The 138,396-nt window shown below is 35.4% G+C and overlaps 8 protein-coding genes and 1 long non-coding RNA gene across 13 annotated transcripts; 5 read left to right on the top strand and 4 right to left on the bottom strand.

Annotated features, from left to right (window-relative positions):
- Positions 1-3,114: 3,114 nt before the first annotated feature.
- On the bottom strand, positions 3,115-7,550 carry LOC138323441 (uncharacterized). The gene is made up of 3 exons (XM_069268066.1): positions 7,113-7,550; positions 5,466-5,660; positions 3,115-4,615 (listed from the first exon to the last, which is right to left on the bottom strand). The coding sequence occupies exons 1-3, from the start codon at positions 7,528-7,530 to the stop codon at positions 4,011-4,013; spliced, it is 1,218 nt and encodes a 405-aa protein (XP_069124167.1). The 5' UTR covers positions 7,531-7,550; the 3' UTR covers positions 3,115-4,010.
- A 4,605-nt stretch (positions 7,551-12,155) lies between these two features.
- Positions 12,156-13,822, bottom strand: LOC138323440 (uncharacterized). The gene is made up of 2 exons (XR_011208546.1): positions 13,390-13,822; positions 12,156-12,532 (listed from the first exon to the last, which is right to left on the bottom strand). It is a non-coding gene; the product is annotated as an uncharacterized lncRNA (long non-coding RNA).
- A 952-nt stretch (positions 13,823-14,774) lies between these two features.
- LOC138324367 (achacin-like) lies at positions 14,775-20,795 on the top strand. The gene is made up of 6 exons (XM_069269440.1): positions 14,775-14,799; positions 15,011-15,317; positions 15,713-15,814; positions 16,217-16,438; positions 16,834-16,887; positions 19,895-20,795. Exons 1-6 carry the CDS (start codon positions 14,775-14,777, stop codon positions 20,793-20,795), a joined length of 1,611 nt encoding a protein of 536 aa, XP_069125541.1.
- LOC138323439 (caspase-7-like) lies at positions 20,783-30,958 on the bottom strand. 2 transcript variants are annotated; one of them, XM_069268064.1, is made up of 6 exons: positions 30,922-30,958; positions 24,886-24,967; positions 23,589-23,815; positions 22,780-22,973; positions 22,221-22,353; positions 20,783-21,491 (listed from the first exon to the last, which is right to left on the bottom strand). In XM_069268064.1, the coding sequence occupies exons 1-6, from the start codon at positions 30,926-30,928 to the stop codon at positions 21,283-21,285; spliced, it is 852 nt and encodes a 283-aa protein (XP_069124165.1). In that variant the 5' UTR covers positions 30,929-30,958; the 3' UTR covers positions 20,783-21,282. The 2 variants fall into 2 exon arrangements, with proteins under 2 accessions (XP_069124165.1, XP_069124164.1); XM_069268063.1 differs by lacking the exon at positions 30,922-30,958 and adding an exon at positions 26,493-26,726.
- A 2,050-nt stretch (positions 30,959-33,008) lies between these two features.
- LOC138323435 (nuclear receptor coactivator 4-like) lies at positions 33,009-39,930 on the top strand. 3 transcript variants are annotated; one of them, XM_069268059.1, is made up of 7 exons: positions 33,009-33,155; positions 35,675-35,809; positions 36,230-36,429; positions 36,926-37,172; positions 37,419-37,824; positions 38,078-38,289; positions 38,552-39,930. In XM_069268059.1, exons 2-7 carry the CDS (start codon positions 35,720-35,722, stop codon positions 39,287-39,289), a joined length of 1,893 nt encoding a protein of 630 aa, XP_069124160.1. In that variant the 5' UTR covers positions 33,009-33,155; positions 35,675-35,719; the 3' UTR covers positions 39,290-39,930. The 3 variants fall into 3 exon arrangements, with proteins under 3 accessions (XP_069124160.1, XP_069124158.1, XP_069124159.1); XM_069268057.1 differs by having other exon boundaries at positions 38,549-39,930; XM_069268058.1 differs by lacking the exon at positions 33,009-33,155 and adding an exon at positions 35,044-35,239 and having other exon boundaries at positions 38,549-39,930.
- Positions 39,931-44,992: 5,062 nt separating this feature from the next.
- Positions 44,993-51,449, bottom strand: LOC138323437 (LYR motif-containing protein 1-like). 2 transcript variants are annotated; one of them, XM_069268061.1, is made up of 5 exons: positions 51,367-51,449; positions 47,739-47,904; positions 47,237-47,297; positions 46,079-46,110; positions 44,993-45,661 (listed from the first exon to the last, which is right to left on the bottom strand). In XM_069268061.1, the coding sequence occupies exons 2-5, from the start codon at positions 47,889-47,891 to the stop codon at positions 45,542-45,544; spliced, it is 366 nt and encodes a 121-aa protein (XP_069124162.1). In that variant the 5' UTR covers positions 47,892-47,904; positions 51,367-51,449; the 3' UTR covers positions 44,993-45,541. The 2 variants fall into 2 exon arrangements, with proteins under 2 accessions (XP_069124162.1, XP_069124163.1); XM_069268062.1 differs by having other exon boundaries at positions 51,333-51,437.
- Positions 51,450-51,465: 16 nt separating this feature from the next.
- LOC138323436 (TGF-beta-activated kinase 1 and MAP3K7-binding protein 1-like) lies at positions 51,466-59,196 on the top strand. The gene is given in 8 exon segments (XM_069268060.1): positions 51,466-51,630; positions 54,142-54,278; positions 54,834-54,987; positions 55,264-55,350; positions 55,879-56,017; positions 56,821-57,017; positions 57,020-57,066; positions 58,144-59,196. Coding segments are annotated over 8 exon segments (1,662 nt in total). The 5' UTR covers positions 51,466-51,570; the 3' UTR covers positions 58,985-59,196.
- A 14,535-nt stretch (positions 59,197-73,731) lies between these two features.
- LOC138323434 (DCN1-like protein 3) lies at positions 73,732-101,622 on the top strand. The gene is made up of 2 exons (XM_069268056.1): positions 73,732-73,921; positions 98,405-101,622. The coding sequence occupies exon 2, from the start codon at positions 98,434-98,436 to the stop codon at positions 99,331-99,333; it is 900 nt and encodes a 299-aa protein (XP_069124157.1). The 5' UTR covers positions 73,732-73,921; positions 98,405-98,433; the 3' UTR covers positions 99,334-101,622.
- Positions 101,623-113,706: 12,084 nt separating this feature from the next.
- LOC138323433 (bone morphogenetic protein 10-like) lies at positions 113,707-133,797 on the top strand. The gene is made up of 3 exons (XM_069268055.1): positions 113,707-115,624; positions 121,572-122,236; positions 127,756-133,797. The coding sequence occupies exons 1-3, from the start codon at positions 115,222-115,224 to the stop codon at positions 127,987-127,989; spliced, it is 1,302 nt and encodes a 433-aa protein (XP_069124156.1). The 5' UTR covers positions 113,707-115,221; the 3' UTR covers positions 127,990-133,797.
- Positions 133,798-138,396: the final 4,599 nt, after the last annotated feature.

Raw genomic sequence — 138,396 nt, 5'->3', positions numbered from 1 at the left:
TCTTTTCTTTGAATTATATGATTTCATCCAAACTAGAATTATTGAAATAGAGAATATTGTCTTCACTTTCAGCTCATTATATTTTATTTTATGTATGTTGTGAGAAAACCTTGTCTTTTTCCAAGCAACACTTTTGATGCCAATTTGGTAAGAACAATGAAGAAATTGGCGTCAAAATTAAGTTTCAGTGGTGCACAAAAATAGTGGTCGATGTTTTTTTAAAACGAAACATGTTCATTAGAAATTAAATTATGATTTTTTTTCTATAAGTGTAGATAATTTTCTATAAGTGTGTCAAATTTGTTTAAAATATATCTCATGAGATCGTCAAAATTCAAAGAAAAAAATAAAAGAAAGTGTAGATAATTTTCAACAAATATTCAAAAAAAATGAAATTTTGTTAAAACACATCTCGATGAGATCATGAAAATTGAAAGAAAAAAGGGGAAAAAATACATGAAATATATAGTAAAGATATGAGGTGTCCAAGTACTTTCGTCGTATATACGTCCTTGGCCGTACTGTAATTCTGGTGCTTGCCTCAAAATTCTCAGGATCCATCATTTCATAGTTTTCATCGCAAATATATATGAATTATAATTATTGTTCTGTAATAAACTAATAACTAATATTTTCTTATTAGTAAACCAAAGAGTCAAATGAAAGATAGTAAAAGACAAAACTATAGTTTACGTAAAAAATAAACTTTGATTCCAACATTTACCTCGTCCTTGGGCTCAAATAAGTACATGTAGCTATATACATGTATAGGTAACTCTTTTCACGGATTCATGTTGATAAGATAAAACAGAAGCAAAAGAATGAACAGATTGGTACTTATATTTTCGTGTCTTTACTGACTTGATAATAAGTTACAGTTTATTTTGCACATAGACCATTTTTTGACGTTTTAGGAGTCTTAATAAAAATTCGCATTCTACAAGCTCGCCGAAAAAAACCTCTACCCCTTCTAGCTTATGTAGCTAAAAATATATTTCTAGATGATCTTCACAAACAAAAGTCTCAAACCCCTAACTGTGCTTTTTACATGTATATCAACAGATTTCACTTCGGCTTGCCTTCTAAGCCTTACTTGGTATTTAACACTATGTGAAACAACATTGGTGTTTGACGCTATTTTCGTGAAAGCCTTACTTGGTATTTAACACTATGTGAAACAACGTTGATGTTTGACGGTATTTTCGTGAAACAATGTTGGTGTTTGGCAATATGTGAAACAATGTTGATGTTTGACAATATGTGAGACAACATTGGTGTTTGACGCTATTTTCGTGAAACAATGTTGGTTTTGACAATATGTGAAACAATGTTGATGTTTGACAATATGTGAAACAATGTTGATGTTTGACAACATGTAAAACAGTGTGATATGCGAAACAATGTTATTTGTGTTTGACAATATGTGAAACAATGTTGGTGTTTGACGCTATGTGAAACAATGTTGGTGTTTGACAATATGTGAAACAACGTTGGTGTTTGACGCTATTTTCGTGAAACAATGTTGGTGTTTGACAATGTGTGAAGCAATGTTGATGTTTGACAATATGTGAAACAATGTCATATGCGAAACAATGTTATTTGATAATATGTGAAATAATGCTAATATTTGACGCTATATGAAACAATGTTGATGTTTGACAATATGTGAAACAATGTTGTTGTTTGACGCTACGTGAAACAATGTTGATGTTTGACAATATGTGAAACAATGTCATATGCGAAACAATGTTATTTGATAATATGTGAAACAATGTCGGTATTTGATACTACGTGATATAATGTTAGTATCTGATACCACCTTAAAGAATGTTGGTATTCGGCACCATATAATGTTGGTATTTGACACTATGTAATACAATGTTGTTGGCATTTGATATTATGTGGAACAATATTGCAAAACATTGTAACAACATGTGAAAAAATGTTGGTATTTGACCGCGTGCGATATTTGACTGTTGATAGTATGCAAAAACTATTGTCAGTATTTGACTACTGTAAAGTATGCGTGTGTTGTTACTATAGCATGTAAAATAATGTTGGTATTTGACAGTATGTATTTTCATTGATAAGTGAAAACAATATTCTTTGTCGAGAGTGTACAAGACAATGTGTGGCATTTGCAATTGTTTATGTACAAATTACAATGTTGTAAACTAGTTTTTATTATAGCTTTGTAATGTGGCCGAGAATGTCTGCTCTTGCTTAAAGGGCCCATGAGCAGTATATAAGGAGTTGGATGACTGGTTCGCCAGGTGTCAATATAATGTGACAGCGTGCCGGGTGTGCTTGTTCGGTATCTTGGGCGGATGTTTCAGTGAGATAACACTATAAAAAGGACAAGAGTCACACTATGACAAAGAGACACAACACCAATATATACAGGCCACAGCCTTCCAAAACCACAAACACACTTCAGACACGCAACACATTGTATACACTGGAGGCCCTGCTTAAATTTAAATACATGTACAGTGTATAATCAAATAACCAAAGTATTCCTTAATTTGTGTAATGATGAATTACACAAATAGTGATATCCATATATTTGTATTCAAAAACCTATGACTAACATATGGTTTTAGCATTTTTGAAAAAATGTATATACATTTTACCATTGGTTATCTCAAGGCCATTTCATTCTAATTTATATCATTTCATTTATAAACACAGAATTGATCAATTTGTATCATCACTTAGTCTGCAATTTGCTTAGTTTTGAACCATAATGATATAATTGAATGAATATGAATGTCTCTTCTTTTGCCAATATTTGGTCTTTTGGCTATCCTCAGGCATATAGTTTGAAAAAAATAACATCTGTCTTGAATCTCCAATGGCTATGATATGCCATGATAATGATATATTTTGAATACATTCTTGAATAATTATCAACAAATCTACATTACCAGATTTTTTTATCTTGATATGCTTCACGTCTTCTTTTTTTTTAATTTCATCTTTATTAAAACATACCAATGACATGGAATTTTTATTAATTCAGAAGAAATTGTTTATAAATTTCAATGCATCTAGTCTAGATTGACATCCTTACTCTCCGTCTTTATAGCTCTGTAAAATAATAACAAGTTCTGGCAATGTACAAAATTTATTATCTGTCACATTGTTATGTATGGGTATAACTGTAAAATATCATTGATTTCTTTCAACACTTTGTATAATCATTGTCATAGAATTTAGAATCAATGCAATGGAAGTATTTACATTTCCTCTTTAAGTCTTGAGTCAATACTTTATTAACAAAGTAACTGGGAGTTTCATAGACACCACAAGCTGGGCTTAAAGTGAACAGTCGGGCAAGGATGGCTAAAGTCGGTAAAAATGGTGTGAATGTATCCAGTATAATTTCTTATGAAATGGAAAAATAAAATCTCTCGTCAAAATCTGTCTGCGTACGAAGAAATTAATTTAAAGTATGGGAATTCTAAAACGTCCTCCCGGCTCACTATGTCCATGGTTACATTTCCACACAGCCTCGCTTTCGATGCTTTCAACTTTTCTTTACTTTAATGGTCAGAACTGGGAAATTAAGCAGAACTTGACTGTCGTATTAATATGTGAGAACTTTTGGAAGGTCAATGAACGCATTTAGACTGGTTTTCTTTGCCCGACTATTCACTTTAATATGTACATGCTATCCACAGGAACTTGGCATGAACTTTTAACCAACATTATTATATATAATATGTGAAGGCAGAAAGGCCTTGCAGCAAAGACTGAGCTTTATTATTTTTTTTTCATTATATTATGTAGGTATAGTATGATACTATAATACATATGCATTGATTGAATATACAAAGATATATTTTGGCATGAAATTTCAGCCAACGGTATATTATTTTATATACAATATATATACGGTATGTAATATAGTATGACACTATATTGCGTAATATATATAAATATCACACTTGAATTTGAATGAAAATTTGTGCCAAGTTCCTGTGGTCCTCTCTGCAAAACAAAATTTATTAGTTGGTTTCAAAAGCAATTTGAAAGAATTTAGATCTTGCATCACTTAACACATCTGTATCTGTTCCAAGCTTACTAATTTCAGGAATAGGAGAAGTAAGTTCAACATTTCCAAACTTCAAATGATTTCTGTATTTTTCAATTTTTTCTTCAGCATGACAGAAAAATCCAGCACTTTCAGAATTTTGCAGAGTCTCTGGCAAACCACTACTTAAATACTTATAGTTAACCACTAACCACGATGTTATTATAGCTAATAAGTTTATATCTGTTTCTGAATCTAGAAGAGGAATACGGGAGCTTTCAAGGAGGATGTCGTACTCGGAATCATAAAAGTAGAATACAAGGGCAGTCCTAGTCACCCCGATACATGGACATAGGAAATGGGAGTTTTCTGGGTGATACTGTTTCTGTAGAAATGAAAAAACTACTGTTTCAGCAATAATTTGATCATTTCTGAAAGTGTGGAAAGGATTTTTCTTTTTATCACTGGAGTATTGTCCGCCAGGCGAGTCTTGTGTGCAGTCTTCTTTCTCAATATGACTGACGCCCAATTCCTGGTTAATGATTACATCAACGTTGCCATGCCAAACATCTTCATCTCCTACAAATAGGTTAAAATCATACTTCATATTACTTCACACTGGAATTTTAAAATGTACCATCAAACACTCTGTAATATATGTGCATTTTTCAGCTGAAATGAACACTGAAAGTTGCACAAATTGCATTGAATGATAAAGAAACTAGCAGTTTAAATTTTGTTTCAAGACATATTGATTCATGAATCCTGAACTCCTTCATTGTAAAAGGTTTTATTGATTGAGAAAACAATGGCTACCAAAATCAATATAGGTGTATATTTACCTAGATCATTCATAGACTACGGGTAGTAGTTTAAGATTAATTGGTTTTATTGAACTATTGATGTTTCACAATACATGAGGCTTTAATTTTGTATGTTACTCAGGTAATTTAGCATGAACATTTTCAAACATTTCTTTTGAGTTTCATATCAGATCTATAGACAAATCATACATATCATGGCAAAAGCACAGGTGTTTGGCTCTCTAGACATTTTCTCTACAGATATATATATAATATATATACTGTGTCACAGTATTACATACTTGCATACAATGTTTATAGGGAGAAAATGTTTATAGAGCCAAACATCTGTGGTAATTAAATAGCTTTTTGAAGTTGATCACTGATGTACTACGTAAGCTATACCACATACTATACATGTATCTAAACCATATGAATCTACAGGTAAAAATTTATTATATGTAAACAAATGCAATCTTAAAATGATATATATATTATGGGAGTTTTTAAGTTAATACAAATGCAAAATGCCTTAATGGTAATACAAATGTATATGAATTGTGTTAGACCTTTTTGATAATGTAATGTTTTATTTTTTAAGTCACCTTACAGTTCTCTGAACATACCTATACTTGTATCACCATAATATCCTGTTATCTTGCATTCAGATCCACATGGACAGTCATGGAATTTTCCTGCAGAATTCTTGTCGATGACATATTTTGATGAAGCACTTAGTTTTCCAAATAGATGATTTGTTAGTATGACTGTTTGATCATCTTCACAGAAATTTCCCAGCTTCACCAAAGGAGCTTGTGTTGCTAAAAACAGAAAATAATTAAGATAAAGTGATGTATATGAACGGAACTGATGGATCAAGCAGGAGATTTTCTTGCTCTCATCATAATAGTAAAATTCAGCATCATTTTATATTCAAGAGTTTATGAGATCTCCATTTACTTGTTCATTAACTGGTGTGTAAATTTAAATTTAATCAATCAATAATTTATCATAAGTTGTCAATCATATTTAACCAACACTTTTCTACCAGTTTTACTTGTTTGGTAAATAACAGCAAATCAAGCTAACTCACTCATTCTTCACTGTCAATTTTCCAATTACCATATTCTCCATAATTAGTGCTCCGGGTGGGGGGAGGGGGGAGAGAATGGACTCTTACACAAGGGAACCAAAATGTAAAATAGTGGGCAAAAATCCACTAAAATGATGCCCATATTTAAACTCTTTTCATAGTCATGGCACATTAATCACAGTAGACATGCATACAATATATGCATTCTTTCCTTTGATTCACATTGTCACATGTTTACATTGTGATTCACACGTGAAAGACTCGCAACCTCAGGTAAAATGGGATGCAAAGCTTCTGCTATAAAGAATCATTGTATTGTCACAGTTGTAATACATAGTTAAATTAATCTATGGAATGGGGGCGTTACGCCGAATTTACATTTTATATTTATTTGTTTTTGCTTTTTTTGCATTTTTTTGTAATATAACATTGTTTTATTTATGGATAACTAAATCTGGCATATAAAAAGAATGTAATATATTCTCTTTCATCTCGTAATTTATATTTTTCTAATATTTTAAAGATGCTCCACCGCTGACAAATGGTATTTTTTCACTATTAAAAACAGGAGCAGACGATTTAGTATTTTTCTTCAGTTACAAAAGTTACTTACTTTAGACCATTACCACCCACCATTGAAAAGTTTGAGCTTCTAATTTTATTTCAAGTTAAAAATATCAAAAATAATTAATTGCATCCCGAAAAAATTCCGTGCCACTATATCCTATATGGAATGAAGTACTGATTGTGCATGCATCAAAGGCGAAGCAAATTATTTTATAATATTTTTTGTGTTAATTATATATATATATATACATGATTAAACACCAATTATTGTTCAAATGATGAATATCATGATGAATATCATTTATGTTCTGTCAGCGGTGGAGCATCTTTATATAAGTGGGGGAACTTTTGGAGAAAAAAAGAAGAATGATGGAAGATTTAAGAGGTATAACAGTGCACAAAATAATATTTTAAAAATGAAACATTGAAAAATTATGCAGGCAGGCAATTAAAATCCATCAATAAATAATTCTAAATATATAAAATAGACACTGTAAATATACGTAATATAGGGAAATGGCCAGTGCAGGAAGATTTTTTAACCAATCAAATAATTATATATTGAATTTCTGGTGTGGGCCTATTTGTTACAATCAACAGGTTTGTTACAAACCTGTGTCAATTTTTGCAAGCAGATAATCTAATAATTTTCTAAGCACGTGACATTCTTGCTTATTTTCTGGAATCTTCCTGTTTGTGAAATAGTCTAACAATATGTCGATTCCCTTCTTAAATACACTCCCGAAAACTTGCTTCTTTGTGTTTGTAGGCTTCACGGAGCAGTATGCTCTAGGAAAGGGTATTCCCTGATTATCATCAGCTGCATTACTGTTCAAAAATTGAAGTGATGTAAGAACAGGATTTCTTTGGGTGCCTGGCCAACATAAATAATGGCCGCATACATGTGACAGCTGTTTGATAAAATGCTCTGAAAAATCAGTGAAAATTCGGTTTGGGTCTGAAGTTCGAAGTCTTGGACGTTTTCTTGGCGGTTCTTCATCATAACCACTTTCACAACACCTCGACGCCATTTGGGGATAGCCTAAATGGGTCTATATATAACGCCGCCTCTGATTGGATAGAATCTTTTAAATGACGTATAATTTCCGGCTCGGTGCCCGGTTTCGAACATAGTATTGGAAGTACTGAAACGTTCTCTGTACTTTCCCAAACAGCTTTTGATTATTAAAATGGTAATATAAAACGGAACTGATAATTTTGTAGTGGCGCCAAAGTTATTAGCCTTATATTATCATCACTTATCATCACCTCTTGAACAATTTAATTAAAATTCATAGTCATTTTCATAACGCCGGTGTAACGTTGAAAATGGACCCCCGTTGAAAACTGACCCCGAAAACCGTTGAAAACTGAACTTTCAGCGCACTTTTTACACCGACCCGTTGAAAATAGACCCCGTTGAAAAGTGACTCCATGAGAACTCGTTTTTACAAAACAACACAACACGACACCACAACACCACGAAACCACACAGCATCACACAGCACAGCAACACACCAACAACACAACAACACTACACAACACAACACCACACAACAACACATCACATCACACAACAAAACACAACAAAATAACACAACATCACACAATACAACATCAAACAACATAACATCACACAACACAACAACGCATCACACTAAACACAACATCACAAAACACACAACACAAGACAACATTACACAACAACACGACACAACATCTCAGCAAAACATCATAAAACACAACAACACACAACAACACATAACACAACACACAGCACAACCATAACACACAACCACGCAACAACAATACAACACCACCCAAAAACAACACAATAACACACAACAACACAACACACGGCAGCATCACACAACACAACATCACACAACATAACACAACACAAAATAACACAACAAAACATCACACAACAAAACATCACACAACACAACACAACAACACAACACAACAACACACAACCACAACACAACAACAATACAACACCACCTAACAACACAACAATACACAACAACACAACAACCGACAACAACACAACATCACACAACAACACATAACACAACACACAGCACAACCATAACACACAACCACGCAACAACAATACAACACCACCCAAAAACAACACAATAACACACAACAACACAACACACGACAGCATCACACAACACAACATCACACAACATAACACAACACAAAATCACACAACAAAACATCACACAACAACACATCACACAACACAACACAACACACACAACACACAACCACAACACATAACACAACACAACACCACCTTACAACACAACAATACACAACAACACAACACACGACAGCATCACACAACACAACATCACACAACATAAAACAACACAAAATCACACAACAAAACATCACACAACAACACATCATACAACACAACACAACAACACACAACCACAACACATAACACAACAACAAACAACACACCACCTAACAACACAACAACACAACACAACCATACACAGAACACAACATAACTGATCCAAACGCAGAAATATAATACATGCATTCTTGTATTGCAACACACAACAACACAACAACCGACAACAACACAACATCACACAACAAAACGCAACAACACATCACAAAAACATCACGTAACAACACTGCACAAACACGGAACAACAACACAGCACACAACAACAAAACACAGCCACACAGCACACAACAACTCACAACACAACATCACACAACACAACACAACATACAACAACACAACACCACACAACACAACATCACACAACAACAAAACAACACACAACAACACCACACAACAAACAACACACAGCACAAAACACACAACCACACAACAACACAACAACACAACACAACCATACGCAGAACACAACATAACTGATCCAAACGCAGAAATATAATACATGCATTCTTGTATTGCAGGGAATAAATATATATTAACAATTACTGAATATCTGACAAACGTTAAATCGTCGAATATATAATCATACAAACACTATCCACTGGTACTCCAAAGTGTTATATAGCAATTCTTCAGTCTGAGAACAATTAAATTAACATTATCTACACGGACGAACAAAATGACTATAGAAAAAATGAAAGTTTTGTAGTGCCGTATTCTCCATAATAAACATACAAGCACCTAAACTATTTAAATGAGGTATTTAATTGTTACGATGATAACAATACCAAATTTCAATTCAAATCGAGATGATTACGTAATTTAAATACCAGCATAATTTAAATTAGGAATGGCGATAACAGAGTTTGTGCAACAGTTATATATGTGAATGTACTAGGATCATACTTTAACAGACCATCCGTTGATAGTTTGCCAAGGTCATTTTTCAACAGACCTGCCGTTGAGAATTGACCCTAGACACCGTCAATTTTCAACGGCATGTTCAATTTTCAACGGCATTCGGGGTCCGTTTTCAACGTTGAAAACTGACCCGAGGTCAATTTTCAACGGAGGTCCATTTTCAACGTTACACCGGTCGTAGGCTATTATGTTTCCCGCAGTCGCCCCAATAACAGCACGTCAGTTGAATATCACTGCGCCAGACGAAAAAAAACCCAGCAAAATGAATCTCCCTTAATAATAATAAGGTTTCAGATATCTAACTCGTAGTTGGATATAAAAATGACATTTAAGGATGAAAAAGCCGCATAATCCGTATCTTTCAGGGTCCGTAAATCAACAAAAGAAAATTAGGGTACATATATTATAAAAAGTTATCAACTTTCCCCTAATTACACATCCAAAAAGTCCCGAGTTCAAAAGAAATTAATGATTAAAAATTCGATATCCAGAGTGTTTGAATATGCATTTTCAATCGTAGACGATCACGTGACTTTCCAGACCAAACGAAATGGCGTGCCCAGTCAAAAGTGTGTCGTTCATGTTAGCAGGAACTTCTACGGAAGAACTTGTTACTTATCATGAACAAGTGAATGTTTTGTTATGTGATGAAGTTAAAGAGTCCCTCAGAACAATATATATACATTAACGTCGTGTAAACAATACTTCCATTCGGTCATTTTGAGTGTTTACTATACGGCGATCGGTTGACTATGCTTTGCCTAATTTCCGGGGGCCACCGGAGGGATTTTTGTGGGAACGGTATTTAAACTTCGTATAAAATACGTGTTGCGATACCATACAACGTACTAGACAAGATAATAAATTGTACAAAAATGTACCAGATATATAAATAATGGTGTTGATAAATAATGAAATAGACAAGACACATCGTACTATATAGAGAGGAAAATGGTTTTCTACTCTGGTGATATTTTTTAAAATAAATATCTCAGACGATATTTGACTTGCCTTGGATAACCATATAACTTGTTTTATAAAGGTCCAAATGAAATATAATAATAAATCAAGTAAAATAAGCACGGAGAGCAAACTTGACACAATATGCATTTTTGTTCAATGTCATATGTGTATACAATGTACATGTATACATGCATATCTATTAGTTATATAATCACCATGTACCGCCATAAACCAGTATAAAACTTAATACGTTATTTTATGTATATTTCTGATATTTATGTTGGAAAAGCTCCATGTTCGTTAAAAACATGATGATAAATTTCTGGTGAAACTATAAACATTTGGTTATATGATTTCAAGGATTACAGAAAATTAAAAAAAAAAAAAAAAAAATGGGGTTGGGGTTGCAATAAGGCGGTTTAATGTGTGTTAAAAGTTCTGAATGTCTAACATGCAATTAAGTATATATTTTCTGTGTAGATAATGAAGACAGATCCCTTAGTTAAATTTGTGATGTACATGTACACGATAGCTTGCCAATGAACCATATAGCTACCATATAATATGATGTCCAGCCGTGAATTTGCCTCTGAATCAAATTAATCAGAAACATGCATAATAAAAGACCTAGATGTTTCTTATACAATCATATTCATGCACAAATAGCACATTCATATGCATTGTAGTGTCATGTACACATATTGTGCATTGAATTCTAAGTCAATAGAAAAATGACTGGAGTTCAAAATAGCATCCAGTAGCAAATAAGCTGACCATAGCATGTGATTATAATGTCATCAGAGTAATTGCAGTAAAATTCATTTTTTAGTATGTATATAGTCTAACCTGGTAGAAAATCTAACTTTATTAGTTGTATTTTGATAGTTTATCTTTATATATTCAAGCAATCCTTTAGTGTGATCTTGCTCCAAACACTAATTATGTGAAGTTGCTAAGAGCTTGTACATGTATTAGACCTTGATTGACCTGGACTAATTAGAAGTTATTGTCAGTCTATTCCTTTCTAAATCAATCAAAACTTTGCAACTTAAAATAGTCAAAAATGAATAATGCAATTTAACAACATGCATCACAGGCTATTGTCTCTACAGATATATGGATATTCTTATATATATGTGCAATCTGTGTATTACACAACAACAAGATTTTTTTATTACACATAGGGATATATGTATATCTATAGAGCCAATATCTTGAGATTTGACACTGACTTTTGACCCAAATAACCTTTGATCTAGCTCCAGTCTTGTTTGCTATTTATTTTCTGTATTTGAACATTTCTGAAATGAACACTACATAATTAAACAACTCAGACAAATGACATATATTATTTTAATTGGTTTATTGTTCATAAATTAGAATTACATCCTTGTCCCATATAAATTATTCAAAAGTTATACACACTAGGTGTGTAAACATGCAATAATCATTATTATTCCTTTTTTCATTTGTGTGAAGAAGAAATGAATAATTTGAAAATATCCTGGTGATAATAGTAAAGAATTATGCTAGGTTTGTTCTGTCCTTCCTTCTTGAAAATAATTTCTTTCTGGTTCATAATGGGTACATTACAAACAGACTTTATTTTTTACTGTCAGTTTTGATCTCAGAGATACATGTAGTTGTTTTTCCCTTTTATTTTTGGGCGAGCTGCCATCACATCTTGCACTTCTGTCATCTGGTTGAAGGTCCCATATATTCTATAAAGAAAATGTGGAGTAAATGTCAGTTATGTACATAGATAAATACTGTATACATGCATATACATATTCTTTCAGTGTAAGCCTACATGTAAATCAAACTAGTTCCAACTGTTTTCTGTCAAACACAAATTTATAACAATTACACAGTTTTTGAACACATTTATCAAAATCAAACCTCACTAGATACTAAGTTAGTCATTTATTGAATTACAGAGGTCTAGGCATTTTCATGTGAAGAGTAATGGTTCTAATTAGTGCCAGAATTTATGTAGCCTAAATATATTGGACATAATATATAATACATATTTAAAAAAGTCAATTACTATTCTTTACTCACACCACTTATGATGTATTGGTGTGAATTTTATATAATTAAGACCAGCAGATAGGATAACGAGTACGTGACTAAGTGACTGTAAGTCTAAAAAAAATACAATCTTATACACACGAACACTGATGAATTAAGTTTGAAAGTGGCTTCTTTAATACAATAATATCCATAGCATGCAGTAAAAGGATATATATCACTGATATACATCAATACACAAATAGATATCAGAAAAGATATCACACTCCTGACGCTGTAAGCCTGTAACAGTAGCTAACATTACATGTATATCGTACATGTATAACACTGAAGAATGTGATCATCTTTTAAGGAAACACGTACATTTTTTTGTATAATATGACTCTATTAATGCTTCTGTTGTAATCCATGATTAAATCTGTTATATGTTCCCAAATTTATCAACACTTTTCCTGATTTCTAATCTCTATTTTACTATGGTACCAATTCCAAAAAGCGACCAAACACTTACAGAATATAACCCGTACCCCTTCGGGGCCCCACTCACCTTATAGAGACGAAGAGAAGTCAGTTTATGTGGTTTTGGTAGATCATTCACAAATCATAGTTGTTGTCATAGCTCGAATTCGTTTCCATATAATATTCTTAGCAATTCAGAACATTTTTTAGTTGATATAATTTCCTTATTCACTTCGAATCAGCAGTTGATTCTAAGCCGGCGAGCTTTCACTGCAAAGCTCGCTCCATTGCGGTTAACAACTTTTATTTCCGGACATGCGCAAAGTAGCATTTCTAAGCTTTGGAGGCGTTAACTTTTGACTTTCTGTCGGACCGCGCGTAAGTCTAAAATAAAATTTTGTATATTTATATCTTTGGACCTCTTAACTTTCTAGACTTGTAATTTGGGGAAAGTTCATAACTTTTTAGGGCTATTACACCTTATCTTGTCATTTTTTGTTTTACAGACCCTGAAAGATACGGATCATGCGGCTTTAAGGATGAAGTGAAACTCATCTTCTATATCATTGACATTACAAACGTACAGATTCTATTTGGTCGTGCTACATTTACCACTCTCTATTACCAGTAAACAAATTGAGACATTTAGTTATCATCAATTTGATTTTACCTGTTCCGTAAGAAATGGAGTCCTCGAGTGATGACCATTCAAATATGTAAGTCACTTAACCATCGTTCTACAGACAATAAAGGAACGATAATATGTTATAATATTCTAGCGTAGCAGTCTCTCTTCAAACATTGAGTCAATTTTCTGTAAGGTTTACGTTATATTTTATCACTTAAAGTGAATAGTCGGGCAAAGAAAACCAGTCTAAATGCGTTCATTGGCCTTCCAAAAGTTCTCACATATTAATACGACGGTCAAGTTCTGCTTAGTTTCCCAGTTCTGACCATTAAAGTAAAGAAAATTTGAAAGCATTGAAAGCGAGGCTGCGTGGAAATGTAACCACGGACATAGTGAGCCGCGAGGACGTTTTAGAATTTCCATGCTTTAAATTAATTTCTTCGTACGCAGACAGATTTGGACGAGAGGTTTTATTTTTCCATTTCATAAGAAATTATACTGGATACATTCACACCATTTTCACCGACTTCAGCCATCCTTGCCCGACTGTTCACTTTAAAGTTGAGTTTTTGTCCATAGTTAATTCAACCTATTGTTACGTTACAGGGTTATACGCATTCCACTTTTTCTGAATGTGAACTAATGCTTATACATGTATGTATATTTTTTGTCTTTTTTTGTTCTTTTTTCTTGTATATTTACCTTTCGCATTTACTTTTATTTTGTTCTTCTTTATCCTTTTGTCCTTCTTTATCATATTATTTATGTAACTCTTCAATTTGGAGTAATAAAGAAATGAATGAATGAATGAATGAATTGTTTCCAATTTTCATCATGTAATAAGCATGGAGGGATTCCCATTGTTTATAGGTTCACTTTGATACACGTTACGTTTCCGACTGATTAGTGAATTGCATGTCATAAGTTATGACCCTCTTTTCCACCATTTGACTGTGATGTCATTATTCCTTGACGTATAATTTTCTTATAAGTATTTGTAAACATGTAATATCCATATTACATTCACAAATGAGGAAATTACTGAGATAAATTACGTGATTTCAATGACAATATTCTACAGAAAATTGTCATGATGTGGCTGTTGTGGGAGCGGGCATTGGTGGAACGTATGCTGTATGGCGACTCCGTAACCATGGACTCAATGTCGGTCTGTACGAGTACTCGGATAGAGTAGGAAGCCGCTTATACACTCAGATATTCCCACAGGCCCCGGATGTCCCGGTCGAACTCGGAGCTATGAGGTTCATCAAGAAGCAACATAAGATGCTTTATCGTACACTGACAAAGGTTGGACTGAAGACAACGTCATTTTTAAATCACTTGCGGGACGATGTACGGTACTTTATGAGGGGGAGGCTAATTCGAAAGTAAGACTTCAAGGATGATAACATACCTTACAGTTTGCTACCACACGAACGATATGGCTTTGACAACATTTGCAGGTTGGTAATCGATTGCACTCAGCTTAAACCTAATAACTCATTACTGTTTAGTCTCGTATCTGGCATTGTTGTATTTTTTTTTTGTATGTGAAAGCTATTTTCATTTTCAAACTATATTTTATTGTTCTCCTTTGTACGTCTTTGTATGTATATTCTGATTCACTAACGTTTGTTCTATTTTTCTGAGCCGAATAAACTTTTCTCTCTGAATACAAGACATGTGTTTTGCTCTTAATTACTTCAAATGTTTTTGTTGTAATTAAAAAAAACCCGTATATTTTATATATACAGATATGTTAGATCTCAGCCTTTTGTTTCAGACATCTAATCCAACATACCAACTTTAGTGGCAATGTCTCGTCATTGCCCAAGGAGCTGTCCTACCTGGTTTCAGACGACGGTATAAAACTGGAACACCAGACGTAAGACCTTGGATAAGTATTACATATTGTGATGCCTGTAAACTGGATAAATTCATGAATAGAATTATCTCCCTTCCATTCATCATCGATACTCCAGGGATTACTATTCAATGACATCATATCCACCCATGAACTATCTCATAGTAAAACTGAAGTCAATAGAAGACACATTGATCGTTTGATGTACACCACACGAATCGATTGGGCGTCGCTCTCTCTGTAATCGTCAAGGAAAGTCTCTGCGAGCCGATAGTTGGTCAGTTTGGTTTAAATGTAACAAAAAGGCGATCATTATAAATTATATATAAACTTCTGCGTTGTATCATATTGGCGAATCCTATACTAGTATTTAAGATGTTTGTAAATAAAACTGGCAATCTTCTATCTTCTTTTAATTAACAGAATGCACGACTTTCTCAAGAAGTATCTGAGTGCTGAAGCAATCAAAGTTTTATCTAACATCAAGAAGTATCTTTTATATGATATGTCAGCCGCAAGGTTATTTCACCATCTGGTAGACATTGTTTCTGATGACACTACAGATAGTAAAGAGTGGCTGACAATTTCAGGAGGCATGCGGCAGCTTCCAGTTAAACTTGTAGAGGAGTTCCTGAAGGTGAACACGTACGTATGACAGTGCCCCAGCTCAGATTCAGGTACATGCGGGTATCCCTATATATATTTGGTCCTGGTCTGAAAGCACACTATTTACCCACGAATGATTATTTTGTGCGTTGGAACTATAACTACCCATCGTTTACCGAACAATGTTTAGAAGAAAACAAATTCATAGTCACATAGACTCATATATGTATACAATATCAGACATCATACCAACGGTACATTTTTCTTATGATAAACCTTTAAGATTGAAACGACAAATGTCTTTCAAAATGGATCTTCAATTGGTATTAAAAATAAATTGCTTTTCAACTGTTTTGTTGACGTTACCCTGAATATCCATGTTGGTCACGGGTTGGTTTATTTTATTTATTTGTGTTTTGTATATCATATTACAGGCGAATGGTAGAATCGGTAACGATAAATATATTGGAAGAAACACCTGTAAAAATGTAAGTCTAGTTGATTATTTGATTGTATCTTCAAACGTGTTTCCTTTAATTAATCAATTTGAGATTCTTGATTTTGATCCACTAATCTCAGATGTGCATAATAGAATAGTATTTTCCATATTTTTAACTGAAAACGTAGTTGACGACACATTTGAAACTACAGAGAAAAGTGAAAAATGGGTCAACGATAGACAAACTGATTTCATAACTGAACTTGGAAATGATACAGAACGATATCTACAATCGATAGATATGAAAATTGAAAATATGAAAGTCTCTGAAAATGATATATCTGAACAGGATATAAACAATGTTGTGAATGATATCAGTACTATGTTTATGAAAACCTCAACAAAGGTTTTTGGGACCAAAAAGGTTATAAAGAAAAAGTCGGGTAAAACTAATAAAAGATACCAACCATGGTTTACCCACGAATGTGTCGTAAAAAGGAAAGAATTCCATGAAGCAAAAAAAGCGTATAAGATGCTAAAAAGTAATGCGAACCGGAAAAAATTAAAAAAGAAAAGTAAGGAATATAAAAATATGATAAATAATAATTATTCAAATTATCAAAAAGATATCGAAGATGAAATTAGGAAAACTTCAAAATCCAATCAAAAACGTTTTTGGAATATATTAAAGAAAATTGATAAGACATCAAAGGGAGGTAAAATTGATTTGACTATAGACGAGATTCACGAATATTTTAAAAAATTAAGTTTTGATAATGAGCAGGTTGAGGAATTTGTTCTACCAGAAATTACTGAAAATCAGTATGAAAATATTTTAAATTGTAGAATAAGCCCCGATGAAATTATTATTGCTATAAAAAAAAATAAGTAATAATAAATCATGCGGATTAGATAATATTATAAATGAGTATATTAAAAGCTCAGTTGACATTATGTTACCTATATATGTTGATTTATTTAATATTGTACTGGATAGTGGTATAATTCCAGAAAGTTGGAACACGGGTGTAATCAAACCCATTTTTAAAAATAAAGGAGACAAAAAGGATTTGGATAATTACAGGGCGATAACTCTTGTTTCATGTTTGGGAAAAGTGTTTACATCAATTTTGAATTCTAGATTATACAAACTCTCCGACGAGATTAACCTAATAAGTAATGCGCAAGCTGGTTTCAGAAAAGGGCATTCAACACTTGATAATATATTTATTCTACATGCATTGATATCGATTTATTTATCCTCGGGAAGAAAATTGTATTGTGCATTTATTGACTTCCGCAAAGCTTTTGATTCAGTTTGGCGAATTGGTTTGTGGCGAAAATTATTCAAAAGTAATATTACAGGTAAAATTTTCAAAGTCTTGTTTAATATGTATTCAAATACTAAATCATGTGTTAGAAATGGTAATGAAGTAACACCAATGTTCACATGTAATACCGGGTTAAAACAAGGAGAAAATTGCTCCCCATTTTTGTTTGCATTGTATCTTAACGATCTGGAAGAATTTTTAGCTTCGAAAAACGTTGACTGTTTATCGAAACTACACGAATTGTGCTGGGATTCAATTGGAATTTATGTAAAAATGTTTGTTATTTTATATGCTGACGATACAGTCCTAATGTCGGAAACTCCTGAAGGTTTGCAGCTTATGCTTGATAAGTTCCAAGAGTATTGTGAAAATTGGAAACTAACAGTGAATACACAAAAAACAAAACTAGTAATTTTTTCAAAGAGAAAACATAACAATGAAAATAGGTTCACATTATATAATAAGGAGCTTGAGATACAAGACACATTTTCCTATTTAGGTATTTTGTTTAATTATAATGGCAACTTTACTGCAGCAAAAAATCGACTGTCTGAACAGGCCCAAAAGGCACTTTATGTTGTATATCGTAAAATAAGAAATATTGACTTACCAATTGACTTGAAATTTAAATTATTTGATACACTAGTCAATCCTATTTTATTATACTCGTGCGAAATATGGGGCTATGAGAAAACACAACTTCTTGAAAAGATACATTTACAGTTCTGTAAGAGAATACTAGGTCTAAGAAAAAGCACGGCAAACTTTATGGTATACGGAGAATCTGGAAGATACTCACTAGATGTAGATATTAGATTAAGAATGGTGAAATTTTGGCATATGTTGGTTTGTAATGAAAATAAATTATCAGGCCGTATGTATAGATTGATGTATTCACTTCATGAAACAGGACAAATGCAATTAAAATGGATCAAGTTTATCCAAAATACTTTTAATAATATCGGTTTAAGTCATGTCTGGTTATATCAAAAAAGTTGTATACCAAATATTAACTTTTTAAAGAACGAAGTTAAACAAAAATTAAAAGATCAGTTTATACAGCACTGGTTAAGTGATATAGAAAAATCATCTAGAGGAAATGTTTATACTACTTTTAAACACAATTTTGGTTTAGAAGACTACTTGATACGGTTGAAAAACAAAGATTCAAAAATGTTATGTAAATTTAGAACTTCCAATATGAAACTACCGGTAGAAACCGGAAGATGGAGAGGGTTGCAAAGGAATGATAGAATATGTACATTGTGTAATATGGGTATAGGAGATGAATTTCATTATTTGTTTTTATGTAATCATATTAATGTTAAACAATTAAGATTAAAGTTTATTCCATCCTATTATCACACAAATCCAAGCAAAGTTAAAATGGAAGGAATGTTCAGAATTTTCAATAAGAAGCTATTAATTAATATCAGTTCATTTATTCAAAAACTGTCTTTACTCTTATAAAAACGCATGTTACATTGTTCATTTTTGTCTCTAATGCAAAACATGTATAATAATCGCCAACAAATGCCATGTTCTATATTGTATATGTGTATATCTCATGTACTACGTTTTGTATGTTTATATCTCTATATACACGTGCCTGTCATGCACTAAAACTGTATTATAAATTGGACCTCTTGTCACACAGTTACTGTGTCTGAGTGAATAAATAAATCTTGAAAATCTTGAAATCTTGTTTTGTATATCATATTACAGGCGACGTCACTCGCTTCGTTTGAACCACCAACTGCTAAGTATAAACAGGACTAGAAATATCTACAACCTTCAATTTGTAAGGACACGGAAGGTTGACGGAGACACAAACCAAACAGTCATTGTATGCAGTCGAAAGGTGATACTCGCTGTCCCTGCCCCGGCGTTACTCAAGATCGACTTGGATGTACTGCAAAGTCTACATGTCTGGCGTAACTTAGAGAATGTTGAATACTACTATGCGGTAAAACTGTTTCTACTTTACGATTACATGTGGTGGTCAGATAGCCCAGGTAAATCATACGAATCCTGTAGCAAGTTCAATACATACGATCATCGACACACATGTCCAACTGCGATCATTGACAAACATAACAGTTGCCCTCACCAAACATTTCAGACTTCCTGTTGTTCGTGTGGTGTCTCACCAACCAGAGATAGACCAATGATAATTAACCCCGACTTGCCTCTCGACAGGACAACACACTTTGGGGTATCCCAGGTGACGGGAGCATCCGTTTTGATGGTAGCCTACTCGTCACATGGTTTGTGGCGTGAACTACAGAAGCATGGCAAACCCATGTGGTCACATCATCGAGGAATATCTACAGAGGTCGTCCGTCACGCCCACATATATCTCGCCAAACTGTTTAAGGTCGATGTAAATACCATCCCCAATCCCATCGATGGGGCGATCTCTTCATGGAATGAATTCCCATATAATAAAGCCTTTTCCGCGTGGAAAATAGGTGCCCACTGGAATTGGGTCTGGGATTCACTCCATAAACCATCTGGTCTTGAAGATATTTTTATTTCATTGGGATTATATTGGAATTACGATTCTGATATTTGGTCAGACAATGCTCTAAAATCCATTGATAAAATAGCGCGTTTGTATTTCTGAAATGTTTCCTTTTTACAATTTATCATAAACAAAATATGTTTCATTTAGATATTTGATGTAAAACACATAGCATTTGAAGTGAAAACGTAAATATCTATCCCACAAAGTTTAATTTCAAAAACTCAAAACTTCTTTGATCTATTTCAAAACGAGACTTCAACGAGTAAAACATCTCAGGCGTGGATCATTAACATAGAAAAGCCACGTCATTAGATTTGCATGTATATGTTATGTTAATGGGATTGGACTATGAGACATATAACAAAATACAAAACAAAATTTAAAAACGAACGTAAAACAAAATTAATGCTGAGAAAAGTACATGATATTGTTTTGACAATTTTCTTGACGACAGCGCATTTTCTTTCATTGATATTGCATTAAAAAGTTAATTTTTTTTTTTAAACGTGAAAACAACCAGGACCAGTCATGCAAGAATGGCATTTTTGCCATCGTGATGCTAGTCTTTATATATTTAATCAAACGTCTATATATAGATAAGTTTGGTTAACGTTGACGTAACTAACGGTATACTATCCGATCTCGTCAGGTTGGAACTCTTTTGTTTGGTGGCCATTTCACTGTTTACAATAGTGAGCAGACGGAGAAAATCTATTTTCTCACTTTGACTGCGTTCTCGATTCTTCTGGATTACGCCTGAAAGACTTTGGATGAGCCAGGATCCGTCTTCATTATCTGTATAACATTGCAAGTAAGAAAATTCAAACAAATGATGTTACATGCATTTTCAATTATGTTAGTAATGGAGTAATATAAGGCCCATCTAAATCTGATTAGGGTTACCAGACCGAACCTATTTTTCCCACTTTTCTACGAAATAAAATCAAAAGTCGGGATTTCGATTTTAATTTCCGGCCATAAATTTAGAGTAACTGACACTTGTTCATAAGATACACTTGTTCATTAGATATTAAGGTCGTAATTTCGAACGCAAATTTTGTAAGAAATTATCTATTGTCACTTAAAAAGTACCCCAGAAAAAAACCCATTTTAAATATGAAACTTAAAAGAAAAAAAATAATTTCGGTCAAAAAGTTCATCAGAAATAAAAATTCAGTTACAAAGTTCACCGGAAAAAAAGAACAATTTCAGTAAGAAAGCCCCTCGGCTAAAACAAACTAATTTTAGTAAGAAATTTCACCTAAAACAAAACTATTTGTAGTAAGACTCTTCACCAGAAAAAAAAACTTATTTCAGTAAGAGAGTCAACTAGAAAAAAGAACTAATTTCAGTAAGAAAGTTAACCAGAAAAAAAGGTGTGGTGGTTAATGTTCTTTTTGTTTCTCTAGCTTCTTTAAACAATGACTTTTTTTTGAAACAGGCAGCTCCAATAGTGATAAGATTTTGTTTAGTTTGTTCTCGATTTTACTGTTGCATTATTGAAAACTTTTGAATTGTACTCACAGCCATGCTCAGGTCTCCCGGACATATGACATTCGTACACCAGAATATCTGAATCTGTCGGAATCTTGAAAACCTCTGCTTCATCCGTGTCCCCATCAGCTTGCATTCGACTGCCCGGCGCTTTGTCCCAGGACTGTGAACCGAAATGGAGGAAGCTTTAAAACAACTTTACTAAGTCATAGAACATTACACGTATTTTATCAAGAAACTGGTATTATTTGTGCATAAAATTGGTTTAGCAAATTTTATTGTTTAGTATCGTGGGGTAAGAAAAAAGGCTAAAGTCGCTGTCTTATACCTGATCAGAAATAATATTTTCAAGATGGCAGCATTGATATTTCAAAAGATACTTAAAGTCTGAGCTATGTTTTCGATGTTTTATATGTCTAAGCTGACTATATTGGTGATATTACTTCGTAGTAACAAATTATATACCTAGAAATCCATATTCTGAAAACATTCTATAACTATACATTATAAAACAAAATAATGACAGGATATTCCATTAAAGAAAATTAACATCACTTTACAGTTGATTTAAGATATCAAGATATCTTACCATGATGATAAAGATTTTTGGTTTCAACACCAAAGGTTTGCAATTGTTCCCTTTGAAATGCTCGTAAATAGCCTCTCTACTTAAAGTTTTGGTTTGAGAGGCATTTTGACAAAACCCCTTAATGAAGCCATCTCCTCCAAGGGCAATAACAACACAAACAAAACAGTCAATGCCACTCGGCATGTTGTCTGCCTCTATCAACAAATCAAAACAGTCATCATATTATAAAAATTAAATGTAAATTTTTATTCGTAATAACACAGAAACAACGTTATAGCCAAGTTATTTCACGTTTTCTAGCAATTTTAGTAAATGTCCGTTGACAGTATACTAATATACCAATACATACAGCGAACTTTCCAGTCAAGCGCCATTACACAATCTATTTTTATTTTTTGTTGTGGTAGCTAGCACTGAGCAAAGTGTCGAGATAGCAAAATAACAGGACAAGATTCTTCACTATCACAAGGAGACACAACATAGACATATCACAATCTTCCGAAACACACTATCACAAGGAGACACAACATAGACATATCACAATCTTCCAAAACACACTATCACAAGGAGACACAACAAAGACATATTACAGTCTTCCAAAACACATATCACAAGGAGACACAACATAGACATATCACATTCTCCCAAAACACACTATCACAAGGAGACACACAACATAGACATATCACACTCTTCCAAAACACACGTGTACACACACACACACTCATCAAATGGCCTTTGCTGTTGACAGAACGTTATCAGTACAAGAAAATACAGAATTTGCATTTCAATGTTCAACGATAATCTACCTTCTTTTAAACATATTTCCATATCTTCTATCTTCATGCGAGTTTTACATTTGACACTAAAACCTGATTGTGTAAGGCTTTCTCTCATCAACATCGTATCTTTTTCGCCTGTTATATTTGATGCAGGAAGGTTGTTTATGATAAGAGCCTGAAGAGACCCAGCGTTGGGTCTGATGTTGTACACTCTACTCTGTAAGTCGTTTCGACTTCTCTGTGGTAAACTTGGGCTGTAAAGACAAAGGGATATAGTAAGGCACGTCAGAATTATCTTCCAGATTATCTTATTTACAAGATATATAAATGAATTAGAAAACGACGGTCTATGGGTACAATAATGTGTCGTTCTAAACTATTTGTTAAATCTAAACACATGGTAAGACAACACAGCTATTGTTCTTGTGACCTTTACGATCTCGGTATTTCATTCTGAAATGTGTGATAAACTATATTATAGAGGGATCGCCGTCTGCAAGTCATTTCGTCATATCGACATATAGGAGATACATATACGTATAGCATGGTTTGGACGAAATGGCGTTAATGCTAACATGTTTATATAAAGTATAAGCCATCGAAACAATTCTGAACACCAAACTTATTGACGTTCGCTAGAACAAAACCTTAGTTGAATGTCGGATTCTTTGTGCAACGAATTTGAAGAATAAGGATATGAATTCAAACAGTTATCAAGAAAACTATTGGTTGAACTTATAATTAAGCAAAAACATTCATGTTGTCAATTGTTCAGTATCTTTGACATATTTCGGTGAAATAGAACTACAAAAGGGGAAAGAAACGGATATACCACAGTCTCCTAAAACATGCAGACATTCACACATGCAGCACGCCGTATACATAGGAGGCCGTCATTAAATGTGCCTAACTGTTAAATGCAATAAGACGTTAAGCTTATCAACCAAGATAAAAAAAAGAATGCTAATATATAGTATAGTTAATAAACTTTAATTATGCATGGAAGAATATAATTTTATGGACAATTTATAAATAGTAAAATTATTTATTCAAAGTTCAGTCTAATAGTCAGCCTTAACGCAGTATATATAACTCAGCTTCAATATAAGATATAATTAGACTAGAGCTTATCTTTTGAAAACAAAGTAGTTCCTAAAGCTGATATTTTGTTCACGTACTGAAGCAGAACCTATAGTAGGACATTAGAGCTAATTCATCTATTCAATACATAACCCACCAAATTTTTTATATGTATGCATACCCACTGTGCACACATTGGTGACCTAATATAATCTAGATATCACGTGTAATTAGAATTAGATACCTGTGATTTTCATCTCGTTGTGATTTCGTATCTTGCTCCTCTCCATTGTCGACTGGCGGCCTTGACTTAGCATCCGCCTGATCTGTTGGTATGTTGAAGCAATAAATTATAGTACATAAATATATACTTACAAGATGTTTATTTCTGTAACATAACCATAATGTATCGTATACATTATTCAGTTTCTATTATTGTCTATTCATTAGTTTGGTATCTTATCGTATTTGTAACTGTGTACTGTGATATCACTTTGATATGAACATGTTGTATTAAAAGCAAAAAGACGCTTTAAGGTACGGGGTGACCAAACAGGTACGTACGACTTCGCCAAACTGTTTTAAAATAAACACTGTTTATTATGGTCAGCCTGATATAAACTAATACTGTTTTAATTAAAAGATATATATCTACTAAGTGGCTGTTTGAAATCAATGAAACTTTCTAAAATAGAAAAATACATGACTGTACAGTGCGTGTAAAGTCATGTCCTACCAGTGATGCCCACAACCTCCCATCATAAATGTACATCTCTTTGAGTTTCGATGAACGGTAAATTTCTACATAGGATAATGTTCAAATATTTAAAGTCCTTGTATGTTTTTCTAATATTTTAATCATAAAAAAATATTTTGCCAAATAAAAGTTGATAACCTTATGGTGATATTAGTTACAGTTTTATTGTTTTATTTCACGTTATTTTTTCTTCAATAATCAATTGAAAACCACAATGTTTGATAGATAAACAGTGAAAATCATTCAAATGGATTATAGACAGATAGGTTTGGCGCCTTATCATTTTTAGTTTTATTAAAGTAGTACGTTTTTATTTTTAAAAATAGAACCTATGTTATTAGGATATTCATGAACATTGTAAAACATTGAATACAGCAGACCTGTACCTGGTGATCGTCCGGGTAAGTGTATAGACACATAAGGTATTTTTAGACAAGCACGTGATAACGTGTTCTATTAATCTTTAAACAAAACTAAGTAAAGGTAAATTCAAAAGAAATATCGATGTTTAGTTTACAGAGCATTCACCAACAACAATCGGGCTTTATTTAAAGTATGCATATGCTGGTATTGTTGTGTTATGGGGAAGGGAGGGATGGTGTTGGTGTCGCAGACATGCCTTGATCTACAAAATTTATATTTATCAATCAACCAATCATTTTTTTTATTTATGTGTGACACATATATGTGTGTATATCATATAATATTTTTCGGTATATGTACATTTGTATACACATACCAATAAGGAATGCGAATGTAGGTCACTTATGTATATGTAGTAACAACACGGAAGTGATACTACAATAGACATTTGACTAAAACGGAATCTACATGTATATACTGCTAGTCAAACATGTTTTCAAATGTATATAATTATGTATATGGTTGTAAATTATGTACTTTCTGTTCTAATATACTGCAAATACAAAATAGAAAACTTAGTAAATGTAATGGTTTTCATTTCGCTAAAACGAAACTGGTTGATTCTTTGTAATCAAACAAATATCTTGAGATTTTAACTGAAATTTTAAACTAGGTTTCTACTTCATCTATATATCTTAAAACGTTTTAAATTGTGAAGTGTTTATACAAACCTGACATTCTACTTTCACTTTGAATCCAACCAATACTGTTTCAACCAGACTTGTTAAGAGCAGTTTGTATAGACTATTGTTGTATCGATTAGTCCGCTGATTGAATCGAAATGAGTGGTAATATAATATGACGCGTTACAGTTGAATTAACACCCAGTTATTTCGCCCTGATAGGACAGACACGCTGATTAACAATGTTTCCACGAGCTATATATATATATAAGGTTACTCTATAAAGGAATTCTGGGATTACATGTATATATATATACATCCTCATTTAATTTGTGATTTAGTATGCCAACGCACGGTCGCCCCAATGCATATTTCTTGTGAAATAACAAAGACATTATTTTTATATAAATGTGAAGTTTTTAACGTATTCCTATTTTATCAGACACTTTTTTCGGCTATTTAGCTGAAATATTCCATAGACAGTATGTTCTCCTTTCTCCCACTTTTGGGGATCAAACAAATTATACAAACACTGCAGACCAATAGCACACCAATTATAGTCTGTTCTGATGTAGTACCTATATTTACAATTAAAATTTGAATTTAACCTATATTTACAAATAGATTTTTACCTGTCCTTTTACTGTATGTATTGATATGGGTCAAAGAAGTATTATCACGTCTTTCAGATAACATCATTTTTGTTATATGTCTGATTTTCATAATCCAATTTGAAAATAAAATGTCCAAAAAGGCCTAAATTTTATTTGATTATCTCATTCAATAGAAAATGTAAAATGAATATTTAAAGAATATGGTTTATTAAAGTAAAGACACGTCGACATGAATATTTTGCTTACGTTCAAAGATGATGCCCAGTGGAGAATTATTTATAAATAATTATTGGTATGCGTGTATTTTACTAATCATTTTGATAATATCAAACAAATACACCTAAAACCCTTTTAATTGAAATTTGCGAATGTAGGGTCATAATTTATATTAATCAAAGTCTTTATGGAAAAAAAGTAGAAAAAACACATTAAACTCACCTCAAATACATAATTCATTTTACATTAGATTTGCTACATGTGTAACTTTTTTACATGTAAAATATGTCAAATCTTTTAGACTGGTAAAATTGCATATTTGTGTGCAGACAGATCATTGAGGTATCAGATAAAAATCAGTAAAATAATCCTATACGACTAAACAAGGACGTATGTCACTTATAATTCCTTGGTAAATTACATGTAAGGAATAGATCTATATGAATATTATTTTTAAAAAGTGGGAGAAAAGAGAACACACCTCATAGGCAGTGTACATTTAACCTCGCGGCATATCAGAGTGTTAATTATAAGATGTTTAATCATTCTAATCACTAGAGAACAACAAGCCTTCAATAATCCAAATGTTTACAAATTAATAGAATTGTTTTCATGTAAAAGTGTTAAAATTTGAAATAAATTGAGTAGATATGTGTTCCATGCTTCAGTTACGAGGAAAAATCTCATCTCTGTGTAACGTCGTAACGAAAGGGCGTCCAGCTACTGGATGGTGTCCTTCTTCGTGCTGCCTTGGTCATCCTCTGCACTGCTGCCCTTCTGGTCCTGCCCAACAATCCTGGTGTGCATATATCATTGTCCACACAGATTGTGCAGGGAAGCCTCCAACATCAACAAGGTAGCTCCATGCCTACCAGTCACGCTCCCTACATTCCAACAGCAGTGCCTCATACTTTGTCCTTTTGGGACTGGAGGCTGGCTGTAGATCTCAACCAGAGATTAACTTTCTCCTCCAACCTCAGACCGGATATGGTTCTTTGGTCACAAGGAACAAAGAAAATCGTCATCATCGAGCTAACAGTCCCATGGGAAGAAAAAAGTAGAGAAGCACATAAAAGAAAGCTCAAATATTATGTTCTTGTTTCCCCTTCCCTCACAAGCCTAGTCTGTGTGTGATTGGGCTTTGGTTGACTGGACCTGGTACTCTTCCGCTCTTTATCTAAAATATCTGTCAGCACAGTTAGGAGTTAGTTGTTGCGCCATGTATTGCGCTAAGGCCACATGGCTGTAGGTGAGTACATATATTGTAGGTGAGTACATATATTGGAGAGTTCCTCTCTGTCCGCACAGAGGACAGATGGGTGTTTTTGCAAGGTCCCATCTGTGGAGACTTGCTGGTGTTGGTAGCACATCATACACAGATCGGAGGAAAAATTGCAGTTGGAATTGCGAGTACTTCCAGATTTCTGTCCAGGATAGTACACGTGATTCTGTGTCCCACCTTGTCCAGCCCTCTTAACACCCAGTTCCACTGTTTTGGTCTGTCTTATTTCTTCTTCACTACTTCTTATCTTTAAGTTCTGTGCCAAAGTTCTCCTCTCTGCGACATCTGCTTTCTTTCAGAAAGTGGTTTTTGATGTCCTAAGGCCCTGCCATCCTACAGCGGTTGTGTCGCAACAGGCTCTCTGCATCGCTGACTGCCTTGGATGCTGACCACTTTCTGCCAGTGCGTACTTCTACGCCTGCTAATGTAGCCGCACCTTGTCATCCTTGGACTTTTTATGGTCATGATAAGCCTTGCCTTGCTCGTCTTTAATTCTTCAACTAATGAAGTTGAAGAAAGAGGAAGTTGGAGTTTTTACCTTACAGCTGTATAAGCCTACTGCAGAAATACCTCATGAGTTGTGGATTAATGTCTCGCTCCATCCTCTCCGCTGATGAAGTTGTGATCTCATAGATCATGGCAAGAGACCATGCTGGTACATCCAGGCTTTGAATTTATTCCCCCATGAGACCTGTTTTGTCTATGCTTCTCATCCCTTCCTTGGCCTATTTCTATTCTCTTGATGTTGCTTTTGTCTCTGAGTGATTCGTCAAACCACTTTCCCGTGCATTTGACGGGATTTCCTATTATTGTTGGTATCCCCCCCTCCCCCTCAAACATGGATCTTTAGTTGAAATTGTCTGGTAACTCTTTCATTATCAGAGATCTTGACTTTCTGGGTTTAAATATCATTCTTGCCCAAGATGTTGTTTCCTAAAGGGCTGTCGGTATCCATCTTGCCTGAACATAGGTGTCTGTAGTGATGGTCAGATCATCCATATAGCCTCTGTTTGGTGATTTTTAAAACTCGTAATTACGACTCTTTTTCTCGTAATAGCGACTTTTAAAACTCGAAATTACGAATTTTACTCGTAATAACGAGAAATTTGAAAAAAAAATCCCTAACGTAACTATGATCTCAATTGGCTTTCGTAGAAATGAGCTATTCTAGAAACAATGAGGTCATAAACCAGAGGTACATGTACCGATATCTGGCATCAGCGTTACATGGAGTCGAACTCGTAACCCATAGGTTAAGTAATTGTTTAAAGTTATTATTTTATGTTTCAGTGGAGACATTTGTGCACCTATAGATTCGTTTATCTCCACAAAGGCTCAGATAAACAATCATTGCGTTTATCAGATATAATTACGTCATGCAGTTAAGATACCATTGTGTAAATTCAGTGTCCCTATACTGACCTGAAGGAACATTCCTTTGTTTGGAACAGTTTTATTCCATCAAAACGAAACTATGGAAATGTACGTGCAATATTTTCCCGAACAGTATTTAATTTAAAATATATAAAGTCGTTGCATAAATAATGTTCATTAGTTTTATCTTAATAATTTTCTATAACACTTTCACTGAAATGTCCAAATATTTTAGATGTGTGATAAAATTGCCAGACACTAAACAACATCAGAGATTTAAATAGCATTTGATTACTATTTAAATATCTGACTACGCGTACATATCCCAAGGATTCATATACATATCTAGTACAAAAAAAAAATCTCAAAAATGAAAAGTCGTATATAATTCACATATACGTGTACACATGTGTGTGTGTGTTGCATAATATCAAGTCATATCAGATTTATAATTATTGATAAATGATGGATTATAAACTTGAAATGTATACTTTATTGGTCTAGATCTAGACTGTCCATAATCAGATATCATCTCTGAACATGATCGAGGTGAACTGGAGCAGACAGGTGCACGTGTTTTATTGTTGTTCTGTGTATTAGAGGTCTCTAGATAACCTAGATGGCGAGTCCCTAAAATAAGGACAGATATAGCTGGTACCTATAGATCTAGAGGATAACAGTATCTAGTACAGTGCTGAATCACTGTAACCATTGTACATCACGGGCTCTTTTGGCTCTATAAGTGTACTGTATATATCTGTAATATTATGACAGTATCGGTATTACATATATATAAAGATGCCCGTATATGTATATAGAGTGAGACAAAAGCTTAAGGCTACAATTAAGCTGTATTAGTCCACTGCAATCTTGATAATTATACACTGCTAGCAATAATAAATTACCACTTTGGCATTATTCATCATATTCCAGTGATTTTAAAACTTGATGATATCAGGACCTTTACCATTTTTATTAGGGAAATACTAACCTGACATCGTTACTTCCTTGATGTACTGTACAGTGGCGTCGCTAGCAGATGAATGTGCACGCAAATTGTAGTCCGGGCGCCGAAGTCGCGATAATTTTGGTATTTGGGGGGATCATTTAGAATGACTGAGATGAATTTTACGATGTATTTTTTGTGATTTTAAAGCGTTCTTTACATAGAAATTTTTCGAAAAAATAACACTGAAAACAGATTAATTCATATTGCAGATTGAAAGTTACCTACATTTAGAAATTATAATTGTAAATGTCGTCGTATCTTTATGCTAACATGTACTGTATTTTTGCCACACACGGCCGTGTCTTTGGTGAATTTCTTACTACACTGCAATTAAATGGTAGGCCTAGAGCAGTTTTGATACTTTTGTAAGAAAACAGAGTTTTAATAGATAGCCAATTTCTTCATGCATGTAAGTGCACAAGCTGATACTCTCATTGGATCATTTCTATACATGAAAACGCATAGTTAAAATGCACAAAGGGGACTAAATGAAAATTGAATATACAAATGTACTCTTTATTTGTGCACTTATTTTATTGTGATAGCGACGAAGACTAGTCACACATCAAAGTTCGTTGTAATAACATCCTCCTGTTTCTTTTTTGCCCATCGGAAATGTCAATAACGGTATCCACGTCTATGGGTATGTCGCGGTGCCAGAACCCATGCTCGCTGGCTTTAAGGCGTTTCATAACTCTCCAGTAAGCTTTTTTTCTGCTGTTGTCGTTGTTGGTGGTATGTTTTTTTGGGATATAACTCCTTGTTAGTTACCTACTGTCTTGTTCCTGTCGGGTTATCGGCTTAAAAACGTCAATTTTTTTACACGACCTCGCACCAACTTTTAGCGAGTATAGTTTTAAACCGTGGAAACGGAACAGAAACATAATTTTCCCTAAAAAGTAAACACAAAAAGTAAAAATAAAAGGCGATTCGGATAACAAATTAAAATGTATAATGTTAGTCTCGGTTACGTGTAGTTATGACTTTGATTTTTTTTTAAAATATTTTTTTGAGAATTGATTGATGTGCTTGCAGTTGCGTTTTTGCGTCAATGGTAGCTACGCCACTGCTGTACATGCATGCATATCTTAGAATATTTTCTTTTATTTGAGAAATCAATATTCAAAGGATTTACATGAAATAGGGAAATATCTATATACACATTGTATATAGTTAAATAAGTTAATAAATGGATTGATAAAGTATAAGTCTAACCAAGGCTTTATTAGTAACTAACGGCTACAAATAAATGAAATATTTATGTCGGATGAACTAGGTTCTACCAGTAGATGTATTTCTTTGGGGTATAGTTAACCCTAGTCCGCTAAACCCGCTAAACCTGGCTATATTATTAGGCTTTTTTTTTTATTTTTTTTTTATTTTTTTTTTTTCCTTATATATATTTAGGCAAAAAAAAAATTTAAAAAAAATTTAAAAAAAAAGCCTAATAATATAGGCAGGTTTAGCGGACTAAGTTAACCCGTACCCATTCCAACTCGTACCCAAAATTGGCGAAGTCGTACCCAAAATATTGACTGAAATCTCTTGCGTACCGTTTTATGATCACTGACTAGAAACATCTGATCGAACACAATATATATAAAGTTTTATAAGTTTAACTTTTATGATGGGTACGAGTTCGCCAAATTCCATGGGTACGGGTTCGCCAAACTTGGGTACGGGTTCGCCATGGCCATAATTCATTTCTTTCAACATGGCCGGGGTTAAGTCCGACGGGTCTTTTAAGGTAAATAATCAATGAAAGTCTCAAGCTGTTCAAGAATGGTAAACGTGCAATCAAGAATTTATACATATACGCCATACATCATGCATAAGTGTATGTTTTGTAATTGAAGAGATATATTATGTAACAATATCAGAAACGTATACTGTTTCTGACAATATATAGTTCTTGATTGGAATTAAGGGAAACAGATGATTTGTTAGACCCGAAGACAAACTGTTGCCCGAGACCAGGAAAATTCCGATCTGGTTTTTTCCCGCTACATAGTATAATAGATAGCGAAAAAAAACCAACAGTGACGGATACTTAATGTCCCACGACTGTAGTTCCGGGGACAGACCGAGTGATGACTGTGCGTACGATTCTCCGTCATTAGCACTGCATAATCCACCAACCAATCAAATCACGTGAAGCCTGAAGTCTCAGCGGAGGCAATCATATCCGGCTTATCGCATCTGGTGCCTAGAGTTTGGTAAGTGAGATGGTCAATTTTATCCCGATTGTAAGTTTTAGTATAGAACCATATGTAGGTATTACTAATATCAACGTTAATCTTACTTCAAAAAGTTCGAAGAAACGTTAAAACCACATCCGAAGGGTTACTCTAAATGCTGTCATTGTGAAACGACCAAACTGTCAGACGTGACAAAAATCACATCATTTTGAATTGATTTCTGGCTAAATGTGACTAGTAGAGAATGTTTTTACGTCTTGACGGAACGGGTTTTTAGTCATGCTTACTAATACCATTCATATTTGTGTCTGTTGCTGTTGAAATAGTATGTGAGATGTGAATAAATTATGGAACGTGACTGGCAAACACGTTGCAATGGCGAATTTCGACCTTGACCTTGCTTTGTAATGATAACATTAGGCCTATTTATAAATACATGTACGTAAACCAGGTACTGTAGCATTGGCATGGTGACAGTAAATCGAGATTAAATGTACAGCTATTTGTGTGTCATATAAATAAAGTTATCCGGGTCAATTGTGGTAAATATTGAAAGATGTGCTGATTTATATGGCACAAGACTGAATTACATTATGTAGGTCTAAGTTATACTTCAGTATCAGTAACGCTAACAGTTAATCATATTGAGATCTATGCTCTCTAGTGTTGGGAATCGGTTGAAATTTCATGGTTGACCATCAGTTTTATTCAACCAATCAATGATCGATTAAAATCGATTATTGTTTTCCTTGATGTATAAACAAGTCTCATATATAAAAATTTCCTTCAAAGGCTATCAATTGCGAGGCCTCTCTGTGCTGCCATGTTTCTATGTCGCTTATTTTCTTCACAAATCATGCCTATCTGAATGTTAACATTACTATGTAGTGCTTATATGCACTCTTCAATTCGTCTAGACGCTTACAATTTGAAATTATATGCATGACAACAACACACAATGGAATGATTTTAACAAGTTGGCTATAATTTTTAGCTCACCTGGCCCAATGGGATGGTGAGCCTTTGTCATGGCACGGCGTCTGTCCATTCATTGTCCGTCCGTCAACATTTCCTTAATAATGCTACTTGTCATAGAGTTTCGCATGGATTCTAACCAAATTAAGCCAGAAACATCCTTTGGGAAAGGGGAACAGAGTTTGTGTAAATTTTGGCTATGACCCCCCGGGGGCAGGAGGGGCAGGGGGCCCAATAGGGAAAATAGAGGTAAACCCTTTAAGTCGCTACTCGTCATAGAGTTCTTCATGGAGTGTAACTAAATTTGTCCAGAAACATCTTTGGGGGAATGGGAACAGAGTTTGTATAAATTATATGGCTCTGACCTCCCAGGGGCAGAAGGGGCGGGCCCAATAGGGGAAATAGAGGTAAATCTTTAAATTCCTTCAGAAAAGAAACAATGATCCTGTATTCAGATCCTTACTTTGTATTACAATAACCAGGTGAGCGATACAGGCCTTCTGGGCCCCTTGTATTTAACTTAGACAAGAATGGAGATGGGCCAGGGAATATTAAGCATATCTACCTGAATTATTAAAATCTGGATCCAGGCTTCTGTTGTTTTTAAAATATTAGGAGAGTATTATATTTAATATGTCATTTAATAATTAATACTTATTACTTTCTGTTAACATGTGATGTCAAAGAAATGAAGTAGCTGAAACTACACTGTGTCTCATAAAATCTCTTTCTATTGGACCATGCAACAGATAAATTGTTTTCAGTATAGCTTATATCATTAATTAAGATTTTGATTAAGTAGAATACTGGTAAATGTGACCTGTATAAGCCAAATATGGCAGATTTCCTCAACCTAACTTTGTCAATACAGGCATGCACTTTGAGCATGTTATAGTTGGTGTACAAACATGAGTATATCAACAATAACATGTGCTGATATCAAAAGAACTTTGTTGGGACACGAGATGAGTGGACCTCTGGCCATGTGATCTTGATAAGCTTAGATAAACTTTAGATATATTTGTTGTGATTTCAAGACCTCAAGCTCATTACAAACTACTCGCTCACCTACCACAACAACGGTTCTTGACCTGTCACTCACTACTCACTGCCTGCTAATAGTCTAGGTATATAACATGGTTATAAGTACAATTTAATCATTGTTATTAATTTATATATTGTTTGCAGAAGCTAAGGTTAAATACTAATTTTATTATATCACTTTAGAGAAATGATGTTATAAAGTTTTTCCCCTTAGATCTGAATAGATTTATTTATAAAAAATATCATGATGTTTAAAATTACAAGCAGGTATTATATAATAATTAGTATATATAACACTTTTAAAATGCTACTATAATATTATTTTAATATAATATTTTCTTATTATTAGTGTTATATATACTAAGTGATTAAGGGAAAAAATATTGGTATAATAGGAATAAAAGTTTCCATTTAATTTTGTTTAATTTGTGAATTTATGCATTGATGATATGTTTGCTCCAATGGATTTTGGTCATCATTAAATCACATGAAAAAGACATCTTTCAATTATTTTGCAGGCCCCGGACTATTTCAATTGATACAAGTGCTACAGACTCTGAATAATGGACACAGAACAGAAGATCAGAGAGATACAGAGTGCTATTCAGCAGCTGGAGGCTATAAAAACACACCTAGACAAGAATACCAGTGAGGTGAGTATTGTTTTAGAGTAATAAAGCCATTAAAGAACATAGCTCTCACCCCCTACATATCCTACTCTAAAAAGGTAGGACTGTAAGAATTTATTGTTGTATTTGTTAGATGCAAACCAATAACCTTTAGCAAAGTTTGTTAAAAAAAAAAAAAAAAAATGAAAAAAATGTATATTTGCATAAAATTTAGGAGTAAAAATTAAAGTTGATTACAAGAATTATTGACTGATTGTGACATTCTGAGAATAACCACTAAAAATGTTACAGTTCTGTTGTTAGAAAATTAAAATACTTTTGAACTACTTAATCTATTATGCCACTAGTAATCTTGATTAATTTTTTTCTAACTTAATGATCATCACAGGCCATGTCTACAGATCTTTTATAAATTTTGAACCCTGAATCACTTGATACTTTTAGGTAAAGAGCAGTTTGAACACAAATTTTCTACGCCACCTGAGGTCTTTGTGGAACCGTCAAGTATTCCTGGCTAATCAGGTGGACCTCATTCACAGCAGTAAAGAAGAGGTACTTCATGGTCAGCTGGTACGTCTTCACAGTCTGCTTACCAGTCTACAGGGCCAGCTTGGAGGGACAGGCACCAACATACCCTTTGATATGTAAGTTTTACCCTAACTAGTAGTTCAGAGACACACTTTTATACCTGTACATTCAAAATTTAATTTGTGCTGTGTCTGAAAATTCCTTTTGCTGTCCTATGCCATGCGAAGTAGCTTGTTAGATGGAAACTTCTGAACACATAGGTTTAGGTTTAATTGCATTATGTAGAAATATTTTCGTGCTTCTTGTGAATTTGTTGAGACTTGTTTTTGTGTGATAATAACAAAGGCCTAATATATATGTGTACCCTCATGATTAACAACCAAAACACCGTATTCAATCTTAAAGGCCATGGCTCCAATGTATGTTCTAATCACAGAAAAGAGCAAAAAAATTGAATACATGTTCTTATCATAGAAAAGAGCAAAAAAAAAACAAAAAAAAAACTGACTAGTGTGTGCATGATTTTCTAAATTGTTCACTTTTGGATTTCATATAAACATATTTTTTTGATGAGTGGTAAATATTGAACTAAGAACAATTATGTGCTTCCAGGAATGACCTTAGGCCAGAGGAGACCCCCTACATCAGTTTCAGGGCTGATAGTGCCGCCCTAAAGGATGCGATTGTTAACTATGGACGTGTGGATCATACAGGGTTTCCTTTGACTGCACAATTCATGGACCCTCGCAGTCCAGCAGCTAGTCTGCCACCTCACTTTGAGGACTATGACGACGCAGAACACCACATTCTGTACAAAACTGTAGAGGAAATTAAACATGCCAAAACCAAAAGTCGTGATGTAAGTACATTTTGTATACATAAAAGTTTATCAGTTTAGCTATATTGTTATGATCAATGTACAAAAAGTGAAGTCGCACATTGAATTTTGTGTCCTTAAATCAATGGAAAAGTCTCTGCTTAAGCCAAATTTAGTTTTAAGGTTTTAAATAATTGTCAAAGTAATATCAGTTCATTGACAACTAAATACTGAAATCTGCATCAGAGTTTACAGAATGTTGATTTTTGAACCATATTTCTTCACCAGATTGATGTCCATATACCCAAGCTGTCTGCCTGCCCCGAAGACTGGCTGACCCACTCCACTGCTGCCACAACCACCACATCTGCCTTACAACCAACTTTTGCCTTCCCAGCATTTAGTAAAGATCCATCTGATTGGCTAAAATCCTCCTCTACTGAAGTGTCCGGCTCTGGTCGACAACCTATCATGTCAGTTATCTCCCCTGACAAGCTAGAGGTTTCTCCGTCGGTGTCATTTTGCAGTGCACCAAGCACAGCGTCCAGTATGTCTGGCAGCTGTACTCCACGAGGAGTCCCAACTTTCTCTTCCACCACCTCCAGTATTGACACTTGGCTGCTTCAAATCAAACAGAACCCAGACATGGAGGAGGAAGATGACTTTGAGATTGTGGATGGCTCGGTGGCTTCAGGTAAAAAGTAGCATAATTTAGAACAACTTATGATACTTCGTTGTCTGAACAGAAAAAATTCTATAATTATTTATTGAAATATACCAAACCAAGAAACAGCTCTTTACAAGTTGAACACTTGATCATTCACGAAATTCTTGTTAAAAATATTGAGAAGTATTTTAACTGTTCAAAATGCTAATATGTTTAAAATATAGTGTAAAAGGTTAATCTATAAAAGCACAAGTGCCAAGACTACCCTAATCATTGATAGGGGTGCTGGAAACTGAGGACATGATGGACCAGACTTCTGGGACCACCCCAGTGATAGACATTGGCTACTGGACGGCTTCACCAAGAGAGGAATGGCTTCTGAAGTCTGACTCTAAACCAACAGCCAATGACCAGACAAGTGCTCCTGATGTTATTGGCAGTTATCTTGCCAAGAGAAATGATGATTTGTCTATTTGGCTAGCACCAAAACAGGTACAAATTAAGTTTATCAAATGTGGTATATGTTCTGATATAGGAAGAACAGAAAGCTAACTTAATAACCAAAAATATAATTCAATAATTGAAACAAAGATTGATAAAAGCATGGTTGAAATTAAACTTTAGATAAAAACTAAATGTAACATACAGTAACTGATGTTTAAGGAGAGCATTGAATATTTGACAACATTTACCATAATACAACATGGTTCTGTATGAATCTATCATCATTACATGTTTATTTTCCACCCAGAAGTCTGGTTGCTGTGGAGAATCATGCTGTGACAAACCAGAGAAACCTCTTGAGATAGAGAATCTGGGGAACTATCTCGCTGACAAACTGTGGATCAAGAGCAGCAAGACAGAGAAAGAAGAAATTGGAAGTGTGTGCAAGGCCAATGAACCATGCCAGTCATTCATAGATTGTTTAGGAACACCCTCTTGCCTTGAGGAACACCACAGAATCAGTGGCACAAATGTCACTGATCTGCCAGGCTTCAGTATCTTTAAACATGGCAATGACAACCAGAAATGGCTTGCCAATGGCGGAAAGAATGTTGGACCAACCACTCGGTGTACAGGAATAGAACAGTTCCATCAGGCCAGTAAAGAAACCAGTGACTGGCTACTGAATGAAAAGAACAACCAACTCAACAATCAAGAGACAACAGAATTCCCAGTATTCCTTGAGAAGCCAGACAGCCAGGTTTGGTTGCGTCTAGATAATGCTAACAGACTACTCCCCACAAGTACTCCTTTCCTGTCCTGTGCCACATGGGACAAAGTCACCAAACAGCATGGAGAGATCGATATTGATCAGTGGCTGCTTCCCCCAGTGGCACACAGCATCACGGATATGGAGAAGGCTGCACCACATGGTGACCAAGAAATATGGTTACAAAAGGAAAGCATGGAAACAGAAACACATTCCAAGGAACAAATTTTCAAGTTCCCTTATGATCAGAAGAATGACTCATTCTGGCTGTGTAACTAATACCTTTTATATTCTAAAGGTTTAACATTGAACTTTTAGTTGACCACTCTTGGTTAAATGACAGTTAATATTAACTTTTAAATCAAAATTGACAGTCGAGCGGTCCATCATATTGAGATTTTTTTTGTGTGCAATAAAACTGTGATTGTGGTATAGCCTATACAATGATTATAAGATATATTGACAATTATTTGTTTCCACATCTGTGATTGAAAAAATGCATTATTTAAATATTCTTTCTTTAAAAAAAAATTTTTTTGTGATATTCCTGAAAAAGCCCAACCATATTAATCAATTTTATCAAACAAATATATATGGCTTGCTTTTGAGCTTAAAGAATATTTTTTGTATGTAAGTATTAAGTAGAAATAGAAATAATATTATTATCCTTTTAGCAACATCAGAATTGAATACGGTGTAGTATGTATGAATATGTTTGCCTTTGTAGAGCTGCATTTGATATGTTAAAATCTGTACAGATCTTGAGTATAATTGAACAGTCTAACTGTGTATGATGTCCAGGCTTGTATCTTGACAGTATATTTGGGTTGCTCTTTGTTAGAAAGTTATTTCTACACAAATACTTTGTGGTCTAAATGTCTACATTTGCCATGCACCAGTAAAAGTCAGGTTGATATAAACTTGTGTTGTTTTATATATATCCCTCTCATTTATTGTGTAGTGAATCACTGATATTGTTGGAGGAAAAAATGATCTTTGGTCTGGATGTGGCATATCTGTGAAGTTTATTGTATCTTTACTTTTCGATAGAGTACATATATATATCTGGTTATTGAGGTACAGATTATAAAGGATGTTTACAAAGTTATGTACAATACATGTAGTTCCTCTTGTGATTTTGCACATTCAAATTCTTTATAAATCTGTTCTGTTCTGAAATGACAAGAGTTAGGCATTTCTTCAACTAGTAGTCATTGAAACTATTTTTATTCAACTGAGTGATATTAATATACAACAATTACAAGGTACATATACCGGTACTCTGTATACTTTAAAATTACATAATACCACAGATATGAAATATGAAAATATGAATAAGCCTTATCAAGAATCTTCTGAAAGATTTTTTAACCAGTCCAGACTAAAGAAATCATTGCTATCCCAGTTTGTATTTCCTTCTTTGGAAAATATACTTGCAGTGTCTGATGTCCATCTGCCAACATTTTGTATACAAGAGGCCTATGGGCCTTAACGGTCATCTGACTATTGGCACAATACAACATAGTCATTTAAAGATATTAGCCATTTTGACCCCCGTGATCTCTAATGAAGATCAAGGTCATTTTTTAGGTCATCTGACCGAAGGTCAGGATGACCTATTGTCATCGTGTTTTGTCCGTCATCGTGCACACAAAAGCCTACTCCTCCTTCATCCTTTGATGGATTTCATCCATATTTTGTTTGAAACATCATTGGGGAAGGACAATCATATTTTATATAAATGAGCCTGGTTCGACCCCTAGGGGCTGAGGGGTGGGGTCCCAAAAGGGCAAATTTTCTTATTTTACGCTTTAAAATCCTACTCCTCCTTCATCCTTGGGATGATTTCATCCACATTTGGTGTGAAACATCATTGGAGAAGGGTAAATATATTTTATATAAATGAGCATAGTCCGACCCCTAGGGTCAGAGGGGCGGGGCCCCGAAAGGGTAAATTTTCTTAATTTTAGATTTAAAATCCTACTCCTCATTCATCTTTGGATGGATTTCATCTATAATTGGTGTGAAACATCATTGGGGAAGGACAATCATATTTTATATAAATGAGCCTGGTCTGACTTTTAGGGGCTGAGGAATGGGGTCCCGAAAGGGCAAATTTTCTTATTTTACGCTTTAAAATCCTACTCCTCCTTCATCCTTGGGATGATTTCATCCATATTTGGTGTGAAACATCATTGGGGAAGGGTTATTATATTTTATATAAATGAGCATAGTCCGACCCCTAGGGTCAGAGGGGCGGGGCCCCGAAAGGGCAAATTTTCTTAATTTTAGCTTTAAAATCCTACTCCTCCTTCATCCTTGGATGAATTTCATCCATATTTGGTGTAAAATATCATTTAGGAAGGACAATCATATTTTATATAAATGAGCCTGGTCCGACCCCTAGGGGCTATACAAATGAGCCTGGTCTGACTCCTAGGGGCTGAGGGTGGGGCCCCAAATGGGGAAATTTTCTTATATTTAGCTTTAAAATCCTACTCCTCCTTCCTCCTTGGATGGATTTCATCTATAATTGGTGTGAAACATCATTGGGGAAGTACAATCATATTTTATATAAATGAGCCTGGTCTGACTCCTAGGGGCTGAGGGGTGGGGCCCCAAATGTGGAAATTTTCTTAATTTTAGCTTTAAAATCCTACTACTCCTTCATCCATATTTGGTGTGAAACATCATTGGGGAAGGACAATCATATTTTATATAAATGAGCCTGGTCTGACTCCTAGGGGCTGAGGGGTGGGGCCCCAAATGTGGAAATTTTCTTAAATTTAGCTTTAAAATCATACTACTCCTTCATCCTTGGATGAATTTCATCCATATTTGGAGTGAAACATCATTGGGGAAGGACAATCATATTTTATATAAATGAGTCTGGTCCGACCCCTAGGAGCTGAGGGTGGGCCCCAAAAGGGCAAATTTTCTTAATTTTAGCTGGCCAACTTCCTGTTTTCAGGTTTCAGTCTCCGATCTCAATGAAAATTGGTCTATAGAGGTTTTAAATGATGCGGAACAACATTCAAACATTTTCGTAAAGATTTTGGTATTCCAAGATGGTCGCTGGCCCACTTCCTGTTTTTTAAGGTTTCAGTCTCTGATCTCAATGAAAATTGGTCTATAGAGGTTTTAAATGATGCCGAACAACATGCAAACATTTTCGTAGATATTTTGGTATTCCAAGATGGCCGCTGGCCCACTTCCTGTGTTCGCGTTCAGTCTCCGATCTCAATGAAAATTGGTCTATAGGGGTTTTAATTGATGCTGAATAACATGCAAACATTTTCGTAAATATTTTGGTATTCCAAAATGGCCGCTGGCCCACTTCCTGTGTTCGGGTTCAATCTCCGATATCTCAATGAAAATTGGTCTATATGGGTTTTAATTGATTCAGAAGGGGGAACTTTAGGTGAGGACAATCATATTTTATAAAGGATAGAGCTAAGACCCATGGGGATAGTACGGCGGAGGTCAAAAAAATGGGAGCTTTGCTGAAATTTGGCTTTAAAATCTGACTCCTCCTTATATTAATCCTTGAATGGGTTACAACCATATATGGATGAAGTGCTACCAAGTTTGTTCAACAAATGACATTTACCTATTTCAGAAACTTGCACATTCAACTAAGGAGTTCCTTGTATTGTTTATATTAATTGTTAACCACTACTTTATACTGTGACTTTGTTGTTTTGTGCCATGAGTCAGATGACCGTTAAGGCCCATTGGCCTCTTGTTTAAAACAAATATGGTAGCCCTTCATCCCAGCTTGTCACAGGCCCAAAATCAGGTCTCTAGGCCTCTTAGTTATTCACAAAAAAAGGCATTTCAAGATTTTTGCCTATTTGACCCCTGTGACCATGGATGAAGGTCAAGGTCATTCATTTGAACAAACTTTGTAGCACTTCATCCAAGCAGGTCACAGGCCCAATATCAGGTTTCTAGGCTCCTAGTTATTCTAAAGAAGTCTTAAAAGATTTTAGCCTATTTGAACAAACTTGGTGGCCTTTCGTCCCAGCATGCTGCAGGCCCAATATGAGTATCCTGAGCCTTTCAGTTCTTGAGAAGAAGTCGTTTAAAGATTTTAGCCTATTTGACCCCTGTGACCTGGAATGAAGGTCAATGTCATTGATTTGAACAAACTTGGTAGCCCTTTATCCCAGCATGCTGCAGGACCAATATGAGTAGCCTGGGCCTTTTGGTTCTTGAAAAGATGTCGTTTAAAGGATTTGACCCCTATGAACTTGAATGAAGGTCAAGGTCATTCATTTGAACAAACTTGGTAGCTCTTCATCCCAGCATGCTACATGCCCAATATCAGTACCCTGGACACTCTGGATCTTGAGAAGAATTTGTGTAAAGATTTTAGCCTATTTGACCCCTGTGACCTTAAATGAAGGTCAAGGTAATTAATTTGAACAAACTTGGTAGTCTTTCATCTCAGCATGCTACAGGCCCAATATCAGTACCCTGGGCCTTCTGGTTATTGAGAAGAAGTCGTTTAAAGATGTTAGCATTTTGACCCCTGTGACCTTGAATGAAGATCAAGGTCATTGATTTGAACAAACTGAATAGCCCTTCATCCCAGCATGTCAGGGGCCCAATATCAGGTCTCTAGGCCTCTTAGTTATTCAGAAGAAGTTGTTTAAGGGAGTTTAGCCTATTTGACCCCTGTGACCTTAAATGAATGTCAAGGTCATTGATTTGAACAAACTTGGTAGCCCTTCATTCCAGCATGCTACAGGTCCAATATCAATACCCTGGGCCTTTTGGTTCTTGAGTAGAAGTCATTTGAAGATTTTAGCCTTTTTGACCCCTGTGACCTTAAATGAAGGTCAAGGTCATTCATTTGAACAAACTTGGTAGCTCTTCATCCCAGCATGCTACAGGCCAAATATCAGTACCCTGGCCCTTTTGGTTATTGAGAAGAAGTCGCCTGAATGAAAAGTTTACAAATGGCGGACAGCAGACGTCGCCTGACAAGATGGTCTGCAGTGTAATTGGCTGAAGAATCAATTTTGGAGAAACTATGGTTCTGATCTCCTAGAATGAAGCACAATATGGGAATCAAAAAAATGTTTCAACCTTCTTCTGCAGTAGGAATGAAAAGATTTGTTTGAATTGTGATTTGTCTGGAGCATATCATGGGAAAAGAAACAAATTTGAAATAGACTATCAAAGGGTGTGGCTTCCTAGGATGGGAAGGATAGAGTCCCAATAGTCAAAATAAACAAATTAAAATACATTACCGGTATGATCCAAGTTGGCCACTTCCTGGCTGTTATATACAAGACAAGGAACAAAAAGGAAAAAATACAAGGAAGATACTTAAGAAATATATATAGATTGTAATTACTATAGCTTTACCAACGGAAGCACAGTTGATATACGATGGACGAAATGCCACATATGGAAGAACAGAATTGTACAGTACATCGTAATAGAATGTAGCCTATTTGACCCCTGTGACGTTGAATGAAAGTCAAGTTCAATATGAACAAACTTGGTAGTCTTTTAATTATATAACCCAGCATGTTACAGTCCCAATATCAGGTTCCAAGGTCTCTTTTTACTTATTGTGTTGAAAAGGTTCTACCAAATTTGACCTATGTGACCTTGAATGAATGTCATTTATTTGAACAAACTTGTTCGGCCTTCATACCAGTGTGCTACAGGACCAATATCGGGTCTCTCAGCCTCTTATTTATTGAAAAGAATTTGTGTAAAGATTTTAACCTACATGTATTTGATCCATGTGGCCTTGAATGAAGGTTAAGGTCATTTATTTGAACAAATCCAATAGCCATTCATGGCAGCATGCTTCAGGCCCAATATGAGTACCCTGGGTCTTTCAGTTATTGAACATAGTCTTTTGAATGGAAAGTTTACAGACGGCCCGGTGATGAAGCATGATGACTATAGGTCATCTGTGGGTCAGATGACCTAAAATTACAAAGGACATTGACTTTAAAAGATTTTGAAATAATTCATTGCCATGACAGAAATAAATTGTATAATCTATACAAAAAAGAGATTTGTTTCACATAAGTTAAACAATGTAGATCACATTCATATTTGAAAATAACATTATCATTTTATGTACATTTACATTCAAATTTACACAATATTGAGACACAATTATCATTTGTTATTTAAAAAAAAAGAAGTTTAAAATTGTATCTAATCCTAAAATAAGTTATATTTATTAATTCAACTAAACTACTGGTAAGCTATGTTTGGTAGCATTCCAGTGTGTAATTGAATGTCTGCCATAATGAATCTGGTCACTCACACACTGCATTATTTTATCAATCTGAATATGTTCTTCAAATGCTGGTAACATATGGTAATTTTCATATAAACATTTTATAATAATTCACCATTTTGTTACTCGGGTATCAGGATTTTTAATCACTCTTGTGCTTAAATGTGCAAAAGGAAGCATCGACAAACTATGTGACATTCAGTTTTAACATATCTAGTTGAATAATGATGAATTCAGGGCTAACATGCACCACATGATCACGTATCATCGTCGTCATAGGATTTGAGGTAAATAGGTTTGGACTGTTTGATTGCCCTCCGCTGACCTTTCTTTAACTTGGCGCTTAATGGAGGAAGGACACTCTGAGGTATGTTTACCTGAAATGAAGTGAATTTGGAAATTCTAGTGTCTGAATTTATTTTAGTACCAATGAATATATATTGTGTAACAAAATGCATGATTCTACATAAATCAATCAATGTTTTTCTACTAGAAAACAACCAAATAACCGAAGTATTCAAATAGAGCTGTGATTTTACTCCTCCTTACATCAAAATGAAGTTGGCTGTGAATTTCCAGACAATGGTTTATATATCAATGTGTGTATTATATTAGTATATACAAGGCTAGTAAATAAAATATTTAGATCTTTAGTTGGAATATTGTGCTAAGTCCCTGTGAAGAAAGCAATGATGTTTTCAGTCTTCAGTCCAATGTTATAAATAAATGTTAATGAATACTTTACTTTACAAATTGTATGCTGTAACATTTATAATCTTGCCAGTTTTACTTACAGGCCTTGGGTAGGGTGTTCTGTAATGGATGGCTGTAAATTAGATATTAAATATTAGAGAAATCAAGTGCAAATTAATATATAATAAACATATCACTATAGAAAAAAGTTGACCAAATTACAACTTACAAGTCTTTTGTTATTAAAATAAGTAATAGTTATACAATCCAATTTACAGTAAAGCTGGTAAACTATTACTTGAATAACATGAGAGGTTACTGGTCAGTCTATTTTTATCGGACATTATTTTGCTGAATGCTTAATTAGGTTTGGTTTATGGTTTTTTAGCTCACCTGCCCAAAGGGCGTCAACTTTTCCTTTTAAACAACTTCTTCTTTAAAACTTGGAGACCTAGAGTCCTGACTTATAGCATGCTGGGATCAAGGGCTACCAAATTTGTTCAAATGAATGACCTTCACCTTCATTCAAGATCAAAGGGGTCAAATAGGTGAAAATGTTTAACAGACTTCTTCTAAATAACCTAGAGGCCTAGGGACCTGATATTGGGCCTGTGAGGGCTAGGGACCTGATATTGGGCCTGTGACAAGCTGGGATCAAGGGCTACCAAGTTTGTTCAAATGAATGACCTTGACCTTCATTCAAGGTCACAGGGGTCATATAGACTAAAATCTTTAAACGACTTCTTTTTTATAACCAAAAGGCAAAGGGGCCTCAAATGTGCTTAGGGATGATATAGATTCTTATTTACTCTATTTGTTAAGTATGATCCATACATGATTACCAGATTGCAGGTGAGTGATTCGGGCCCATTGGTCCCTTGTTTTTTTTTTTTTTAGTTTAACTTTCTATAAAGCCAGGGTCATGTAAGTACACGCCTGGTTTGTTGGAAAGGAAAGCCAGAGTACCCAGAGAAAAAAATCAACCTTCAGTCAATACCTGGCAACTGCCCCACATAGGATTCAAACTGGAATTCCAGAGGTGAAGGCTGTCAGGACATCTTAACCACTTGGCCACCGAAGCCCCTTTTTAATGTTTCAAAAGTGTCTTATTATGCTATACCTCTAACATTGCTGGGGAAGTAATGAACTACTTTCATAAATACAAAATAATACTAGTACTCTGTCTCAGAATCATTGTTAGTTAATTAAGTAAGAACAATTTGTATGGCCACTTAGACTCCACCATCATAAAAACTTACCCATCTCTATTCTTGTTTCAGCTTCTTTAATGTGATCCTGAATTTCTTGATCATTTGTAATCTACCCAAGATAAACAGGTGGAAATTAATTAATTGAAAACTTCAACATAAAATTTACCAGCTATCACAATTATTACATTCGAAGCACAAGTTCATTATCATGAACTAATCCAAAATGTGATTGATCATGATGAAGTAGTGTTCCAAGCTTTATTAAAATCCTATTCAAATCTTGAAGTTATAATTATCTACTCTATAATAAGGTCAAATCAATGGCCATAAAATACAACGGGCCATACCTCTGCAAATATGTGTACATCAATGTAGGGTAATATGAATTTAAATTGGTCGAAAGATTTACCATTCAACCCTGAAGACATATTTAGACTCTTCCAAATCGAGGACAAGAACAGTCCATTGTGAAATTTTTGGAATGAATGAGTTGAAGCAGAGAACATTTCAATAAGCCCTTTCAATATCTGGTATGTAGAATGAAACTTACATATTTGTTTTTCCTAAATATTTTTTTGGATTCACTTCGGATGTACTCCTTTTCAGTCAGGACATCTTCAGGTTGGAAGGAGTACCTGGCCCAGTTATTAGCTAATCTCAGGGCACGTCTATACACTGATAATACTTCCCTCTTCAGGGGCATCACGTTATCAGTGCTGGAAAAAAAAATGAAATAATTATAAAGAGGCCAAAAGGTAAAGGCGGTGTCCAAACATTCCTCCATTAGCTTTCCACCTCTTAGGCTGTGGTGGCCGAGTGGTTATTAAGATGTCCTGATACTATATCACTAGCCTAAGCTTCAGCAGGGGAAGATATCCTGACACTCCACTACTATAGCCCTCCATATCAGATCATGGTGGCCAAATTGTGAAGGTATTCTGATACTCTTCCACTACCTCTCCAAATCTGGGCCATGGTGGCCAAATTGTGAAAGTATTCTGATACTCTGTCACTAGCCCTCCACATGGCACTGCAGGTAGGGCGTTAGAATTGTTCATGCTGTCCCTATTGCATGATTGTAAAAGGTGACTAAATTTAGGACCTGATCTTTTCTCTTCTTCCTAACTGACTTTATGTTTCCTAATGCCTCCCTTAGCACCGCCTCACTTTTGGCCTTGAGTTGAGCGTTCGCCCCTGTGAGGAAGGCTCTGGGTTCTGTCCCTTGGCCAAGATACACCAAAGTCTATAAAAGTGGTACTTTCTGCTCCTGCTTAGCGCTCAGCATAACTGAAGTGGGACGACTGGTTCGCCCTTTGTCAGTATAATTCGACCGGGTTGGATGTGTTGCTTGGTGTCTTCAGCGGCATGCTTCAGTGATATAGCACTATTAAAAGGGCAACAGTTCCACTATACAAGAAGACAAAACACAAACATATTGCAGTCTCCCAAAACAAGCACCTCGCACTTCACACAAGCTGCACACTGCATACATGGGAGGCCGTCCTAACATGACCCTGGCTGTAAAATGGGCTTTAAAATAATCAAACAAAAAAACAAAAACAAGCCCTCAACATCAGGGCCATGGTGGCCAAATGGTGAAGGTGTCCTGATACTCTACCACTAGCCCTCCACATCTGGGTCATGGTGGCGTAATGGTGAAGGCATTCTGATACTCTGTCACTAGCCCTCAACATCAGGGCCATGGTGGCCAAATGGTGAAGGTGTCCTGATACTCTACCATTAGCCCTCCACATCTGGGTCATGGTGGCGTAATGGTGAAGGCATTCTGATACTATGTCACTAGCCCTCCACATCTGGGTCATGGTGGCCAAATGGCGAAGGTATTCTGATACTATGTCACTAGCCCTCCACATCTGGGCCATGGTGGCCAAATGGTGAAGGTGTCCTGATACTATGTCACTAGCCCTCAACATCAGGGCCATGGTGGCCAAATGGTGAAGGTATTCTGATACTATGTCACTAGCTCTCCACATCTGGGCCATGGTGGCCAAATGGTGAAGGCATTCTGATACTCTGTCACTAGCCCTCAACATCAGGGCCATGGTGGCCAAATGGTGAAGGTATTCTGATACTATGTCACTAGCCCTCCACATCTGGGTCAGGGTGGCCAAATGGTGAAGGTGTCCTGATACTATGTCACTAGCCCTCCACATCTGGGTCATGGTGGCCAAATGGTGAATGTATTCTGATACTCTGTCACTAGCCCTCAACATCAGGGCCATGGTGGCCAAATGGTGAAGGTGTCCTGATACTCTGTCACTAGCCCTCCACATCTGGGTCATGGTGACAAATGGTAAAGGTATATATCCTGATACTCTACCACTACCCCTCCACATCAGATCATGGTGACCAAATGGTGAAGGTATTCTGATATTCTACCACTAGCATCCTGATATTCTACCACTAAGCCCTCCACATCTTGGCCATGGTGGCCAAATGGTGAAGGTATTCTGATATTCTACCACTAGCATCCTAATACTCTACCACTAGCCCTCCACATCTGGGCCATGGTGGCCAAATGGTGAAAGTTATACTTTACCACAAGCCCTCCCCATCTGACCATGATGGCAATGCAAGTGACTTTACCACCAGCCAATTGGAAAGTGATGAAGTGATGGAGTCCAAGAAGTGATCATGTAGCTCAGCGATAGAGCATTTGGCCGTCCTGGATACTCAATGGGTTTTGATCACATATTGTTCCCTATACAAAATCATATGTAATGCAACAAACCGTCTCCAGTAGTTGCTACATACCCAAGTATTTGTGATAATTGATAAAATATCTTGAATAGTGTAGATTCAAAGATTACTCTTCAGTCTTTAATTGGCAAACAATCTTAACACAGATGGCACACAAGCGAGACAGTCCCCACGCAACCGAAGATTCAAACAAAAATTTTGATTGGTCAGGCGTTTTTCTCAGAAAATAGCCCTAAGCCAAGGACGTATATGAGAAGGATAAGTCACACTGGGTTTTGGGGAAGTCCAAGGCAGGCGCTTTTGTGTTTGTGCACTGACCGTGACGTTGGGCGACAATTTTCCTTTGATATCCGCCGGGCAGCCTTTGATGTAGCTTGCGGGTGCGAGGGTTACCGTCTTACTTTCTGAAGCGGAGCTGTCAAGCGGAGCCGTCATTTCATGAGCTTTCGATTTTTTTTTAACGAAAATTTAAGACATATCCTCTAAATGTTCCGTCTTTAAAGCAAGTAATAAACGTCGTGAAATTTAATAAACTTTACATTGGTGTTTCGTTTGACTTGATAAGACAAGTATTTATTGAGAAAAACAGTTTTTATTCCCGGTTCATAGGCGTCTTGGGTGGTGTTTAGTATTGTAAAGAGACAGTCACGAATCCTTCTCACTTATAAATTCTTGCCTAAGCTTAGACTAATGAAATGGCTACTCGGGAGTCTTCAATTTTGCTATGAGATAGTCCAACGGTGTAGTGATTAGAACCCTTGGAGTTTCGAGGATGTCACAGTCCGAAAACTAGCCGAATGCTCTACCGCTGATCGAGCTACTTGATCACCGATGATCGATCCAGTCTTATCCAGCTACACAATCATAGATATGTAACAGGGTGAGAGCAGTGTACTGCCAGCTGGGCTCGTCAACATGCGACCCCAGACTTACTGGGAATCGAAATTCCCTCTAGTGCGAAGCTATAGGTGACATCATCACTTTAGTACAATAAAATTCCAACGCTACAGAGATATGATATTGCATTGTTTAAATAAGATGTTATGATAAATGTTTTGGTTTTTTAATAAAATTAGATTATAGATCTAAATATTAAAATTTAAATAAAATTATAGCTAAGTTAGATTCTTAATGTACATGTACAAATTAAATACAATGTCATGCACATGAAATAATTCATAATTTTGTAATGTTGTCTACATATACATTGAATTAAATTTGTACTCTCTTGTGATTAATATTTCACATGAATGATTGTCATCGCTGTTATTATTTGTATTTTAGATGTCACATTGACAGGACAAGGGAGATAACCATTTACCAACACAACATTTACATTTAGCAAGAACACAATTAGATTATTACACACATGTATACTATACCAATAACACCCGAACAAAACATTTTCATTTTTCCAACCTACATTGTAAAGTTGTTTACAATAAATGCGATGTTACCTCAATCGTTCAGTTGTAGAAGGAAAAGCGAAGGAAATCTATGCACATGTTTGAGCGAACCGGAAGTTTACAACCGAGAGGAAGTAAAAATCTGCGCATGCGTGAATGGTGGGTTTCCCAACTTCCCTACAGAAGCTGTCATGTCTGCGTTTACACTAGGCCTAGAAGTATAAAGTCGGATGCATTTGACATTCAGGAATTGTCATGGCCAATAGCAGGCTGTCCAACGGTTCTGTAGGTTCCCCACCCAGACTGGGATTACAGGTACGGAATCATTCAGGCGGAACTATACATTTCATTCCATCACGATTTAGAGGCTGGTGATGGTCTTCAGAAGTTAGGAAATTTGGGTTGATGGAGAGAAGGAGAGACATCACATGATCCTTATGTTGAACGTGACTGAATCAGAATGATGATACAGTGGAACCTCCCGAAACCGATCATGGTCGGTGCACATAATTTCGGCCGGTTTAGAGAGGGTTCGGTTTGGAGAAGTGAACCGAATACCGATCATTACGATCCGGATTTAATCGATCGGAAGTCGTTTTTTACACTAGTGTACCGCATGTATGCCTAGTGTTCGTAAAAACCGACCGATATTGATTGTTAATGTGAATGTTATCACAAAGGAGAGAATCATACGTTTTAAAGGAATGGATTACAACAATCTTGATTTTGTTACCGCTTATAAACGTAGTTTAGTTAGTTAGTTGCGTGAATGTTCTTGTGGATGTTCTCGTCTGCACTAACCTACATACGGCCGATCGCTTCCGGTTACGTCAAGAATCAAATTATATGGTCTAATTACACGATGATCAGTCGATGCAGGTCATTATATGACATAGTCATTTTCTAAAACAATACATGGCTTCGGCTTCTTCATACAGATAATTTACGACATATGTAAATAAAAAAAACCTGTGTGATTTGAATACGAAACTATCTCTTTATTACTAGCTCTGCTTGTTTTCATACCGTAAACAAACCGCGTGCACGTGGTAGATTTTCGTTAAATATCTAAACAATAGACATGATTAAATAATTTCACCACTATCTCGGGTATAATTACCGTGTACCTATAGCCTACACATCTGTATACATATGCATGCCCCAGGACATGGCATGCGACAACTATGGTACAGGTACGTGTGTATTTCACGGTCGGTTGATCAGACCTCAATATGCAATCTATCGGTGTCGCTCAGGTAAGGCCGGTTTTCAGAAGTGTATTTTAGTTACATTTGACTATTCCGATCTCAAAATCGGTCTGGTATTCGGAATTGGAGGGATCGGTTTTGGGAAGTTTTATATACTATTAATAAAGAGGAATTCATTCTGTACATGACATCCATGTTCGGTTTCTAGAGGTGATCGGTTTTGAGAAGGTTCGGTTTCGGGAGGTTACACTGTAACATGTTTACGTTTACTATAGGTCGGTCTTATAAAGGCCCAATGTTATAATATTGCCTACTACTGAGTACTGATATTTAAGGCAGATATAGATCCCAGGTACATTTGTAGCTACACAAAGAGTGCTAGTTTTTTGTTGGCCTTAATTACATAGGTCCCACTGAAAGGAAGTATCCCGTTGAATTTTGGCTAACTGAAACTTTTTGAGATCAGAGATCTTTTATTTATAAAAAAGAGGTCATATGACTTCTTTATATAAATTTTTAGCAGAATTGGACTGGGTCGATCATCGGTGACCACTGTCACAAGGTATATGTAGCATCCAGCTAGTTTTCGGAGCTCCCTGTTTGGACCTTCATCTACATTTTCTCTCCTGTTACAAATTTGGCGAGCTTGCATTGTCAGTTTAAATAGTTACGCTTATATTACCACAATAGTAGGGAATATAATAATATATACATGTATGCAAGCTTGTAAGTTAATTATTCTGTTTTTATGTAGACTTGAAGAAAGGAGGGAGGAATGTAGCATGTCGATCCATCAATGACCAGGTAGCTCATGATCAGTCAGTAGAATATCAAGTCCCGGATTCAAACCATAATCTGACCACTACATACACATTTTCTTCTCTTATATATAGTTACAAAATTATTATCGCTTACATACATGTATGCTTGAGTTAATCTGGCCCACTAGCCATAGACATTTTGACAGATATATGACGATGTCTACTCATCTATATATAACAGGAGAAAGGTAAATGCAGTGTCAACACCGTTGTCGAATCCAGTTACAGTATTGTTATTACTTATGCTTGATTTACTGTAATATACCCACCAGACATACACATGTAGACATATTGGCAGAAACATTTACATATCTGCACATCTATATATATTTCTTTACTGATCAAGTTATATGTACCTGGATTTAATATTCCTACCTACTTTCTCAAAGTATTCACATTTTATTGTAATCACAATGCTTAAAACTGGAGTTAGCAAATTAATCTTGCCAATTTTGTACATCGTAACAGGTGAGGAGAAAATAAAGTGACCAAACCTGGGTTAGAATTTGCATTTGGGACCTTAGAAAACTAGCTGGCCGGATGCACATTGCTTTGAGCTAGCTACCTGGTCACTGATGATGGACCAAGTCCAATTTTACTATACCCATGTAAGGTTATATGCCATACAGATACATATGTCTACAACTAAATCTGTAAAAATTTCTGGAGACTCTGGTTGCGAGCACCCAATCTAGTAAGTTAGCACTTTAAATGTACATGTTTTATGTTTCATGTTCACAGATTGCCAATTGATATACATGTATCATATCTGACTTCATGATTAAACTATATTTAAGGATCATGCCTTGAGTTGGACAGATGATCTCCCAGTATGTCAGCTATCTGGTATAGGATTTTCCACCAATCAGGCTTACCGAGAAGATGGTCTCCGACGAGAGCTTCACGAGTTTGAGGACAGGAGCTTCCATTTCAAGTTGGTTTATTATCTCTTCCTCCTATCAGTAATTAATTACATGTATGCCTAGTAAAGTATAACTCATATTTTTATGAAGTTCTTCTGTTGACCTTTCTTTGATACTATTTGTATGTTTACTTTTACAGTGCACAAATTTCATACCAATAACCGTGCATGTAGTTAATACTTAATAAATACTGATAAACTGGCAAAGTTCTATTGAAGTCTATTGAACATATTATATATATATATATATAATTAGTGTTATTTTACAGGAAGTTCAATGAAACACTCTAAGTTACCATCTGTAGATTCTCCGTGGTTTCTATAGTCACTCATATTAATGAACAGAGTTTAAATTTTGAACAAGAAAAGAAAGGTGAAAAACAGAAAAATATGTTTCTTGGAGAACACCGTACCCTTTGGAATCATTTGAATACTGTAGATTACTTCCGACAATCATTTGGAAAATATCCCTTTGTAAAATTGGCAGTCATACCATGGTAAGCTCATGAATACCAACTGCAAGTAGAAATTACAGTGCTTACAAGTATAATGATTTTACCATTTCAGACTCGATGACGATTGCTATTTGTATGGAGTATTTGATGGCCATGATGGCAGTAAAGCAGCAAATTTTACGTCTCAGAGGATGCCAGCTGAATTGCTCCTAGGACAATTAGGAGAGACAACCTCTGATGATGAAATAAAAGAGGTTTTAAATCAGGTATTTGCTCAAGTTAGCTACCTTGTACTAAATTAAAGTCTGAAACTAGAATAGCCAACTGTCAAATTACATATTTGACTGGTCTATAGGCTAATGCTATTTCCTAAGATCCTAATTTGGTATTTATCATGGAATCTTATATTATAATATTTATGCTGATAGGGAACCTTATAACCCACAGTTGTCATTTATTGAGCGAGATTTTCAATACCGGATACAAACGAAATTTTATTTAATTTTAATAAAATGAAATGGAATTGCATTTTGTTCTTACAGGCATTTATAGCTGTGGAAAAAAGTTTCTTTGAATCCATTGACCATGTCTTTGCTGAGAAAACAACTATTCAACTTCAGCTTCCAGAGGTAAAGCGTAGCATAACAAATAGCATATCCATGCTTTTGAAATTTGACCTAGACTTGGATGCTTTAATTCTAACTTTCATTACAATTTTTTTGTAAGTAAGCGATGACAAAAAAGGATCAGAAAAACATGGCCACATTGCATTGCACATTATCTCTCATACATTTGTTTATTAGAAAGGACCTGATCAAAAGACTCCGATGGTAAATTAGAAAAAATACCAAATGCCAATGATCTTATACACAAGATACATGTACCACAGATTATAGAGACAAGAACTTTTTAGAGGCCGTCATTATTTCCATGACTACATTGTTTGTATACCATATAACAGTACTGGTACATACACAGTAAAACAGGTTTATAACAAACCTCTGAAGACCAACAAAGTCACTACATTATAAGTATAGTTACATACATATTACAAACATCTTATTGGAATCTTGACAAGAACTGAACATTTAAACCATTAATTTATTGAAATCATATTTCTAAATGTGTTTTACTGTATATATAATGTCATGTTTCAGGGACTTGACCATTACGATGCCTGTCGACAATATCCAGATATCATGAGTAAGCTTGATGAGCTGGAAAAAATGATCACTGGGGGTACAACAGCTACAGTGGCTCTGATATGTCACAACAAACTCTATGTGGCCAATGTTGGTATGTATCACTATCACTGTAACTTAATGTCATCAAAGTGAAATATTATGACAAGGAGTGAAATATTATGACAAGGGATCGAAATCCTCATGGCCTTTTCTACTAAGATTTATACATTTGTATTATGTATTTTATTATTATATTTTGATTCAAACTTTGATGCCTTATAACTGAATGTAAGTATTGAAAAAAATAAAAGCAAAACAAAAAACAGTGGTGATGATAAATCCATGTCAAGTGACTTTATTTAATCTTAATTGGTATACATGTACCATGAAAACAATTGCAAATCTTAACCGTATTGTTGATATGTATACTTAAACCTTAATTTTATCTATATATAAGTAAGAAATATGAAAAAACAAAAATCAATATAAGTAAGAAATATGAAAAAACAAAAATCAATGCAAATCTGCAATCCCTAGTGCTTTCACAGCTACCGTTCTTCAGGGGATGTTTAATGATGATGTTGGTAAAGTAACATCATCCTTACCATACCAACATCATCATTAAACATCCCCTGAAGAGCAGTGTTGCTGTGAAAGTGCTAGGGATTGCAGATTTGTTTTGATTTTTGTTTTTTAATATTTTAATTTCATTGCAATGATATTCTACATTTATTGATTTTAAGTATTAAATTATAGGTATGAAATGATGCTTTGTGTTATAACTAATGATTTATTAATTTAAAAAGTACTTGTTTATGAACCAAGAAAGAAAAAGAAAAGACAAGAAAGATTTCAAATTATATGTGTTGATAGTGTTGATGATCCATACTCATATTGTATCCTTTATATCTACAGGTGATTCGCGTGCGTTATTGTGTACGACGGATGAGGAAGGCATGCTGAGGGTAATGCAGCTGTCTGTAGACCATTCCTTAATGAATGAGGAGGAATTGAACCGTCTGGCCCAACTCGGCTTAGATACAGAACAGCTGAAGCAGTGCAGACATATCGGGAGCTCTGACAGTACACGCTGTATAGGGGATTACCATGTAAAGGGGATTACCATGTAAAAGGGGGCTACAAAGACATTGATATACTTAGGTAGGTATGACTGGACAAAGTGGAAAGGTCTACTTAGGTAGGTATGACTGGACAAAGTGGAAAGATATACTTTGGTAGGTATGACTAGACAAGTGGGAAGATACATTTAGGTAGGTATGACTGGACAAAGTGGAAAGTACTAAGGTATGTATGATTAGACAAAGTGGAAAGATATACTTAGGTAGGTATGACTGGACAAAGTGGAAAGATATACTTAGGTAGGTATGACTGGACAAAGTGGAAAGATATACTTAGGTAGGTATGACGGGACAAGGTGGGAAGATATACTTAGGTAGGTATGACGGGACAAGGTGGAAAGATATACTTAGGTAGGTATGACTGGACTGGACAAAGTGGAAAGGTCTACTTAGGTAGGTATGACAGGACAAAGTGGAAAGATATACTTAGGTAGGTATGACTGGACAAAGTGGAAAGATATACTTAGGTAGGTATGACTGGACAAAGTGGAAAGATATACTTAGGTAGGTATGACTGGACAAAGTGGAAAGATATACTTAGGTAGGTATGACTGGACAAAGTGGAAAGTTCTTATTTTTGGTGCAATAACATTTTAGCTTCATATCAGTTCTAAACTGGTTTGTGCAGCAATGAATTCATACAATCACCATGATGACTATATGAAAGATGCACTAAAAGTCTATTATCTTGGTCATATATTTGTATTCCCGTTCATCGTTGATGGTAGGAATCAGAATATTGAGGATAGGCATGGAGTAAAGTATGGATATGGAAGATCGACAAGGTTTGGTATATATATAGAGGATGGCCAGAGTTTAAAACATGGGGATAAGGAGGATGGCAGGATTTAGAGACTATGTAGATGGACATTGAAATAGGAATATGTAGGGTTGGGTTTGATATGATATCCGTAACTGTAACCACATGCACATTAACGTAAAAAAAAATGTGGTTGGCAGGGCTTTGAGTACATTTTCTATCAGCTATTGAGGAGATCGGGGGAAAGGTGATTATATTCAAGAAATTATGTACAATATTGCAAGGAACAACAATTTATTGAACCTTAATTTTTAATTAAGATTTTGTGTTAATTCACAGGAGTGCCATAAGGGAGCCTGTGATAGCAGATCCGTATGTCCATGGTGGGATCAGCATCGACAGCTCTAGTTGTTTCCTCATTCTCATGTCTGATGGTTTATACCAGGCATTACAGGATGCCACTGGATGTGATCGCGTCAATGTAGAAGTGGCACGCATGGTGGCCGCCGAGTTTTCGGTCCAGTCCACTCTGAATGGGGTAGCCCAGGCAGTGGTAGATAAAGTGGCACGCATACATCATGACACTTATCTTACTTCTCCAGAGAAAAAACAGTTGTGTCAAAAACGTGGCGACATTACGTTGTTGGTAAGAAATTTCAGTTATCCTTTAGCAAACGCTGGAAGTCCTGCAGGGAGTGCTTCATATCATCCTATGTCACTACCGTTCTACCAGGGGCGAGCAAACAGCCAGCCTCCCGCTTCGGTCCCAAACTTTCTGCCCGTGGTGACAACACCCACTGCAGATTTGGGGCTGATGTCAATGGCCTCACCGCAGACGCCCACTGCCTCTGTTACAACACCAAGTAAAGACACTCTAACGTCCGAGTCCAGTCAGAGTGGTCAGTCTACACTAAATACCTACGCCAGTACCAACTCCACTAGTACCAATTCTACCCAGAGTAGTGGGGAAACACGATTCCCAAGTCGTTACTACCAAACCACCAAGCTGGACTTGGATGCAGATGGTAAAATCGAGGCCTATATAGACTTCTCTGAATTTTATCGTGCTATTGATGAACTAACCGAGGCACAAAGAGAGTCACTAAATGCCGAGACAAAACCAAAATCGGCATATGAACCCATAACTGAGGAATCAGAATCATATGTACCCGAGAACTGAGGAATCAGAATCATATGTACCCGAGAACTGAGGAATCAGAATCATATGTACCCGAGAACTGAGGAATCAGAATCATATGTACCCGAGAACTGAGGAATCAGAATCATATGTACCCGAGAACTGAGTAATCAGAATCATATGTACCCGAGAACTGAGGAATCAGAATCATATGTACCCGAGAACTGAGTAATCAGAATCATATGTACCCGAGAACTGAGTAATCGAATCATATGTACCGAGAACTCAGAATCATATGTACCCGAGAACTGAGTAATCAGAATCATATGTACCCGAGAACTGAGTAATCAGAATCATATGTACCCGAGAACTGAGTAATCAGAATCATATGTACCCGAGAACTGAGTAATCAGAATCATATGTACCCGAGAACTGAGTAATCAGAATCATATGTACCCGAGAACTGAGTAATCAGAATCATATGTACCCGAGAATGAGTAATCAAATCATATGTATACATGTACCGAGAACTGAGTAATCAGAATCATATGTACCCGAGAACTGAGTAATCAGAATCATATGTACCCGAGAACTGAGTAATCAGAATCATATGTACCCGAGAACTGAGTAATCAGAATCATATGTACCCGAGAACTGAGAATCTGAATCATATGTACCCGAGAACTGAGAATCAGAATCATATGTACCCGAGAATGAGAATCAATCATATGTACCCGAGAACTGAGTAATCAGAATCATATGTACCCGAGAACTGAGTAATCTGAATCATATGTACCCGAGAACTGAGGAATCAGAATCATATGTACCCGAGAACTGAGTAATCAGAATCATATGTACCCGAGAACTGAGTAATCAGAATCATATGTACCCGAGAACTGAGTAATCAGAATCATATGTACCCGAGAACTGAGTAATCAGAATCATATGTACCCGAGAACTGAGTAATCAGAATCATATGTACCCGAGAACTGAGGAATCAGAATCATATGTACCCCCGAGAACTGAGTAATCAGAATCATATGTACCCGAGAACTGAGTAATCAGAATCATATGTACCCGAGAACTGAGTAATCAGAATCATATGTACCCGAGAACTGAGTAATCAGAATCATATGTACCCGAGAACTGAGTAATCAGAATCATATGTACCCGAGAACTGAGTAATCAGAATCATATGTACCCGAGAACTGAGTAATCAGAATCATATGTACCCGAGAACTGAGTAATCTGAATCATATGTACCCGAGAACTGAGGAATCTGAATCATATGTACCCGAGAACTGAGTAATCTGAATCATATGTACCCGAGAACTGAGTAATCAGAATCATATGTACCCGAGAACTGAGTAATCAGAATCATATGTACCCGAGAACTGAGTAATCAGAATCATATGTACCCGAGAACTGAGTAATCAGAATCATATGTACCCGAGAACTGAGGAATCAGAATCATATGTACCCGAGAACTGAATCAGAATCATATGTACCCGAGAATGAGTAATCTGAATCATATGTACCAGAGAACTGAGTAATCTGAATCATATGTACCCGAGAACTGAGTAATATGTCATATGTACCCGAGAACTGAGTAATCAGAATCATATGTACCCGAGAACTGAGGAATCAGAATCATATGTACCCGAGAACTGAGTAATCTGAATCATATGTACCCGAGAACTGAGGAATCAGAATCATATGTACCCGAGAACTGAGTAATCTGAATCATATGTACCCGAGAACTGAGTAATCTGAATCATGTACCGAGAACTGAGGAATCAGAATCATATGTACCCGAGAACTGAGTAATCAGAATCATATGTACCCGAGAACTGAGTAATCAGAATCATATGTACCCGAGAACTGAGGAATCAGAATCATATGTACCCGAGAACTGAGTAATCTGAATCATATGTACCCGAGAACTGAGTAATCTGAATCATATGTACCCGAGAACTGAGTAATCTGAATCATATGTACCCGAGAACTGAGTAATCTGAATCATATGTACCCGAGAACTGAGTAATCTGAGTCATATGTACCCGAGAACTGAGTAATCAGAATCATATGTACCCGAGAACTGAGGAATCTGCCTCTCTCACTTTGTACCAGAGAACGTTGAGGAGTCAGAATCATTCATATGTACCCCAACTAGAACTGAGGAATCTGAATCACTATGGTACCCGAGAACTGAGTAATACTGAAATCAATTATGTACCCGAGATACTGAGTAATCAGAATCATACTGTTACCGAGAATCTGATAATCTGAATCATTATGTACACGAGAACTGATGTTATCTTGGAAATCATATGTACCAGAGAACTGAGGAAACCATGAATATATGTAAACCCCTCGAGAAATGAGTAATCAGAATCATTATGTACCCGAGAACTGAGGTAATTCTGAATCATATTGTACCCCGAGAAATGAGTAATCATGAATCATTATGTACCACAGAGAACTGAGGGAATCTGAATCATATGTACGCCGATGAACTGAGGAATCAATCATATGATAAACAACCCCCGAGAACTGAAGAACTCAGAGATCATTATGTACCAAAGATCTGAGTAATCTGAAATCATATGTATCCTAGACTGAGGATCAGAATTCATATGTGACCCCGAGGAAGCTGAGGTAAATCTGAATCATATGTAACCAGAGAACATGGAGGATTCAGATTCATTTGTACACTCTCAGAACTGAGGAATTCTGATATCATATTGTAGCCGGGTCGAGAGACGCGTGGTGTTTAGGAGAAGCTATGGGGGGATCTGATGATGCGAGGTAGGTGAGCCGGAGAGCTCTGCGGTGGGGAGAGGACGGGTTTGGCATCTCTATGATCAGGTTCACTGGAGTGTGTTCTATTGTCTGACTATAGTTTGCCGGATGGGTCACATCTAAGTTTGCTCTATGTGGCTGAAGCGTATTTTAACACTTTTCTAATAATCCTTGGAATAGCGAAGCACTTTATACGACGGTGATCATGTGCTGCCAGTAGAGAAGTCCCTGGGTAAGTGAATGGAGTATTGGGCTAAGGAAACAGAATGGAAAAACAGATGAATAGGGATGCTAGCGAGCTTAAAAAAAGTAGAGATTAGATAGGGCGGAACTCAAAAGGGAACGGGATCGAAAATATCCCAATTCCAAATTGCTTTCACTTTTAGTGCTTAAGTTTATCGACTTCAATTAATGACAGATTATAGCTATTTATTGATCGTTGTATTGACATGGCATGAAAGATTCTACTTTAGTTGATATACAGTGAAATTTGCCTTGAAGACGCAGAATGTGTGAGGCTCTATTTTATTTATTTCATTTGAATGAATAATGCTTGTAAATTTTTATCAGTAATTTGGTGTTAGAAAGGAATCCTAGAATCTTATTGCAATTTATTCTTTGATATATTGCCATTTTGTATGAGAAATTTTAATTTATATTTTTATATCTGTTATTGTGTAATTTGATAGTGGGTGATATCTCATCTTGTTTTGTCCACAAGGTGCTACTTGTATGGCTGTACAGTGTACATTAACACAAAGGAGGTAAATCATAATAAATTTGTTATTTCATTTTCATAGAAACGACAAATCAACATGTCACTAGAGAAAATGTGATTCAATGTAGGTCATGACAAAGCGTATCAAGCTGTACTGACTAAGTAAGATATGTGGCCCATTCTTTTACAACGGGAGCTAAATCTGTGAATCTTAACACAGAGGTTACGGCCCAATAAAGTATTTTTTATATTTAATGGACAGGAAGTATTTTACATTTTTCTATAGTATAAAGACGACTGAAAGTGGATGATTTTGTATGACATTATAGTAAATTATTTGACTACTGAGCATCTAGTTTAAGATGTTGATTTGGAACCAGTTCATAATGAAGAAAGTTGTTGGTGAGGGAGATTTGGGCCATAACTGTATGTGGTTTTTGAATGAGAACATTGTTGTTATAAATTACTAAACGTAGGGGAGATACCATTGTTGTAACATAGGGTAAGGAAAAGATTCCGATTTGTAGACACAAATTATGGATGAGGGAAATGTTTCCAAAAATAGTTGTGATGAAAGGTGAGGAAGGTCCCGTACCCCATGATAGATGTAACTGAGGTTTCAGAAGTGGGTAGTTTGTTTAAAAGGAAGTGTGAGATAGGAAGAAGATACCATTAAAATACTGTAAGTGAATTAAGGGTGAAGGGGGATTATAGTTTAAAGTATAGTGTGATCTAGGGAAGATTACCATTGTATGTGTAACTACCTTATGGTGTTGGAAAGAGGATAAATTGTTTAAGTAAGTGTGATCTAGGAAGTTCATTGTAGTTGTTAACTGTGTGGATAAATTGGAGGAAGATACCACAAGTACTTTTTACTATAGGAGAAGAAATGTATGGTATAGCTGTAACCAGGAATGAAAATAAGGGTTTAGCTTAAAACTCAGAAATTATGTAATAATATTGAGAAATGAGTAAATTTTCAGTGATATTTTATCATAAGATTTAAAAAATGATAATTGTCTGTAACTATTGCTATCATCGACATTGGTTACCCAAGCAATCATTCTATACTGTGGCCTGAGACAGAGCACAGTGGAGTTAGATATAGTAGTTTCTGAGGGACGTGTATTGCTATATGCAGGAGTTTTGATAGTTTTAACTACTAAATCAACAAATTAGAATGTGTGCTTTTGTCAATTGAAAACTGCAAGGTCGCCACATCTGCCACATCTTTTGGGTTGATTCTAAAAATCCAAGATGGCAATAAATCACCGCTTTTAAAATAGCAATGAGATTAAAAAAATGAGCCTCTTGACTTGGCTCTTTGTTAAATTTCTACCGGATATATTTAGTAAAATCATTAGTTCTACCGATTATGTGATTTAACTTAACTTGCCAAAATCATCAGGACTTGGTTTCTTATTAGTGGTGTTATTTTGGCCCTGCAGGTAGGGCGTTAGAATTGTACCTGCTGCCCCTATTGCATGATCGTAAAAGGCGACTAAATTTAGGTATCGATCTTTTCTTTTCTTCCTAACTGACTTTATCTTTCCTAATGCCTCCCTGACACCGCCTCACTTTTGGCCTTGAGTTGAGCGTTCGCCCCTGTGAGGAAGGCTCTGGGGTTCTGTCCCCTGGCCGAGACACACCAAAGTCTATAAAAGTGGTTAGTTTCTGCTCTGTTTAGCGCTCAGCACACAGGGAGTGGACGACTGGTTCGCCCGTTGTCAGTATAATGTGACCGGGTGGAGTGTGTTGCTTGGTGTCTTCGGTGGCATGCTTCAGTGATATAGCACTATAAAAAGGGCAACAGTTCCACTATACAAGAAGACAACATAAATATACCGCAGTCTCCCAAAACACGCACCTCGCACAACATACATGCAACACACCGCATGCATGGGAGGCCGTCCTTACATGACCATAGCTGTTATAATAGGACGTTAATTAATCAAACAAACAAACAAAACAAACAAACAAAAAGTATATCCAAATTCCAACATTGCTTGATGCTTTCTGGTACTTTATCAAATCAATAAAATGTGTTATCTCCCTTTACATACGAAATCAACAATAACAAAGAGCATAAAAATGCTCATCTTTACGGCACTATTGCTAGAAGAAATCTGTACACTTCAAATGATTGGCAGGTGACCGGTATAAGGTCCTTTTTGCCTCTTATTTACAGATAAACTCCTCGTAGTCCCAAAACCAATGCCATAAAATTGTTCTATGCTTAGAATTATATAGCCATGTATGGATTCTTTGTAGTCACATGCAATAGGTAAAGTCTGTTTCCAAAGCAGGCATAATCACTTTACATTGTGTTTCGTGACGGTTGTATTGTATACATCCATAATTGGAGAATGTTATTCTTGACATGACTTGCACGCACATTTAAAAAGCAACATTCTGAATTAACGCATGTATTGATTAGCATAACACTCAAACCTCAATAGTGATATTTGATCAACCCTGAAACCCAATGTGCGTCTGTATTTAATCAAACATAGCTCTGCCAGTGTCTATTGGTCTGGCTATCTATGAAAGTATGTCTTGAGGACACAGTTTTGCTATTGCAAATAATATTTGTATATGTTTAACTTAGCTTAACTGTTTTCTTACAACGACCATCGTGTTACCTTCCACGCGGTTACTATGATAATATTTCTGGATAGTTACATCCCTGCATCTCCAACCTACGTTAGATACATGTACAATTGTATATACGTATACACCTACATTATACATATACTCCAAACGAGCATGTAATCCGATATTGCTGTTGACTACTGGTAACAGAAATGAGTACGAATCGTGCCCAATGAGCTGAGGACAGTTACTGTTTATGTATGCATACCTATCTACGTGTATACTACCCATGTGTAATTTTAATTAGGCTCTAGACCAATTTGGTAAAATGTATAGCTAATACGACTAGAATCTAGTTATAAGCCACCAGTCAAGAAAACCTCCAATAGGACCAGAATATATAGTTGTAGGACACAAACAAAGAAAACCGCCATTAGGACAAGGACCTAGTTATAGGACATAAACCAAGAAAATCAACAATAGGACTAGAATCGATAGTTGTAGGACACAAACCAAGAAAACCGACATTACGACCAGAATCTGTAGTTGTAGGACACAAACTAAGAAAATCGCCAATAGGACCAGAATCTAGTTACAGGACAAAAACAAAGAAAACCGCCAATAGGACCACAATCTATTTATAGTCAAGAGGCCAAGAAAACTACCATATACATGTAGGACCACAATCTATGTATACTACACAAACTAAGAAAACCGCCAATAGGACCAGAATCTAGTTTTAATCTAGTTACAGTACACAAACAAAGAAAACCGCCAATAGGACCAGAATCTAGTTTTAATCTAGTTACAGTACACAAACAAAGAAAACCGCCAATAGGACCAGAATCTAGTTTTTAATCTAGTTACAGTACACAAACCAAGAAAACCGCCAAAACCAGAATCTATAGGACCAAACCAGAAAACGCCATTATAGACCAGAATCTATAGCTATAGGACTCAAACCAAGAAAACCGCCAATAGGACCAGAATCTATAGTTATAATCTAGTTACAGTACACAAACAAAGAAAACCGCCAATAGGACCAGAATCTAGTTATAGCAATTACAGACACAAACCAAGAAAACCGCCAATAGGACCAGAATCTAGTTTTAATTAGCTAATTTCAGTACACAAACAAAGACAACCGCCAATAAGGACCAGAATCTATAGCTATTAGGACACAAACCAGAAAACCGCCAATAGGACCAGAATCTAGTTTTAATCTATTTACAGTACACAAACCAAGAAAACCGCCAATAGGACCAGAATCTATATAGCTATAGGACACAAACCAAGAAAACCGCCAATAGGACCAGAATCTATAGCTATAGGACCAGGAAAACCGCCAATAGGACCAGAATTAGTTTTAATCTAGTTACAGTACACAAACAAAGAAAACCGCCAATAGGACCAGAATCTAGTTTATAATCTAGTTACAGTACACAAACAAATGAAAACCGCCAATAGGACCAGAATCTAGTTTTAAGGACTATTACCAAAACGACACAAAATAGGACCAAGAAAAACCGCCAATAGGACCAGAATCTATAGCTATAGGACACAAACCAAGAAAAACCGCCAATCTAGGACCAGAATCTATTTTTAGCTATAGGACACAAACCAAGAAAAACCGCCAATAGGACCAGAATTGTTATAATCTGTTACAGTACACAACAAAAGAAAACCGCCAATAGGACCAGAATTATAGCTTTAGGAACCACCCCACCAAGAAAACTGCCCAATAGGACCAGAATCTAGTTATAATCTAGTTTACAGTACACAAACCAAGAAAACCAGCCAATAGGACCAGAATCTAGTTATAATCTAGTTACAGTACACAAACCAAGAAAACTGCCAATAGGACCAGAATCTCTATAATCTATTACGTACAAACCAAGAAAACCGCCAATAGGACCAGAATCTACAGTATTGGGACACAAACCAAGAAAACCGCCCATTGGACCAGAATCTATAGCTATAGGACTACACAAACCAAGAAAACCGCCAATAGGACCAGAATCTATAGCTATAGGACACAAACCAAGAAAACCGCCAATAGGACCAGAATCTATAGCTATAGGACACAAACCAAGAAAACCGCCAATAGGACCAGAATCTATAGCTATAGGACACAAACCAAGAAAACCGCCAATAGGACCAGAATCTATAGCTATAGGACACAAACCAAGAAAACCGCCAATAGGACCAGAATCTATAGCTATAGGACACAAACCAAGAAAACCGCCAATAGGACCAGAATCTAGTTATAATCTAGTTACAGTACACAAACCAAGAAAACCGCCATTGGACCAGAATCTATTGCTATAGGACAGAAGCCGAGAAAACCGCCAATAGGACCAGAATCTATAGCTATAGGACACAAACCAAGAAAACCGCCAATAGGACCAGAATCTATAGCTATAGGACACAAACCAAGAAAACCGCCAATAGGACCAGAATCTATAGCTATAGGACACAAACCAAGAAAACCGCCAATAGGACCAGAATCTAGTTATAATCTAGTTACAGTACAAACAAAGAAAACCGCCAATAGGACCAGAATCTAGTTATAATCTAAATTACCAAGCACACAAACAAAGAAAACCGCCAATAGGACCAGAATCTAGTTAGTAATCTAATTACAGGACACAAACCAAGAAAACCGCCAATAGGACCAGAATCTATAGCTATAGGACACAAACCAAGAAAACCGCCAATAGGACCAGAATCTATAGCTATAGGACACACAAACCAAGAAAACCGCCAATAGGACCAGAATCTAGTTATAATCTAGTTACAGTACACAAACCAAAGAAAACCGCCAATAGGACCAGAATCTATTAGCTATAGGACACAAACCAAGAAAACCGCCAATAGGACCAGAATCTATTATAATCTAATTACAGTACACAAACCAAGAAAACCGCCATTAGGACCAGAATCTAGTTATAATCTATAGGACACAAACCAAGAAAACCGCCAATTGGACCAGAATCTATAGCTATAGGACACAAACCAAGAAAACCGCCAATAGGACCAGAATCTATAGCTATAGGACACAAACCAAGAAAACCGCCAATAGGACCAGAATCTATAGCTATTAGGACACAAACCAAGAAAACCGCCAATAGGACCAGAATCTAGTTATAATCTAGTTACAGTACACAAACCAAGAAAACCGCCATTGGACCAGAATCTATAGCTATAGGACACAAGCCGAGAAAACCGCCAATAGGACCAGAATCTATAGCTATAGGACACAAACCAAGAAAACCGCCAATAGGACCAGAATCTATAGCTATAGGACACAAACCAAGAAAACCGCCAATAGGACCAGAATCTAGTTATAATCTAGTTACAGTACACAAACCAAGAAAATCGCCATTGGACCAGAATCTATAGCTATAGGACACAAACCAAGAAAACCGCCAATAGGACCAGAATTTATAGCTATAGGACACAAACCGAGAAAACCGCTCAATAGGACCAGAATCTAGTATATTGAACATGAAACCAAGAAAAACCGCCAATAGGACCAGAATATATAGTTGTAGGACACAAACCAAAAAAACCGCCAATAGGACCAGAATTTATAGTATTAGAACACCAACCAAGAAAACTGCCAATAGGACCAGAATCTAGTTATAATCTAGTTACAGTACACAAACAAAGAAAACCGCCAATAGGACCAGAATCTAGTTTTAATCTAGTTACAGTACACAAACAAAGAAAACCGCCAATAGGACCAGAATCTAGTTTTAATCTAGTTACAGTACACAAACAAAGAAAACCGCCAATAGGACCAGAATCTATTGCTATAGGACACAAACCAAGAAAACCGCCAATAGGACCAGAATCTATAGCTATAGGACACAAACCAAGAAAACCGCCAATAGGACCAGAATCTAGTTTTAATCTAATTACAGTACACAAACCAAGAAAACCGCCAATAAGACCAGAATCTATAGCTATAGGACTCAAACCAAGAAAACCGCCAATAGGACCAGAATCTAGTTTTAATCTAGTTACAGTACACAAACAAAGAAAACCGCCAATAGGACCAGAATCTAGTTATAATCTAATTACAGTACACAAACCAAGAAAACCGCCAATAGGACCAGAATCTAGTTATAATCTAGTTACAGTACACAAACCAAGAAAACCGCCAATAGGACCAGAATCTATTTAGCTATAGGACACAAACCGAGAAAACCGCCAATAGGACCAGAATCTATAGCTATAGGCAATAGACCGAATATATGTTGTAGGCACAACCAAGAAAACCGCCAATAGGACCAGAATCTATAGCTATAGGACACAAACCAAGAAAACCGCCAATAGGACCAGAATCTATAGTTAGTTATAGGACACAAACCAAGAAAACTGCCAACAGGACCAGAATATATAGCTGATAGGCCACACAAACCAAGAAAACCGCCCAATAGGACTACGAATCTATAGCTATAGGACACAAAACCAAGAAAACCGCCAATAGGACCAGAATATATAGCTATAGGACACAAACCAAGAAAACCGCCAATAGGACCAGAATCTATAGCTATAGGACACAAACCAAGAAAACCGCCAATAGGACCAGAATCTATAGCTATAGGACACAAACCAAGAAAACCGCCAATAGGACTAGAATCTATAGCTATAGGACACAAACCAAGAAAACTGCCAATAGGACCAGAATCTATAGCTATAGGACACAAACCAAGAAAACCGCCAATAGGACCAGAATCTATAGCTATAGGACACAAACCAAGAAAACCGCCAATAGGACCAGAATCTATAGCTATAGGACACAAACCAAGAAAACCGCCAATAGGACCAGAATCTAGTTATAATCTAGTTACAGTACACAAACCAAGAAAACCGCCAATAGGACCAGAATCTATAGCTATAGGACACAAACCAAGAAAACCGCCAATAGGACCAGAATCTAGTTATAATCTAGTTACAGTACACAAACCAAGAAAACCGCCAATAAGACCAGAATCTATAGCTATAGGACTCAAACCAAGAAAACCGCCAATAGGACCAGAATCTAGTTTTAATCTAATTACAGTACACAAACAAAGAAAACCGCCAATAGGACCAGAATCTAGTTATAATCTAATTACAGTACACAAACAAAGAAAACCGCCAATAGGACCAGAATCTAGTTATAATCTAGTTACAGTACACAAACAAAGAAAACCGCCAATAGGACCAGAATCTATAGCTATAGGACACAAACCAAGAAAACCGCCAATAGGACCAGAATCTAGTAGCTATAGACACAAACCAAGAAAACTGCCAATTAGGACCAGAATCTATAGCTATAGGACACAAACCAAGAAAACCGCAAATAGGACCAGAATCTTATAGTTATTGAACACAAACCAAGAAAACCGCCAATAGGACCAGAATCTATAGTTATAGGACACAAAACCAAGAAAACCGCCAATAGGACCAGAATCTATAGCTATAGGACACAAACCAAGAAAACTGCCATTAGGACCAGAATCTATAGCTATAAGACACAAACCAAGAAAACCTCCAATTGGACCAGACAAGTTAAACATGAACCAAGAAAAAAAACCAGCCAATAGGACCAGAATCTATAGCTATAAGACACAAACCAAGAAAACTGCCAATAGGACCAGAATCTATAGCTATAGGACACAAACCAAGAAAACTGCCAATAGGACCAGAATCTATAGCTATAGGACACAAACCAAGAAAACCGCCAATAGGACCAGAATCTATAGCTATAAGACACAAACCAAGAAAACTGCCAATTGGACCAGAATCTATAGCTATAAGACACAAACCAAGAAAAACCGCCAACCAGAATCTATAGCTATAAGACCAGAATCTATAGCTATAAGACACAAACCAAGAAAACCGCCAATAGGACCAGAATCTATAGCTATAAGACACAAACCAAGAAAACCGCCAATAGGACCAGAATCTATAGCTATAGGACACAAACCAAGAAAACCTCCAATTGGACCAGAATCTAGTTATTGAACATGAACTAAGAAAACCGCCAATAGGACCAGAATCTAGTTATAATCTAGTTACAGTTCACAAACCAAGAAAATCGCCATTGGACCAGAATCTATAGCTATAAGACACAAACCAAGAAAAACTGCCAATAGGACCAGAATCTATAGCTATAAGACACAAACCAAGAAAACTGCCAATAGGACCAGAATCTATAGCTATAGGACACAAACCAAGAAAACCGCCAATAGGACCAGAATCTATAGCTATAGGACACAAACCAAGAAAACCGCCAATAGGACCAGAATCTATAGCTATAAGACACAAACCAAGAAAACTGCCAATAGGACCAGAATCTATAGCTATAGGACACAAACCAAGAAAACCGCCAATAGGACCAGAATCTATAGCTATAGGACACAAACCAAGAAAACCTCCAATTGGACCAGAATCTAGTTATTGAACATGAACTAAGAAAACCGCCAATAGGACCAGAATCTAGTTATAATCTAGTTACAGTTCACAAACCAAGAAAATCGCCATTGGACCAGAATCTTTAGCTATAAGACACAAACCAAGAAAACTGCCAATAGGACCAGAATCTATAGCTATAAGACACAAACCAAGAAAACTGCCAATAGGACCAGAATCTATAGTTGTAGGACACAAACCGAGAAAACCGCCATTGGACCAGAATCTATAGCTATAGGACACAAACCAAGAAAACCGCCAATAGGACCAGAATCTAGTTATAATCTAGTTACAGTTCACAAACCAAGAAAATCGCCATTGGACCAGAATCTATAGTTGTAGGACACAAACCGAGAAAACCGCCATTGGACCAGAATCTATAGCTATAGGACACAAACCAAGAAAACCTCCAATTGGACCAGAATCTAGTTATTGAACATGAACTAAGAAAACCGCCAATAGGACCAGGACCTAGTTATAGGGCAAAAAACCAAGAAAACCGCCAATAGGACCAGAATCTAATTAGTACACAAACCAAATAAGTTGCAGTTACACAAAGCTAAAACTCCGCCAATAGGACCATAAATCTTTCTCAGACATATTTTTTACGTCTTAGTCACGTAAAATCATTTACTACATTTACACTGTATATCAGATAACAAAATATGACAAGCCATATTACTTTTTATTCAATTTATCCCAATATCGGAAATAATCCGACATCAGAATTGTATTTCCGATATTGGCTAGCAGATGACCAAGAAATAAGATCGATTTTCTATTTTTGAGATCAGGAAGTGTACGTACTTAAACGATTTAATTTTTCGATATTAGATTTAGAATTCCCGATATCATAAATTATATACATATATGTAATTATTTTCGATAACGCAAATAGGATAAAAGGATAAAAAAGAATTTTTCCTATCAGAAATAGATTTTTTCTGATATCGGTTATTAAAATTTCTCGAAAATTCTGCATAAAACTTACTAGCATCTTAATTGCCATCATCGGAAAAAGTCCTTTATTCAACTTTTTTTTATCGAGTAAAATGTGAGATACTTGTATTAGACATGTATACGTATACATTTTTGGTAAACTATTTTTAAGAGTATATGGTTTAAACATGTTTTTTTCTTTTTTTTTCTTCATAAATGTAAGTTTTAAAGTGAACAGTCGGGCAAGGATGGCTAAAGTCGGTAAAAATGGTGTGAATGTATCCAGTATAATTTCTTATGAAATGGAAAAGTAAAAATCTCTCGTCAAAATCTGTCTTCGTACGAAGAAATTAAAGTATGGGAATTCTAAAACGTCCTCCCGGCTCACTATGTCCGTGGTTACATTTCCACACAGCCTCGCTTTCAATGCTTTCAACTTTTCTTTACTTTAATGGTCAGAACTGGGAAACTAAGCAGAACTTGACCGTCGTATTAATATGTGAGAACCAAGGACGTATATAACTTATAAATCCTTGGTGAGAACTTTTGGAAGGCCAATGAACGCATTTAGACTGGTTTTCTTTGCCCGACTATTCACTTTAAACATTGTAGATCTACTATGGTCCAATTTGATCGATTAACAATTTAAGAAACATTAAAGCCTAACACTTTTTGAAGTTATCCTCCTGCATATATTTACTATATTTATTTAGGAGGGGAAAAACCCGTATCACTTTTAAAATCGAATAGTGTTAAAATATCAGGCCTATCTGATAATCAGTGGGTAAAGCATATCAGTTACGTGATTTTTTTTTCTAGAAAATATATATCTAGATCTAGACACTCTAATTTTTGTGACTTTAATTCGTTCTCGTTCTAGGCCTAATACTTTCTTTTTTCATCGCATAGAGATTGGCAACTCCGCCATTTTCACGAACGGCAGATGTACCTCTGCATGTGCTTAGGGGTTTTTAGATAAACTCTTAAATTGTTTAATACAGCAGAATAACTTTGATATTTTATGAATGTTCAATAATTTTCAGATGGTTTGAGAACGATTTTAGAAAAAATAATATTTTAACGTATGTATATATGTTTCTGATTTAACAACATTGTCATATTATCGTTAATATATGGGAAAAGATAAGGAAGGTCTTAAATGAAAACCAGGAAATTATATTTAATTTGTTAAAATGATTCATCCAGTTTCTATGCTTACACAAAATATCGATTTCCACAGAGAACACGAGTATATAGCTACATTGTACACACGTTTTGATGACGTCATTATTCTTCACAGGAAATTCGTCCATGTTTTCATAGATCGATGAGAATGCCTGGACTACTGTTGGTATTCGGTCTCCTTCTACGACAAAATCGGACTTCCATTTGTCGCTGTTGAGGTCAGACGGAACCTGAAATTGAGGCATGCCTTACCTACGGGACAAAGGCAGATTTTTACGGTAAATTTTGTCTTCATAATCTGTAAAATTTCTGCCAAAAACACCAATCGCACTCCACTGACCTGTCAAAGGAGACGGGTCATTGTTATGATGTTATTGTACATTGTCGACGGTGTTTCGACCCATCTGTCACATTGACGATATCTTCATTTTGAAGCGAAATATTGAAATTCACATCGACGAAAACATCAAATTTATTGTCTGCATGATGTCTTCTTGTTAAGTTATTATTGTAAATTTTCTGACTGATCATGAATTGTCAATGATGATTCATGCACTTGATTATTGTAGACTACACGATCGCGACCATGCCACTGCATGAATGACGTGCTGATGAGTTATCAGTATTGTTGTATTAGGCATTTTATTGTAAAAACACAATTGTTGAAATTCAATAATTATGAAACATGTACACTGACCAGGTAGGAAAAAGGAGTCTTAATTAGGATAAGTTTAAATTTTGTTGTCAATCTTTGCTGGTTAAATGGGTGATTTTTTGGTATGCCTATTGTTCTGCTCTATGCTGGTATAGGCTATACATGTTTATATGAGGTTAGCTGTTTATAAGACATCAATGACATTATTGACGACTTGATACATACAGTAATGTACGTCATGCATATGGTGCAACGTGATATACAGTGGATTAGTGAAACTAAGCCCTCTTTCCTATATAACGTGACCATACCCCATTTGGTACACGACCCCTTTTGGTACAAAATTCGGGTTTTCCCCTCTAAAATCCTAGTTACTGTGTTTTGTTATTTATACTATTGTGATATGAAAATACAAGTATAAAATGACAATTTATGCTCAAATTTGAGTTCGATCGCTTTGATTATATTCGTATACGCCTACATGGAAATGGGCGAAAGGGCCGTAAATGTTAGCAGTGGGTGCCGTAGAGCCATTCGACGGCTATTTCATGCTATATTGTTATCCGTTTTCATCTTAAGTAAACGCATTAAATTAATCTATATATCACTAAAATTCTTCGGATATCATTTCCATAACGATACCTCTTTTATTAGCGCAGATACGACACTTTTCTGAGTATAACACCGCAATTCAAACATCCCGCTTCGCCATTTTTGTTTTTACTACCAATGCGCATGCCTCAACGTTGCTGACTAAAACGATCTACCAGGCCAGGTGCTCGGTTGGGGGTTTAATGATCCGGATTTATAGCAAAGATATATATTATGTGTTGGTGTCAATTATTACTTTTTTGTTTATTAATAACTAGGATTGTAAGATAACCTACATGTACACCATATGAATGTACTTTTGTCTTAAATCAATTGAGATAATCAAACAACAGACCAGTGACATTTCCCCCAAGACCATGACATACAAATGTACTCAGTACAGATAAATATAACTTATATGTAAGCAGTAGCTCAGTAGATTTTTTTAAACGGTTCCTCAAAATTATAAAATGACTTAATCCAGATTTGCAGGCAAATACTGTTTCATCGTTAATAGTACACAAAAACAGCAATAAACTGAATCAGTGTTGAGAATCACCATGGGGATTTAATGTCACATGCAGTCATGGAAAAAATATAACATTGAACTTACATGTACATCCTAGATCTTTTATTATATAGAAGACATTGCTCACAAATATTTCATTTATTCTCTCTCTCCATCTTTTCTGTTTACATTAAAAGGGTTGTTGTATTCTTGATTTAAAGTTGCAATGTTATAAAATAAAATATATATAATTCTTAAACAGGTATGACAAATTCTGCATTTCTGAAAACTTGTGTTTAGGAATCAATATTGATATACCAACCAAAATATGGTCAGTGCATAGCATCAAAACTAATATCAATTTGTCAATGTGAGGCCATGTATACACATATACATGTATAGATAATTCACATTCCAAGTTATCCTGAATTGAACAAATGTGAATACATTTATTTTCATCTGTAAGAAGAAATTGTAAGAATCTTTAAAATTGTGTGTTTGAAGTATTGTTGTGTTTAAATGAACCTGTACTACCTCCTTAGGCCCTATTGCATCCATTTTTTATTCCACTTATCAAATTAATATGCAATTATACAGTGTACCTGCATGTATTACCTAGTACCTACAAGTATAAATGTACATGTACCAGGTATATATTGACTGTACCTATATTATTACCATGCATACACTATCTGGTGATTCCCAGTATTATGATTTTAAAGAAAGAACAAATTGATATATTTATGAGTGCTGAAATGTATTTACTGAAAATTAACAAGTATAAGGGCAATTCCAGTTATAAACCAGATCTTTCTTCTTTAAAATTATACTTAATTTTACAATAAAACCATTTTCTGAGACATTCACATCTTCATATAGGTTTGTATATGACAATATGTTCCAAAATTATTGTGCTAAATGCTGAATGCTGCAATTTTCAAAGAAATTTTTAAAAGAAATTTTGTAACAGATGATGAACTCAGGAAATAAAACAAAGAGATATTATGGTTTCCATGCATTTAATACTGTCTGGTTTTTACATATAGAAAAGGTATGTGTAGCCTCAAGAAATTCCTCCTATATTCTGGGGTTTTCCATGCCTGCAACATAAACAAAATTGAAAATTAGACATGAAAAATTATACCAGGTACAGAGCTATTGATCTTAACAATATCCATTCATGGCTGGATTATAGGTATCTTTGTTCTATAGGGAACAAAATGCAGTATGTACAGGTAAAAATGCAATATTATTGCATTGACATGACCATTATGAGGACTTTTCTTATCCTTTTATTTGTGGTCTTCCAGTAAAAATGGACACGATATATCATTCCCAATTTTACCATTTTACAGATAAACTCCCAGGTAAAAATGATTTACATGTAGCTGAATAATTACATGTAATAAGTTAACAGAAGGAAGGATATCTAGTCATTGGTAATTCATATACCCAGTAATTGAATAAAATGGTATTTGTTTTACCATAAAAATATCTATATATACTATAAAATAATTATACATGAATCACATGTATTTGAATCCTCTTATTAAATTGATATGGGGAAATTTATATATGTAATGTTTTGTAATGCAAACCTTTTAAAATCAAGAAGGGAAGATTATAACAAAATTGACAGAGTTGTAAAAAATTAAAACAGAAGAGTATTTAAATTCATTTTGTAATGTAATTTATAAAATTATCTTTAAATATCATACATACATAATACATTAAAACATTTTTAATTACCCAATATACCTACATGTATCTATCTATGATTTTGTTTAATTTTTTCATATAAATAACAATTATAAACAAGACCTCAACCTCAAAATACAGTTGCATAACAAGATTTTCAGCAAATATGTACTATTATGCATTAGCTGTGTATTGAGGGCTAAATGAAGTCTTATCAAAATTAAATACATGCACATTATAAGGTTATATACATTTTACATACAAACAGTTTTAAACAAGCTCTTTTTCACAATATGTAATGTACACTACATGGTACAATGAATAAAATGATCTTATAAAACAAGATACCATATCTTATAATTATGTTCTATTTGCGTTATTTCCAATGCTTCATTCGGAGAATGGATAGATCTATATTATAGGCCTAGTTATAATATGGACTGTTTAGGCATGTTATATTAAATTTTATATGCAAATGAGCAGGTGCTTGTTTCGTTTTGATAACACATTTTAAAAAGTTTGGAAAATTGGTATTTACCGGGAATATAGATTGCAGAATACTCTAAAAGAGTTATGTTCTATTTCAAATCAATTTATATGAAGAAGTGTAGTAGATATTCCCATATTTTAATTGTAACACCAAACCGTCTTTCAATTTCACTGAAAAATACGGGAAATGACTCGCCAGATTAGGTAGTGTTTTGAACGGCGGTACTTTTTAGATAATCGTCGGTAAATATCAAAGACAGTCATACAGCTTGATAAATGAATACCATACCTTTCGATCAAAGTGCATAAATTAAAATTTCAGCACACCAATCGAGAATCTCTAAGCAAAATGTCCCGTGTACCAAAAGGGGTCCGCTCGCTGTATCAAAACCGGAAGTGACGTAGTGAGGAATAAAACCGGTCTATTTTTAGCTTGCAGTTACGACGATATTTTTTTTTATTGTGGACGTACACCCCAAAGGCAGTCCTTGTCAGAAACTGACTAACATTGAATCACATTGAATGCATATTGAAATTATCACAAAAAATATGTCAAATTTGTACCAAATGGGGTACAGTGACGTTACATTGTATATCTACTGATCAGGTACCAATCATCTACAACATCACTCAGCTCTTAGTCTATATTTTTGATGGAAATATGGAAACTGAATGAAGCCGATTGTCTCACTGTTGGTTAATATGTGTAATTAACAATACATTATGAAACAATCGATATATTGCATTGCGATTGTATGCCTCGAGCTCTCAACTGGACCCTTCCGGCGTAAATTTCAACAAGTTTCGTTTTTTTTTTTCTTCCCCGTTTTTATTTATTATTTCGTGGTAAATTCGATAACAATTGCTTATCAATACAACACCAATTGCAAACTATCGATAGTTTCAAAGTCAGACATTTTTCTGTAGCTGATCATGATCAATGGATTAAAATATGATGTACTCATGAGAAAATCATATTTTACACATTAACAGACTTACAGTCACGCTAAAATGATTCTCATTCTATCTTTCAAAAAAACAAACATGCGCCAAACATTGCTCTAGATCACTATCAACAGTGTGTCAGTTGCTTCTGACGTTAGCAGGTAAAGGGAATTAACTGTGAACCAACGCTGCACTATAGATGTACAGCTTGGCAGCCAATTCATCAACTGGATTTTGATAGAATCAGAATGTAATACTATACCAATACTATTGCGATTGTACTCTACAATCAGAAAAATGTTTTCCCAATAACAATAGGATATTTTGCAAATGCATGGTTAAAATTGTAGGCAATGTTCATCCCTAAAAGTACAGTATGTCATATGATATAATTACTTCATGGACCATTAGTATAAAAAGAGCTAGTTCACGAAACCTTGGCCTGCAGACAAATTACATGTACATATATATATGATGAAGCTATGTATATCGTCTTATTTATCCAACACATTGTCTGATTTCTTAGATTACCCTTTCATAATCTTAACAAAACCTTTTTTACACCAATGTTCGCTAAAGAGGATTAGGTTATATCAGTTTAAATTTATACATAGGTTTCGAGATCCCTGAATGATGTAAGTAAAGTACAATTTACCGTTGAATAGTCCCACTATCTGGTGATTACGACGTCATCATTTAGCATGGTTGTATGATGTCATAAACAGCAGAAGGTGAGAATAATTGACAAATGTACTTTACTCACATCATTTTGGGATCTTGAAAAAACCTATATTTACACACTTACCGCCTAAGTGAGGCGACACATATTAATTAAAAGGCAGACTTTCTATCCAAAATACAGCCAATTGATGATGTACGTAGATTGGTACCACTGGTCTATCAACTTGATTGATCTTGATTGTTGTAATGATGTGCTGTTATGTAGTCTATTGTTCCAGACTATTGCAGCATGTTCTGAAACTGTTGTCTCTTCAGCGTTTGTCTGACTTTTGTAGTTAAAGCAGGTTGGCCATCTCAGAAATGCAGTGTAATTCTATTCGCTTTCTGTGAATCAGATGTGTTGTTGACATGTGTCATGGGTTTCATTTTCTTGCTCTTCTTGATCATTGATTCTGATGCATTTAGATATAACAAATTGCCAAAAAAAGATACTGTAAATATAAACCCTATTTATTTTTGTGATGATTTAATAAAAATTGTGTTTTCATGCAATTATCTTTTCACAGCAACTTAATTTTGTTATTTAGACTAAAGTGATTCTAATTTGAAAATGTTCCTTTGTTTGACGCATTTTTGCAGATATTCAAAATTGTAGATTGTCCACAAAATGAAGTAAATATGGATATTTTTGCGAGTGCCTTTGTGTAATTAGCGAATATTTTCCTCTTGTGTAAATTTCCATATTTACAGTAAGTTGACTTTAATCACACAAGAAAATAGGTTGGTTTAACCGTAATGCTATGGTGATTGGTAGAGGATCTGGTGTTTCTTTTGTATGCTTCATGATGGTTCCTCTAATTATAAACAACAAACAGGATAATGTTCCGTAGTAAATCAGTTGGTAGGGTATATTAAGCTAGCTGCTACCAGGTTGTTAAAGAGTTTCAAACTCAGTTGAATCATTGCCAAGTCAAATTGCTTCATGACATGACAATTTCTTAAAATGTGTTTCTTGTTTGAATCAAATAATGTTGCAAGTCTTCCAGTTTCACATTAATCACTAGTTGTAGACTAATATGTCCATAGTGTAATTTTGGTGACAGATATAGAATGCAAGTTGGATGATTCTGAGCTGTTGTATCTAAGGTTTACATCTTTGTGATCATGAAGTTCATCACAATTATGCACTATAGGCTGAAGGCAATGGTTATTGATTTTCATGGTCACTTTGCTACAAATAGAACAAGAGCTTCGGAATCTGTTAAAATCAATCACCATCAAGGTAATTTGGTGTGTGTGTGTATATACTTATGACAATGTTCTCCTCAGTTTGGGTTACTTCTGTAGATATTGATTGTACAGAGAAATCAGTACTGTAAAGCGTGTATTGGGCTACTGGACACCCACATAAAGGTACTATATATATCAGAATATAAGGCAATTTAGAGCTCAATAATTCCCTGGCTTAGTTTTGAACATAAATCTGTAGCTATCATGGCGCCATTATTACATGACATCATCACCATGTTTTACTTTTACCCAAATCAAATGTCAATAGGCTATCTATATAGGGAGCTCGTAGACAGCAGCTATACTTGCTCGTGTTCGGTGCAAAAAAAAAAAAAAATACTCATTGGTTTTCTGTAGAAAACAAAAACATTTCATGGGACCCAAATAATGATGCTGCAAGATTTGGTATGTTATTGCTATAAGTGTTTGAGCATTAGAAGATGAACTTGTGCAAAACCTAGAATGTTTCTAAGCTTTTTGTGCTTTGGATGTCCTTATTTACCAGATATTGGTTAGATTGATATGCATATTGAACATAAATCTACATTTACATATACATGCTGTAGGTTGGTTGTTTTTAGCAAATACTCTGGTTTTCATTTCTTTCAGAAATCTGGGATATATCCTTAATGGTTGTCTTATTTTCAGCAGAGTTACATCTAGCAGTGAATTAAGACATAGATTCAGAAAGGTGATCGAGCCAGTATGATAAATATCAAAAGAAGAACTAGGTCATGCTGCACTCTGACCTACATTTTGACCTAAAATGTAGCTACTTCTATATAACTACATAAATTAATCTTTACCAAGGTTCCATGTGTGGGTAAAGTTTACAGCATGTATACGTATGTGACATGTATTTGCACTCATTTTTAGCCCACCATCATCAGATGGTGGGCTATTCAAATCGCTTTCCGTCCGTCGTCCGTCCTTCCGTCAGTCTGTCCTTCCGTCTGTCCTTCCGTCCGTCCTTTCTTCCATCCGCCTTCCGTCCGTTAGCAATTCTTGTTAACGCTATTTCTCAGAAAGGACTGAAGGGATCTTTCTCAAATTTCATGTGCATGGTCCCCTAGGTCCATGGTTATGCATATTGCATGTTGGTACCAATCGGTGAACAAGATGGCCAACAGGACGCCATCTTGGATTTTGATAGTTAAAGTTTGTTACCGCTATTACTCAGAAAGTACTGAAGGGATCTCTCTCAAATTTCACATGTAGGATCCCCTAGGGCCTTAGTTGTGCATATTGCATTTTGGGACTGATCGATCAACAAGATGGCCAAGAGGCCGCCATCTTGGATTTTGACAATTGAAGTTTGTTACCGCTATTTCTTAAAGTACTAAAGGGATCTGTCTCAAATTTCATGTGCATGGTCCCCTAGGTTATGCATATTGCATTTTGGTACCGATCGGTGAATAAGATGGCCGACAGGACACCATCTTTGATTGTGACAATTGAATTTTGTTACCGCTATTTCTCAGAAAGTACTGAAGGGATCTGTGTCAAATTGCATGTGCAGGTTCCCCTAGGGGTCTAGTTGTGCATATCGCATTTTCGGACCGAAAAGTGTACAAGATGGCTGACAGGCCGCCATCTTGGATTTTGATAGTTGAAGCTTAATTTAAAATTGTTACCATTTTTTCTCAGAAAAGTACTGAACTGATCTGTCTAAAATTTTATATGTAAGTTCCCCTAGGACCTTAGTTGTGCAGATTGCATATTCAGATTGGTCAAAAAGATGGTTGACAGGTAGCCATCTTGTTTTTTCATAATTGAAGCTTGTTACTATTATATATCTCAGAAAGGATCATTCTCAAATTTCATATGTAGTAATATGTAGTAAAAGTTTGAAAAGCAGAGAAAAGATCCCTCTTTCCTTTGTCAGACATAGATCATTCTTTGGTAGGCGCCAAGATTCCTCTGGGATCTCTCGTTGAGAGATGTACTGATATATATCTCTGGTCGATTGTTTTTACATTATCGGGTTAATTAAGCCTCTTGATTAGATCTATAGCTAGTTGTTAGCACTCAGGAGATAATTACATGTTTAGATGTGCTGGTTGCTATGGAGTTATCATTATAACAGTACAAATTTCCCTTTCATAATTATTCCATATATATATCATGCAGGGCCGTGGAAATGTACTTGTCCACTCGTCCTGATGAGTCTACTCATCCCTACGTCTTCTGTCGTACATTGAATATTTACTGCTCTCTTGTCCATTGGACAAGTAATATGTTGATAATGTCCTAATTAATTAAAGTTCTCACTATGTTACATTTATTGTTAAGTTGACTTTTATTTCTGAGAAACTGGATACTTAATTTTTGCTGTTTATCCATGGGAAATTCATTTCTTTTATAGTCAAAGATGTACATTTACATATGATCATGACCACAAGTCACCTCTTTGGCACAAGTTTGAATTTCATGTGGGACAGATGCCAGGTACTGACTGCTGGTTGTGATGGATAGTTTTCTCCAAGTACTCTGACTTTCCTCCACCATCTAAATCTGGAACATCTTTAAATGACCCTGTTTGCATATATATGTTGTGCTAATATATTAAATTGTGCCATGCTCCATCTTTCCATTTAACTGTGCTACGTATTGTATACTCATCAGCTATCTGCTAATTATAAATATCCCATCATCTGTGTTATATCACTGAATGTGCTTACTCATTCATTATTGGTATCATTGCATTTCAAAAATATTTTTAGCCAGTTAGATGCATGTAAGTTAATTAAGATAATGTTACATACATTCGCCAACAAATTATGATATAAGGCAGTTTATATATGTTGTGTACAGCATATTTTGATTGTGAGTGCGCTAAAAATAATGAATATTGATTGGGAGGATTTGTATCCATTCATCCAATTTTGAAGCAGTATAACTTTGATATATAAGTGAAAGATATGTTTCTTCTAATACATTACTTCAGGACGAATTTCCGATTTCTTTAGAATACCCATATTTATGTACATATTTCCTAACTTCAAAGTGTGATAACCAAGTATATCATGTCCACTACTGGCCACTGTAAGCTTGATATATGAGCTAATTTCTCTTGTACTGTATTGGTGTAATGAAACCTGGCAGCTTTTGTTAGGCTTAGATTTACACACAGATAACACATGGTCAGGGTGAGAATGACTAGGTATGGCTAATGTTACACACAGATAACACATGATCAGGGTGAGAATGACTGGGTATGGCTAATGTTATACACAGATATATAACACATGGTCAGGGTGAGAATGACTGGGTATGACTAATGTTACACACAGATAACACATGGTCAGGGTGAGAATGACTGGGTATGGCTAATGTTACACACAGATAACACATGGTCAGGGTGAGAATGACTTGGTATGGCTAATGTTATACACAGATAACACATGGTCAGGGTGAGAATGACTTGGTATGACTAATGCTACACACAGATAACACATGGTCAGTGTGAGAATGACTAGGTATGGCTAATGTTATACACAGATAACACATGGTCAGGGTGAGAATGGCTAGGTATGGCTAATGTTACACACAGATAACACATGGTCAGGGTGAGAATGACTGGGTATGACTAATGTTACACACAGATAACACATGGTCAGGGTGAGAATGACTGGGTATGGCTAATGTTACACACAGATAACACATGGTCAGGGTGAGAATGACTTGGTATGGCTAATGTTATACACAGATAACACATGGTCAGGGTGAGAATGACTTGGTATGACTAATGTTACACACAGATAACACATGGTCAGTGTGAGAATGACTGGGTATGGCTAATGTTACACACAGATAACACATGGTCAGGGTGAGAATGACTTGGTATGGCTAATGTTATACACAGATAACACATGGTCAGGGTGAGAATGACTGGGTATGGCTAATGTTACACACAGATAACACATGGTCAGGGTGAGAATGACTTGGTATGGCTAATGTTATACACAGATAACACATGGTCAGGGTGAGAATGACTTGGTATGACTAATGTTACACACAGATAACACATGGTCAGGGTGAGAATGACTGGGTATGGCTAATGTTATACACAGATAACACATGGTCAGGGTGAGAATGACTGGGTATGGCTAATGTTACATACAGATAACACATGGTCAGGGTGAGAATGACTGGGTATGGCTAATGTTATACACAGATAACACATGGTCAGTGTGAGAATGACTGGGTATGGCTAATGTTACACACAGATAACACATGGTCAGGGTGAGAATGACTTGGTATGGCTAATGTTATACACAGATAACACATGGTCAGGGTGAGAATGACTTGGTATGACTAATGTTACACACAGATAACACATGGTCAGGGTGAGAATGACTTGGTATGACTAATGTTACACACAGATAACACATGGTCAGATTGAGAATGACTGGGTATGGCTAATGTTATACACAGATAACACATGGTCAGGGTGAGAATGACTGGGTATGGCTAATGTTATACACAGATAACACATGGTCAGGGTGAGAATGACTTGGTATGACTAATGTTACACACAGATAACACATGGTCAGGGTGAGAATGACTAGGTATGACTAATGTTATACACAGATAACACATGGTCAGGGTGAGAATGACTGGGTATGGCTAATGTTATACACAGATAACACATGGTCAGGGTGAGAATGACTGGGTATGGCTAATGTTACATACAGATAACACATGGTCAGGGTGAGAATGACTGGGTATGGCTAATGTTACATACAGATAACACTGGTCAGGGTGAGAATGACTGGGTATGGCTAATGTTATACACAGATAACACATGGTCAGTGTGAGAATGACTGGGTATGGCTAATGTTACACACAGATAACACATGGTCAGGGTGAGAATGACTTGGTATGGCTAATGTTATACACAGATAACACATGGTCAGGGTGAGAATGACTTGGTATGACTAATGTTACACACAGATAACACATGGTCAGGGTGAGAATGACTTGGTATGACTAATGTTACACACAGATAACACATGGTCAGATTGAGAATGACTGGGTATGGCTAATGTTATACACAGATAACACATGGTCAGGGTGAGAATGACTGGGTATGGCTAATGTTATACACAGATAACACATGGTCAGGGTGAGAATGACTTGGTATGACTAATGTTACACACAGATAACACATGGTCAGGGTGAGAATGACTAGGTATGACTAATGTTATACACAGATAACACATGGTCAGGGTGAGAATGACTAGGTATGACTAATGTTACACACAGATAACACATGGTCAGTGTGAGAATGACTGGGTATGGCTAATGTTACACACAGATAACACATGATCAGGGTGAGAATGACTGGGTATGGCTAATGTTACACACAGATAACACATGGTCAGGGTGAGAATGACTGGGTATGACTAATGTTACACACAGATAACACATGGTCAGGGTGAGAATGACTAGGTATGACTAATGTTATACACAGATAACACATGGTCAGGGTGAGAATGACTAGGTATGGCTGATGTTATACACAGATAACACATGGTCAGGGTGAGAATGACTGGGTATGGCTAATGTTACACACAGATAACACATGGTCAGGGTGAGAATGACTAGGTATGACTAATGTTACACACAGATAACACATGGTCAGGGTGAGAATGACTAGGTATGGCTAATGTTACACACAGATAACACATGGTCATGGTGAGAATGACTTGGTATGACTAATGTTACACACAGATAACTCATGGTCAGGGTGAGAATGACTGGGTATGACTAATGTTACACACAGATAACACATGGTCAGGGTGAGAATGACTAGATATGACTAATGTTACACACAGATAACACATGGTCAGGGTGAGAATGACTAGGTATGACTAATGTTACACACAGATAACACATGGTCAGGGTGAGAATGACTAGGTATGACTAATGTTACACACAGATAACACATGGTCAGGGTGAGAATGACTGGGTATGGCTAATGTTATACACAGATAACACATGGTCAGGGTGAGAATGACTGGGTATGGCTAATGTTACACACAGATAACACATGGTCAGGGTGAGAATGACTAGGTATGACTAATGTTACACACAGATAACACATGGTCAGGGTGAGAATGACTAGGTATGACTAATGTTATACACAGATAACACATGGTCAGGGTGAGAATGACTAGGTATGGCTAATGTTACACACAGATAACACATGGTCAGGGTGAGAATGACTAGGTATGGCTAATGTTACACACAGATAACACATGGTCAGGGTGAGAATGACTGGGTATGGCTAATGTTATACACAGATAACACATGGTCAGGGTGAGAATGACTGGGTATGGCTAATGTTATACACAGATAACACATGGTCAGGGTGAGAATGACTAGGTATGACTAATGTTACACACAGATAACACATGGTCAGGGTGAGAATGACTTGGTATGACTAATGTTACACACAGATAACACATGGTCAGGGTGAGAATGACTTGGTATGACTAATGTTATACACAGATATCACATGGTCAGATTGAGAATGACTAGGTATGACTAATGTTATACACAGATAACACATGGTCAGGGTGAGAATGACTGGGTATGGCTATTGTTATACACAGATAACACATGGTCAGGGTGAGAATGAATGCACACAGATAACACATGGTCAGGGTGAGAATGACTGGGTATGACTAATGTTATACACAGATAACGATAACACATGGTCAGGGTGAGAATGACTAGGTATGACTAATGTTATACACAGATAACACATGGTCAGGGTGAGAATGACTAGGTATGGCTAATGTTATACACAGATAACACATGGTCAGGGTGAGAATGACTAGGTATGGCTAATGTTACACACAGATAACACATGGTCAGGGTGAGAATGACTAGGTATGGCTAATGTTACACACAGATAACTCATGGTCAGGGTGAGAATGACTTGGTATGACTAATGTTATACACAGATAACACATGGTCAGGGTGAGAATGACTAGGTATGGCTAATGTTACACACAGATAACACATGATCAGGGTGAGAATGAATAGGTATGGCTAATGTTATACACAGATAACACATGGTCAGGGTGAGAATGACTAGGTATGACTAATGTTACACACAGATAACACATGGTCAGGGTGAGAATGACTGGGTATGACTAATGTTATACACAGATAACACATGGTCAGGGTGAGAATGACTTGGTATGACTAATGTTATACACAGATAACACATGGTCAGGGTGAGAATGACTAGGTATGACTAATGTTATACACAGATAACACATGGTCAGGGTGAGAATGACTAGGTATGACTAATGTTATACACAGATAACACATGGTCAGGGTGAGAATGACTAGGTATGACTAATGTTATACACAGATAACACATGGTCAGGGTGAGAATGACTAGGTATGGCTAATGGTCAGGGTGAGAATGACTAGGTATGGCTAATGGTCAGGGTGAGAATGACTAGGTATGGCTAATGTTACACACAGATAACACATGGTCAGGGTGAGAATGACTAGGTATGACTAATGTTACACACAGATAACACATGGTCAGGGTGAGAATGACTGGGTATGACTAATGTTATACACAGATAACACATGGTCAGGGTGAGAATGACTTGGTATGGCTAATGTTACACACAGATAACACATGGTCAGGGTGAGAATGACTGGGTATGACTAATGTTATACACAGATAACACATGGTCAGATTGAGAATGACTAGGTATGGCTAATGTTACACACAGATAACACATGGTCAGGGTGAGAATGACTAGGTATGGCTAATGTTACACACAGAAAACACATGGTCAGTGTGAGAATGACTGGGCATGGCTAATGTTATACACAGATAACACATGGTCAGGGTGAGAATGACTAGGTATGGCTAATGTTACACACAGATAACACATGGTCAGGGTGAGAATGACTAGGTATGACTAATGTTACACACAGATAACACATGGTCAGGGTGAGAATGACTAGGTATGACTAATGTTATACACAGATAACACATGGTCAGGGTGAACATGACTGGGTATGACTAATGTTATACACAGATAACACATGGTCAGGGTGAACATGACTAGGTATGGCTAATGTTATACACAGATAACACATGGTCAGGGTGAGAATGACTAGGTATGGCTAATGTTACACACAGATAACACATGGTCAGGGTGAGAATGACTAGGTATGACTAATGTTACACACAGATAACACATGGTCAGGGTGAGAATGACTAGGTATGACTAATGTTATACACAGATAACACATGGTCAGGGTGAGAATGACTAGGTATGACTAATGTTATACACAGATAACACATGGTCAGGGTGAGAATGACTAGGTATGACTAATGTTACACACAGATAACACATGGTCAGGGTGAGAATGACTAGGTATGACTAATGTTATACACAGATAACACATGGTCAAGGTGAGAATGAGTGGGTATGACTAATGTTACACACAGATAACACATGGTCAGGGTGAGAATGACTAGGTATGACTAATGTTATACACAGATAACACATGGTCAGGGTGAGAATGACTAGGTATGACTAATGTTACACACAGATAACACATGGTCAGGGTGAGAATGACTGGGTATGGCTATTGTTGGATATCATCATCAGATTCAATCTGATTCATCATCGGATTCAATCTGATGCCTTCTGGTCCAATATTGGTTATAAAATGACTCTAATCCTGTGATGAGAATTTATATCCATCTTAACACTTATCTCATATATCATACAATCATTATGATCTGAAAGCTTATTCTGATTTGTTGTTGAATAATCAAGTTTCCTATCTGGATCCCCCACTCCACTATTTCATTTACCTGAGTTAGGTGTATTTAGAACTTACTATCTATAATTACAAAAGCTTTATTTGTAATATTGCACATGTACATCTGTGCAATTCTATTTAGTCCCTTAGACAAAAGATCCTAATAAATAGTAATATGTATATATATGTAAGATTTCCTTATTACCTCTAGTGCATGCCTACATGGGTTCATGTGCATGCCCATTGGGTCAAAAAAGTAGGCACATATGATATCCAAGGATGAAAATATCTCCAAAAGTTTAAATTTCTATACTTGGAAGTTGGGATGAAGAATGTCTCAGGTTTCACAGTTGTACATGTACATATATTTATATATGCCCCTATATAGTCAACGGGAGGGGAGTTGGGTTCAAATTAGCGTAAACGCAACGACGTATGAATAAAACCCAGAGTAGGATCTGACTACTTCTAGTTTGCGCTTCGGTAAAATTTTGCGTCATATGATAATCTAAATAAACTTTAGTTACTTAATTTACATTTTACCTTTTCAAAGATGACAGATTTGCTTTGAATTGATAATAAACTAAAAAAAACGGGTCTTCTATTTGTCTCAAAACTGATCCTTAGGCGGCACAGACAATACCATGCTCGTCATTAGCCTACTCGGTTGGCCTACTGTATGAAGTGTAAACAAAGTTTCCTTGTTGTCGGATTCAAAATGATAGTAAAGAGTTGTTATTAGATCCAATTAAAATGTATTTGACATCAAAACAGAATATGTGTTCAAGCATTGTAACGTTAATAAATAACAAAAAGAATCGCTGGTCGAGGCTACAACCGGAGGCTTTCCTCGGGAATGTTCGAGGGATTCCATAGTTACATCAGTCACACACCATACAAACACTTGTCTATCATCCGTAAAATAAAATAAAAGTCGTGACTATGAAGAATTTAGTCTATATTGCGTACGTAGACCGATACATACATTACAAACATTCAGCAGCTCAATAGTCATACCATTTGATCAACAGGCTATTTCACAGTTACTTTCCTCGGTTGAAAATCAAATATGGCGGCTCGCTCCATTCGGACCACATCACTACCGTGACAATGATATATACCGGTTGTCGTTCTGCCCCTGGTTATCTCAATTTTTATTCGAAATGTACATTATTGATATATTATCAAATTGAAAAAAACAAACCATAATTCACAAATAATTTAAAGATGTCATTGTCATATTTCAAATCAAACTGCAGCTATAACATGATTCAACAATCCTGACTACCGTAGTTACCCAACTTAGCAACCATCGTCGTTTTAAATTTGACTTAAAAGTAGACTTATTCATGTAAATATAAAGATTGAACAGTGTTTTGATTGCGTTAAAGGTGGTATGAACGCAATGGGATACAGATATATTCTACATGTAGCGCGTTAAACACGCTACATTGAATATGTTTGTATCCCATTGCGTTCATACCACCTTTAACGCAATCAAAACACTGTTCAATCTCTATGTGTTGTAATACCTAGCTTGTCTGCACAGTCGCTATATATTGATAGTTGCAACTGTAAAAGAGATATACCTGGTAAGTAATAATTCTGTTATACTCTTAAGCTTATAGCCAGATATTTCTGCGGTTTCATGGGATATTGCTATGGTCGCGAAAATTTAATCCACAAAAAATTGAGAAATTGATGAATTATTAAGTATACCCTTATAGCCAAATCGCAAAATTTTTTTTTCTCATTTCTAGTTCAATATCATGAAAATTTTGACAGGCCATGAAAATAACCGACTATACATTATAGATTGATCTATCCTTATTAGTTTATGTGTGCATCAATGTTGCTCTGGAAAATAAAACGTCACATTGCTTATACAATCATGTAACAATCAATATCTACCTAGTTTACAGAATGTGGATATTTTTGTATATTATGCTAAATTGTCTGGCTTTTGTACAAATTCCATGCTAGCTTTGTATTTAGGGTTAATGTTGCTTCGCAGAATTGATTCTACAAATGGGGATCTTGACCTACATTTTTACCAACAATTCGCATGAGACATGATAATGCATCATGGATGGAACTTTGAAAGCAATATAGTATTACAATTGTACATATATATAATAAACACAACATCATATGAAACCCTAGTAAAAATTGATGGGTAAAAATCAATGTATGTAGATACATGCCTGTCTGTTATAAGCTGCTGTCATGATCAGTGGGCGAAGGATTAACTCTTATCATTGTGTTTAATTGTAGCTCAGGTGGAAATGGTGTTTGTTACTCACCACAAAAGAGATGTGATGGGTGAACAATTACTGTATTTGGTCAATGATTTCTCATATACATATGAAACTGCAGGCTTTATATAGTCATGTACATCTGAATGTACCAGTACGGTATACCATATTTGACTCTACAGGCTTTGTATAGTCATGTACATCTGAATGTACCAGTACGGTATACCATATTTGACTCTACAGGCTTTGTATAGTCATGTACATGTGAATGTACCAGTACGGTATACCATATTTGACTCTACAGGCTTTGTATAGTCATGTACATCTGAATGTACCAGTACGGTATACCATATTTGACTCTACAAGCTTTGTATAGTCATGTACATGTGAATGTACCAGTACGGTATACCATATTTGACTCTGCAGGCTTTGTATAGTCATGTACATCTGAATGTACCAGTACGGTATACCATATTTGACTCTGCAGGCTTTGTATAGTCATGTACATGTGAATGTACCAGTACGGTATACCATATTTGACTCTACAGGCTTTGTATAGTCATGTACATCTGAATGTACCAGTACGGTATACCATATTTGACTCTACAGGCTTCGTATAGTCATGTACATCTGAATGTACCAGAACGGTATACCATATTTGACTCTACAGGCTTTGTATAGACATGTACATCTGAATGTACCAGTACGGTATACCATATTTGACTCTACAGGCTTTGTATAGTCATGTACATCTGAATGTACCAGTACGGTATACCATATTTGACTCTACAGGCTTTGTATAGTCATGTACATCTGAATGTACCAGTACGGTATACCATATTTGACTCTACAGGCTTTGTATAGACATGTACATGTGAATGTACCAGTACGTTATACCATATTTGATTCTACAGGCTTTGTATAGTCATGTACATGTGAATGTACCAGTACAGTATACCATATTTGACTCTACAGGCTTTGTATAGTCATGTACATCTGAATGTACCAGTACGGTATACCATATTTGACTCTACAGGCTTTGTATAGTCATGTACATGTGAATGTACCAGTACGGTATACCATATTTGACTCTACAGGCTTTGTATAGTCATGTACATGTGAATGTACCAGTACGGTATACCATATTTGACTCTACAGGCTTTGTATAGTCATGTACATGTGAATGTACCAGTACGGTATACCATATTTGACTCTGCAGGCTTTGTATAGTCATGTACATGTGAATGTACCAGTACGGTATACCATATTTGACTCAATTAGTGTTCCCCATCCCTGATTATTGCACCTCTTCCTTTTGGAGGCCTTAAGCTCATTTAATTACAGTGAATCTAAATATTCATTGAATACTGAATGAAAATATAAATACTGTACGTATAGTTTCATTATTTGTATCGCAAAGTGATATGTGCCCTACTTCATATACAATGATTTTACCTCAGGGTTGCCAGTTTGAAATTTGTGTAGCTATAGGGCAAATGCTAGATACTACCTTAAACTGTATGTCTGTTTTAAATATTCAGGTTAACCAAATTTCCTCTGAAACTTCCATGGGTGAAAGGGAATCAATTTTGTTAGCCCACCATCATCAGATGGTGGGCTATTCAAATCGCTTTTTGTCCGTGGTCCGTCGTCCGTCCTTCCGTCCGTCCTTCCGTCCGTCCTTCCGTCCGTCCGTCCGTCCGTTAACAATTCTTGTTATCGCTATTTCTCAGAAAGTACTGAAGGGATCTGTCTCGTATTTCATATGTAGGTTCCCCTAGGGCCCTAGTTGTGCATATTGAATTTTGGGACCAATCGGTCAACAAGATGGCCACCAGGCAGCCATCTTGGATTTTGATACTTAAAGTTTGTTATCGCTATTTCTCAGAAAGTACTGAAGGGATCTGTCTCAAATTTCATATGTAGGTTCCCCTAGGGCTCTAGTTGTGCATATTGCATTTTGGGACCAATTGGTCAATAAGATGGCTGCCAGTCAGCCATCTTGGATTTTGATAGTTAAAGTTTGTTATCGCTATTTCTCAGAAAGTACTGACGGGATCTGTCTCAAACTTCATATATAGGTTCCCCTAGGGTCCTAGTTGTGCATGTTGCGTTTTGGGACCGATCGGTCAACAAGATGGCCGCCAGGCAGCCATCTTGGATTTTGATAGTTAAAGTTTGTTGTCGCTATTTCTCAGAAAGTACTGAAGGGATCTGTCTCAAATTTTATATATAGGTTCCCCTAGGGTCCTAGTTGTGCATGTTGCGTTTTGGGACCGATCGGTCAACAAGATGGCCGCCAGGCAGCCATCTTGGATTTTGATAGTTAAAGATTGTTATCACTATATCTCACAAAGTACTGAAGGGATCTTTCTCAAATTTCATATGTAGGTTCCCCTAGGGCTCTAGTTGTACATAATGCGTTTTTGGATCGATCGGTCAACAAAATGGCCGCCAGGCTGCCATCTTGGATTTTGATAGTTAAGATTGTTATCGCTATTTCTCAGAAAGTATTGAATGACTCTGTCTCAAATTTCATATATAGGTTCCCCTAGGGCCCTAGTTGTGCATATTTCGATTTGGGACCGATCAATCATCAAGATGGCCGCCAAGGAGCCATCTTGGATTTTGATAGTTGAAGTTTGTTACTGCTGTTTCTCAGGAAGTACTGAAGCGATCTGTCTCAAATTTTATATATAGTATGTTTGCAAAAGTTTGAAAAGCAGAGAAAAGATCCCTCTTTCCATTGTCAGACATAGATCATTCTTTGGTGGGCGCCAAGATCCCTCTGGGATCTCTGGTATAAAAGGTGCATGGATCTAACCTGCAGGAACTTGAAGGATGGAGCCCAAAAGGGAATATGTAACAAATGATTCTTCTGTAGGAATGTAGTGTTTTGTTTCGAATTGGTCTGAAGCTTCCTGGGGTAAAATGGAAAATGTTTTAATGTGACAATGTCTTTTTAGTTAAAATCCTTCTTCTGTACAGGAATGAAGGGATTTTATTAGAATTTAGTCTGAAAGTTCCTTCGGTGAAGGGGAACCAATTTTGTATAAACAATCAAGTCTAGCCCCCCACCTCTTCCCAAGCAAATGTAGCAAATTCTTCTTCTGTAGATTTGAAGGGATTAAGTTCTAATTTATAATATCAAATCAAAATCCTTATAATGCTAACTTAATTGTGTTCTTGATCTGGTACAGTTGAGCGATACAGGCCAAATGGACTTTTTGTTTTTTCGTGTGTTGTGGCATTCCTCATATTATCATGATCAATGTTTTAATGTTTCAAGCACCTCTTTGTAGACGAGTAAAAATAACCTCTCTTACGACTGAAGTGTCACAAATAGAAGGACTCGGCCCTCTGAAAAATTGTATTGGCCTTCATTGATTATACAATGGGGTTTATAGGGTTTAGTGGGTTTAGTGGGTTTAGTGGCTGGCTTAATAATTATATAATATATAAGTACCTAGAGAGTACATAAGTCAAAACAGACTAAAAAATGTCAACTCAAAGCTTTTGTCTTAAGTTGTTGGTTTTTGTTTTGAGAAATCAGAGCCAGATCATTTATGTGTATATATATACTGTTGTAATTTGTAAAATGTAATCATGTACACATTTAAAGACCACTGTTACAAAAACCCAACATTGTAATGCAGTAGTTTATGTCCAGCTAAATACCAGCCAAGAAGACTGTAAAACTACTTCCTCCAGTAGTACAGATGGAGAATCCCTAGGGTGTACTTAATGTAGATGTTATATTGAGCATCTGATACTCAATATATAGCTAAAGCTGGGTATAGAAGGTGTGATAACTGTATACATAATGGTGTACATATAACATTATTCTGTGTGTAAGTCAATATTACCATACTTAATTAGTACAATATTAAATACTGTATTAGTTTAATTAACACTACCCCTATATAGCTAGCCCTTCATTGTCTGGGTTGTAGGTTCAAAACCACATTGGGTAGCCTTTCAAGTACAGGACTTGGCTATCTATATATAGCTAGTTTTGTTAAGTAGGGACTTCATCAAAGAAAACAAAACAAACCCATTGAAAACATTGATATCACAATCAAATCGCCTTTCGTGCTTCAGCCAACATCTCAGTCCTTCCGACTGTTAACAGTTTCATTTGTGGGTTCTCCTATACTAGGCCGCCATATTTGATTTTGATTATTTCAGTTTGTTACCACTATTTCTCAGAAAGTACTGAAGGGATTTTTCTAAAATTTCATATGTATTTTGTAGTAAAAGTTTGAAAAGCAGAACAAAGATCCATCTTCTATATTGTAAGATTATATATGACAGTTGAAAATGTGGCTTGTGAGTAAGATCTGGAAGCTAGCTAGAGAGATCTAGTAAATCAAAATAGGTTATAGGCTATCAGATGTTATAAGTAGTTGAGATGACCAGAACCACACATAGCTAGGGTCTTAAGGACTCAAAGGGGTCAGGAGAGTTAGAAAGTGTCTGTGAAGTGTCTATGGACAATGGTATGAGGATGCAAGGTTCATTTAGAATAATTCAGAGTCCTGAGACAGCATGGTCACCGAAAGCCTTGTAAAGTGAAATGTAACCACAATTCCTAAAGATGAAGTTAGCCAATATAATTTGATAATTTAGATACCAGGTAAATTGACTAAGGTAGATATAATATGAAAAGGAACAAAATGTTGAGAGAGTTATAGAAGGTGTTGAGAACATCAGAGAGGTCAGATCACAACTCGGATCAGAACATAAGAGAGTGACAGAGACAGAATGGACAGAAGGTAATAATTTCCCAAGTTGTGGTGTTGAGGATAGAAGTAACAGTAGTCCAGGAAGTTGAAGGAAGTGGACAAGTGAGAATGGAATTGAAGCTCAAGATAACACATGAAATGTTGTAAAGTAATTATATATCATTATATTATTTGAGTTCGAGGCCCAGATAGGGCATGAGTCAATAAATTGTCATGCTTTGTTAAATTGTGTTTCTTTGATATTTAATATTTACTAAACACAATGTATCATATTCACTATGTGTTGTTGATCAAAAGATTTAATTTGACAATTTCCACAGTGATTATGTCAGCATATCGAACCGACTATCACGTTGTCATAGAAACATCCTTTTTTGGGGATGTGGATGTGGCGCACTGGTAGAAGACGCAGGTATATGTTTGGCTAGGCAATTTGGTGCCGTAGATTGTGAGTTCGAGCCCCGGATAGGGGACGAGTCAATAAATTGTCATGCTTTGTTAAATTGTGTTTCTTTGATATTGTAAGTGATTATATACCAACACATAGGAAATAAAAGAAGTAGAACTAGTTTACTAACTAAATGTCTTCCTCCCCAGTGAAATCGTCATCATAATGCAACCATTTTATGACCAGCACATGTACAAGTACACACAAAACTTCTGGTCATATATAGATACTTTAGGGGTGCCAAGATGGTTTTGGGATCTCTTGTTATTTAAGGGGCTGAGAAGAAGCTTCCTCATTACAATTATGATATAGTGGGACTGGACTGGTTTGAATATTGGCAACCGCACATGTACATAGCTCAATTTGTAGAGCATATGAGCTGGCTAGTGTTCGGAGGTCCCAGGTTCAAGTCCTGGTACGGTTCCTACATTTTCTATGTCTACTGTTACAATCTTGTGCTCAACAAAATACCAATGGTGGTACAGTTGTTAAATTTTTAAGAAGAAACTACTTGATAAAATTTCTGCGTAATACAAAATTAATAATTTTAAATTTTACTTCTTTGAAAAACAGGAAACAAATTTACTTACAACAAATATTCTTTTGATACAAAGTGATTTCAAGGTGCCTTTAAGTCAATATTTGCTCTATATATAACATAGTGGGTTTTTTTTAAATGCTGAATGTATAGCCATGTATTAAAGTGAAACCAGGGACCTAAAACAGGAATCGATTGATAGAAATTCAAAAAGTTAGCTATCAAACATGTATACAAATAATTGTTGATAATGGAAATTCTGCCAAAGAAGACATTGTAACATTGGCAACTTTTTTAGTAAGCTTAGTAAATATGTTCATTCGGGGTGCAATTAGCTATGACTTAAATCAACTTATAGTTTCAGAAATTTTATAACAAATTTTTGTAAAAACATTATTTCTCCTGGTCTCATGGGATTTGTTATAGCAAAGTTTCACTGCAGTATAAAGGTCTTGTCTGTCTTCAAGGACTTAGAAAAGAGGAAGTAGTGTAGAGACTATATTGGATCGTACATCTGCAACGCTCATAAAGCTAAGTAGAGGATCTGGCTAGTGTTGCGAGGTCACGGGTTCGAGCCCAGTCTGGTCACTACATTTTCTCCTTTCCGGTTACAGTTAAATGGCTTTTTATGGTTATAAACATGTCATTGTGTACAAATCAATCACAAGAGGAACCAAGTAGTGCACAAAGTATGGAATGTAAGATTGCAAAATGCATAAAATGTGATACATCATGTATATCATGATAAAACTAAGTTGGGTGTGGATTATGATGGTTGATCCGTGATGTTTGAGAACCTCTCCCAGATCATCTTCACTTGTGTTACCCTTGTGTTTCTTATCTTCTCATCTGGTGAATAATTAATGCATCCTATTTCTTCTTATTATTGATTTTGTCTGTTTCTCACTCTTGATCTACTCCAAAGCTTAATTGGGAGGAAGCCAAGAAGAAAAAATGTTTGAATTTTCCAGTTCATTTGTACGCGAAGGAAATATTTGTAGGGAAAGACTGACTTAAATATTTGATCAAAGAATTGACAGTAATCATTAGTGGATATTTACAAATGTATAAAAACTAATAAAGATGTATTTGTACATTTTGTAGGTATACAGTTGTCAGTGGAGTCATTTCCAATGGGAAAGTGTCAATCTTGTTGTGAGACGCCTGGAAACTCGGCCAGCTCAAGGTACTCGAGTACACCACAGTCAGTATCCACGGCAGGGACGTATCGGGGCAGAGCAGGCTCCCAACCTCAGGTCATCAACTCTGACCCAGGGGGAGGGGATGTCCTCAGCCATCTAACCTCCAGTAGGCAGCCTCAACCAATGTCGGACAAAAAAATGTTCACACCCTACCCAAAACTACCACCCATCAAAAAGCACAGTAATGGTGACAACAAACGATTGTCTTTTATATCTAGGGACTATTCTGAAAGTAAAATTCAGGCACTGTTTGAGCAATACAAGGAACCAGGGGAAGATGCAATATTAGCTGAAGGTATAGAGAAATTCTGTTCAGACTTAGATGTAAATCCAGATGAATTTATAGTGTTGGTGCTAGCATGGAAATTCCAGGCCAAGACAATGTGCAAGTTTACAAGAGAGGAGTTTGTCAATGGTTGCAAAGCAATAAAAGCAGACTCCATCAAAGGTATTCAGGGTAGGTTCACTGACATTCTGAAAGAAGTAAAGGACAAACAGAAGTTCAAGGAACTGTATCGGTGGACGTACAAGTTTGGGTTGGATGCGGAGACGGGACAAAGAACGCTTCCTATAGATATGACAATTAGTCTATGGAAGCTGGTCTTCTCTCAGACAGAACCACCAATAGTGCAACGCTGGTTAGAGTTTCTAGAGGTCCATCCAAATATTCGGGGTATCCCCCGCGACACATGGGACATGTTTCTTAATTTCACAGAGCAGGTTGGTGATGATCTGGGGTCATATGATGACACAGAGGCCTGGCCTAGTCTCTTTGATGACTTTGTAGAAAATGAAAACGACAGACAGAATCAAAATGTAAAAACACTTTAGTATATTGGCGCTGTTTGAACATTCCATATAAAATTTGTTGCCATCACTTTGCATATAAAATTAATATTGAGTCTTGTCAGGGTGGAGTGAGATGCCTTTTGTTATGTGTCTACTTTTAAACATGTAACCTTTGCAATGTTTTCTTTTAAACTCATTATCACATCTTCTTAATTAATGGTTAAAACAAATTGAACATGTAATTTTAGTTGAGGATTTGATTTTAAAAAATGAAGTGATTTTTAGTTAGTTTGGTTACAAATAATGTACACCTTGATTGCTTGGTTAATAATTTTAAAGGTATTTAATTGTTCTCATATTTTTTATTCTGAAATTTGAAACAGATTATCATTCAAAACAAGTTGTTTATATTGTAATTAAATCAGCTTTTATTGGAATATATGTCAATGATGGGATGGCTATATTACAAGAATAGATACTGTCACATATCAATTTGCAGACTTTTGCATAGTTAGCAATGGATTTTTGATTCATGTTGAATTCTATTTCTGGGCCTGGTTGATTAGCTTACTTCATTTTGATCATTTCAGAGTTACTGTAAAATCTGTGTTTATATCTTCTCTAAAATTCGAATAGTAAGTTAGAGAATGAAATAATTCAGAATTGCATGAAATTTTGTCAGGTTTACTATGTTGGAAGAAATTATTTTTGCTTGTTTTAAAACTGTCTTTCAACTGTGATTAATCTAATGAAGTTTTCTACAACTGAGCCCAAATATTTAACTTCAATGATCTACTTACTCTAATGGTAATTTTGATGTCCTCAAATCTATCGTTCATCAATGCAATAATGCTGTAACAGAAACAGTCATGCTCACATGTTCCTGGTCATTATAGCTCAACATGTATGTCATGAGTTCACATTCTCTATGTAGAAATTAAATCTAGAACAAATCCCTTTGCACTAGATTTCCGTTCTTTGGACACAAGTTTATGGAGCTGAAGCATAGGGGGCTGACAATATACAAGGAAGGTCTATACAATTACATGTACCATAAGAGTATTACTATTATGGTAATTAGACACCCCTTCATTTATTATATGAGTCCCCTGTGAGCTGAGTAGTCATATTGTGTAACAAAAATCTGTCACTATCTAAACTGTTTATTTTATGTATGAGATACCTAGTGTAACTGATTATGATTTTTCTTTTAATTATCAGACACTGGTCACACGTTAACAACATCAGGATTCCCTATGTAATTTGCTGACACTGTGGTGTCCTTCGTCAACGTTATTATCACCAAGATGAATTTCTGTAACAATTTTTTAAATTTTCAGTACTGACTTCTTTAATTTTAATAGTAATTATGTAAAAAACAGTTTCTAAATTGTTTGGCAGACAATTTTTTTTTGATACCTTGAAAAGATTGTTTTAGTTTGTCTCTATTTTCATCTTTAAATAGGAAACACTGCTCTTAATTACAACTCTGGTTGTTCAGTAGTTCAGATAAAATATAAGGAAATAATACCAGTATGAATGCAAACTGCAATTTTTCTTTATATTTTCAACAGCTATATTGTGGTTGTCTCCCTTTATATGTCCAATTTAGGAAATCATAATCCTAAAATACATGTCTAAAGACACATGTTAAATCCGATACAATATATATGGCAACACAACTTGTCAACTCCCACACGCCCTAAACGGTTGACCATAAAAGTCATAATTAGATACTCCATGATTCTATGTTAGAGTAATACACATTTGATTTTTAACATTGATTGTCTATCAGATGTTTTTTAATCCTTGAGTTTGTATATGTTATACAATTGTTATTATGTAAGTTGCCTTATGCTTTCATCTGTTAATGTCTTTCTGCTTCAAGTGAATGTATGTTGTTAATCCATAGAAAGAATCTCATATCCATACTGAGCTATTGTCTGATAACTGACAATAACTTCTTGTTTAAATGTTGAATCACCCCAAATCTGCATGGATGTGTTATATTATATAATTTTGCCATTCTCACACCTTTCTGCTGTACTTGAGTGTAATGATGAAAACATCTAATTAGTACATGTATAAGTATATATGTAGGTCATGATCTGTCCAAATAATTATAATCACTGTATATTTCCTAGTTAATTATCATGAGGATGTTCTTTTCACAATTTTGCGGAACATTATTGAGGCTGTGAATATTTTATCTAGGAAACAGCAATTGGTAGTTAGAAAATTTTTAATTTGACAGAAATTATATTTTTTAAATAAGTCAAAAAGCATATAATTGACCCTTGAAAATAATAAATGTAAAAAATTGGTAGTACTTATAAAGCATATAATTGACCCTTGAAAATAATAAATGTAAAAAATTGGTAGTACTTATATAACTGACCTTAATAATGATCTAAGACAAGATGTTAGGGTTTATCAGAATACATACAAAGTTTCACCTGAAGGATAAGTTCACAATTTATAAGATGTTGATTATTGCTAATGCAATAACTCAGTAGGCCTTTCTATACTGTTTGTTAATTACCAACTTGAATTCTCCTGACTAAAATTTTGTTTGTTAACTTCAATTTCAACAAATATTATTTCATAAAAATATGAAAAGTGATCAAACAGCAGGCTATATCTATACAGGTTCTCTCCCTTTGTTATGGTGTAAGATTCTATGTTGTGACGATGCGTGTTATTGGATAAACTGTTATTGTTTTTCTCCAACTGTACAGCTAACGCATACATTGAAAAGGGAGCATGGTTTCTTAAAGTAGAGCAAAGCATGATTTTTGCCTGTCAATATGCACGTAGCTTCAATTAACGACATTGGGTGTAATATGATTTTTGAGATAAAAAGTGGCACGTAATCAAATTCCATAAAGTTGGTTAGATGTTGTGCGACTCCTCCCTATGTCCGTACACGTGATGTAGAGGGACCAATATGTTTTGCCCTGAATGTTGTGCCTTTCTGTACATATAAACTACTCAATGATACGAGACAGGCCGGGAGAATGTATGATTGAAATGAGTTTCATTTTGCTCTCTGCCTTGATTTGTTATTGTAAAATTTTCATTTTTCAAAATATACAAAAAAAAAAGATTTGCATGATTCCAGAATTGAATAGAAGTATGCCTGCCTTAAAAAATATCCACATCAAACTTAATTTTCACTTACTGAAAACAAAGGATGTCACTTTGATTTCTTGAAATATAGGCAAATAAAATATTTGGATATGCCATTCATTAGAATCGGCATATAAATAATTTGGAAATACTTCTCGTAAGCATCATAAAACATTGTACACTTGAACTTTGTGATCTAAAAAACTTTCATTATATTACTTGGTTTTGATGCTGATTTTAGTGATGAAAACAGTCAACACTTTTCTTTATTGCTGAAATATGTGCAGTGAATCTTTGTAACTTAACATTTAATCTAATACCATGACTGATCAGACACTAATTACAAATACTATTTTACCGTATTCGACCCAATAAGCATCCTGTCCCTGTGAGAACTCCTCTGTTATTTTGAGGTCTCTACATCACTTACATTAACTTAATGCACACTGAAACTGTGTGTAGGTTTCTCTAATTAATTTATTTTGTAAATTAACAGGCTTATGCTGTGCGATAAAGTTGTGAAATGTTTGCCCTAATTTGGCCCTATCAAGCGCCCTTATATTTTTCTATTTTTCACAACCACCCTAGACACTTTATTAGATTGAATATGGTATTTAGACCGATTACTCTTACACAAACATCAATAATGAATGAACTAAGTGCATAACATTTCTCAGTAGTCAATGAACAGCAGCTACATACAGCTTTTTAGAGGTAAATATATTTAGTGTATCACAATACAGGGTATATAAGTATTTACAGATTTCCAAAAATTAAAAAAAAAACAACAAGAAAATGAAATTTCCAGAAGAATATATCTCAACAATTTGAGTAAAGAGAAATACATGTCCTGCTCAATGATTTTTGTGTGAATGGTCATGGTGTTAAAGTGTAGTACAACATATTTTTGTGCCATTATAATGATAATATTGTGATACTTATTACCATGACAACTGTTGGAACAAAACCTACTGAGACATTTCATCTATAGATCATACCCATTACCACAGTTGTCACAGCTTACCAGAGAGTTCTACTAGTGTTGTTATCATGTTGTGTCCGACGTCTATTGTAGGAAATGTTTATAATCCCATTATAAGTACATAGAGTGGATTAGATGCCATGGATAGCAATTTATGAGTTTCATTTCACTTCAGCTGACACATTGGTCTTGGAAAATACAAGTTCTAAAATGCCGAAATTGTTATATCTTGCTATTTTAACATTTTTCTTGTTAAGATCGAGAAACATCTAGATGTAGAATATTCATTTTGGTTTAATTAGATAAACAATGATCATTTCGTTTTTATTATTAGAATTATTGATCTATAGTATATATTTGACATGTGTATTCACTTACTTGAATTATGGTTGGAAAAGTAGAAGAATATATTATCCTGAAATGTCAAGGCAAATCAAACTTTTAGTAAATTTAAAGTCTGAATAATTTTGTGATATTTGGGCCTTGGATATGAAAGAGAGTATGGGTACGTTTGTGTGATTGGGACGTTTGTGGATGTTGTGTCAAACACAAAGAGAGAACGGCTACTATATATGCTTTAGATGTTCTGATTTGTAAAGTGTGATAGTATGGGCTTGTGTGAATTATATTATATGATTCTAGTCACCTCGTAGGATTTAGTAATTATTTCTACTTTTTAGACGTTTCCAATAGCAGTGACTGTAGATTGGTTTCATTTCCTGCTCATTGTGGGCATTATTCTATCAAGATAACAACTTCTTCGTTTATTTTCACTCACTTCCTTGGATAACTAACTTGTGCAACAATCATATTTACTACACAAGGTCTTTTTATGCTCAAAAACAGCCCAATGAGCTTAGAGAAAAAATAAGACTGAAACAAACATCTCCCTCTCTTTAACTCCAAGTGTCGAGCGAAATTTTCCATTTACGTTAGACCAATTGAGAAGATCAGCTCTGACATTTTCCCGTTAATAAACTTAATGAATGACATGTTAACCTATATCGATTCCATGACTTCAGCATTCAAAAGCTGTATAGCCAGAATTCTGGTGTTAACATCCCGTGACAAACTGAAACCTCCAGACACATGTGCTGAGCCTTAAACACAAGTTACTTATCCCAGACTGTAGGTGGCATCTAAGCCTAGAACCTCTAGTAATGGGACTGCTTGAGTTACCCCAGACGTACCATATAGTTTTAATTTGCATAATAGTATTCTTTCTTGTTTGAAAAAAATGTAATAAATTGCTATGTTGATCTCAAGTTATGTGTGTATGTTGTTTTTTCTACCTCCAAGCCTGATGAGTTTAAACTGTTTTTACAACTGTGCAACTGTTAATGTCTACAACCTCGGCGATAATGCCGTTCAAAGTGTCGTAAACTTAAATTAGGTTTGGAGATACGGGCCTTAACTAACTTGCTACATTTCAAGGAGAAAAATATTCTGAATGCAGATAAACGAGAAATAGTGTGGAACTTGTTCATTCACGTCGTACATTTGGACTAAATTACTGTTAGTGTGTAGTTACAAATCTAGGGATAAGCCGAATAGTACTAGAAATTGTAATGCAATTTGTATTACATTGTATATCATTACGTTTAAAAGAAATCCAACACAAACATATTAAAAGAGAGCACTTGTGATTGGATTTAACCGCAAAACCAAGTGCTTCCCTTTCAGAATATTCTGTTCGTGGAATGCACAATTACGATTTGAAACAAGTATATTTGTGACGTTATCGCAAAAATGTCCCATATCACCTCCTAACATCTTATCAAAATGACGTATACATAATACTATCATCATTTGAGCAGAAGGAAATCTCGATCGTCCTCATTGATAGTTCAATTATTTGGTATATTGGAGAACCTTTTATCGGACGGGTCAGAATATGACTTGTAGTCATCGCGATTCGTCCGTCGTCATCCGCACTGTTCGTCGACTCCTCCCGTTCTAAACTTATTCTGAAGTTCCATTGGTGCGGCTAAGCTAATGAAGTGTTGCTATTTTTTGGCCCCAACAATTTGCCATGACAGTTACGTTATCCATTTTGTAACATTTCGCAATATAAGAAATATTTATGCAAAATTCAGTACTTTCATCATCAAGTGCAAAGTTTTACTCTTATCCGCTGTTCTATCAGAATTTTCCAGTACAAGCCTATTTCAAAGTTCTTTTATAAAGTCTATCTGTGGCACTAAACTGAAACTTGTCTGGAATGATCCTGAGACGGTCCTGGCCAAGTTTTGTTATTCCGGGTCGGTCTGAAATCCAAGATGATCTCCACCACCGCCATATTGAAAAAAAGTTTCGGTTTCACCAGGTATCCAGCTCAGATTTGCATGTATATATACATGGTTTTAAGATTCTGACTAATTGCTCTTCATAATTTCCCAAAAGTGTTCATCGAAATCAATATTTTCAGTACAAATATTCTTTATATAAGTGAGTTTCTGATGCAAGGTGTAGCCAGATGGACCACTATCAATGAAAGGCCGTTTATAAATATAAAAAAAAAACTATAAAAAAACAACGAGATAATTTAACGCGTTAAACACACTTAAAGCGTTAAAACTGCAGTTAAAGCGTAAATTATCTCGTTTCGGACATTAACGACCTGCCATATTGGGGCTCTAACTTCTCTCTTTTTCCTTTTCTTATTCACATTTTAAATTCCACCGTGGTCGGTCCAAGTAAGACTAATAAAGTCAACACGATGAACTGAATTTGGGTGTGACATTCGATAAAAAAAATACATTCAGTTGTTACTAAGGACATGCGTAATAAACACTGACGTCATATCCGTGCTACACCCCGCTCATCTCGGGGACGTGGTCATAAGGAAGTACACACGCAATACCTTTTCAATATCAGTGTTTGTAACTTATGGCGATGACCCGAATACCCTATTTGGATCATTCGAGCTACAGCGCGCCAGATCGGTACGCAGATAAAGAGTTTAACCAAATCTAGTTGGTGGGGGCGTAGACAAACATTTTCACATTACGAAATACCAAACACGCAATATAGGGATTAGATATAATAAAGATTAAATAATTAGTTATCAGAATTTATTTTTTGGTGTCCAGACAGGTTTTATTGTACTGTTAAATATGTTTGGTGAGTCAGTCATATTGAAACCAATTAGTAAAAGTACAAGTTTAAGAGACGGCTTTTGATTTTTAGAATGAGGATGTGAGAATGTGATAATTTTGTAGAGTCGCAAAAGTTATCAACTTAACGTTAATACTACAGTTATCATCACCTCCTCAACAATTTAAATAAAATCAATCAAATATTGATTTTCATAACGTCGATTGTATTATGTTTCACGCCGCCGTATTATATTTACCGCAAGTTAGTTGCCAGGCGGCAAAATAACGAAATAAATCGTCACTGTTCACATAGATTAAAATTCCATAATCCTTCTATATTTTGTCCTTTGATGGTATCATTTTATTTTTATGCTTTTGTGTATCACTTGTGATATTGTAATCCACAGTGCCATAATACACATAGCTGTTTCAATCTTTACAATATAGTTGTGTAAACTTGAAGGTCTACAGCGGTTACTCACAAGCGCAAGTCCCTTTGATTCCTTATGTCTCCGTGTGGTGAGATCCTTGTATAATTATGAATGGCTCTATATTGGAAGATTGTGACCTGGCACGCCATAATTCGCACAGCCGTTCATCATTTTCATTCATGCTATCTTAGTCCTGTCTCACACATACACACTACTATAGTGCCTGATGGTATTATACCTGTACTTTGGCAGTCATACCTCTCTTTTGTGGTCGAAATATGATCCTTCGCACTTTCAAATTTAACCTTTGGTAAGTTGGATATTTGTTGTCTTGGAAGGTAAGAAATATTAAGTAACCATTAACATAACACCTATGGAACTATGAGACCTTCTCACCAGCCTCTTATCATATCAAACTTTCAATGTAACAAGTTGCACCGCTTACTTAATTTGCTTTCACTGGTAAGCGGGATCATTTCTATTTCCAAATAACTGACATTTTCTTTCTACATTAATATACCCCTCCTTTGCCACAAAGACATTTCATTCTTTACTATGACAGAGTTAGTTAACTAAATGAAACTTACCTGGAGGTTGTTCAAACCTGCCTCCTACTCGGGCAGCGAGTTACTGTTGTTATCATAGTATAACACTATTGTTTTAGTATATTATCTCTTAAAATATAACGGATAACTTGTTTTATTGTTGGATAACTTGTTTTATTATTGGATAACTTGTTTTATTATTGGATAACCTTTTTATTGTTAGATAACTTATTTCATTGTTGAAACTTATTTCATTGTTGGATAACTTATTTCATTGTTGGATAACTTGTTGAATTGTTAGATAACTTATTTCATTGTTGTGTCATAGAGAAATTTGAGATGTTCTTTGTTGTTATATAATTGTATATTTTACCTATAGATGTGTTGATCAGTTTAAAATCTACCCTAAGGCATTGTGGTCTTATTTTTGTGGAGTGACCACCAATTACATATAGTATTCACATGTCAAAGTGTTTATAATCTTCCTTGAGGCAATGGTGTCATTGATAAGCTTAAGTAGATATATTTTATATCAAACTGTCGATATATTGTCAAGTCGTTTAATTGTGACAATATCTTTATGCTACTAATCTTGATTACATCCGGGTATACCTATTGGACAATGGTCATTTTATTATAATAACCCATGCCTGATTTATGAACATCAGTTGGATTTCCAACCTTCAAGGCGGTCACTACGGATATTTCTTGGATTACCAGATAGTGAACTGTGTGTGAACATTATTCAAATTCGGAACTTTTATAAGGTGGATCGCCATCTACGGACAATTAATTCGGTGTCTACATATTGGATTACCAATACGAGTGAACTTTCATTTTATTTCTATGTAATGTGCCACATATGTTTGATATATGGGAAAGAAATACAATACAAGAGAAAATCAAATTCCACTTGAATTCTTCGTTTTGTGTCCTGCAATTTATATAATTACCAACGGTCCGAACTGAACCTAAAAAAACACACATTTTCTTTATTAAAATTGGTGGAGAATCCGGGTAACTTGCCACAGGTAAGCCAAGTTACGCACAAGATCCCCGGGAACCTCAGCGAGACCCCAACCTTGGAGCACCAAGACTAGTACTGTTGCCACAAATCTGCTCCGCATTTCAACAATGGATACCACATACCGAAACGAAATGTCGTACCAAAGAGCATTCCCCTCAACGACACGAACAACGTTTCTACCAAATCTACCTTTCAACCGAAGATGGACACATTCATCCGACGACGCCTGCCAAACAACCGCTACAAGACACCAGGAACCCCTGATGTCATCTATCAGGCCAAAATCGTCGCCTCGGAATCAGTGTTTTAGATGTGGTAAGTGGGTATTCCATTGTTTTCAAGAGCACGTTAATATCACTTGTCAGGCAAAATCAGCCAAATGTTTCGAGTGTCGCAAATTAGGACATTTCTCACGGGCTTGTTTTTCAAAGCGCCAAATTTCGGACCAATCAAACCAAAATCATAAATCAAAAAGTAAATTTCACAAAAGCAGGGACGCAAAACGCATGTCAGAGTTCATCTTACGAAAATCAATCGCATGTGCATTTCCATTTTCGGACCTTTCTGACTCAGAATTCACCAAAATAAACAAAAGAAATCAAATTCAAGTGCAAATTGTAACACCGATCAAAAGCAACAATGGCACAAATGAAAACGAGCTGGAAATTAAAGAGCTCAAAATCACCAATGAAAATCTTGAAGCTGAAAATGAACGCTTGAAATCAGAACTAAACGAGAATCAAACTTATACCAATGAGCTAAGAGTCAGCTTTGCAGAAACTTTTAATTTGTACCAGAGTGAACATGAGCGTTTAAAAGGGGAGAATGCGTTTTTTGAAAAAAGAGATGATGATAAATCTGGTCAAATAGATCGTCTCGAAAAAGATATAACAAAATACAAGGAAACAATCACTAATCTTGAAAGCAAGATTCAGAATTTCGAAAGGGAAAATTCCGGTGTAAATTTTCAAAAGTATCAACAAAATTGCCAAAATTACGCACCTCCCAATCATAACCAACCATTTCGGCCAAATCGAAGACGAGGAAATTTTGGAAACCAATTTGGTTACTATTAAGTTTTTAGCAGTTTTTGCTAACCCATGCTTAAGCTTAAGCTAATTATACTTCTAGATTTGAAGGAGTCAATGAAAACCAATAACAGTCTCTTGAAAACAACAGTATCCACTTTTATTACATGTGTGTTAATTTGATGGACAATCTATTGAATGAACGTTATACAGTTGAGAAAAGCCTAGGTGTATTTAGATTATCAACACTGACTTGTTTGACAAATAATTTAGACTCTGGGACAGAGTCTTCCTGAGCGAGAAGGAAGTTGTCATAGAGAAATTTGAGATGTTCTTTGTTGTTATATAATTGTATATTTTACCTATAGATGTGTTGATCAGTTTAAAATCTACCCTAAGGCATTGTGGTCTTATTTTTGTGGAGTGACCACCAATTACATATAGTATTCACATGTCAAAGTGTTTATAATCTTCCTTGAGGCAATGGTGTCATTGATAAGCTTAAGTAGATATATTTTATATCAAACTGTCGATATATTGTCAAGTCGTTTAATTGTGATAATATCTTTATGCTATTAATCTTGATTACATCCGGGTATACCTATTGGACAATGGTCATTTTATTATAATAACCCATGCCTGATTTATGAACAGCAGTTGGATTTCCAACCTTCAAGGCGGTCACTACGGATATTTCTTGGATTACCAGATAGTGAACTGTGTGTGAACATTATTCAAATTCGGAACTTTTATAAGGTGGATCGCCATCTACGGACAACTAATTCGGTGTCTACATATTGGATTACCAATACGAGTGAACTTTCATTTTATTTCTATGTAATGTGCCACATATGTTTGATATATGAGAAAGAAATACAATACAAGAGAAAATCAAATTCCACTTGAATTCTTCGTTTTGTGTCCTGCAATTTATATCGTTACCAACGGTCCGAACTGAACCTAAAAAAAACACAAACATTTTCTTTATTAAAGTTGGATAACTTATTTCATTGTTGGATAGCTTGTTGAATTGTTGGATAACTTGTTGAATTGTTGGATAACTTGTTTTATTGTTGGATAACTTGCTTTATTATTGGATAACTTGCTTTATTATTGGATAACTTGTTTTATTGTTGGATAACTTGTTTTATTGTTGGATAACTTGCTTTATTATTGGATAACTTGTTTTATTGTTGGATAACTTGTTTTATTATTGGATAACTTGTTTTATTGTTGGATAACTTATTTCATTGTTGGATAACTTGTTGAATTGTTGGATAACTTGTTTTATTGTTGGATAACTTATTTCATTGTTGGATAATTATAACTTGTTGAATTGTTGGATAACTTGTTTTATTGTTGGATAACTTATTTCATTGTTGGATAATTATAACTTGTTGAATTGTTACATAACTTGTTTTATTGTTGGATAACTTATTTCATTGTTGGATAACTTGTTTTATTTTGACCTTCTGTTATCTCATGCTGATGTTGAGTGTTATATGCCCTGTAAACAATATGACTAAAATGCTCCCGTACACATTTGTATTGGACGTCGTTGATGAAGCTGAAGACACCGTTCCAGCTTTGTTGTCAGAGGTCCTGTATCGTGCCTATATTGGTGTTTAAGTTTGCCTTCATTCAGTGGACTGTGGAATTATATTGTAGTTACTATAAATATATCCTCTGTGTTTTAAATGGTCTAGCGATCTCTATTATTTGTTTGATCTTCTTCATTCTCTGATGGCGAATCTCCTCTGATACTTTAACATCTCTTTGACGTTGATATACACATTTCTCTTCAGAAAGCACTGTCGTTACTCATCTTTTGTCACATTGAATAGAGTTTCAATAAACAACTTTGACACTACTTTTTTCTTCTTGTTTGTGTGTTTGATTTATTAACGTCCTATTAACAGCTATGGTCATGTATGGACGGCCTCCCATGTATGAGGTGTGTTGCGTGTATGTTGTGCGAGGTGAGTGTACTGGGAGACTGCGGTATGTTCATGTTGTGTCTTCTTGTATAGTGGAACTGTTGCCTTTTTTATAGTGCTATATCACTGAAGCATGCCGCCGAAGACACCAAGCAACACACCCCACCCGGTCACATTATACTGACAACGGGCGAACCAGTCATCCCACTCCCTGTATGCTGAGCGCTAAGCAGGAGCAGAAACTATCATTTTTATAGACTTTGGTGTGTCTCGGCCAAGGGACAGAACCCAGAGCCTCAGGGGCGAACGCTCAACTCAAGGCCAAAAATGAGGCGGTGCCAAGTAAGGCATTAGGAAAGATAAAGTCAGTTAGGAAGAAGAGAAAAGATAAGATCCTAAATTTAGTCGCCTTTTACGATCATGCAATAGGGGCAGCAGGTACAATTCTAATGCCCTACCTGCAGGGCCATACTTTGTTGTCTATCTTGTTACCTATTGACATTACCTTCCTGTATGGCGACTTAACATGTTTGGGTCACTAATGACCTACATTTATATGGCCAGGTGTTGCGTCATGGCTTTCACTCTCCGGCTTTAGGGCCGCAACACCCTATAATAGGAAATATCTGAAAATTGACATCCCTATTTATAAGTAATAATAAGTCACTTGCTTCACTTGGATTTGTTTTCATTTTGCATCACAGCTAAGGTCATCAAAGTACAGAGAACTCTTCGAAATGCAACCAACATAGATTTTACTATAAGTTTGTTAAAACACGTTAATTACTGATATATACCGATAGTGGCGTTCACATTATGGCTGCATTGACTTGCTGAAGTGAAATTTTCTATTTGAGCTAAGAAAATAAAATTTAAACTACAAGCTACTGCAAGGCTAAATTGTGTCACTATGTGGATGAAGTTCTCTTTGTGTCACTATGTGGATGAGGTTCTCCTAGTGTCCTCAAAGACCTTTGTATCTTAGTGCATTATCTTCGACCGTCATCATATCACATCAGATGTTCTCTAATATTTACAATTACACGTAATGTAAATGATTTCCGCACACCCGCGTAACTTGTATAACATAAGTGGGCAGAAGCTCCGGGGTGGCCTTGGTTGTGACACGCCCAATGTCGTATTTGGAGCTAGGTGACGTTTGTTTATAGATGTTGTCCTTAGCCACACTGAGGCGATAATGACGACTTTTATCTCATGTATTTACTGTTCATTTAGGAAAGTTTTAAACATTTCTGTTTCTAATATAAACATTATAATTGGACAGAAGCAGTTCATACAGTAGTATGAGCATGTCTAAGATTTGCATCACTAGAACAACAAGAAATGTGCAGCTGCATTCAAACATAAAGAAAACACACTTTCTGTTCCGTCTAGCCAGACGTGTAGGTGGATGAAGAGGAGCATTGCAGTTTTCTGGCAAGTCTCGACGTTTCTTTTCTCCTTTACACTGAGTGGTTTCATAATATGATATACAAACAGACTTTAAGATAATAGACTCTTCTTGTATGGAAAGTATGGCGTTTATGAAAGTGCGTTGTGGACGGTTAAGTTGAACTGACATTCTACAACTAACTCTCAATTTCTGGATTACTAGTAAGAAATTAGCCATCATGGAGCCGTTGCGACATGAACCGGTGGTCGGTAGTTTTACTCTGTACACTCCGACGTTCCTCCACTTACCAAAACATGATTCGTCTTTGATTTACTTTGACTTTTGAAATGACTCATATCGAAAACCAAACCATTCCATCTATTTTAATGTTATAATTTTCACGAAGCAATTACATAATTGATATTGTTTATTGAACTTTCGTGTCTCTCATACATGTATAGTATTACTTATTTTACTACTTGGTAATACATTTCACATAGATAATACTTTTTTATTTCCTGAATATTATTTCCATGATATTTAACTTTTGAAATAAATATGAATTCTTTACAATTTTATCTAAAACTACGTTTCAAGCAAATTTTCTATATTTTTCATATTCTTTGGTAGCGTCTTTTTCCTACTCATTTCAGTCGCTTTCTTGAACTTATTTTTTAATATAACTATATTAACATATATTCGATTGAAAAGCAAGTCGCTAACTGGATTTTTTTTATAAATGATGTTTTCGAATGTCTCCATTTGATAGTTGTACATCTAAAACGACCGGCTATATGAATTAAGTATATTTAAATTCACCAGTTTTATAAACTGTAATAAAAAATGAAACAATGATTACAAGTTTAGTTCTTCCGTAATGGGAGCGGGGTTGATAACCTTAAAAATATAGAAACGCATGTCGTGCTGATTAAAGAAATTCACGCGATCATGTTTAGTACATCAATTGGCAGCCGGCACGAGCAACCTTGAGGGTGTGTGTATGATACTGTTGAACCGTGCATTCATTCTTAGGTCAGATAAACTTATGGTGTTACTGCGAGTTTAACAAAGCATGGCTCGCTACCAACTGTCGTTCTACAGGTAGTGATACGGACATTGTACTTATATTTCAATAAGTATAAAATACATGTAATTATAGTTAGATTTCTCAGATATATTAGTCATAATAAGTAACGGAAGCTGCAGTCGTTGTTCTGGGACTTACCAAAATTACACGCCATGTCACGACAATGCTCACAAACGAATGACTCTGCGTAACCTAAGTGATGAGTAAAATTTCCACGCTCCCTACAAATTGTTCACGTAAATGTTAAATTGAGTACGAGTGTTTTAAACTGCTGGCAAGATCGTGTTTCCTTTCAAATTGTGCAGAACACAAGTAGAATCTAGCGCTTGGGTATCAAGTTGCATTGATACTTGGACTCTGTCCCTTTTCCGAGGTTATTTGTGGAGGTGGTGGTGAACTATCCTGTTCCACGGAAGATACAATTCCGGGACGTAAGAACTTACCTGGTATCCTTCTGACCTTAAACCCACTGTTATTTGAGCCAAAGATTGATACGTGACTACTGTAGTGTTTACATTGTTGTGGAATTAGAAACAATTTGTGAAATTCTTTTAAAGCCATGTTATAATTCACAGCGTACATCCGTTTAACTGTTTAACTGCACGGTATTTTTTATTACGTATGAAAATGTCAAGCATGTGACCGTTCATTAAGTGTGACGTTCAGGAAGAGACAGGTGAGGCCATGGTGCGTTGGCACCAAACGTTTGTAATCACAGGAAACGTTCAAAAAGGTGTGCTTGGAGATGCCAACAAATATTTTCTGAGGAAGAAAAGAAATATGCTGTGAGATAAGCGGGGTGGAACACTCTTCTGTCAGATAGGCCTGGAGCAGGGACGATCCCTCCTGCCACGTGCCGTTTGGCCAATATGGATTTCACGGGCAGTGAGAAAAAACGCAATAAATCGAGAATTTTAATTGAACTGTGTGTTAACAAGACTTTGGAGTCGTCTGCCTTTCGTCACAGGATGACTGGGGGTTTTCCTAATCCCCGCAATATGCTTTACGTTATTTTTGGAATAATGTGACACATGGGAAAACAAGGTGTACCCAACAATGGTATATATACAATCAAGTTTTAGTATGTCATTCTCTAAGGCAATTCTGGATGTGATGTTAGGCTGATCACTACTGACCATGTTTGCAGAAGATGGGTGACAGCATTAGGTTGCGGAAGTTTGCTGATAAAAGCTGCTGTAATTATCATTGTCTTACATAGTGTTAGCAGGGTTGTGGTATAAATAAGGCTGGCGCCACCCTATCTCAGCAGACGATGAAGGCCAATGTTGTTATTCCTCCGTTCATTCTTGTGCATATTTTGCTCCTAAAGGCAGTAGTAGAGTGCCGTTCTCTGCTGTCTGTAGACCCGCCCCGAGGTTCGGAGCAACTGACGAGGACAAGGCGCGACGACATCGATATTGAATACGAGGATTACGACGACGTCAGTTATATGGATATAATGCCAAAACCATTCATTGTCGACGATATGCGTCAATTTGTGTTACCCCCTAGTTTACCATTGTCACAGGAATCCGAGGAATCTATCCAACTCCCGGACCTTTCCAATCAAGCTCCGGAATATATGATGGAGTTGTATAAACAATACTCTTCCAAGCGGCTGGCCAGTCCTGAGTCGTCCATAGTAAGAAGCTTCACCAACATTAACCAGGGGGACGGTAAGACTTCTTTATTTCCGCCTTTTTACACCAGAATATAAAATGTTTAGATAACATTTTATTGTGTTTAAGTTTTATACATTAGACGATCTGTGTTGTATCATTTGTCTGCAATCACATATTATCAGTGCTAAAGAACCAAGAGTCCAGGTCACGTTTCTTTCACCCTAGTGATAACTCTGTGATCATTGCCGATAAAGAATCTCTCGGGTAGTGGATTTTAACGGATTCTTTTTAAAATTTCTTGTCAACCGACGACATATGAGCGTTTTTCTGTCGGAGTTTATTCAAGATTCGTTGCTATTTGATTGACAGGTATGTGTGATAGACATGTTCACTTTAGCGTAAAGTAATCCTGAAATCAAAACATGTCGCTGTGAAGAAAATGAAATAACACGTGGTAACGTATTTCTGGTATATCTGGCTATCTTGATTCAAAAGAACCGCACGCGAGCATACCATAGATCGCGTGTAAAACGGGATATTAATAGTTGTGCTATTCACAAAGATTGTATTGTTTTTTAATGCTTTGATTTATGCATAATGTCGATAAAATCGACATTCATTGACAAAAACAACTTCACATTGATTTTATTATTGTTTTTGTTTCATGCAGAATGTCTATGAAATCGGCATTCTTTGGTACGGTATAAACAACAAACTAAATTTCACACCTGCAAATTTTATTATCTGATCTAACTGCTAAAACTTCATGTAAAATATCCCGGTGATACTTCGGACGGTGTATTTCCATTAAACGTTACAGTTAAGATAGGGGTTCAAGTCTAATGAAAATAAAGTTTACCAGTTACCCTAATGTAAATGGAATGATATTGGTGTGGAAACACAAGTGTTCTATTATAGGGTACAAGTGTTGAACACCCTCGAACGTCCATACTTCAAACGAAGGAACTCGCTCTGGGAGTCGGTATCGTCATAAAAAACCATCGAACATGAATGAGAGTTTACGGAGTAAAAACCTGAGGAGCTGTAATTGGGTCTGAAGTCTCGGCAACATTAACTGCATCGCCCTAACGTTTAACTGTCATTTACTGGCTCTAAGTTTATATTTAAATTTTAAACGCACCCGAAACACCCGCGCCCAGCCAATGTTGCTAAATTGATGAATGAAGAAACTCTAGGTGTCTTGAGAGACATTTCACAGTGTTTTTAAGTAAGTAATTATCTTTGGTTGTGACGGTTTGTAAAGAGCAGGTTAGAGGCTGGATTCTCATAACATTTACACGAGCAGTGACTACAGTACATTAGCCGTGACATGTAAATAGTTCCTATTTGCTCAGAGCCTCTTACCATCAATTATTGTTATCTGTCAAACATGTACGTACCTAATTGATATTTGTCTCAGCAGAAATCAACGACACACTTTAAAGTTTATTTTATTTGTACATGCTAATATAAAACGCCAAGGAACTCAGTTGCTAGTGGTAGAACTATGCCAAAAATCTTAATGCCGTCGACAGATTAATTCAACTATGCGATTAATTGTGGGCGTACTGATATAATGACCTAAAAATCTATGATTAGTCAATAAAATCATTGGACATTTACAGGCATATGCAAGTAAACAAATTTAATGTTAAGTGCCAAGCACAGGTCAGTATTCTGATGCTGGCAAAATAAGATATCATACGGGTAAATCGGCGTTTTAACATGCCTTGTACCTAATGCAACAATTCAAGTTATATGTGATGTAACTGGGTAAAACTTTTGACATGTTTTCCATAATAATCTATTGAAAACAATCAGGTTTGATGAATTAAGCTGTGAAAATCATTTATATGAAGTGACAAACTTGTATGGTGCCATATAAACATTAGTTAGACACAGAATGTATACACAGTAAAATTCTTCTTTTTATGTTTTATGTGTGTTAAAATGAAAATATACCCGCAGAAATCACTTTACAAAAAAACCCTGTAAAGATGCATCAAAACAGACATAAAATCAAATGCTTGTGATTCACAAATTGCAGAAGCTTAACTAGTTACTTTGTAATTCACATGAATGCAGATAACATATTTAAACAACGCTATTGTCCGCAATGAATATAGATATGAAACAAAGCCAAATCACGCATATGTACAGCTTTACAATCCGGAAGGTGCTGGGATTTATAATCAGCCATGAAACTCGGGCGGATATAACAAATAGCTGATTGTTCTTGTCAGTATAAAGAAAAAATCACATACGATAATATCTGCTATGAGAGAAGAATGAACGTATTTTGAGGCCTTTTGATTCATATATGTTATTCATTATTTTGATAACTGCTGTTTTGATTACATAGTAACAAAGAGCTAGTTTTCACGATTCTGTGAATATAAACAAAAAATCTGATCTGTATATAACGACAGGATTCACGATGGTATATAACTAGATCTTGTTTCTTCAAAGGCACACAACGTTTTCAAAAAGAATTTAAGTTTTTAAACTTTTTTACGGTAAAGCGAGTTTGATAATTTTGTAGAGTCCCAAAGGTTATTATGAACTCTGTTAACATAGATTTACACAGGGTATTTAGCAGACGTTTTAATGTCATATGTGGCCATCGATATACACGTTCTTGTTATGAATGATCTTTTAATATTTGTATCGTTAAACATGGTGACTCTTTAAAGGTATCGTTCTAAGATATTATATCCAGCTTAAAGTTTGCTGTTGCTTTTTAAATTTTGTTCTCAAGGTTGTTCACCAGGTTTTGATAATATCATAGTTGGCTTGTCAATTACAAAGCGTTTGCCAACTCATGTTTGCTTGGACTGCATCAGGGGCATTTTAAATAGTGAGTAACTGTTGCGAGGTCACAAATCTTTCAAAACAATGAACATCGACAAAAACGTGTAGTATTTAAGTTGACCTGATAGGTAAAAATATTAATTTTATATGCATTTTAGCTCCATGAAGACGCAGCCATTTAAGATTTCGCAAATTTTGAGCGTAGGATAACCCTTAGACCTACAATTGCGTTGCAAATCGTGTCTATAAAATTAATGCAGTTGCTCTTTAGTAAGCCAATAAGATCTTCTTTTTATATATACTTGTTTGATATTTACTTATATCCTTGAACAAGGTGACTTTAGTTCGATATGCAGATCTGGGTGTTTATTCTGATCTGATGTCAATATCTAAGTTTTTTTTTATATTCAAGGAACGCTTCATCAACGAATGGCGACAGTGTTAAACTGACATTTTATAAATCTTGTAATCCTACTGACTATTCACCAGTTATATACCACCACGTAATCAGACAACAATTTTTGTAAAATTTATTTGTAAATAGTTAGATGATATCATTGATATTACGAATTAAAACATTTACATTTCAGTATTATATCTAACACATCTCATCTTGGTGCAATGAAGTACCACACAGCGTGGGTATAACCTTTTTGACACGATATTCCACCTACGAACAGTTTTTATTCAACAGGATTTAAAGTTCTTTTCATTACGTCATTCAAACTAATTGACAGATCTTTGACCCTGTCTCATACTCATGAGGTATAAAAAGGTACATTTAGTACAGTTCAAAACACCATCAATAGTAAGAACTGGAATATTTCCTGATTGGCTGTGTAGGATAGCGAAAAGATATTTCATAAATATATCTATCCGTTATAAACAGTTACCAGAGTATTTCTCATTCAACATGTATCAACTCCTTTGATCCAGTTTTGTTATCTTTTGAAGCAGTATTCAGAGCTAAGACTGGGGACAGACTATCAGTTTATAAATGGTCTAGCGACATTTTATTTTTCTGTAACAGGTCATTGTTTAAAATAAACAGTGCTAAGAAATACGCACGACTTTAAACATCTAACTGGTTTATCGTTAATGATCATACCACGGCAGGGACAGGGTGTTCATTTTCTCCAGTCAGCTCGTTTTGTTTACATCATTAACCGTATTGAAAAGGAAGCAGTTTTAAAAAGAATAAGCACATACATATCAGTCCAATAGTTCATCAGAGATTGGGTGTGAGATCGTGCATGGTGTTGAGGGACAGTTGTATCAGTGTTAAAAATCTCTTAAATCCAGATCAAAAGTAGAAACACGAAACTAGCTATTCCTCTGTTAGAAGAAAAAAAAAAGAATTGTATGTTTATTTAAGTGCATGTACTGATTTGTGCAACAGATGTATTATATAACGGCTGGGTACACTTGGATCGTCCGCCTCGAACTCCTTCCTCCGCCGATAAGCCAAGTACACTCGGGAATGCTGTCAAATCTGAACCAAATAGTTCACGAATCCTAAATGCCCAGCCGTCCCACGAAGTCTCGCATTTATAGTTCTTTTATTAGTGAGGTGGACAGTAAAGTACAAACTATGTAGTAATTACGTAGAATTATGGTAAAAATCCAGTCTTATCAGCTGTGCAGGTTTACATCTGACAGAACAGTATAAAGGGTAGTGACCCTCCCGATAGTACAATGTGACCCTCCGACACAACAAACGGTGTGCCACATTATTGACGCGGGAGACTGGCACCCGTATGATAGTGTCCTGATAGTAAGAGGAAGTTGTAAGGGGGATATATCCCAAAATGTCAAAGCTTAATGACTGGCTCATGTTTCACAGCTTTTGTAGACTACACGGCTTCAGTTTGGTGTCTTACAGCGTAAATTCTCCATGTTCAAATCTAATGCCATGTCTAAGATTTAGTAGACACATTTCTAAAATTTAGAAAGGATATCGTAATATATAATGGTAAACCACAAAGTGTTTTATTTTTCTTGGCTGTCTCAGAAATGTTGACATGTTAGAGACACATATTGGGGAATTCATAATAACAAAGATATTATTATATACATTTATATTTATGTAATTTGGTAATTGATTGTTCATGGAAAATCTTAAAAGGAATAATAGAATCTTTCACTCCCTTTGGGGTGAGACAGGAGAATTCCAACCCGAGGGGTAAGCTTCTTAAGTTGTCAAACACGAGGCTTTGCCGGGTGTTTGACAGCTTAAGAATCTTATCCCGAGGGTTGAGATCTCCTGTCTCACCCAAAAGAGACTGAATGATTCTTTTTCTCTTACCCCGTGCACCACTTTGTGTCTCTAATAAATGTGTCATTCATGCAAGCGAGGATGACTTGACCTCAATAAGTCGCCGTCTTTGTGACGTCATTTCATTGTTGTCGTGACGTTATAATACCATTACCGCGACGTCATGATACTGTTGTCGTGACGTCATACCATTGTTGGGCATGTGCAAAGATCTCGTGTAGCTTGTGTTTACCCTAGGGTGAAATAGAAAAATCTCATACCGGTAAAACTGTGGATATCCCTGTCTGGGGTAAGAGAACAAAGCATCTTGTTGATGAATCGCCTAAAAGTACGTCTGGAGTTCAATCATAAAATTTTAAATTTACATGTTACATTGGTTATGAAAATATAAATACGACACAAAGATTAATGAGAAATAGAGATATTTCACCTGCAGTGATGGACTAACGATTAGAAATAAAAAGGAATCCTTTATTATGTTACTTTATGTCTGTTTTTTACGGTGGCCGAGTGGTTAAGATGTCCCGACATATTACCACAAGCCCTCCACCTCTGGGATGCGGGTTCGAATCCCATGTGGGGCAGTTGCCAGGTACTGACCGCTGGTCGGTGGTTTTTCTCCGGGTACTCCGGCTTTCCTCCACCAACAAACCTGGCACGTCCTTACATGACCCTGGCTGTTAATAGGACGTAAAAATAAACAAGCCAAAATGTCTGTTTTTTATTCAGCCGATATTGTGTACAACATATAAGTATTTTTTGAAGACAAAATGACTTGGCATTATCAATTATGTATAAAACGATAGTTCTTTAATAAGAGATATAGTCTGTATTAAATATTAGCATATAAATCTTATCTAAGGTTACTTTATATTTCTTGTTCTTTATATTTATACGCTTTTATTCCTATTTCAGAAATATCCGGGAATTCATTTACGGAACGCCAGTCCCGAGTCCATACCATGATATTCAACATAACCAGTATATCTCTTGATGAGGTGGTTGATCTAGCGGAACTTCGGCTTTTTACCTTGGTCGAAAATGACCGTAATGCTTACATAGGTGTGGATAGGAAAGTGTCCGTGTTTGAGGTCATTCCTGTAAATGACCAACCATATAAACTTATCAACTCAAAACATATATACGGGCGAAACAGCAACTGGGAAACGTTTGACGTCACTTCCGCCGTGAAACGATGGGTTGCGGACATTAATTCTGTGCAAATATTAGAAATTAGAATTGAAAATGTTTTTCATAGTGTAAGTTACGGTGAGATGGACATTGAAGCACGTCCTAAAACTCGGACAGAACCGTTATTAGTGGTTTTCTCAAGTGAATACAGCAAAAGTAAACTTCACATGAAGGAGAGACATGAGATGGTTACACATGAGATGGATTCGTTCGATATCATGGGAGATATTAATGGTACACAAACAAATCATACAGAATCTAATATATTACAGAAACGTTTTAAGCGGAGGGCAAACAAAAAGGGGACAGTGTGTCGACGGCGTTCTCTGTATATACAGTTCAGCGACATAGACTGGGACCGATGGATTATCGCCCCTCAAGGCTATCAGGTAAGGTAGTAATTTCCCTTGAAGGCCAGTGTATATTCATAGATATATACAATTAAGATGAACAACATATTATATTGATATCTTTAAAATGAAAAAAGAAATTTGCAGTAAAACAAAACTTATGGGTTTTTTTTTTTTTTTTTTTTTTTTTTTTTTTTTTTGGGGGGGGGGGGGACTGAAGGGCTTTGGTGGGTAAACGACGTCATTTTCTCACAAAATACGATTTTATACTTCAAGAGAAAACATTACTCTACGAAATGACAAATCATTTTCGGCCAAATATGTCAGCAAAAGATGGCGACCATAGAGTAACGCGAATTACAACAAACTGACAAGGATCTGGTTGTGAAGGTGTAGCTGATCTAAAAAAATAGATAGAAAAATAAATAAATAAACACAAAACAAAACCCAAAACATCTTTGTGCTCATGAAGTCAGTTCTTTATAAAACATCATACACGTGTATATTAAACATATTAATATAATTTGTATACCAAACATTTAAAGATGCTCCACCGCTGACAAATCTTATATTTTCACTATCAAAAACAGGAGCAGACGATTTTGTATTTTTCCTCAGTTAAAAAAGTTACTTAGTTTACACCATTACCACCATTCAAAAGTTTGAGCTTCTGATTTTATTTCAAGTTAAAAATATGAAAAATAATTAATTGCATCCCGAAAAAATTCCGTGGCACTATATCTTATATAGAATGAAGTAATGATTGCGTATGCAACAAAGGCAAAATAAATTAGTTTATGTTATTTTTTGTGTTAATAAGGCATTTATATACACAATTAAACACCAATTATTGTTCAAATGATGAATATCTTTTATGCTCCGTCGGCGGTGGAGCATCTTTAAAATAATACATTATGTATATCTCAGAACATTGTCGATGAACTGTTCCTGTTTGCGTACAGTATACTTGACCAAACATTGAAGTTATAAAGGTACCAGTTCTAAGAAGCAGACAGCGAGTTCACAATTTCTATAAATATCACAGCATGCTCTATCTGACACTGCAGCATTATGAATAAATTCGTGCAAAATGTCGAGGGAGACATCAAGGAGATCAGAATATCAAATATGATAAAAATGGAGGCTAAAAATCATAAAGAGAGGCTTGTTAAACATTTGATTTCATATAACAGTTGTTTCTTCAGTCTGTACTCGGTATACCATGCTCGCGTCAAAATAGAAAGTGCGCATTAAAAGATAGAAATTGATACCTTTCTCAATTTCATTTTTATCAAAAATGAAAGCTAACATAAAAGTGAAGCTACTATTGGAAATTTAAATAAGGAAAACTAAACGAGAGGAAAAAAAATCAAGGTTACCTCACAGCGAATTGGTCCCGGTGTGTCGGAAGATTGGAGTCACCTGTTATAGGTTAACTTCGTATCTAAAAATAAAGAGAGAGAAAAAATAGCAGTTATATAGCCAAAACATACCTTAATTAAATTAACGTAATATAAATTGAACTATCCAAATAGCTCAAGAGATCGACTAAACATTATTTAACAATACATGAACCATGTGCATGCATATGCTTAATACTCTGTAACTATTCTAAAATATATAAACAATACAGTTAGTGAAATTAACAATATGCAATAGAATAATATCTGTACTACTTATAATTGGTTTCGATGATAGGTGAGAGTAAGATTACCTCGGCATATAAGTTCGCTATAAAGATATATTATAAGAAAATTGACTCATTGCGAATTTTTTAAGATAATAAATTATGATATTCGAATACAGTCAATACATTATTTCATCTCCAGCCGTTCAGTGCTCTCAAAAAACAAACAGTAAACATAGAAGGCGTTTAACTCAAAGTGTCTGCAGTTTTATTTCCGACTTCTCATATGTTAAGTATTTATCCCAATCTAATTTAAGTTAGATCTTCTATGTCGCTCTCCGTAGACTAATTTTAATTAGTTTGGTATTTATCCTGTATATATTTGATTTGCAATACCTTGCACCTGCACGCCAATAGTCTAACTCTGAACTTTCTCATTGACAAAGTTGTTATTATGCTCTAAATAGAACGGAAAAAGGGGTCAGTGAAATTGCAAAACAGCTTTTCTAAAATCGGTAACAAATTGAAAGGTTTTATTCCGCTGAATTTGTAGTTTGGCTTGGCAGTCAGAAGTGTTTACTTTACGTAAAGTGTTCACTGTACGTTTGGGTGAAACAGTAGTGTTCTAATTATACCAGTGGTAGTAGTAAATGGATATACCGACCTAGAAATATTTAACATAGATTTAGTTTTATACAAACAACATTCTACACAACGTGCCAATGCATACATTGAAACATATCTGCATTTGCATATTAAGGATTATTTGCCCTTATTGTTTTTGTAAAACGTCATATTTGTCAGAAAAAAAAACAACAAATGTTTCGCCCATAAGATAATGACGTCACAATCGATACCTTCCCGAAAGGGAAATAATCTGTAATACCCAGAGATGGAATATGTCATTGTCGAATATTTGAAAGATATTGAGAAAAATGCTTATAATCTAATTTGTAATTCAGTGTACGGTAATCCCCATTTTGTCCGTTGCCAGTAATGTGACCGGTCATGATGTACTGTCCGGTGTCTCGGACAGTGTGCTTCAGTGAGATAGCACTATGAAATGGACAAGAATTTCCACTATTTCAAAGAGACACAACACGAATGTACCGTAGTCTCCTAAAACATTCACACTTTCACTTACACAGCACACTGACACTATATACAGGAGAGACCCTGGCTGTCACTAGGACGTAATAAAACAACCAACCAACGAACCAACTTAATCATATCCGACTAGTGTCAATAACTACACAATATTAAACAAACGTGTCCACGCAAAGGTCGCTTTTTTGCTGCAGAAATGAAAGTTTTTCATATTAGTCTCTGTAGTACCCTAAAAGTCTATGCTAAATACACGTTACTTTTGATTTTTTATCGTCTTTACCTATAAATCATGTTGATGTGTTTGAGATTGTTGAACAGTAATGAAATAAAGCTGTTTCGTGAAATATGTCTAAATTAGATAGGATTCTCTATTGCATGCTCCTTTTAAGGTATATTGACGCTTGAATACACGTTTTCAATACCACTATTGAAGTTTGCTGATATAAATATCAGTAACGACCTAGGTGTTACCTACCGAGAACAAAAATACGTCTGATTTATATAGATCTCAACACAGACAACTTTATTAGATAAATTTTATATTATTCTTAATTTCACCAAAATATCATCTAAAGTGCAGAGATTGTTCTTGAAACGTGTACTTAAATGAGGGTCTGTGGGAAACGTTAACTTATGGTAGTAATTGTTAGCTAACATAATTACTTGTACATAGATTACGTAACATTTTGCTTTCATTGACATGTTAATCATTATTAACTTAAATTCAAAGTTCATATTAGCATAGCCTAATTTATATTGTAATTAATAGATAAATAGAAATGAATAAATAGCTAAATAAGGCAAAACTTATGTCAACTAAAAGTAGTAATTCATTCATTTAAAAAATCATGCCATTGTTTTAATGTGTACATTATCGTTATTCCTCGCAATAACACGTTTACGCCATTACCATAAATGTTCCTTTAACATGATTATACATGTACCTTGTATTGCTATCTTTATGTGTAGAAATCGAAATTGAATATTACGTTCAAGGATTTATCAGTAATACCGTGATATAACACAAATTGATAAAATCATTCGGCGTATCCACATCGGTATAAATACCTTGCCAAATTCCGACAGCACATCCTGTTCGGAGAGCTTCAAATGAAATGTGAAATGTACCCAATCAATTAGTGGCCTCGCGCTGATAAAACATACCATCAGCGCATGCCCTTCCCTGTACGACCATCGCCTGTATTCTTCAAAGGTGGAGGGCGACGTGCAAATATGCACTTGTAGGTAATAAATAATGTACTAATTAACTCGATAATAGATACGATATTGGCCCATAGGAATAGCTGTCATATCAACGCTTCCATTCCGTTTTTTCTATATTTAGTTGCCAACTTTGATACGGTTGATATAGCGCGTTTAAAGTCGTATCACCAACTTAATCAATTTCGTTAAAGTTCACTGTATCTGTAAACAGCAGGAATCTTATTGACGTACGTTCCGTTTAAAGCATTGATATAAGATATAGCTGACGTGCGGACATCGTATGCCCACCCTATGCCGCACGTCCTCCCCGAGGGGCCAAACCCTCACTAATATATAACGGTAATCACCTAGAAAAACACTGGTAGAAAACAACACAAATTTCCTCTCTGCCATAATTTTATAATATACGGCCAGTGTATCTGATCCGATTATCTTGGCTATGTAGGTATAAATGATGTGTTTCGAGGCTATCGATAAAGCGCCTTACTCACACCCTTCTCTGGAATCTCTCTACATATACCAGCCGAGACAATTTTCATATCTTTAGGAAATAAATATTCAACATTATCTTCCTATAGAAAACACATTTCTTTTCCACCACAGGAAGAGCTAAAATATTTGTATTTATCAATAATGGATGAAACTGCTGGAAAAGCTAACGAGCCCCGCCTTACATCCCCAATGGTTGTTTCCAACAGTTTCCACCAGGCTTCTGTGTTATGACCTCCTGTGATCTCACAATTTATTATAACTTAAGTATGTTACCCCTCCCAAATGCTGTGATAGACTTGATAGATGTACGTACATATATTCAGTTTTCACTTTCCCATGATCAAATGTTACCTGATAGGTTGCAGTTGGTTCTGTAAATCATTGTGATATTTTCAAAAACCACGGTTTTAACCATCCTTACCGTTTACAAAAAATACTTGTATTACTTTAGATGATAACTTTTTTATTCAATAAATAATGTTGAAGTCGACCCATCAGCAAAACAAATTTGCTTTAAAGAAAGTTGTGAATTAATTTGAAATGCAGACAAAGTACAATATATTGATCTTCGGATGAATATACATGACATTGTATATCCTTACATATGTACACAAGATAATATCTTATGTCCTGAAAGCAACGTCAAATATTCTCTTATTATGATAGATAATTATCAAGATACTTGTATCGATTAAAGTTTTACTCATTTCGTTTTCCTAAAATTGTCGGCGAATATCCACACACGATAGAGTGCAAATCATGTCAATATAGTTGTCATACTCATTACAAAAAAATTACACCGCAAATAGTTGAAGACTGGTATAGCAAAACATCCTTTCGCAAAAACATCCACGGCTGCAGTATGTCCCTATATAATTCTGAGGATGTATGATTAAAACGATTAAAATAGAATCATATTCGGTTCTATAAAGATTTACTTTTTCACATGTGGATTAGAGAACGTCTTCAATAGGGAACAAACACCAATTATCCTATTCTGGGCTGTGTTCGGTTGTTTACAATTTTTAAAATCTCTATCGGTATAACTTTTTATATGCATTAAGAGATTGATATAAAATGACATTTATTTGTTATTTATTTGTTTCAGGCCTACCAGTGCGTGGGGAAGTGCTATTTTCCATTCAGTGATTACCTGTCACCCACGAAACACTCAATAATACAAACTCTCCTCAACTCCAAAAATCCTCAAAAGGCTAACAGGGCGTGTTGTGTGCCAACCAAACTGGACCCTATATCAATCCTTTATGTGGACGAGTTAGGAGTGGTTACATTTAAATACAAATACGACGGTATGGTCGTGAAGGAATGTGGCTGCAGGTAACATCAACATATAGTACCGAAGGATGGTACTTTTTCGTCCATGAAAAAGGCGCAGGAAGTTAAAGCAACCGGAAGTGACATTAACGGTTAGCGTTGGAGGTTACTGTTGTCAACGGATTTTAACAAAGAAGGTTATTGTTAGCAACATCATCGGGTAGTACCAGAAGAGGTTACTAAGAGTAACATCAACTATAGTAGAAATGGTAACGGGTGACCATCGTAAATAAATGAAAATAATACGAAAGGTAGCTAAAATTTGCTAATAAGTAACATTAATACATGTTAGTGAAAGTTGTAAATTTTCCAATTGAAATGACGTTGAGTAGCAAAGGATGTTTTTAAGAGTATTATGATAAATCCTGTTGAAAGCTGGATTTTCAACACGAACGGAGAGCAGAGAGGAAAGTTGCTCAAAGAAACATTGTTAGAAAATGTTGGTGAACGCCGGCTTTCCATAGATAATAACACTGCACGATACCAAATGCATGTAGCGTCGAGTAACAAATGATAATGAAAAGGTATAAATGTTAGTCATTGCAAACAGTTCAGATGTGAATAGCGAGAATCAATGTGATCTATAAAAGGAGTAAGTATTGTGATTTGCCTGTGTGTTTGCATAAATTATCAAATCAAAGACAACAGACTTGCTGCTAACGACCTAAATCGGCGATAGTGGTAGTTAGCAACGTATTAGGAAATACGTTAATACATTGACGGTACTTTGATTAATTAGCAAGCAATTTGCTTAAGAGCGAGTGCAACACCGAATTGTCAGCAACAAAATATCAAATATTATTTTTATTTTATGGTTGTACAAATAGCATTAGTGATATGTGCTTCCTTTTAAATAATGTTTAAAGATGATCATTTTTTTCCAAATTTAAAAAGGCATGATGAATAAGAATTAGCATAAAGTCATCACATGCATCCAACCGTAATTTTCTTTCTAAACAGTTATGACTACAAAAATGTCGGTATAAGAATGAAGTGAATTGTGAATGAAATGAATGAATATTTACTATGTTAATATTAGTGTTATTGCGATAATACATTACTAAGTCATCAAAACGAGATGATTGTAAAAATTAAATGATATTCGATATCTGACTCATGCGAAGCCAAAAAGTATGACAAATCACTTGGAAAAAACTGTACTGTTGAAAGTAACGACGTATCATTCTCCCGTCGTTGCAAGAGAGTATTCATTGAGGTACTACATACCACACATAAAAAAAGATTCGCCAAAAAGAGTGTAAGACAATAGCATCACACGACAGAATATTGCACTGAGATATCAATTATGACTAAAAAGAATGGCAATTTTATTTAATCATTAAGATTTTTAACGTTTCTGATAATACATGTGCAAATGTTTCTGCATAGATATACAAACATATATTCTCTCAATGCATTGTATGGATTAATAAACACAGTTAATAATTTTGTTCACTAAATATATTTAAGATGCTCCACCGCTCCACCACTTTTCATCAGTCACAAAAGTTACTTACTTTACACCATAACCACCATTGAATAGTTTGAGCTTCTAATTTCACTTCAAGATAAAAATATTAATGATTAATAATAATAATTAACTGCATCCCGTAAAAAAACACGTGTCAATATATCCTATATGGAATGAAGTACTGATTGCACTTGCACCAAAAGCAAAATAAATTACTTTATATTATTTTTGGTGTTAATTAGACATATACATATATACACAATTAAAAATCAATTATTGTTCAAATGACGAGTATCATTTATGCTCTGTCGGCGTTGGAGATCTTTAATATCATGAGTGCTTATTCGATATACCATAAACCTGTACATAGTCCGAGATACTCTGGCCCTGACACCAGACTTAGACATCATGACAGATGGATGTCTGGTTACATCTATCTGTCATAATGTCTAAGTCTAGTGTCAGGGCCAGCGTATCTCGGACTAATAAACCTGTTGACTGAAGTAATTAGAACTATATCTTGAGCTAAACCATAGTTTTTTTGTGTTTTTAAACATATTTTAGTTTAATCATTAATTATAGTTAACTTACCACAGTATATGTTTCCCTTTTACCGATGAAAGTGTGGGTTATTGATGTAGTGAGCGAGTCGGTAAAAGTTATCTAGCCCTGGTAACAAGGTTATTTTCAAAAAGGATGTATTTATCAGAATATTTTCTAGGGTGTTCACATGTTGTTATTGGCGAAGAGTGTGTCAGACGTTTCATTTAGTTATTGTTTTTTCGGTGATGTTTATATTTTTATTGGTAGATGTATTTCATTCTTAGCTTCATGACATTCAATAGCTATGGATTAGGTTTCACAATCATATTCGTTCATTTTCTTATTTGATATTCTAGAATGAACCCTGTTATGAAATAGTTAATAAATTTCCTTGCAACTGCATGTAAATTACATATATCCTGTGAGGATAATACATATTACTAATTTATCAATTCATTTCCGCACAAATTAAATATGATATGCTAAAACACGCCTTAGATATCTAAAATGAGAATGTCATTGTGATAAAACCGTAGAAAGAAACTGCCAGATGTTCAAATACATTATTTTTAGATCGGATTCCATTCTTATCAAGCAATGCAGTGCATTTTGTTCTGTTTTGAAATCTGTCGAAACCAATGTATGAAAAATCCATTTAAATGTTATGAACACAAAAATGTTTTGATCTCTCAATTGCATTGCCATTATTCAAATTAACATCGACTTAATCATCGAAAGTTCAAAATTAAAGTGATATGATAAATATTAATATAAAATTTAAAATATCTAAAACAAAGAATTAACAATCAGATAAGAAGAACTTAGGACACGACGCTATATTTTATTGTAGTTTGCTTAATACTTTATCAAACAAAAGAATGCCAGTGTTGCTGTTGTCATAAATATTGTTTTCTACCTCACTTAATCACAATTATGTACATGTAATAATCATTTTTATTTTAATCCTTAGGTTTTAATGTTTTGAATTAGAACACATATCTTGATACATATTTTAAGTCATGCCCGGTGATTTAGACTCCGTCCGTCCATATTTTTATCATTGTGCTGTATTATTATCGAGTTTCTGATTATCCTAACATAATTATTTTAATAATGATGTGTTTCATGTTTGTTTATAGTATACTCGATTTCTTATCAAGGGGTATCATTCAATATTTACATTTCCATTACTAAGTACATAGTTCAATCTGCTGGGTGTAAATGTGTGTTATTCTGTGTAACAGCATTGTGACTTTTGTGACGTCAATATATTTATGACGTCATAGCTGTACATATACGTGTATATTTAGCATGGTGGTGTAACTATAGCATATCTATGTTTGTCATAAATGTGATATCCTGTCCATTATATATGTATTCATTCTGATACCTAATCGTTCTCTCATGTTGGAACTGCATTCCTTTTAAAAGAAACAGGATCAGACAAAGTTAATTTCGTTTAACTAATATGCGTCAGAACATTTAAAAATAATTCTACAATTCTATATCCTGTTAATCGTTCCGGATTTCCTTATTTCATGTGGTGCGGTATTTTGGCACAGGTACAATACACACTCAAATGTTGACCACGATCATTATATTCCGGAACAGAATAATCTTTATTTGCGCATTTCAACCGGGAAAACATGCCAAAAGTGAGTCAAGGATTGTCAGGATCAAGCGTTTCAAAAACTAAAACAGTTGTTCTTTTTTTTCTTTCTGAAACATTTTTACATATCTGGACGACAATGTCCTTTCAGGCTTTTAGTCTCTGTAGATGCCAAAATGTACATTAAGTGATGTTGTTCAAGTATAAGTTAATGATAAGACGTAAATAAAATTGAAATAAAGAAGCGATCACCTTAATGTATTTATCATATGACGAAAGATTTGTTACTCTCATACGCAACTTTCTATTGCATCATTCTACACCCCGAAATTTGATAAATTGAAGCCAAAATTTGATAGAAAAGCATTTTTGACAACATTGTCAATGACAAGATGTCGTCATACTCGCATTGCACTAGTGATCTAGGCATAAGATATATGAACAAGCTTTGCAACAGGTCATTGTAAGAGTTATCATATAAAAAAGCGGTGTTTGTGTCAATGCGATAGAGAAGGTTACAATATCAGAATGTAAAAAAAACAGAGAAGGGGTTATATGTACTTCACAATGTTCCATTATCAGGAAATGTGTTTATCCAACACTGTACAAGCTTTCTCACAGCTGAGTACACACGTTCAGAAACAATTTATTGAAGATACTGCAACAGATAAAGAGATATGATGGCATTGTTGTAGCAAACTGGGGCAGTGAATAAACAGAAATGCATTCGTTGTGGGAGATAAGGCAAACAAAAACAAGCAAAGCTTTGTTACTTAGGACAGGTATACCCATTCATCAATTGTTTCTCTGCCATTGCACGCGCGTGAGCGTGCACGTAAGTAGCATTTGTGATAAATCTGAACCTGTTACTCATGTAAAAAAACATTGACAGTTATCGTATCTGACTAATGTGTTAAAGCTGCGAGCATATATCTTAACGCTTTTATTGACCTCGTGTAATTATTCGGAAGTATTCTAGTGCAAGTACATTTCGACACAACCCTATAGCAAAACGCATGAGGCGTTTACACTGAGAATAGCCTTAACCGTAGGGGGTGTAGTCCGAAACAGACGCTATCAAACAACCCACCCAACATTGGCTATCAGCCTCCAGATAATCAGGCCTTCCATAGATACTAGATAGATATGTCACTTTGAATTTTCAGAAAAAATGCCAACTTTTTTGTAATTTTGAACGCCCTTGTTTCCTCGATAGAGTACTGTGTAAGTTAGACAGGCCACCTGGCGGAGGATCAGAAGACAGGGCGAAATTAACCGGAACACACTCCGCCAACATAGCATTACAAACCTATCATATTTTGATGAAGAGAAATAGCTTTTGTTTCCTATCCTGCATGGACGACCGGTCCTATTACGTGCATACTTAGCATTAAGAGTATGATATATGTAGCCTAGCCGTTACTTTCTTGTTATCGCCAGGGCTATATTTCAGGTCACCATATCCGCTTGGGATAACTCTGGTACATGCTTTTATCTTTTCCATTAATAACTTACATATGGCGTGTTGTTATTATGATAAATAACGATATGACAATAAATAGATCCCGTTTCGTGTTTATTATGATCATGTCATGGTTTAGTTGTGCATTTACATTTCCCCCTGAACAAACTCATGATTGTGTAAAATAGTGCTTCATTGTGATATCTGTTTACAGCGTGAAGACATGGTATATAATAACAGCACGTTTGTACTGTATACCGGTTTTAATTGTAAGGTTATCTGTATATTTGTTTTAAAGTTGTAAACATCATTCGTTAATGTGTTGTATAAGTGTGTGGTTTTGTTCATAAAAATTAAGGAAATAGATAATGTGTTATGCCTATATAACAATATGAAGACATAAACAAATGTTATAAATAAATCAATGCATACTCAGTAGTTATTTTACATTTGTGAAACTGGTAAAACAATTTTCATTCGTGAAGACTGTAAAACGTTCAGAATTATGTAAGCGTATGTAACAGTTGTTATCAATGGATCGAGTACATTACAGTATGATATTGAAACATTAATATTCAGTTTGAAGATTACATAAAGTAAAGTGTTTCAACCTATTTTAAAATATGTTGTGAAGCTTTGCTGAGTTGTTCAATATTGTAAGAAGACAGTGATTACGAAACACACAAATGTCATAGTAACATGATTATGAAATAAAACAGTCTTACATTAATTGTTGTTTTTCATATGTGTGGCTATATGATATATAGAAAATACATGGTTAGTATCTTACAATACAAGGTTTATTTTGGTGCTCGACCTTGTATTGTAATATAATAACCGTGTATTTTGTCTATCCTGCAACCATTATGACATTCAAAACGAAAGCAAATTGCCAGTTATTTACTTGGTTTCGCTCGAAGCGAGACGCTTCTTTGATGCACAGGAAAAGATTCATTCACTAAGACGAATTAGAGTGTACTCCTTTTCACTGCCATGAAATATATAAGCGCATTCGCAAACAGCACTAGAATTTCTATTCAGTGTGTAATATCCCTAAAACAATGTGAAAATACTGAAAAACAATAATTATTCATCAATGAGTTACTTTACAGTACATACCTTTATCATGAGCCAAGAAAAAGACGACACCGCCATACGAGAATTTCGATATCGTAAAAATGACGTCATTCCGGTGAATGTAACGTCACTTTTTAGCGGGACTGAATGACGTTTCATTTACCGTAAGGTTAAAGTTCGGGGTCAAGTTAGAAAATGTTCCGTTAGATGTGGAACAAAAGCATTTCGTATTGACGGATAAAGCACAAGTTTATCCGGCAGTAGCTATCCGTCAGTATGTGGGGCAGTTGCAGGATAAATATACATATCTTCAAAGCTAATAGACAATATATTCAGAATATGACATTATCTGCTAAAACTTGTAACTATATTAAATTTCATATCCATGCACTTTGTAGTCAATATGTACATTACTAATCGATCGCTATCCACCCCATATAAATTGATATAACTACGATTGTTAACGTTTTTACTAAACTGTTATACAAACGATGATGAGTAAATGATAACAACGATAGTATCAGCATTCCATCTAAATGATTTGATTTTCTGTGCGTTCCATTTACGGGTTAATACAATTGTTCTGGTATGAGCCTGCTGTATCTGTAATGGAACCCGAACCGAACCGGTTCAAGTGGTGAAAGTAGTTATTTCTTCAGGCGTACCACTTGGTTCAAGATGGCGGACCCAATATAGTTCATTCGTCATCGGAATTTGCTTTTTGTTGAAAATAAGACGTAATAGATTTATATTCATTCTGGTTTCCGTCATTATGTATTTCAATGCACGATGGAACTTTTTAGCTATTGATTTTGGATTTGTAATACTCTTGAGATAGTAAATAATTTGCAGACCACTATGGAAATAAATCCGAGAATGGCGCGAAACCCCGACGTTATCGTGACGTCACATTAGAAACATTGACATTGGGTATTGATTTGGAAAAAGAATCCATTGAAAACATCACTAGAATGGTACAATTAAACATACTTTATCTTATCAAATACATGTAGATTAGAAAACTAATTATAAGTATTGATGTCACTAATTTGTAATTTCAATGCTCAAATACAGAATATGTATAGGTGAAAGTATGTAATGGTACCGCAATGGCAGAATCTAAACCTTTGAAAAATGACTTGGAACTGTTGTTTTATTTTTATCTTATTATAATTATAACAAAATGACGAACGAAACATTTATATTTCCATACAATGTATGACATCAATCAATTTTAGTGACTCCACTAATGTGGACCTTCTTATTTCTGCAATGTACTGACAAGTCTGCATCAATTATAGCCCTGCTTATCAATATTGCATTCAAGACACCTTGCCCAGAATGTATATTAATATAAGGAGAAAACACAGAAGGGATCAGATACGGAGAAACTATTCCAATTATCTTATCTAGGCCAATGCGCATTATCATGGTTAAGGTTCATACCATGCAGTTTCAATTAGGGTCTGCTTGTAAAATTTTAATCTTTACCGGAACATTAAGCATTGGATGGGTGTGTTTCGTTTCCCACGACACAACTTCGCTGGATACAATAATTCGAGATTATTAAAAAAACATATACTTTAATGTAGCCTATAATGGCCAATGTAAAGGCCTTGGAAATTAATTTCTAATTTTTCATACTATTAAACCGATAACAACATCCTTCATATCCACTGAATATATCTATATGAACTACTATCATTATGTAATGCAGCAGCAACGCTGCATATTAAACCGGTGTTACGGTGAATTACAAAAAGTCATTCATATTTCGCAGTGGTTCATATCAGATGTGGCTTGATCTGTCAGTACGAAGGAATCTACAAATCTGTGGCTAAGCTTTGGTACTCTGGTTAATATCATACTAGCGCACGTGCATCGCTTGCTCCATATTGCATTAAAAACTGCATGTCCGGAACAGATTTATTGGTCATTTCTTGAGGTCTGCCTCGCGAAATATCAGCATTATCGCTGAGAGGCGCGTAACTTTCCAATAAAACACATTTATCTCAAGCCCTGTTAATTTGGAAGGCATTTTCATTGATGTAAACTATATTTATCATTGTTATAATTGACATCACGCGCGTTGCAATTCTTCAAATACACATATTGCTATCCTCCATTCAAGATATAACAGCATTTTGGCATGCACAGTGCCCCTATCTACAATTCATATAAAATACAAATAAACAATAATTATAAGTAAAAAGAATTGAAAATGTCAATTCGGCAGACAAAGAGACTTCAACACTAATACAAGTTATAGATATCAAACATCAGTCGATGCCATGTTATTCTATCTAATGTAAACCTAATTAATTCCATGTGCCTAACAATGTGATAACGATAATATTTCAAAAGTTATCGTTATTTTATGATAACATTATTCATTTAGTTCCAGACTGAACGCAAACACCAAAATAACAAAAGAACCTTGGTTGGGCCTGTATCAGGCTTTCTTTCCAATATCAGAATATGTATCTTACCGTCCAGAAATTAATGTAAAACAAATATACTGTATAAACATTTAGCTGCCGCATTTCTCATATTGATTTTTCAACAAAAGGAAGGCCTAAGTTTGAATCTTGAAGCAATACAATTCCGACGACTTATACCTTACTATAGAAAACAATTCCGAAGGTACGTGTAATATCGTGCCTATCTTGACCTAACAAAGAGCTAACGCCTTCCTTATGATCTCGAATTGAGCGTTCTTCCATGTAAGGAAGGCCCTGGCTTATTTCCTAAGGTTATTACACATCATACTCCGTAGAAGTGGTAGTTTCTACTCCTTCTTATAGCATCCCAGCATAGAGGGAGCGTGATAATTGGATTGCCCGTTATCGAAATAATACAACCGGGATGGGAGCACATGTGGTTGGGAGTGCTTGTTCGGTGTCTTCGTCATGCTTCAGTGAAATAGCTGTACAAAATGACAAGATTTCACTATTGAAGAGAGAAACAGCAAGATTATACCACAGCTTCCCAAAAAATACCAACATTCACACCGCAACGCATTGCACACTTTGGAGTTTGTGTTTAAATGGCAATAGCTGTTAATAAGACGATAAACTTAAATACCCAAACCAAACAAAGAGGAAAGTGGAAGGAATAGCCTTTTCTTCATTAATAGTGCAGCACCTTTTACACAAATACACACATATGGCCGTAATACTGTAGAAAATCACAACAAAACGATAAGGGTAATCTTGAAACTGATATTTTTCGAGTTTGTTTTGCATGTTATGCAATTAAATTATCGTATGTGCGTTAACATCTCAGTCAGAAAGGGATACTAGAATGTGTACACTGATAACATTTTAATTCGGTAAGCTATATGAATGCATACGCTATGTGTACTATCATATGTTACATTGGTGTGAAAAATTAATGGATTGTTGATGTAAAATATAGCTTAAAATAATGTTAGCACTCTAACATGATTGACAAATTTCAAAAAACAAGTATTCTTTACAGAATGTTATGACGAATATTGATATTGACTTTGCTTAAATTGGTGTTTTGTTATATGTAATGCATTCATGACATTTGTATACATTTATTTTGCATTGACGCTACTATTTCTTAACTTCTATAGGGGTATGAAAAAAAATTGTTTGCACACTGTGTGAATCCGCGTACCGGATTCTCACAGAAGTCTGCAAACAAAATTTATTTCATAACCAGATGAAGTTAAAAAAATAGTTACACCAATGCTTATAACTATTTTTTTCAGATTGCTTGATAACATCAAATACGTTTATACGTACGATTCCATTGATTTTCCAATGGAATTTTTTTCTAAATCAATACGCAACGTCGATGTCTCTATTGTGACGTCATGCTTACGTCAGATTTTTGCGCCATTCTCGGAGTTTTTCTTCATAATATAAGAAGAAAAAGAATCTGCCAGTCAGAGAGTTGGATTTAGTATGTAAACAAATTAAAATTAATTATTATTAAGAATAAATTGTTTGAAAATGTAAATTTGTTGATTTTAGTCAAAAATCACCATGAAATATAATGATTTTGATGAAATATAATGATTTTACACTGTTCGTTCAGGTACAAAGACTTTTGATTGTTAGCATAGGTACGCTATCTAAGGGTATGGATAGATGGATGATGTGGTTTAACAAGATGTATGGCACACATAACAAAGGGAGGCGTAGGATGTGTATAGCATCAGTCCAGCTAAAAGTATTTCACACAGAACATGAGCTAAGGGAGACAAATCAGGGTATGTGCA

This window comes from Argopecten irradians, chromosome 5 (genome assembly GCF_041381155.1).
Source record: "Argopecten irradians isolate NY chromosome 5, Ai_NY, whole genome shotgun sequence".
Taxonomy (NCBI): domain Eukaryota; kingdom Metazoa; phylum Mollusca; class Bivalvia; order Pectinida; family Pectinidae; genus Argopecten; species Argopecten irradians.
The sequence above is the reverse complement of the archived record's forward strand: the minus strand, read 5'-3'. Positions and strand labels throughout refer to the sequence as shown.

Excerpts from the sequence above, each read along its gene's own strand:
- LOC138324367 (XM_069269440.1), top strand. The coding sequence starts at position 14,775 with ATGGAGGGATTCCCATTGTTTATAG. Across the intron at positions 16,439-16,833 it reads GAGTTCCTGAAGGTGAACAC|GCGAATGGTAGAATCGGTAA; the intron begins GTACGTATGACA and ends ATCATATTACAG. Across the intron at positions 16,888-19,894 it reads GAAGAAACACCTGTAAAAAT|GCGACGTCACTCGCTTCGTT; the intron begins GTAAGTCTAGTT and ends ATCATATTACAG.
- LOC138323439 (XM_069268064.1), bottom strand. Across the intron at positions 22,974-23,588 it reads GGAAATATGTTTAAAAGAAG|AGGCAGACAACATGCCGAGT; the intron begins GTAGATTATCGT and ends ATTTGTTGATAG. Across the intron at positions 21,492-22,220 it reads CGGGAGACCTGAGCATGGCT|ATAATGAAGACGGATCCTGG; the intron begins GTGAGTACAATT and ends AATGTTATACAG.
- LOC138323435 (XM_069268057.1), top strand. The coding sequence starts at position 35,720 with ATGGACACAGAACAGAAGATCAGAGAGATACAGAGTGCTATTCAGCAG. Across the intron at positions 35,810-36,229 it reads TAGACAAGAATACCAGTGAG|GTAAAGAGCAGTTTGAACAC; the intron begins GTGAGTATTGTT and ends TGATACTTTTAG. Across the intron at positions 38,290-38,548 it reads TTTGGCTAGCACCAAAACAG|AAGTCTGGTTGCTGTGGAGA; the intron begins GTACAAATTAAG and ends TTTTCCACCCAG.
- LOC138323433 (XM_069268055.1), top strand. The coding sequence starts at position 115,222 with ATGAAGGCCAATGTTGTTATTCCTCCGTTCATTCTTGTGCATATTTTG. Across the intron at positions 115,625-121,571 it reads CAACATTAACCAGGGGGACG|AAATATCCGGGAATTCATTT; the intron begins GTAAGACTTCTT and ends TTCCTATTTCAG. Across the intron at positions 122,237-127,755 it reads TCGCCCCTCAAGGCTATCAG|GCCTACCAGTGCGTGGGGAA; the intron begins GTAAGGTAGTAA and ends TATTTGTTTCAG.
- LOC138323441 (XM_069268066.1), bottom strand. The coding sequence starts at position 7,530 with ATGGCGTCGAGGTGTTGTGAAAGTGGTTATGATGAAGAACCGCCAAGA. Across the intron at positions 5,661-7,112 it reads GCTTGCAAAAATTGACACAG|CAACACAAGCTCCTTTGGTG; the intron begins GTTTGTAACAAA and ends TTCTGTTTTTAG. Across the intron at positions 4,616-5,465 it reads TTATGGTGATACAAGTATAG|GAGATGAAGATGTTTGGCAT; the intron begins GTATGTTCAGAG and ends ACCTATTTGTAG.
- LOC138323437 (XM_069268061.1), bottom strand. The coding sequence starts at position 47,891 with ATGCCCCTGAAGAGGGAAGTATTATCAGTGTATAGACGTGCCCTGAGA. Across the intron at positions 46,111-47,236 it reads TGAAACAAGAATAGAGATGG|CCATCCATTACAGAACACCC; the intron begins GTAAGTTTTTAT and ends TCTAATTTACAG. Across the intron at positions 45,662-46,078 it reads GAACACCCTACCCAAGGCCT|GTAAACATACCTCAGAGTGT; the intron begins GTAAGTAAAACT and ends ACTTCATTTCAG.
- LOC138323434 (XM_069268056.1), top strand. The coding sequence starts at position 98,434 with ATGGGAAAGTGTCAATCTTGTTGTGAGACGCCTGGAAACTCGGCCAGC.